Raw genomic sequence first — 144179 nt, 5'->3', positions numbered from 1 at the left:
GTATGCAAAAGCTGATACAGCAGGGTAAAAAAACCCCTTTTTTCCCCTTACAGTGAGATACATAGGTTTAATGGAGTAGAAGCTTTATGTTACTGCTTTCTAATTCCATTTGCTCACTAATTTGTATTTAATTTCCTAAAGGAAGCCTTACTTTCTTGCATTCAAGTGGTGTGGGATGGTGTAAATTTGCTGCAATAGCAGCTTCACAACTGTTTGCACCATACTTGCATGGTGACAGTGTGGTTCTACAAGTCTCTCCATTTTAAATATGAGGGTGTGGCAAGGAAAAGAAAGAAAAAAGCGACACTAAAGTGAATAAATGAACTTATGGTGAAAGCTTTCATTCTGTAATGCTCACTGTCAGCCACTGGACAAGACAACTGAAGGGGCACTTCTGTGCTGCATAGCAAAGCAACTTCATACCTGGGAATTCAAATTTAAGCCAAAAAGAGAGAAAAATCTTTTGAACTTAGGTTCTGAAATGGTAAATATTTTTATTGAGGCCTCTTTGAGGACTGGGAAATCATGCCAACTACTGAATCCAAGTCAATGTACTATTTTACTTCAGCCAGGCATAGTACTGTGACCAAAACCCAATCGCCTTATGGGCAGAATAGTGTGCAGAATATAAATGGAGAGAAAACACTTTACAGCCCAGCTTCAAGGATCTCAGCAGACAGATTTTAGGCCACAGGACATTTCCCAAAATGTGATTTCCTGAATAGGATCACTGTCATACACTGACTAGCTTCCTAAATTCATATTTTCCTTTTCAAAGCCAAATACCATAGGCATTAAATTTTTTGTGGCTTTTGGTTAAATCTAGTCCAGTATCTCTCATGATTAGTCTCTTGTACTGAGAAACCAAAAGCTGTGAGAAGAAAACTGACAGAAAAGACTTTATACTTGTTGGCAACAGTGCCAAGGGCATATGGCCAGTCAAGGAGAAAGGGAGAACAACTTAACTCTTACACAGCATTTTTACTCCAAAATATTGCTTTAAGCTTGCCCAGGCACCCAAATCAAGCAGGGTGAGGAGGTCAGTAACCAGATCAGGAATTATTGGATAATGGTTCTACAATTCACATTCTATCTATTTAACCTGTTGAAAGAATGGAATTGCCCGCGTATGTAACAAGTTGGGAATTTTTTTCTGTCTACACACTGGTTAGCTGCACAGAGCTCAGTGCAGATATACATTTTGCAACAGCAGGTGCTGTATGAGAGTGTCATCTGCAGTAACCATATTGCTTTGTGCATTCAGCAGATAAATCTGATTTGCTTCTAATCATTCACAGTGGGATATACCAATGATCGACTATTACTTTGTCAAAAAATTGCTATTATGGAGGTTTGGTTGTTTTTTTTTTTTTCAATTAATGTCACTTGTTAGTTTAAATCTTCAAGTAAATCTTACTCTTAAGGGCAGTTGCATAATGGAAAGATTCTGCATGTATTCTTCCACTGGAGCTTTATTCTAGCACTGAAAAATATAGTGACATTTTAATGACTCTGTAAGCAGAAACGTTTCTGTAAGCAGAAAGCCTATGCATACTGTTATCTCAGGTGATATTTCTGAGATAATACAATTCAAAAGCTCCACCAGGTGAAGGGAACAACAAAAGCAAAAGCTTTTCCTCATCATCTAAATTTAAGAATGAAATAACTTAATAGTACTTGATAATAAATGTAGAAGGAATTAATGGGCTAAGGCATGATTTCAAGGTTTTTAAATTTTATTTATATAATATGACATTTTTTGTGCTAGGAACCTGTTTGTAAGAAATAATACATGACAGCATTTTATAGTTCTTTGAGGTATTTACAGTTCATGGGCTCCTAATACAAAATTCAGGGCCTGTAGAAGTGGTTTCAATTTTGCCTGGAGACTTCAGCTACAATTTTATCCTTGTCTGGTTTAGGACCAGATCACCCACACATTTTTCTCTGTCTCTGTCCCCTCTGCAGCATAATCAAGCACATCCAAGGCACCATTGAGGTGTTCTTCACTCAGAGAGCATCACTCATCTGAGTCCTGAATTCCTTGAATTCCCTGAATTCCATCACTTCTACTCTCCAAATTTCCTTCATTTAGAAACAAAACATCATCACTTGAGGCTGTGTAAAGGGCTGCATAAACTGAAGGAATAAAATTCACAAAATCTTTCAGCATTCCCATGTGGGAAACGCTGAGATTGTGTCTTTGAGCTTTGCTCCCTTGATGAGTGAGAGGGGTGAGTGAAGGGTGCTCTTGTCAGTGGCTGGGAGCAAATCATACATGACCAATGTGAAGGCTTTGCCAGAGGACCTCACTTCTAAGACTCTTTTCTCGTGGCTGCCAGGATTTTTAATTGGTGACTTTTATTTGTGATATTAGGTAAATCATTATTCTCAGTGGGTCAGGACTCTGATGAACATAATAGCAGTTAAAAACACAAAGACATGTTTCAGCTGCAGAAGTAGTTTTTGTGCTACCCTCATGCTTCATTTCTTTGATTTATGATTTGTATAAAAGTATCAGATGCTAAGGCACCGATGATTAAAAATGCCTAAATTCCTAGTACTTTGTCAAGGACCAGTATGGGATGATATATCACATGGTTTTGCCAGCTATCCATGCTGTTATCGCTCTAATCAGTCAATTCTCTTGGAAATATATTCTTCTGAACTTGGACACATCCATAAGCATACCTCCAAAAAGCCATACCATGCAGAATTATTCTTATTACTTTTGTAATTTAGCTGGCCTCCCACAGTAGATAAAATGCTGGATTATCCCTCAAAAAGATGCACATTTTTATCTGGCCCTACAGTGGAGCAATATTTCTGTTTCTCAGTATTTCTACCTATGGCATCTAAATACTGGATTTATTGCCTTTCTAGCACAGCCTGAAATCTGAAGGCCTGTTTTGTAAGTATAAAGAGGAAATGTTTTGAAATTAAAAAAAAACAAATGCTCTGAAATTCCTTCTCAGTTTTTATACCAACTGATTCAGTTTTATCTAAACCCAAAGCTCAATGCTGGTGAGTTCCTCCATGAGCTCCCCACCCCAGCTCCTGGAAGGACCAAATTCATCCCTTTCTGTGATAAAATAGGCAAGAGAAATGTGCTGTGCTGGCCAGACACAGGCAGCACTGAAAGAGCTCCACAATCCACTCCTCAATCTGCAATATGTGGCAAAGCCACTGCATCTGGTGGACTGATCAGCGGCACCACAAACCAGAGTGAGGAATGCCAGAGCTTCACACATCCTCACTGGTGCTTCTTCCTGAGCTCCCTCCAGCTCTCCCAGGATTTTGGCAGCTGTCACTGCTGAATCTGAAAAGCAACTGTGGGATTACTGAGCAAGGAGGTGGAAATGGAGAGGTCTGCTGCTCTGACTGACACAGCTTTGCCTGGTTGCTCATTTTCAGTGCAGAATTGCTCTCTACAGTGTGATTTGAGGGATTTAGCAGCCCATAGACTTTTGAGTGTGAAGAGATCTCAGCTGGGGGCTCAAAATAACTGTTATTATCTTGGCCTTAATTTTAAAAATAATCTTTTATTTCATACTGTTTGTTTCATATTCATTTCTCCAAGACAATAATCAGACATGAAATATCTATCCTTCCCACAGCTTTTTTTTTTTTTTTTTAATAACTCATTCCTCAACAGCATTGTTGGCAAAGCCCTACCCTGCAGGGAATGAAATGACTCCCTGGTGAAATTTGAATGCCAGCACTGCCTCTGTCTTCATTTATCTTGAGTGTTTGGTGCTTGGCCCTTCCCAGCCCCTGTTTTGGGCTCTGGGCAGTGGAAGATGCTCAGCCCCTGAGCCATGGGGCATCTACTGCTCACAGGCTGCACCACTGGAAAAGTCAGGTTCCCTCCACACCCCGTGCTGTCAGGTTGCAGTTTACCAATAAACTGTGTAATTCTTCTAACTTGTGTTGAAGCTTTGCTGGCAGTTTAGGCCGAGCTTAGCAAACTACTGGACAGTCCAAAACCAGGAGGTTTTTTGTAAAAGATCCTGGAAACTTGGCATACCTCTGGTAGGTTTTTTAGTTTTGTCCTTTTCATCCTGGATTAAAAAATGCTCTTAATACCACCTGCCACCATTTTGAGGAGCATTAGGAGTTTTAAAAGCTTTTCTGAGGTGCCAATAGTAGGAACTCAGCACATTTCAAAAAATACCTGAGGGATGTAGCTGTCTACAAAACCATCTGAAGCAGGAGTGCATTTAGCCATTGGATCTTTCTGCAGTACCACTGAAACTGAATAGGAGATAGGGTTTGGAGAGTTGTGTGGACAGGTCCTTATTGATTTTAAAGTAATTACCTATGAAATATGATACTAGTTAAGTTCCCAGAATTTTAATGTAGTTTAACATTTCCAGTACTTTTGATGCTTTCAAATTTGGGTACAATGTACATCATAACATTAAAACAGCTCAATATCCTATTCCCCCTAGTTAGTTTCTTTTCTGTTATGTGTAAATAATGAGAAGAGATGCATTAACTACTATCTCATTGTAGACATCTCTAATGTGAATGTCTATGCCTGAACTGCCCCTCCTGGACTCTGTTTTATAGTCACTGGAGAGGAACAATGGGCAGGATTCATCTAATCAGTTAGAGATGTCTGCTTTAGGATGAGATGAATCCTGTCCAGAAAGGGCTTCTTCCTCCCCAATGACTATAAAGGGACCTGAGAGTGGCTCGCTCAGGTGCAGGCATGTGCATTTGGTTAGATGAATTCCACAGTCAGGCACTTGGAATGGAGAAAATAAGTTGGCTCAGTTTACATATTTAGCAACAAAAAAAGCTATGCAAGCTTACTCTAATGATGAGAGTTGCACACACTGGCATCATAGTGATGATGTGATGTTCTAGTTCAAAATTTTTATTGGAATGTAGGGTATTTTTATAAGGAAGTCTCTAAAAAGCATTTTTCTTTTTTTAAAAAATCAGATTTGGACACAAAGCCTGAAAGCCATAGGTAAAATTGCGTGGCAACAATTTTGAGAAAAACTCCAGGATCCTGGGAGCACCTTTGGAAAGCAGACAATTTCTTTGAGAAAAAGCAAACATAAGTAAGTTGTAAGCTCCTATTTGTTATGTGAGTCACCTGTGGCTACATATTTATTGAAAAAGAGACGTGTAGTCACGCAGAGATCACCCTTGATTAAATTCAGTTAAAAAATCTCTTGGCAATGCTTCCTCCAAGTGCATTCTTATTTCGAATCCTATCAAACCTAAAGTCTTAATGAGGTCATTTATTTTTCCTGCTCTGAGAAGAATATAGTGAGTGAAAGAGGGTGAGACATGAAAGCATTGCAAACTCTTTTTTCCTCTAGCAAAATAGACCCAGCTAAAGGAGATGAACATTTCTCTAGTGACAGTGTTCTTCAGAAGCTGTGCAGATACATCCAAGATGTTTATCCCTCTTTAAAGCAGGTTTTCTTTACGTTTGATGAGTTAGGAGCAATTATTTTTATGTGCCGCCTCTGTTAATTACTATTACAGCTAAGCATTTTTCTCCTATCTTCTTCAAAGTCATCTGGTGGTTGCCAGTGTTTGTTTCCTGTTAGAACAACACCCAGAGTCTGTTTTTCAAGTTTCTTTAATATAGATATGTGCAGCTGGGGACTAAACAATCTGTAACAACTTCCTTGATGACCAAAAATTTTTGACCTCCTACAATTTCACTTTAAGTCATGTTGGCCAGTAGTTTAATCCTCCCTGTGGCTGCCTTTGAACTCCTGCTAGTTTTACTGTACATTTCATGAAATGTTATGGCAGAAATGAGAGTTGGTGCTTTCACAGAAGTTACATTGGGATGAGAAAAATAAGTAATATAACTTCTCAGGTACTGCTATGTGTTCCTCTGTTTCTACAGCCAAGGACTGCCTGAGTCCCTTGTGCCTAGAATCATACTGGCAATTGATTTATGCTTTGATTATATGTTATGAACTGTAAATCTTGTAGTAAAGCTTGTAATCAAGCTTCCCTTTCTATTCTGGCCTATTTTCTCTGTTTCTCATTGCAGGACTTCATTAGAAACCTTGTTCCTTCCTTCTTCTTCCCACTCGTGCTGTGTTAGTGAAGTTTTCTTTTTATAATTTTGCCATTCCACTTATTTTTCAGTTATCTATGGTCACCCAGTCTTTCAAAGTTTTGGAGAGGGTATTTTTTTCAGATTATTTGTGGATATGTGTATGTATATATTTATATAGATATCCATGGAGAGGGACGTGTTTACTCAGTTTATAGACCCTCACACACAGAGAGACACATATACATGGATGTGTGTGCATAAAATGTATGGATAGAAAAGGGCTAAAAATCAGCCCCTGCAAAACCTCATTAGAAACAGACCTAGCTGAGAATGGGTTATTGTCCACAAATGTATTTGAAGGTTTCTCTTACCTGATTCTGTTACTCACCACACTTTGGTATCTGCCACTGCCAATAGAGGGATCCAGATGTGTAAATTTGCAGCGGTTGGCATCCCTTTGTTGAGTCCACCATTATTATCCATGTTGTACCATAAAGTGTGGTAGCTCCCAGAAAAGCTGACTCCCTTGTGGGTGAAAAGAAATGCAATACTGACTAGCTTTGGCATTTAATGGAGAAGGGGTGCTATGAAAAATATTCAGACACACATGATCAACACAAGAAAAGTCCTCTTGGACATCATATTTTCTGTTTTCACTAAGATCTGCACAGTAACATTTAACAAATACTGTTCTCTTGTTCAGCTGCTGTATTATTCTTAAAAATTTATTTTAATGTGAGTAGGTTTTCAGCTATTGTGAAAAACCCATATAAACCAAATAAAGTTATTTTTTCTGTCTTAGAGACAACAAAAGGAAGCTTCCTGCCTTTTTTTTTTTTTTTTTTTTTTTTTTCCAGGAGATAGAAGTAGATATGAACTTGAATGTCTTCTGCTCCAGGACTTACATCCATTCATGTTCTTATCTAAAAAAATTTAAAAGGCTCATGCAGCAAACTTCTAATTTTCCATCACATCACTGCCCAATTCACAGGTGATGGCCTGCTCCCTTTTCTTCCAGTTGATGCTCTTTCCAAAATGTTCTCAGTGTGTTGGAGTCTAAAATGCCACTGGTCCCTACCTTTTAAATCCATATCCTGAAAGCAAAACCCCAGCCTAGTACTGGGGCTTTCTAATGTGCAAGATAGAAATATAATATTCCCTCTAGCTGTACTACAAATTTGAATTTATAATGTTGAATGAGATTGATGTTTTATAAAAGGATGAGTGAAGCACCCTTTGATATTCTATTGTGAGTCTTCTAATATTTTGTGATTTACTTAAAATCTCAGATCCTAGAAAAAATTGTGAGGCAAGTATTTCAACACCAAAGAAATAGCAATAAACAACTTCTCTTGCCTCCTATAATCTTTTCAGAGGGTTTCTCATGTTTATGGAGACACAGAAACCAAAAGGTATGAAAATAATTGTAGTGGGGGGCAATATTTGATATAAATTAGTTGTGCTTTTTTAACTAAAAATATTCTTGCTCTATTATTTTTACACATTGCATTATATGAAATGAATGATTTTTTTAGCTCTTGTGTTGATAATATATGGTCACTCAGTCACCTAAAACATTGGTACTTGTGTCATTTGAAGATGAAGCATTATTTTTTAAATTACTTTGAGAGTCATATTGTTGCATCTCCTGAAAATTTGGAAATTTGGAACTGCAGTATCAAGTTATAACCTTTTACCTGCAGTATTATTCTTATTTTTTTTCTCCCAGTCTCTTCTAAGAGGAGATTGTTCATCTCAGGGCAAGGAATTCAGGTGGTATTGGAAAGTTTCCTTACTCTTGCTCTTATATGCATCAGAGAAACAAATCTGGTTTGTCTCCAGTTCTGAAACATGGCATGAGGTAAACTTCAGTGTTCAGAGAATTCTAAAAAGTTTCACAGAGCACAGTGGGTTTAATATTATCTCTTAGAACTACAGTGCATGAACACCTATTAAATGTCGCGTGCTGAAGGAGACCAACGGGTTGCGAGTGACATTTCAGTTAGGGGCAGGCATTAAAATGTGCAGGATAAAGCTGCACCTTGACCTGAGACAGAGCATTTTGGAGAAGCAAGGGAGGTGTCATGGTTGTGTACACCCAAATATGGCACTTAGGAATGGATGCACACCCCTTTGGTCCCTGAGCACAGGGGAAGAATCACAGACAGGCAAATCTCCTCATATGAAGAGATAAAATCAGCATGACAGACAAAGCTAATGAGCGTCAGAACCATGTAACAATTATTGTAAGATAATATTATGGAACACAAACAGAGTGCTCTCATGTTTGTGAAAGGTTTGTGTTTGCAGTTTCCCATCTATCAGCTGGACTGTAACACCATGTGTGACACTGGGAGCACTAAACCTGCTGTCCCACAGCTCCCTCCTTTTTCAGCAGGACCTTCATGTAGCATCTCCTAGAGTCTGGATTCCTTTGTGTGTTTGGTTTGGGAGATGAACTCTGATAAGAACTGCCTGTCTTTGCCAGTTCCTCAGCCCTCATGCTGCACAGAGCTGTGCTGGGCTGCCTTTCTGTCTGTCATGATGGAGTGCCATGATATGTGTCCCATACTGGCTTGGGTGATCATCCCTTTGGTGGACAAGCTGTATTTTTTCATTACTTTGATTTGCTACATATTGCACTCCTTAACTTGTAGGCTCTGTATTTCTAAATTGAGTGAGCAAATAATAGTCTGAAAAAATTAAAGCTCTCAGTCTGGTTGACACAAGCAAAGGAAGCACTGGGCATATCTTCAGAAGCACTCTTGGCATTTTTTATTAGATGGTTTTATATAGATGATAGATTACAATTCCTTTCTAATATAATTACATAAAAACTGTTCACTTTAGCTCTGCAGTATTTCATCCATATACATATACATGTGTGACCTCAGAGGGAAAGAATTCATTTAGCAATTTATAGGAAAAGAAAATCAGTTTCATACATTGCAGTAGATAATAATAATAATGCTTACAACATTCAGGCAATGATTCAGTAAAGCACTTTACTACTATGATTTTTATTCATTTACTGAACAGGAGCATTTCTGAATGCGGTTGTTAACAAAGGCAGAGGTATTGGAGATGGTGGAAAGACAGGCAGAAGAAAGAACTATTTAATCCCCAGCTTCTGGAGGCTCCCACCGTGAAAGAAAGACAAGTAAAATAGTTTATATTTATACATAACGTTATGATTATTTTGTTGGAATAGATCAGTACATCTATGTGCAGTCACATCACTGATGTTGGACTGACTTAGAAAATGATCTGGGCAACGGAATTAAATCCCTTTGACTAAATAAAGTTGAGTTTGCAAAGTGGCCAACTAAGAAAATGTTTAATGAATCCTGAAGTAGTATGTCTTAACATTCCCATATTAGGTAAGTTTTGAACAAAATGCAATTTCTTTTTATCATATTTCACTTTCATGGGTAAGATCTAGCCAGTCTGTACAATTGTTTCTTGTGAAGTACAAGCTGTCTTTGTGTCTTCAGTACCAGATTCCCCAAGTTATTTACTGGGGGAGGTAGGTGCATTATCAGGTTTTGCTTCCATATGATTTAGTGCAGTGACAAGAGTCTCTAAAGAAAATTCAAATACCCAATAGTAGTTTCACAAGACCATTATCTTTTGATTGCCAAACTTTAAAGTATTTCCCAGACCAACTGATGAAGTAAATAATTGCTCATCCTCTATATTATTACTGCCACCCTGGATCTCTGTGGAGGACTAAAGGGAAACAGAATTTTCTTAGGGTGAATTTTATGAACAGAAAGCTATTTGTCTAGTGCTTAGCCAAGAAAAGCGAATCACTGAAGGAACTATTTACTCCTAATTTTTTTGTTATTGTTCCAAATCCTTTGTTCATCTTTTTCTTCTTTCTGCCCGTTATGTCTCCTCAGGTTTCTTTAGAGAAAATAAAAAAACAATCTGAAAAAATATGCAGGCTACTGAAACATGTCCAACCTCTCAGTTATTGTAGGTCAGGATGATCTGGCAGTGTAGAGTGACATGCTGGAATCAGCACTGCTTTGGTAAGTGTTTATTCTTTTTTATGCTTGTGGGGGAAAGGCCACAAGAAGTTACCTTCATTAGCTTTTAGAGAACCTGGTATTTCAGATGAAAAATAGAGCCTTCCAGGAGTTAATTAATTGATCCAAAGCAGACTGGATAGCTTGGCTATCATAAATTTAAAGACATGTTTGAAGAAAAAGAACTGGTAGTAAGTGTTTCTTTTTAATTCTGTAATCATAGTCTCTTTTATAATGACTGTGGCAAAATGCTGGACTGTGGTTTTGTAAAATGTTATGCTCTGTGTACAGTTTTTAGCTAAGTTAGTAGGTTCACATTAATTCCAGCAATCAAAAATCCTAATCATCACTTCTAGACTCTGTTTCCAAAGCATCAGTTGCAAAGCAATCTCATGGCTGGTAGAAGTTTTTGAAAACCCCTGCATAATCTCTAGCTGACTCATGTGAATGAAGCAGAGGAACCATAGTAGTATTTCTTAGCTTTGTGTCAGATCTGTTTTTCTGATATTTTGCTACTTCTTATTATATCTATAATTCTTTATAATGTACATAGATTCAAATGGATCCAAGAGAACATCGTGGAGCTGGGTCAGGGGAGGGTCAGGGTGCATATCAGAAAAGGTTCTTCCCCCAGAGGGTGCTGGGGCACTGAACAGGCTCCCCAGGGATGGTCACAGCCCCAATACCTGCCAGAGCTCCAGGAGTATTTGGACAATGCTCTCAGGGATGCTCAGGGTGGGATTGTTGGGGTGCCTGGGCAGCACCAGGGGTTGATGGTCCTTGTGAGTCCCTTCCAGCTCAGGATATTCTGTGATTCCATGAAAATATATTCTGTGTACTACACAGACATTGCATATTTCCCTGGGCACAGCTTTGACACTTCTGAATTTGCAGCTGCTTTACAATGCTTTCCTTTGGAACCGTTCACCCAAGGTGCAAAGAGGTTATTTGCTGAAACCCACAGGCAACACTTAGCTGCTTTCCCTGACAGAAATAAATACTCTTTTGCTCACTGAATTATTCCAAGAAATAACCTAAGCTGCAGGTTGCAAATCTACTACCTAGTGTAATGAAGCTGTTCATAATTTTCCTTTTAGGTTTGCATTAGTGTGTGAACAGACTCCATATTTAGCTTTGTCTTAGGTACACTGGGGTGTTGTTGAGAAAAAGCAGTGTCAAGAGAGATAACAAAGACACCAAAGGACTACGCAGGTCTCAAGAGAGATACTAAATGCACAAAAAGAAGTTTCCATTGAACAGCCCTGAATGGTGTGCATTGCTTTGAAATATTTGTATATTAGGAGCTGTATCAGGCTAATTTTCTACTCTGGTGGCTCCAACAACAGCACCATTTGGTGCAGCTGCTCAAGTCCATTCCAGCTGTTTTTTGGTAGAACCAGAACCTGGAACCAATCTAGGTCCCCAGCCAGCTAAGACAACCCAAGGGGTTTCTTCACCTCCTTCAAGGTCACCTGAAATTTTGTGTAGTACAATGTTTGGTCAGATCTGCAGTTATGCTGAGACTTTTTTTTATCCAAACAGGATCCTGGCTTTGTTTCTTCTCAGAACCTTTATTTTTAACACACCTAATTTATGCATGAAAAACATTTTTAATCTAAGTGCTGTAGCTACAGACAGATTCTAAAGCTGCTTCAGTTGGCCAAATTTCATCATCATTTTCCTTTGATAAAAGCTATTGTCTTCAAATTATGCCCTGAGTGACCTGAGTGCCACTTGCAATGCACTCAGTCCTAGGGGGTTTTGTTTTACAGGACTGAGAGGAGGAGCAGGCAGCAAAAGCTCAGTGTCCTCAGCAGACACAGACCTGCTTCTTCAGTCACTTACAGAAGCAAATCTATGAAGGGAGAGGAGGGGATGATTTCCTGCAGCCTTCCCAGTCTGTTTTCAGAACAAGTGTTTTCATGGGTGAGTTCTGGGCCTGATGTTGCGCAATGCTTTGAAATTAGTAAGCTAACTTTTTTAGGGGGAATGTAATTTTGGTTTAGCTTGGATGGTTTGCAAATATCTTAATGGAACATATGAAATAAGAAACCTGCCTTTCTTGTTCCGGGTTGCAATACTGTAAGTGATAACCCAGGTAATTTTAAGTGTAAAATTTGTCAATTTAGTTCATTTTTCCATGTGGTAATGCTATCAAAACTACAGGAACACTTTTTTTCCTTACCAGCATTACAAATTCCTTCATCTTTTAGGTGGAGGAGATCCCTTCAGATAAATTTGTGGAAAACCAGAAAGATTTTCAGAAGGTTTTGCAGTCCTGTGATCCTGAGTGCACAGGCACAATGAATAGAAGTCCTACAGCTTCTACAGCTACAGCTGTCTTGTCCCTCTTTGCCAGATCAACAATTTGGGAGGCAAGTTGATGGTGTGTGAGTTGTAACAGGTTTAAGGTAAGTTCTTTTTTCACCGTAACTTACTTTCTGTCCTTTAAAATGGCAGCTATAGGTGGAGATTTTGAGTCTTTTGGTTTGCCTTAAGCATATCAGAAAGAGAAGATTGGTGAAAGAGATTCCCCATCCCTCATATGACAAGCTTGTAACTTATTTAGGCTCTGAATGTTGGAAACTCTTGTGAGTTTGACACGATTGTCAGCATTTCAGAGGTGAGACAAGCCTTTTCTCAACAAAGGAAACCCATGCTGCAGATCCATGACATTATCAAATATTATTTAGCATTAGCAAACATAAAGAAATTAAAATTAATGTCTTTCTTCAGTAGACTGTTGTTGTTAAGAACAAGAAATGGAAATTTAATATTCTCAACATAAAATGTAATTTTCATTCTAAACAGGTTCCCCAAAGGAGACCCTGAGGAGTCCAAACAGCTACAAGCATGAGTAGCATGGGGTCAAAATATCCATGCCCCAAAACCAGAAAACTATATTAAGCATTTTATTGCAATCACATTTCAGTTACATAATCAGGTCAGTTTATAATCAGGTCTAACCTGCACTCTCAGGAGATTGGGTTTTCACTGCTTACAGCCAGTGACTTTCAGAAGGATGTAGAACTCTCTCTTACCTTTGAAAACGTAATAGAAAAATCAAAGAAATCATTTCCAGTCTGACCCTCACAGTCTAGTGTCCTGCTGATCATTCTGAGTGAGGACCAAACACAACAACATCAATAGGAAATGATTTCTGGAAAACAATCTTTTATCCTGAAATATGAATGAGCCTAAGCGTGCTCAGTGCAACCAATTCTGCCACACACATTTTCCTTTCTATAAATATCTTAAGAGAAAACTTTGGGTGTAATGCACCAGGTTCATGGAAGTCATGTTCCCAGCACAGTGTGCAATAACTATGTGCTTTCACCATTTGTCAGTTTTATAGCTCTGTGTTGTGTAGTATATAATTACTCATTGATCATGAACAAGTAATTATCCTTTGAATTACCTGAGACTCGACAGTTATACAATTTTCTAAATAATGTTTCTACCATTATTTGTGTCAATGAGAGATCTGTACTGTAAGAAAAGTCAGGAATTGTAGCCACTTTGAATTGGAAAGCAGCCCTTCCTTGAAATTCGAAACATTACCTCTAAGAAAATAATATAGAGTAAGGTACTGCGAGGCAAACTGTTATGGCTTAATTCATTCATCACTGTGGTCAATGGCTGTTCTGCTTTTGTTTTAACAGGATGAACGAGAAGCCTTGTGAGATCAGTCTAGGAAAATGCTGGGCATGGAGACTGTGCTCCAGCAAAGTGCAGGGAGCTGTGGGAATGACACTTGCTGATTCTGTGGGGGTGAACATGGAGCACATTTGCATATTTGCATTATTAAGCTGTCACATTGCTGAAAAGTGCAGGTATTCTGCCCAGTGAGATGTGCAACGCCAGGGATGGGATGAGTTTGGAATCCTCCTCTGAACTGCACATCTGAAAGACAAGGCTTGTGCCCTGTTGCCAGGGGCATTCAGGGACATCCAGCCTTGCACTGGCCATGTTTAGAAAACAGGGTCTGCTTCACACCATATCATTAATTCTTCTACAGTAAACATCTCTTAAGGCACCCGTTCTTAGCAGTATTGTTCATCAGGGTCATGGTCTAGGCAGCTGATGACTGCTCTGGAGTAGAGATGTAGTTCTTAGAATAAGATGAAAAGAGAATTTACACTTAGCAAGATAAAAAAATACCTACTTGATTGGAGTAGTATTTGGTATAGCTAATTAGGTTGGAATGGCTCACCCATGGGTGAGGAGATATTTCATAAAATCCCCTTTGTTGTAATCTCCTTGTAGAGTTCTCACTCTGTATTTAGCCTGACCCCTTAAACATGCATTTTGCCTCATACCTTTTTATCAATCCATATTTCTTAGTTCCAAATGTGGCATTAATTTTTATGTTAAATCTTATTTAAGACATCCTAGGAAAATGTTGTGGATTATGTAGAGAAACAGTGGATGGCACTGTTCATTCGCTACTCTAATATGGTAAGAAATACCAGTTTTAAAAAGGCTGTATTTTAAAATAATGAGGAAAAAAAAAAAAGAAAAGTAATTGACTCCTCTAAATGCATACACACTGGCTTAAGACTATCACATCTGTGCTGGGAATGTTGTAACCAGATTGGGGATTTAGCACGGGTGCTTTAAGGGATGCAGGGGTTTTGAGCAAAAGGTGGTGAAGTGACTGAATTACATTCTGAATTCCAGTGGTTCAGCTACATCAGTCTTATTTATTTGAAATGATACTTCTGCTTTGGGGGGCTCCTGCTATAATTGGACTTTTGCATTGATGTGACTCATCCGGAGGCACTTGAGGACAATACTGCCATCGCTAAGCAGAATAACTGGCATGCTTGTCCCAGATGGCTTCCTGGGAGATGGCACTCAGACAGGGGAAAAGAGGGAACAATTTTTAAGGGCGTTTGGAAGCCTTTTATGGATTAGAGTCACAAAGCAGATGTTGCTGTGTAGTGTTCACAGCCATTTTCTGTGTGAAGGCTTCACTTGTTTTAGCTAAACAGAGCTTCACAACTGCTGGAAAATGGTGACTCTTTCCTCTCCTTGTCACCCCCCTGACACTTCCTCTCCTGCAGTATATATGGTGTGGATTAGATTTCTGAAGAGAAATGAAAGCTTTGATTTCTTTTCTTATTTTTCCCCTGAAGGAATGCATAGGAAGGAGGTACTTGATATGTTCAGTTCCAAGTGGGATTTTTTAGCACAGGTATTTTTTTTTAGTGTCTTCTAAGTAGAAATGGAGTAAGTGAAGTGTAGAGAATGCCATGTGTCCACAAGAGCCTTCTGCTTTCATCCAAGACTGCTCCAAAGCTTCATGAACATGAATGAAATCCTGGAAGGGGAAGCAGCTCAGGAAAGCAGTGACACAGTGATAACAAGGGCTCTGATCCTTGAGCACTGCTAATTTATACAGAAGTGATTTCAGAGGGTCACTTAACAGGGAATACCAGCTCCACCTCTCCATTGGAAGTTCCCTCAGAATAAGATGAGGGGCTGAGCAAACAGCGTGCCTGGTTAAACCCAGGAGCACTGACTTAGCCTGCCAGGGATTTCAGTTTGTATTCATACACCAGGCATTGAATGAAGGCAAAGGGCTTTCATTCATGATTTCCAACTGATTTATTTGTGCAGTGCCTGTGATCTTAGCTCCCTCTGCCACCAATGCAGCTGATTTGACAGGTCAGTGTCAGGTGAGCCGAGCTTCTTCCCAGTTTCCACCATACAATTTAAGCTTTAATTATGCAGGGTATTCACAAAGGTTTGTATCCTAAGGCTCCTTCTAGAGGTAATAAGGCTCTTCCAGGTAATGATACAGTGCTAAAATTAGGTTCCTGTTTTCTCTGTAGTTAACAGAAGGAGCCTGGAAAGGCAAGTTCCCAAGGATGGCTTTCTTAGTAATGCCCTTAGCTGTGTATTGAAAGGAAATTTACTGCCTTGATCATCTTTGCCTTAAGACATTTGTATTATATATTGTTCTCAACCTCCCCAGTTACTTTATCTTCTTATTTTTTCCAGGTTATACAATAAATAGAAGGATAACCTTCCGATAGAATCTTTTATAAGATGCTTTTGGATAACTTAAAAATTGCTGTTCTTCCTGGAGAATTTAAGTGGTTGCAGCTCACATATATCAAAAGAAATGCACCAAAGAGAAGAAAAAAGGCAAACAGAGCTTTCAAAAGTTACTGTTATTATAGACAATTTTCTGTTTAATATAAGGAAAAAATATGTGTAGAAATTAGACTTTCAGATAGACTGAGGATATATGTTGTTTTTCTAATGGTAAATACTGTCCTGGGCTGATCTCTCATTTCACAGAGATGTATTCAAAATTTTACAACTCTCAAAGCATTGCAACAGGAGAGCAAACACACATAGATCCTTCACCAAAGACTCAGGGATTCAGGTACAAATGTTGAGCTTTCTTTACAGGGCCCACAAGGATTATCTCCCAGTGCCTCACTCAAAAATTGGGGTTTTGCCAGTGATGACAGCTGAAGAGAAAGCTTGTGATCTTCAGCAGAATCAGCACAGCTCATGGCTCAGGACCTGGATTTGAATGTTCTCAGAGGATGGGGAGCTGTGACACATCTGATGGCTGTGGCTGCTGTCACACCCCCATGTGCACAGCCACCCTCCTGTGGCACCTGGGGCACCAATACTGTGCCCAGGCTACACACAGGTACCACCTATTGACCTGCCTCTCTTTTAATTTGAATATATGCAAATGCCTGCCTGATTATGGGGGAATGGGGAACAATGGGGACACAGCAGCCACCAACAAATTGTCCCTTGTTATGGGGTGAGCTTCTCCTAAAAGTATTTCTTTTGCAGTTGCATGCTAACCTCCATGTGTGGTAGAGCCAGGACAAAAGCATTCCTTTCCCTTGACCCAGATAATGCTTTACTCTGATATGTCCTTGGAGGAACACCCTATCTTCCCTTGGGTTTTGGCATTCCATAAGCAGAATTCCATAGAACAGAACCCTATGCAATGCTCACTTTTCTGTCAATAGATCTCAAGACAGGAGTATGCCCTGTCTTGACCCAGAAGACAGGGGGCAAGATTCAATTCTCCTCAGCCTTCCTCATTTTCTCCTAAATGATGTGACCTTTTTGTGTTTCTTAAGTCCCCCAGTTCCTCTCTTTAGTGAGAATTTGTGACCAGTAATGGAAATTAATATTACATGAAGTCTCTAGGAAAGCAAATCTGGCCTCTTCTACTACAGTGGTGATGTTGGACCAATGGTCTGTAATGGGTGGAATCTTGATATTTCCACAACTTTCCATCTGTAAGTTCTTTAACAGGGTGGAGTGGTTAAGGTGAAAGATCCTGTTCCACATGACCTTCATTATTCCTCAAAACTTCTAGCAGGCTGCTTCTGGCTCTGAAATTTCTAAATTTGTTTTTGCAAGACACTAGGATATATCTAAGACCTTATGGTTGGCTCCTTCTATGTAATATTTTTTGAGTACCGAGTGTTCCCACAGATGCCTTCCAAGATTGGCTCCAATGTGAGTTGTACATCAGTCAAGAAATCAAACCTGGTGTTTTTTTCTGCAAGCTGAGTTTGTCCTTCCTGTTCTTGAGGTCAAAAGAGCTTTCAGAAATTCCTCAAAGTTATTTTTACTGAGGTCCAACAGCATTCTCACTGAAGACTGTCAAAGCAGAGAGCTGGCAAGATACAAAAAATGCAGATGACTCACCAACATGGAATACAGCTCTGTCACTAGGACACAGTGCACTAAATTCAACATAAACCAGCGACCTCACTAATAAATATCTCCATCCCCATCTTCTGCTCAGCCACCATCTGGAGCTTTATCCACACCTTCAACAAGTTTCCTGGCACCCAGAACTGGTGTGTGAGAGCAGAGGGTTGGGCTGGGCTGGTTAGGCCTGAGACAAGAAGAAGAATGCTGTGAGCCAGCCCCAGTGAGATGGGAATGTGCAGGGAGTGAGTTTGGTGCCTCACACAGCTGGGAAATGAGCTTGTGGCTTATTCCTTCAAGGTGTAAAAACAACATTCCTCTCACTGCACACTTCAAGCATCTGGGCAAGACACAGTCCATGGCTAGCCCAGAGGAGCACATGCTGCTTGGCTAGATGCTAATGCATGGAAAAATTAATGGATCTGCCTTCCCAGCTAGGAGCGTGAAGAGTCTCTCTCCCTTTTGTGACTGTCAATTCCACAAGACTTGTAATAACTATGTCTGAAGGCCCCTAGCACTCTTCAGTTTGACTGAAATTGCTAAATGGACACCAAATTCAGGGGAAAGGCTGACAGATGTGGATGAAAAAGCTGATTGTGTTGTTCTTGTTTTCCTAGGAAAGCAGGGTGAAAGTGTTGCATGTTGGAGGGGAATATAATTTAAAATATAAGCTTGCCCGAACTCAGGATAGATCTCAAGGATCCCCAGTGACTCTTGTGTCTCTTAACAGGCTTTGAACTCTTTGTGACTTTGTAATTACTGCCTGAAAGCAGGAATAGATTTCTTAGAAATATGTCAATAAGTCTCCAGTTTTTCTTCTTCCCTTTTTTTAAAGCTAGGTAGTGTTTTTGCATTTCTGCATAGATTTAGGAGACAATTTTAGCTAGTTCTTTAAGAGCTAATATGAATACATAGCAATATTCTGTAATTTGTTCTTTCCCTATTTTTTATTGATATTCGTTGTTCAGGAAACCTGCTGATATTTGACTTTTATCAAAGTTGGATACAAAAGAGGCTTTAAGTGTTTCATACCCTTAATGCAATCTGTTGGTAGTGCTCTTTCTTTGTTGAATATAAAGCCAGATTTTTTCCTGATCCCTCTCATTCTACAAATGCTTTACTAATAAGAATTCTTATTATTCTTGATTTTTTTTTTTTAATACTGAATTTCACATTGTGTTCTGGACTTTCATATACTATATATACTGTGCCCTATATACTGTGCTGGTATGCTTCACTGCTGCACCTCCAGCTATCCTCAAGTTATTTTCCCTTTAGAATCATTTCCCATGAGACTACAGTTCCTCAAGAAGGTAGAAATCTACATTTTTTCCCCCTCTTCTCTTGCCTTCCTTTTGTAAATGTCATAACTTTTTCATTCCATCATCATTCCTGCCTAAGGTGTATTTCACCATTTCAAGTAGTTTCTCTGCATTTTTATCCTGCAGTTTTATCCTGCATAACCAGGATAAAATATAGAATGACTTTCCCTTCACTGGATTTTGTGGCATCAACAGGATGTCACTGCCACATTCCAATGATGTTTTGGACAACCCCTGTTCAGCTGTAATCCTTATTCAACCAATTAAAAACAGCTCTTTTACTCTTAGGGGATAAAAAAATCTCCAAATCTCCAAGAGCTTCAAATCTAAACACTATTGTCCATAAAGATTTCCAGGTCCTGCTCTTTATACCACATTTCAAATATTCATGTACTGACAACCAGCATGCTTGATCTGGTGATGTCTGGTTTTGTCTCCTATATGACCCAGTGATGCATAACCCAAGTCCAAGTAATTTTAGGTCCTCTGATGAGTGGCTGTGATTAATCCCTTCTTGTGAGCTTTTCTGGCAGCTCCTTTCTTCAGTCTGGTCTAAGGCTTGCCTCCTAGGTTAGAAAGCTGATGGACAAAGAGGGCTCCTCTGTGAACAAGATCCTGACAGGGAAAATGCATTTTAAATGACACCCTGCAAGGGTCACTCACTCACTTCCAGGACACAAGGCTCAGGTTTGAATTTCAGCAGGGAGAATGGGTATAAAGGAGATTTGAGTTTGTCATCATCACCTGTGCTTTAATTACCTATTCATTTTTCTCAGGGATGTCCATGGCTAGGCCCATGGTGACAGGCAGGAGCACCACAGAACAGCTGGTGATGTTTTGGCCATGTCTCCCATTCAGTCAGGGTAGCAGATATCTCAGAAGTCCAGGGGCCTCCAGCACATGAGTCCATCTGAGATCCTCATGAGGGAATCACCAGTCACTGTATTCTTTTGATCCCTGTTGTGGAGGCTTAGACTTAATCTGCTGTGTGCTGCTCAGATCAAAGCCAAATTCTTTTCATTAGCATATTTTTAGAATAAGTGTTAAAATGTTAAGATTATCTTCAAGTTTAGGGAATACTATAAAACACACTTAATAAATCTATAAAAGGAGACTGCTGAATATTTCTGCATTTTGCTTATATGGAAATACATGCTCTAAAATTTAAAAATAATTGTTCTAACTTTCCTTTTCATGGGTTATAGTAAATCCATAATGGATGTAAAATAGATACAAATGGGACACATTGCATACACTTTAATTTCATTTCATTCTGTCTTTAAAAATTATTCAATATTTAATTGTTATATATTTTAATGGCTCAGTGATGAAGCTTGTGGTATTTCAGCAAGAAGGGTATACAGTCCATATCTATGCACTTTCTTATAGAATCCAAGAAGGAAAAGTATTATGAACATTCCTCCAACAGGAAAAAGCATGGGAGTGATTTACTTGGGATCTTAAAGAACATAAAATGTCAAAAGATAATTTTTTCCTCTTAAATTCAATGGAATTAACTTCTTTCATGTTAGCTTAGTCATCTCATACTAACTGAGGAGGTATTAAGGGATCAAGGTGGCTCCTTAGCTGATGGAGAACTTGGGCTCATTAGAAACTAAGTCTGTGATATGGGGGTTGAACATCTCCATTAGCAAAAGAAGTCATACAGAACAGTATCAGTCTTTCTTTAATTTTTTTTTCTGTAAAGGAAAAGTTAGCACAACACAGGCCTAGGAATCAATTTGTTCTAATTTGATGAACCTATCATTTTGTTCCTTCCATGGCTCTGTCTTGTTTGTCAGTACAGAAGTTCCTGATCATTATTGCGGAATCAAATCTTTGAAACCACAAAATAAGTGACTTGTCTTCATGTATAATCTTTCAATTTTGTATTCAAACAGCTTGAAGACCAAACCAACAAATATGCCTAGAATACAAATGTTGATAAAGTAATTAAAAGGCTGAAGGACAGAGATATACAACAGGCAGCAACTCTTAAAGACAGAGCACCAGAAGCTACTGAACAGTATTTGTGATTTCATTGTTCTTTTATTACACTGGGGATGATGCATTTCTCAAGTTTTGGCAATGCACAAAGGATAAAACATCACCATGCACATGCAGTCAGGGATATGCATCACTATTTTGTGATGTTCTTGGCTTGTGCAAGCTCAACAGAGTCCAGTTCCATGGAAAACTCATAAGGTTTGGTAAGTGCTGTGTCAGGGCAGCCCCTGGGATCAATCCAGGCAGGGGATGAGCAGAGGGAGCAGCCCTGGCTGAAGGACCTGGGGCTGCTGTGGGTGAGAGCTGGCCCTGCCCCAACCCAGAGCCCCCCTGTGCTGGGCTGCACCCAGAGCCCCAGGGCAGCAGGGCAGGGGGGATTCTGCCCCTCTGCCCCTCTCTGCTGAGCCCCCTGCAGGGCTGCATCCAGCCCTGGGCCCAGCACAGCAAGGACAGGGAGCTGCTGGAGCCAGGCCAGAGCAGGGACACCAAGGGGATCAGAGGGATGGAGCAGCTCTGCTGGGAGGAAAGGCTGAGGGAATTGGGATTGTTCAGCCTGGAGAGGAGAAGGCTTTGGGGTGACCTCACTGTGGCCTTGCAGTGCCTGAAGGGATGGAGAGAAATCTACAAGGGCCTGGAGTGACAGGACAGGGGGCAATGGCTTCACACTGACAGAGAGCAGGTTTAGATTGGATATATGGAACAAATTTTTCCCTGTGAGGGTGCTGAGGTCCTGGCACAGGGCGGCCAGAGCAGCTGTGGCTGCCCCATTCCTGCAAGGGTTCCAGGCCATGTTGGATGGGTCTCTGAATACTGTGGTCTAGTGCAAGGTGTCCCTGCCTGCGCCAAATGGGTTGGAATGCACTGATCTTTAAAGCTCCTTCCAACCCAATTCATTCTATGATTCTAAGACTGCCCAGGAACTCTGTCTTCCTGCTGCTGTTTATGATCATTCAAATGGGAAATGCTTCCCTGCAATAGTTCTGTTCTGCCCTGCTTGTGCTGAGTGAAACAAGCTTGGAATGAATAGGGATGAGAGCTCTGTGTGAATAAACTGGTTAAATGGGTTTCATTGTCAGAACTGAAGTGGCAGACAACCTTATGTCTCTGGTAACTGCCTGGGCACATATGTGTTCAGGGAAATGCAGTCTGAAGCTGATTCTCCATCACTGTGGTCTTTAAGGATCTCTGCAACTTTTGTAAAAGAAGGGGGTTTTCCACTTCATAGTCTAGATAGTATTCCAGCTGGGAGTTTTCACACTCTTCCTGCTTTGATTTCCCTGACACTTCCAACAAGAGGTTCAGGAATCCCTGCCCAGGCAGCACAGCTGCTTCTCCTGCTGGCTCCATAGCTGAGCAGGTGAGCCCAGGCCATTGCCCACCTTGGTGGCACGTTTGCCACCGCTGCTCTCATCCACAGCTTTCTCTGGAGCAGCCAGGCAGCTGCTGCATGGCTGGGCAGGGCTGCTTTTCCTCAGAGGTGACACAGGTCACTCCAACAGGGATAGCCTGCTGTGATTGTGGTAAACACAAAACCATACCTGTTTTCTGATTTGTCATTCCAGACCAAGCCACAGAAGTGAGCAAAAGCTGTCCCCAGCATGGAACTGGGTAAGCTTTGTTTATCTGAATAACATTATGCTACAGTGGCATTGCAGGAGTGAGCAGAATGCACCCTCTGAGGGGTAATTATCTTGGTTTGCCTGAACAACCCAGAAATGCAGACATAACATTAGCAGTTATCCTTTGCAGGGTTATACTGTTGGTTCTTCCTGTTTTTTGTTTCTTTGTTTTTTAGGGAGGGTGTCCAAGAAGGGCCCAGGCTCTGCTCCATGGGGGTCCAGCAATGGCACAAGAGGACCAGACAGGAGATGATGCCCAGGAAGTTCCACCTGAACACGAGGAAGCAATTCTTTCCTGAGCACTGGAACAGACTGCCCTGAGAGGGCAGTCCTGCTGCCTGGAACAGACAGCCCCCTCCTGCTGGAACAAGAGGGCTGGAGCAGAGGAGGAACTGTGGTCCCTCCCAGCCTGAGCCATTCTGGGATTCTGTGTGAGGCTTGCTAGTGAAGGAAGATGCCAAACTCAGCTCCTTTTCCAAAGAGCACCTTAGTATCTCTGGCATGGCTGACATGGCTTTTCTAGGAGCTGGGCAAGCAGGTGCAGACCCTCCTTTGCACCCTTGGACTTGTCTAACATCTGATGTGGTTCAAAATCAGAAAGATGGTACCTGCAGCTGTGTTAAGGACCATTTCTATGTGTGACTTCACTCTGGTAAAGGTTTTTCAATACCTCCTCCCTGTAAGGTCATCATCAACCCCTTTCTTTTAAATAAGCAGACACTTTGCCTTTTGTGAGCACAGAACAATGACCTAGTCCCCCAATTTAATATGAATTAATCTTGCATGCAATTTCAGCAGAGTTTTATCAGTTTGGGTTTTTTTCTCCAGATGAAAGTGCTCATAGTTGAGACTGTCGTCACCAACATTAATGTTGTGGCTGATTCTCCCCAGCTTTGATTGGATTTGTGCAGCCAGATTTCTTTATCACTGCTATTAAGCATTTGATCTGATGGTAAATACTTGTTCAACTGAACATAAAATGTGCTTGCTTATCCAGAAGCTTTACATTCATAGAAAGGAATGATAATTTGCTAATTATTCTCAAATTTTTAGCACTCCTTATGCTGTTCAGTTATTTAATGATTTTTTTCTTTTAATCTGTATAATTAAGTAAAACATAATGGCAAGAATAATCACTGTAGGAACGCTTGGGAAGTTAGGACAGAGCTGTGCAGAATAGTTATAAAAAATACATCCAAATCAGGAGTTCCAAAGCAGCTGAAGAAAACATAAAAATTTGGAGAAAACCCTCAGCATCAGGAGGGGCTGAAACTACAGCTTTTCAGGGAAACAGGAGGTGGGAGAAGTGCAAGAAAAACAGGGATAGGTAACACTAAGAGGGGCACAATGGGAGACTGCTGCCACTCAAGACTGCTGCTCCTCTTAGTTGCAGAAACACAGAAAAAAGAAAGAGAAGGACACATGAGAGGAAGATGAGAAAGTTCCTTGCTAAAACAGATTACCTCAAATGGATCCCTAAATCTGCTTTGAAGGGGTCATGCTTCCCACCTCCCTGCAGATAGATCTGTGTGGTTCTGGGATCTGAATCCATTCAGCAGCATTTCTTGTCCAGGAGTTAATTATGGCTCATGAGGAACAGGGACAGCAGCAAATTCTATTAATGACACTTTTCCTCAAGTTTACTAAATGAATTATTGTGATTTCTTCTGGCACTTGCTGCTTTCCAGGTGAAGTTTTATCTTAGCTTGTTGCTCAGTGCTTTTGATGAATTACCAGTCTCAGAAATATAGTTAAATTTGCTCTCTGTTCCTGGACAGATTTGAAGTTGTACACAATAGTACTCTATTTAAATAGCTTACTGTCAATGCAAGGAAGAGACATCATTTTCAGTGTAATTTAAAACTGAGCCATAGAATAAAACACACAGATATTTATTACTCAAAACAGCATATTTGGAAGAAAAAAGAGTCATTATAGGAATTACTTTATTTCTCATCCAGCATGTGTTGGAAGATTATGGCATGCCAATGGATCACAGTCAATTTAATCTACTGTTAGTTAATTGAATTTAGGGTTACCAGATGGAAAGTTGAGTTATCTGGATCTTGTGGCAATACTGGAAGTTTAAAAAAAAAACTTAACAGTACTAAAGCATGAAACAAACCTTTCCTGAGAGATCTAGAAGCTTTGTATTTCAAGTGAAGGCTATTGGTGAAATTAGGGAGAGATCAGTTGTGTGATTTTTAGCACACTGCCTGTATTTTTGGCTCCTGATCCAGCTAAGCTGCTGATGAGGCCAAGAGGGAGGCTGAAACCTGTGGGATGTGAATGAAGATCCACAGGTAGTTGCTATGGAGTTATCACCACTAACAGATTGCAAAAAGTAAATGACTGATTGCTTTGTCTTGAGCAGATTCTTGTTCTCAGCATTTTGAAACTCTTACTCACAGTTGTGGAATGATATTATATCCTAAATTATAGTCGATGGTTTATGATAGTGTTGTTCAGAGGCTTTTTCTACTCTGTGTAAAAAGCCAGAGGACAGTAACCAGTCCTTTAAGGAAAGAAAGACATTTATGTCCAGTTCTATGGGCAGTACATACAGTGAGAAAACTGTGGTATGGCCTGGGTTTAATTTAAAATACTGCTTTTGGATTTTTAAGCTGTTAAGGAATGTTGCTACTAGAGAATGCTGAAATGCTGTTGCCTATAATGCAATTGATGGTTTTATTAGGGTATCAAGAATCCCAGTAAGAGGGCAAGGTTTGCTGTTGGTGTAGGTACAGATGTGTTGTCCACCCGTATAAGCAGGAGCTGGTCTTCACTGATTTACTGTTGCTAAAGAGTTAATAAGAGTGTATTCATAGTTTGGGAGCACATTTTTTAAAATCTCAGCCTCTTGCCTTACCCCATCAGTCATTTCACTGATTTCAAGGCACTGCAGTCAAGGGTTTTCATTTTCAGCCCTTAAAGACAAAGTTTATGCAGTGTGAGCCAATTGCTTGGGGTGGAAACCTCAGTGTAGACTAGAGCTAGTTAGTAATTATCCATTCATCATTTATTTTTAAATTTATGTTTCAGGTTTAAATTTGTGGGTGAAATTCTGATGCCACTGAAGACATTTTTGTCATTGGTTTCAAGGCCTGTTTTAGCTTCTGTATTGTGCTTCTGTAATTTTTTTCTCAGAGGCTGCATTTACTCTTTTCATGCTGTTACTACTATTTTCTGCTGTCATTATTTCTCTTTTAGGAGTAAGACAAGAGGAAGAGCTGACTTGTGGGTGGCTGACATAATATTCAGGTTTTTCCTCATTCAGGCCTGGAAGTTTAGAAGTTTGTGAATGTAGTTTGTGAATGCAGCCAGCTAATCAGGTATCCACCAAAATACGTGCACCTTTACATCCAGGAGCACAATAAAAGATTTTTGAAACAGGTTGACCTCAGGAAAAATGAGTGTGCCAGCTCTTTGATTTAAATCAAGGATCAACAGTGTTTTGTCTGTATTTAAAGCTTTTGCCAATTATGAGAATCACAGCTTTTCTTTCCATATGTTACTATATCACATAGTTGTAAAAGGAAGTGTGACCCACATTTAATATAAAGTGAGTCTCAGAAACCAGAAGGCAAAGGAAAAAACCCTCCTAACTTTTTTCTTTTTCTATGATTTGTGATTCACTGGAGTAGAGGGTGGTCTGTAGTTACAGAAAAAGAGACCTGATCTTCTTCTTATAATCTCTAGTAGGAAGATAACATAAGTGCAAATGTTCTTGACTGTATTTCAATAGAAACTCAAATTTAAAAAAAAAAAATATAAATAAAAAGAAAGGATAGTGCAAGTCTGTAGAGGAGAACAGGGTTTAAAGAGTAAAATTAGGAGAAGTTAAAATGATGCAGTGAAAACTATTTAGTGATTTTTTTTGAGCAGTTATACAGGCTCTGTAACTCTGTTATACAGGCCAGCGTATGGAAATATTTTAAAAATAAATGAAACATTCCTTTATGAAAGACCATTATCTTAGTGGTTTTTTATCACAATCAGGAGTAGGGTGTAGTGAAATGTCAGTATGTATATTTTTCATTGCAAGTTTTTCCCAGTTTAAAATCTGTCATGAATTTCTTCACTCCTCTTTGTGACTCATACATTGCAGAAAACTCCTAAAATGCTCAAGAGGTTACACAAGATGCTTTTTCTCTTTTTCCCCACAGAAGTGAGGCAAAACAGGCTCCTAGAATACCACTGCACAATGAGCAGAAGGGATCAGATCTCAGTCAGTCACCAAAATAGATTTTCTATGGCCAAAAAAGAACCTTAGTCCTTCAGGACTGGAAGTACATGAGTGCTCTGCTGGGAGTGGCTGTGGGATAACAAACCTGTGACAATGTTTCTGTGTCTGTTTGTGTGGGACTCATCCTTGCCAAAACATCAGGCAGAAGAGTTTCAGGGGTGATGCTCTGTAAAGCCAAGGGGTTCTGAGGGCAAATCCCCTGATACAGCTCACGTTGGTTCAGACTGCAGCAGGGCTTTCTTTGGTAGGGCTTTCTTCAGCTTGAGATTTCCTTCTTCATCATGTGCTGGGGAAATTACAGCACCCAAGGCCATTACAGCAAATTGGGTGGTCACCACTAATGCTGCAGGCAGCTGCTGGACTTTGTCAAGCTGTGCTGTATAGTATTGAGTTGTAGAATTTCTTGGTTTGTTTATGCTTTATTACTGTGCTATTTATCCTTAATATACTTTCAATATTTGCTTTGCTTCAATTTCATTCTTGCAGATGGGAGATTGAATGGGCTGGGAGCTACATTATGTAACAGCCCAAACCACAGAGCAAATGATGCTAAATATCACTGCATGACTGCTGAGGAATATTTCAATCACCTTAATGATATGCTGATGGATGTCTGTGGGGTAAATACATCGAGCTTTGGTTTGTTTTTGGCAGTGAAGCTGGTAGCTATTTTGATCCAAACATTTGTTTTAAAAGTTGGTTTGGAGGAGCTGTTGGGAAAGTGGCTCTAAAATTATGTTGGATTTCAAGGCTTCTGTGTTCTCAGAAACTTCCAGTTCTAATACATTTCACGTTCAAGGCAAAACCTTTTTTTATTACTAATTGTTTTCTCTGCAGTCTCTGCCAGGAAAATACATTCTGGGTTATTTTTTGCCATCCTTTTGTGAGCATAGCTATTAAGTATTCTGCAATTAGCAAAGAGTATCTCTGCACTACTCATTCATGGAACAGCCCATCTATTCATGAGAATGGTCCTTCAAGAAGGTGTTCTTAGTCCCCAAAGTTTGCAAGACGGTGATCTTAATCAAGAGTTGATTTTCCAGCTTTTTTACATTTGGTTATTATTTTCTGTAAGGCAAAGCTACAAATGCTTTGCATTCTTAAACTGCATTAAAATGCTTGCCTGTTATGAGTACAAGTTGAGAGCAAACCTGTGTTATTCATGTTTTAAAAATATGCAGTAGACCAGTTAAATATATTTAGTTTAATATATTTAGTTAAATATTCCTTGTTAGGACACCTATTCTGCCTTCTGTGAAGCAGACAGCGACGGTGACAGTATCAGCAAGTCCTGAACAGCTTTTGCTTGCCTTGAGGAATTCCTGTACCCACTGGGGTTGTTGGGAAGGAACCTGACCTCCACGTTACATCAGCAAGAATTCTGTTGACTGTTTCACACCCAAGCAGCTAAGGAAGTACTTCCTTGGCTCTTGCCATCTCACAAGCAAGCAAGAAAATGTTGCACAGCACCTACAGTAACCTGCTGTGTTTACAGAAATGAATATACAGCGTGAACACTCGTAGTGGGTATAAATGAAGATGTGGTATTAAAATACATCTTTATCAAGCTTAAATGGGGAGCTGTACCAAGTTCTCAGTGATTTATGGCTGCATTTGATTAGACATGGAGTCCTTTGAGACTGAATTGAAGTGCCAGAACTACCCGTGGTGGCTGTTTCAGTCTGTGAGGTCAAACACATAAACTGGTGCCCCAGCTGCAGCCTGAGCTGAGTGAGCCTCCAACCTGGACAACTTTGCTGCATCTTGGGGCTGGGAACATGGTTTGGGAATCAGCTGTGCTTTTGGAGGGAAGTGCAGGCAGGGTATTACCTGTCTGAGTCAGTGTCTGTGAGTTCTGGCACAAATATTGCTGCCAGAGTATTGCAGAACTGTGGAGCCTCATGCTACAGAGCTTTAAGCCAGCAGAGCACCAGCAGCAGACAAGATGAGGAGAGATGTGCAGAGGCCCCATGGAGTGGATGGAGGACGAAGAGTCACATCTTCCTTTCCTTTAAGCAATACTGCTTAAAATGTCTGGAATTTTAAAGTTTTAGCTTAAATTCAATGATAAACAAATTTTAAGCCATAAAAAAGTAATTCTAAAAGCTCAGTGTGAAAGTCTGTTTAGCTATGAAAAGAGAGAAAAATTCATAAAAATAATGACAAGATACAATAGGACTGGAAAAGCTCCTGATCAGCAACTCATCTCCACTGTGGCAGTGATGATGTGATATATACACATAGGCTTATTTCCCAGTTTTTATTTGTCTCTTACTGCTTTACTTTTGGCTCTAATGGTAGTAATATTTATCTGCTTGGTTTGTTTTTATTTTTTGCTGAATTGGACAACTGAGTGAATCAAGGACATCAGTCTAAAACAAGAAAGGAAACTGATATCCACAAAATCATTAAAGCTGCAAAAAACCTCCAAAATCAATGAACCCAACCTCTGACCCAACACCACCATGGCAGCTAAACCACATCACAGTGCTAATACATTTGCTCATTTTTTGAACATTTCAAGGGACAAAAATCCACCACTTCCCTGGGAAGCCTGTTCCAATGCTCAACCACCCTTTCAGTGAAGAAATTTTTCCTGTTATCCCACCTGAACCTCCCAAATTATAATTGAATCTTCCTATCAGTTGAAATCTGAGATTATTAATTACTGGTGTGCTCTCATTTCTGTTTCAGTTTATCCATAGCTAGAAATTGAAATATTTTGACTTTAGCTCCAGAACTTCCCCATTTCAAATATTCCTACTGATTCAGAATTTTAACAAAGAACACACACTTGCATTTTCACAGTTAAGTTTTCAGACTGTTTTATTGGTCAGTTGTTTATGTTTATGGACTCTTCTCTCAAGAAGTGCTTCTCAGGTGTGGCAGTCCTTGTACAGCACATGGATTTAGTCAGATTTCTGTGCAGTGCTGCAATCTGAGCCTCCTGTACTCCTCTGTGTGCTTGGATTCAATCAGAACCGCCAGCTCCCAAAATTTAGGCACTTGCAATGATGGCTGAATTTGCAAATGTTTTTTGTCTTACTCCCCATTTCTAGCCATGCCTTGGTGACTCACAGAGATAGTTTTGGTCTATGTAATTGATGTAAATCAAGGATAATCTTCCTGGAGTCACTTCAGGATATAATTGTTTCTGAGATAATTAACATTTCCTTCTATGTGTATAAATGATCCATGCTGGCTCTTGAGTTTGAGGGAGAATTGAACAGCATTGATTTGAAAATAAATAGGGAATTACAAAATTTAAAACATCTTTGCTAACCTGCAGCCAGGGAAATAAGGCAATATTTAAAGAATTAAGTTTACACAGATGTGAAGTAACAATCTTTAATGTGTATCTTAGAAATTAGAAAACAAAACTGCTACCAACATGAAGAACAACAAAAGGGAAGGAAACTTGTGGAGATTAAAGCTCCCACTAACATATAACATACTTAGTTGTTGGGGTTTTTTTCTTCTCTGTGAAAAAAACAGATGATAACGGATGCAGAGCTAGCTTGTGATCACGCTCATTACTATCTTGTTATCAAAGCAAGAACCAGATGGTATGACCTGGTAAGGGTAAGAAGAATGTTTTCTTTAAATAAATAAGCAGCACTAATAGATTTCAGAACATCATGCAATGTTGATCTTCAGATTCTATAAATATTCAAAGAGACCTGTGCAAAATAGCTCATTAATGATGAAAACTTACTCTGTAATTAAAAAGAACTCCACTGTCTGAATAATATGCAATTTTTTTAATGTTCATTACGTAGTAGGTGCTACTATGGTTATTTCTAAAACTTTCTTCATGTTCTACCGTTAATTTTATTTAATGTTTCCATTGTAAGAGGGTTAATGGGCTACACCTGAGGCCTGACCACTGAGGCTGTGCACAAACACAGCTTTCTCCTCTGCTGACACTCAGTGCTTCCCATCACAGTTTTCAGTCAAAGATGTCCCTTCTCATTGCAGGGGATTGGACCAGATTGCTTTTGAAGGTCCCTTCCAACCCAAAGTATTCTATTATTCTATTATTTTCTGTTTCTTTCTCAATTCCCATTATTTATTCATCTTGCAGAGAGATCAGACATTTTGTCAAACTTGTTGGTTCTTGTTAGTGATGATTTCTTTTGCATTCCAGAATTTTCAAGAGTTTGACAGTGAAGAAAATGGCATTATACAGCCAAGGGACTTGAAGAAGTTCTCATTCCCATTTGGCATTCCAATCACCCTGTAAGGATTGAAGCAGCTTTGGGCAAGGTATAACAACTCTAAATGATTAGGTCTTGCAATAATGCATCTTTTATAGGATTACAGAGCCTTTGGTAGTGCAGTGAATGACAATAGATTACTCTGCACAAGAAATCTTTTATTTTGTTATGATTGTGACCTCAGTACATGACACTCTGTTACAGGAGGCTATGTCTTATCATACTAAGTTCAGTTAGATCCATCAGTTTCCAATGAATTCAAAGATAGAACTTCCTCTTGGCTTCAGTATTTCTGCTCCCTTTAATTGAACATGAATTTTCTTTTCAGATGGCACTGCAGGTCACTGGTTAAATTAACTTCTTTTCCAGCACTTTTTCTTATGCACACAAATACCCAGCTCAGTGTGTGCTGGGTTAAAGTCAATGCCAGATATCTCAGGTCAGGTGGGAACTTCAAACACAGCTTCCATCCAGGAGTCTGTGGACAGTCCACATTGCACACCTGGATGAAGGCACAACCTCTTCAGAGCACTACATTTACTTGCAATATTTTCAACCTAAATAAAAGCAACACAGTCAAAAGAAAAATGCCACCTACCAAATACTTAGCAAAAGAAAGCAAGGCAGTTTCATGCTGTGTAAAGATTTCAAGAAATATCGTAAAATGTTTTTATAGGCAGGTAATTTGTTGTGAAGGGGGGGGGAGCTTGTCTGCCTTGAACAAAGAGGAGCTGTGCTATAAACTGTATTTGCAGTGGGATAGATGTCAGCTGTATGTGACATTATATAAAAAGCTACCTTCATTACAGGTCTATTTTGAAAAGTAATCACTCTAATATATAGAATCTCAGTGTATTGCGTTTTGGTTACAAACTGCATTAACTATATCGATTTTTCTTAGCATTGATTCATTTATGAACTATTTTCTACTCCATTAGATTTTACTTCCCATTCTTATTCCTTTCTCCTATGGCACGTTGAAGAGTGTCCTTTTCATGCAGTTATCTGCTGCATAACTTCACTCCCATCAGCCACTCCTTTTAGAGAATAGCAAAAATCTCTTACATGCCTGATATGTCTGCAACTTGAATAAAGGAACTAGAGTGAAGCTGGAGCTAAATTAGGCATTGCCATGCATCAGAGCACTGGCAGGGAGAGAAACTCCAAAGGAAACAGTCTATGGAAGGATTTATACCTAAGAAAATATGAGAAGTGTTTATGAAGCTAAACCTATGTTTCTGAAGGATTACAACTCTGAGCATCTTGTGTGACCACTTTGAGACACTTGAGAATGGATTTTTTGGAGATCTCCATCTCAAACCATACTGAAAGACTGCAGCACTTAGAGCTGGAGAATACTCCCAGCAATTTGCTCCTCAGGGTAGTATTTTTAGAAGAGACTCTGTGATTACAATGCATAAGCCCCATCTTTTGAGCCTCATGTAAAGTCACTCATTCATTTTCAGTGTGGTATGGCACCTCTGTAAGGAAGGGAAGTCAGTGAGAGCTAAGCTGTTAAGTCAGTTAAGGACATCTGTAATGCCTTTCTATGGGGAACACATGAATATTTAAAAAGAGCATTTCTTTTTCAAGGTATGATACAGATGAAAAGGGATAACTAACTCACCAAGAATTTTTAAGAAACTGGGGATAGAGTTTCCATCCACTGACACAGGCTCAGCCAACACATCACGGATGACAGCCATGCACATTTACAAGCATTAATTTTGCTTATTATTAGAATAATAAACAAAAGAAGCATTCAAAACTGAAAGAGCAGCAGGGAAGAGCAGAAAATAAAGCTCTGCATGTAAAAGAAATTACAAATCAGACCAAGTAACTTATTTATGAGCTTAGCATTTAACTCTCAGTGTTTGTGTTTAGTTTGTCAAGATGTCACTCTGAGCAATACAAACACAATGTTACTAAAATAAAAAGGCTCTGAAAAGCCTTTGGAAGATGCTGGACCAAGCTGATCCATAGTGCTGTTCCCTTGATTTGCTGGAGATGAGCCTAGCTAGTGTGCACTGTTCTTTCACAGATATTCTCCATGGGTTGTGTCCTTCACTACACAGACCTTGTGGCAGCATCTCTCCTGGCAAAGCACAAAGTCCAGAGACATTCCCAGACTGCTGCTGGACTGCCACACCTTTCACTTGTGACAGCTCATGTCCCCCAAGCACTGCTTGGGAGCAAGAATGCCCCAAGGACAGCTCCTCCTGGGCAGTTTGGAGGCAGCTCCTCCCTTTGGGGGGCTGAGAAGGTTCCCTGGCAGAGATGTGCCAGGCGTCCCCTGTGCCTGGGCCACTCTCTGGCCTCTTGATTGCTATCAGCTCGTGGTTCCAGCCCCAATGCTGCTATCAGCTCAGGCTGAAGGAGAAGAACAAGGGCAGGTCCTCCCCACCAGGTTGCTTTGGACAACCTTGGCTTGGACCTGGTTATGCTCACCAGGGGCTTTCCTTGCAGCTGGCCTGGCTGGGTGTGTAGGATACTGTGGTCCTGTCTCACTCCCTGTCCCTTAGATGAGGGATGGGTGACAATCACACTCAGCTTCACACACCTCTAGCAGCTCCTTAAACTGCTAGGATATGGCTCTGGAGTGCAGCAAAACCAGCCTTGACAAGGATGGACCCTGGTTCCATGTGGCAGAAACAAGCACCTCGTGTGCATGTCTCTGTCTGAAACAAAATCAACACTCACAGCTGAGAGGTCACTGCTCCTGAGAAGAGCATTTGACAGACAAATGACAAAATGATCTCCTGCTTGCAGTGGAGCCTAATGACCCCTGCCTGCCCCAGAGAGCCAGCAGTGATCAGCCTGCTGCTCCTGCTCCTCTAATCCCTCCACCTGCCAGCAGACTGAGGCAGCAGGAGAATCCCCTGCCCCACCATGGCGCTGTAAAAACTTCATATTTCTGTGGATAAACACTACCTGGATGCTTACTGTGTTTCTTGCTTGTGCTTTCACTCTTCTCCTGAAATGTATTATATTTTTTTATTTATTATTTAGGAGTATAGACCCTCAGGAACAAAACCCATGTAAAAATATATCCCCAGGAGCACAGATTTGCTTTCTTTTGTACTTGGAAAGGGTCTGGAAGTTCTAGAAACTAATAAATTATTGTTTATAAGAAAGATAATTCCCGATGACATTGTTGGCAAAGTTGATATACTCATAAACAGAGAAGAGCAGCCTTGTCTTGCACATAAAGAGGCAGCTTGGGAAATTAGCTCACAACTGCCCCACAAAGAGAGACAGAAGTCTGTAAGCTAAGGCTTTTGCCTTTCCCCCCTGCTTTTTAAAATTCTGTTTCTCAGTATCCCAAATAGCCTGAAAGAATAAGAGCAAAACTGCGCTTTTTTTTTTCAGCATCACGTCTCTCCCACCTGCATTGCAGCTCTCTGGCATAAACTGCACTTATGACACCCGCAGGTATCAACAAGAGTTCCACCTGTAAAGAATTGTATAATATAAAGCAGAGATGGTGAGGCAGCTGCTGAGTTGCAGGCATTGTTTATTATTGTATTTGATGTGAAACTGCCTCATGCTGGGCTTTTCCACTCCATTCTTTGTGCCAGCCCTTGTTATCAGTTATCTCTAGTCCGACTTGGATGAAGAGCTCTTCTGGTCAGGAACCTTCTATTTCTTTCTTGTTAGTGCAATGCCAAGTGCAAGGCAGCCCTGCCTCCAATGCTATAAATAAGAAGCAGCTCTGCAAGTCAGGAAGATGCTGTGTGCTGCAAGCAGAAATTATACAGTGTGGCTCAAAGATGCAAAATACTCCTGAAGCAGCTGGAGAGTAATTAAATCAATGGAGAAGACATGCCAGGTAAAAATGAAATGATGTGTGATGCATGCCAGGTAAAAATGAAATGATGTGTGATGCAGTCATGATGTGTGATGCTGGCAGGTTTGCATCCTTCAGAGTTATTTACTGTTGTGAACCTATTGTAACAACAACCATGGTCAGAACTGCAACCACACTCACAGACACACATTGCTTAACCTTTATTTGGAGAAACAAAAATTGGGGACTGGGGCACACAGACCTGGATGCACTTATGTGCTAGCAGCTGGAGCCAGATGCTCCTGGCTGAGGTAGAGCAGCATTCTAATAGATGGACGTGGAATATTCTGACCCCTGCACTGGGGGCTCCCTCATCCTGAGTGCTGACAGTTTGCAGAAGGGACTTTTATAAGCCTTTCCAAAATTGCCTTCTAATTATTTATTAGATTCTGCTTTTCTGCTTTTCTTGAACAGGACACCCAGTTCTGATTTTAATATTTTGAAATTTGTCATCTGCAGCTTTGTCTGGGAATGAGTTCACTGTTTAATCACTCAAGGTCTGCAAAAGTGAGTCTTGTTATTGATTATCACCACCTTTCATTTTTGCTGTATGTTCTCTTTTTGCCTCCCACTCTTCCTCACCCACCTCCTGTGTAGTGGCAGCTGTCCTGTGCCAGCAGTGCCTGTCTGGTTTTCTCTCTTGGATATCTGATGTGCAAGAGAAGTTGAATCCAGACCTCTGAACTTCTCAGATTTCATGTAAGGCCATGGAAAGCCATAAATTACTCTAGAGCTGGGGTCCCTGTGCAGTGGATGAAAACATCCATGTGTGTGGAGGCTGTGAAGGCAGGAGTCCAGCCCAGTGTCACTCAGAAAGCTGAGCTGAGAGAAGCAGAGGTGGGGACCCCCGCTCTGACTCTAAGGTGGGTGTGAGGAGATCGGCTCTCGGTCAGCAAGACTGAAGAAGGGGCTGCAAAACCAAGCCAGGGTGTTCCCATGGGCCTCAGCCCCCACTTCCTTCCCAGTGTTTGGGAAACTGATCCCTTTCACCTTCCCCATTCAGAGAGGGAGGAGATCTTTGCCTGCAGAGTGGATTTGCTGTTTAAGGACCCACTTCAGCAGCACTGGGACCAGCACCCGCTCCCCCTTCCGTGACCTTGCCCAAGCCCTGGCGTTTTCCCTGCCCAGTGCTGTCCCCAGCCTCTGTCCTTCTCCTGCCCTCCTGCAAGGGCTGTGATCCTCACCCCACAGCTTTGGAGCATTTCAGGGCCCTGTGATTGCACACTGTGAGGCAGACAAAAGCTCTGGGCATCTTACAATTCAAAACATACTGCCTTGCACTTTTCTTTTTTTTTTCCTTTTGCTTTTGGAACAAATTGCCCAAATTAGAAACAGACATTGAACAGTGTGCAGTGGCTCTGCAGATCTTCAAGAAAAAATACGAAACATTTGCAAGAAAATATTATATTTTGGCATTGCAGCTTGATCTATGGTTTTAATCCTCATTTTCCCCATGTAGATATTTATTGCTGCGAGTGGAATAATTACCACCTGGAAATCTTTTATTAGACCAAAAAATGTTGAATGCTTCAATTTTCCAAAAATATGAATCCCAAAATCTCAGCCTCTATTTTCATTGGGACTATTCTGTGAAGATTTAAGTGGAAGATGACAGCAGTGATGAAGAGTGGCACTGAAAGTAAATATAGTTGAAAAAGGGTTGCTGAATTTTCCTGCAATGAAGGCCCAAAGTAGACCATATCAACCCTTCAAAGCCCACCCCTGCGTGATGGAAGGGGCTGTGCTGAGCAGACTTTGTGGCTGGCAGAGATCAGTGTCTGGCTGAAATCACAAGTTGTCCTTAGGGTGGTCAGCTGGCTTTGGCTTTTAAGCTGCTGTCCTGCTTCCTTGGTGTGACTCTCCTGGCCTCTTGCTGGGCCTCAGTCCCCATCTTCCTCCACCACCACCCCATTGCTGCAAAGCTCTAAAAAAGCAAACCCTCCTCTGACAGGAGATCTTGGACTGTTTCTCTGCTGGAGAGTCTGCAGGCTACTGAACATAATAAAAGTTGAAATCTAGAGATGTAATTAGCAGATGTTGGCTCTCTAGGGTCGGGTATCTACGCGGAGGCTGAGTTGGGGCTGGTTAGTCAGTAATTGGAACATGGAGACTGGGGAGGGCAAAGCCAGCAGGAAGGCACTGCGAGTGCACCCTGACTGCTGGGCACCCTCTGCAGAGCTCCTCCACACTCCTCCCAACATGAGGCTTGCTGTGAGTGTAAGCCCAGTGCCACATGGCATCAGCAACAGGATGTGAAATAGAGGAAGGAATTAAGCAGAAAAAGAGAGATTTGAAAGTGAGAGAAAAAGTGATAGCTCTTCAGGGGCTTTTAGAGCCTCCAAATCACACAGGCATTATTGCAGTTTCCTTGGAAAGCCTCACATCATGCCTTGGAACTTATATCCAGTGCCCAGATTAATCATAAGGAAGCTCACAACTATTTTCTGGAATATTGCAGGAGTAGGAACTATCAAAGTTTTTAATGGCATGAAACCAAGCCAGGGTGAGAGGGCAATCCGTGCAGTTACAGAAAGTAAGTTGAAGGAATATTGCACTCACAAGGAAACTTGAACTTTTGAAAGACACAGGTTTCATATAAGAATGCAGAGGGAGGAATCCTTTGAAGAATTTTTGGCTGATCTTAAAATAACAGATCAGTCAAGTAGCTATGACATTTCAGAGATTCCATTTTAAAGGATCAAATCAAAGATCCAAAGATACAGAAAAGATCCCAGAAAAGTAGGATTAAAAAAAAAAAAAGTATGCTAGAAAAATCTGTTTAGTCCAACTAGGACAGTTGTAAGGGGGCAATATGGAAATACTAGAAGGGGAGAAGGACATGCTGTCTGTCAGAAAAGGAAACAAGACAATTTTAAAGATTCTTAGAGCTATCTGCAAATAGCCAAATTGATATATGTGAAAACTATAGATTCACATTATGTTCAGGAGTTTAGAAACTCTGCAGCAGCTATAGGAAATACAGTTATTTCGCAGGACCTTGCAACTGAAAAAGCAGAGGCAAAAGAGAATACCATCCATATCCCCAGATCTATGTGATGGTGCATAAGCATGCAATACAACAAAATATCACAAAGAAATGCTGTGCACAAGCTTCAAAAGTGGGCTGCAGACTAAAAATAAACAACCTTTAAATTAAAAAGTGCTGCTCAGTCACTGCTACCTCCAAACACACTGCAAAATATCTGGCCCAGGAATCTCTCCATGTAGGGGAAAGACTATTGAAACTGAGGGTGTCTAGTAAGAATCTGATTTGTATCAAAGAATTGAATGCTCTTAATTTGAAAAAGATAAACAGGGTAGTTTAAATTTATAGGCAGAAAGAGTTTGGTTTTTAAAATATGTCTATCCCTGGGCCTGGTTAAAGCATTGAGTTGAGAAGGATCCATAAACACAGGTGATAAGCTCTGAGAAATCCTTTGTGTCAGAGAAAAAGGAGACCCAGAAATCAGAGCTGTATCTTCAGAACAGTGTGTGCTGCTAGGAGCATCCCTCTGGTTGTGAGAGAGAAGCTCCTAAAGGAGCTGCATTCTTTGGCATTAATGGTGGGAAATTTGAAAATGAGCTAGTGAGCAACAGCAAGATGAAAAGAGAGGTGACTGAGATTGTTCTGGGGACCAAGTATCTGTTTCAGGGCAGCCACTGTCCTGTAAAGGATGTTTTCACAGGTAAAAGGGCTGCATACCTTTTTACAAATATATCAGTAAATTTTTTACAAAATTTTAAAATCCAGATTGTTCCGCTGGATCTAAGCAAACTTCCTTGTGTCTGCCAAGGTGTTTAACGCCTTGCAATTTTTGACCCCCGGACAGGAGGTTTTTCTTTCAAAGACTTCCTTGAGGCTTGAAGTTCATTCTTGAGTTTTCACAGGGAGAGCCAAGCACTTGAAAAAACTGTCCTGCTTAAACTGGAGATGTTGAGTAAAGAGAAAACCAGTCAGGAATCTGAAAAAACATCTGAGGGCCTGAGAAGGTGATTAGACGAAAATGCAACTGTAAGGGAGGAGAAATATCATAAAAGATGAACTGTCAACAATACAAGCCCAAGTCATTACAAAAATGCCACCCACAAGGATAACAAAGGTGCGCAGAGGCCACTTTGCACAGGAATGTTACATGAGAGTTCATTTCACACAGGAAATCTGTGCAAGTAGCTTTTGGTTTAGTACACAAAATGGACTTACTGAGCTGTAAATGTGGGAAACATGCTCAAATTAAAAGCATTAATAAATACAACCCCTGCCCTTACATATATTGGCACTAGAAGATATTTAAAGTCTTCAAAAGATGGCTTACAGGCAGTATTATTAAAAAAAAAAAAGGAAATGTGTGGCCTGTGTTTCCAGGACACCTGTCAAAACCAGGACTGGGGCACAGACTGAGAGAAAAGCTCTGGCTCTCTCTAATGTGGAATATTTCTCAAATCAGCAGAACTCTGGCTCTGCTCTCTGGTTGTAAGGGCTGTCACGTATTTGCTAGTCCACCTGTATGGTCAGAGCTGAGACAAACCACTCTGCAGGCAAAGGAAAGACCAGCTTCCAGAATGTGAAAATAGTGTGACTTTTAGTGGTTTGGGCTTTTTTTTTTAGGTAAAAGCATTCAGCCTTCTAATATAGTTAAGGTTGGAGAAAAACCCACTGATCGAAGATACTTTACAGAGCATTCAAGGAGTCTCCAGATATTTTGAATACAACACTGAGCTGAGCCAAAACTGTTAAAATACAGTTCAAGCAAGCTGTGAAGCTGAGAAATAATGTATACTTTTCAGCTGAACTTGAGAAAAATGTTGAAAAAACGTTTTCTTGCAAGTGAAACTTGGTTAAGGAGAGAGTTAGTCCACGTAACAGTGAAAGGTACAGTGGATCTGAAGCAAGTAATGAATAAAATGCTAACAACCCACCTAAGTCCTTTCATAATTCTGACTTTTTAAAGATGGGTGATTGCTTACACAATGGTGTTTCCTGGACCTTGAGGGCTATGGGGAAATTGCTTTTTGTTCCTGTGAAGCTAAAACTCCAAAAGTTTGGATTCTTAGGAGAAAAACTAGGCAAGGAAAATGCATTGTCCTTGTAAAGGCTAGACTGAACTTAGAAAACCAAGGATTCTGCAAAGCTGAGAGGAAAGCATCTGAGAACAAATTGCAGAGAGGCTTTTGATTGAGTCAAGATGCAGAGAATCACTTTGCTTGAGTTTCCAAATTTGATCCAAGTCCCTGATGTCAGTAAAATGTAAGTGACAAAATGAAGGGGGAGAAAATGTCAAGACTGAGGCTTGAATTCAATCATGTGCAAGAAGTGATATCTCAGAAAGGTTTGAAGGTCCTGATCTGAAGTGCAGCACATGGGCATGGATCAGGCCTTGTTCTGCTCCAGGTGTTGGTCAGGTCCAGCAGGTTTTGTTGAAGTTGTCTTGCTGTGTTAGAGTTTCAGCAGCCTCAAACGTTTTAGAGAGTTATGGCGCCAATTTTAATGGCTGTAGTAGTAATAAACATTTTGTAACTCTGATCAGGACAGGCTTTAAAAGAGAGAACTGTGTTTTGCATCTGCGGCTCTGAATGGAGAGAGGAAACAGTTCTTTTCACAAGTAATTTTTTTATAACAAAAGGCCTGAGCCATACAATTCCACGTACAAATTAAATGGAGGGGATCTTGGATTTAAAGTTTATTTCTGAACAATTTGGTAGTCTTTGAATAAATGATATGAACTTACCACACCTAGATAAAAAAGCTCAAAATCTTTCCCTGCTCCTCCACCCCTGTTCTGTGTATTTGTTTGTATCCTTTTAAGCCCATTTAACAAAGGAGCTAAAATGAACTTCTGCTGTCTTTCAGGGGTAAATTAAGGGATTACTTCCAAGATTTCAATAACGCCTTTCATAAAGGATAAAAATAGAGATGGCTATGTAAAAATGTGTGGTCTGCACAAGACATTACAAGAATTCAAGCCTTATCTTGATGATAATGATTTCAGCAGTTTTCTAAACAGGTTTGTATGATTATCTCCTTAGGACCTCTTTGTTCACACCCACCCAAGCCTATAAACTTCTACTGAGTGTTCAGTAAATGGAAAAACTCTGTTAAAGCTAACGGAGATACACACAGGTTTAAAACTGCAGATGTGTGAAAAATATTTTTGCATAATGAATTGATTTTGCAGGCAAAAAAAGTTAAATAGCCTCTTACCTTTTTTTAAGTATTATTTGAGTATGTGCATTTCTTTGCTAGACTGTTTCAATTATTTCATTTCAGTTTAACTGAGCAAGGGTGTGCAACATCTTGTTCAAAATGGAAGCACAATTAAATCAGGCTATAAGATAACATTAGCTTTCAAATGATCCAGTGCTGCTGCCATGACAAGCTATCCTTTTCATTCTCTGTATTAATATGAGAAAGAAGAAAAATCTCTATTGTAGAAGCTGAAGAACACAAAGGACCTGCTCCAGCATTGGGTACTGCAGTTCTCTGCACCAAGCCAGCCCCCAGGGGTCACATGCCTGGCAGCGCTGGGTTTTGTTCTCCAGTGCCTGCCACACCAGACTCATTTCTGAAATAAAATTAACAAAGTCTTTTCACAGTTCACCTTTAATTGGGTGATCAACTTTTTATGAATTGAAACCTTAATAGGAATCTGCTGCTTGTTTCTTTCTCAAAGACCTCTTGATGATAAACACCTCCATTCATTGTAATTTTGTGCAGATTATTCCTTTCTTGATCCAAAATAGTCTTTTCTAAATAATACGGAGTAGATTAGCATATGCATTTAGTTTTATTACTAAAATTTTAATGCCCACTTGGCAATTTATTTCTCCACTGAAATGGTGTTGATTATTTCCTTTTCCACACACTATCTCCAATATTGGAGCCAGCTTGACACGGGTAGTATGTGGGAGTGCTGTGCAGCTGCAAGATGCAAAATCAGGGCTCTTGAATGTTTTTTTTTCTTACTAACAGATATAGGGTCTATAGTTAATTTCTTTTCCAGCCTGTTTTACAAAGCTTCCTCTTTGTTTTACTGGCTCTCCCCATTAATTAGACATTCTTGTAACTGGATATTCTGGTGATTGGTAGCTGAGGCATTGGGCCCTGGTGATTTACTGTGGAAACAGATGATAAAAGTGTGTTACAGTAATTCATTTTTAAACCAGAAAATCGGGGTTGTGTGGTGGGGCCATCTCCTCCGTCAAACCTTGACTCTCTAGGACTTGCCATGGTCATAATTCTAACAAAAAAGCTGAGTGTAAGACTGAAAATAAAATGCAGGCTTTCCCCAGCAGCATAGGGGGAAAGCAGCATGTCTGCCTAACACATGTGTCTGAAGAACCCATAGTTCTGATGGTTTGCTATAAAATTATTAAAGTCTTTTATAAACCTCTCCAAAGATGGTAACTCTAACGTCAGTCTGGAATAGTTCCATGGCAGCCAGTGGACCTGTATCAAACATGCCTGATGTAAATTGTATTCTGGAGACTCTCTGGTGATCTTTTAAGAGCAGGAAATTCCACAGTTCTGCTTCTAAGAGCAGGAATTCCAGTTCTGGCTACACTGGCTTAATACAGGGAAAACAAGGGCAGAGAAAGTCCCTGCTCCTGTATCCGTTGTGGTGATGAGCTCTACAAGCTCACTGGGCTTGTTTGGAGTCCTTGTTTAAAGTATATCAGGTGCCTTCTCATTAAGAAACCACAAGTCACAGGACATTGAAAATAGCTTTTCATGTAGTGGTCAATGCTATTCATCTTGTCTTAATTTTTCATGCTAAATCACTTTTATAGTCACATATTTTATGTATAAGTGAAGCTTGCCTGAATTACAGTCCTTCTATAGTAAAATATGCAAATAAAACTTAATTTAGTTTGGTAACAAAGTCCTCTGCAAAAAAAAAAAAAATAAAAAAAAAAATTCCCAATCATATGCAAGATCTCATGATTCCCCTTGCTGATATCTGATGCAAAAATATATTCAGTGCTGTTACCTGGAGCTATCTGCAGTCAGCTCTGTGTCCCACTCCATTTCCAGTGTGACAGAACACAGAATTCTCCAGTGCCTCCGATCCAGCAGATGTTCCAGGTGACAGACAGAAATTTGAGAAGCTCTGAGTGCAGCCTGCTGAGCCCATGGGCAGGGGTCCAAGGTATGGGATGGGCTCCCAGGTATGGGATGGGTTCCCAGGTATGGGATGGGCTGCCATGTAGGGGATGGGCTCCCAGGTTTGGGATGGGTTCCCAGGTATGGGATGGGCTCCCATGTATGGGATGGGCTCCCAGGTATGGGATGGGCTCCCAGGTATGGGATGGGCTGCCATGTAGGGGATGGGCTCCCATGTATGGGATGGGTTCCCAAGTATGGGATGGGCTCCCAGGTATGGGATGGGCTGCCATGTATGGGATGGGCTCCCAGGTATGGGATGGGTTCCCAGGTATGGGATGGGTTCCCAAGTATGGGATGGGCTCCCATGTATGGGATGGGTTCCCAAGTATGGGATGGGCTCCCAGGTATGGGATGGGCTCCCAGGTATGGGATGGGCTCCCAGGTATGGGATGGGCTGCCATGTAGGGGATGGGCTCCCAGGTATGGGATGGGTTCCCAGGTATGGGATGGGTTCCCAGGTATGGGATGGGCTCCCATGTAGGGGATGGGGTCCCAGGTATGGGATGGGCTCCCATGGAAGGGATGGGCTCCCTCTCATAGAGGGGATGGGTTCCCAGGTATGGGATGGGCTCCCATATAGGAGGTGGGCTCCCAGGTATGGGATGGGTTCCCAGGTATGTGCTGGCCACAAGTGAAGTGGAAAGGTACCCTTGCTGGACACTTCCCACCACAAGCCACTGGCAGTGGGGCCAAATGCACCAGCCCTCTGTGCAGCTCACTGGGCACGCCAAAGAGGGCAGGGCCTGTGCCTGAGACAATGGGTCTAAGCCCTGCCAAGAAAGTGTTAAATAATTCTCTAGTGGCCTGCCAAGCCATGCCAAGTGAAATGCAGGGTGAGAAAGAAGTTAAGCCCTTTGCCATAACCATAGGCAGAAGCGCTGTATGGAATAAAGCTTGGTTACTTCCCATGTGGTGGAGAAATTGTGAGTATTTAATAATCTGTGTTGCTATGTCCACAACACCAACCACAGAAAGGTGCTGCATCTTGCAAGGCTGCCTGTGTTTCTGCTGCTTCCTCTCAGAATCATCCCAGCATTTAGGAGGGTCAAGCAACACTGGAGCATCTACAAGTCACAGGTGTTTGTGTAAAGCTGAAAGGCAAGGGCCAGTAGCAGCACTTGGCACCAAGAACATCCATTCCTCAACAGAGTCTGTTAGATTATGCTTGCACTGTGGTGTGAAGGAGAATTCTGCAGACAAAGCTGGGAAACTGCATGTCCTCCAGCCACATTGGGGATGGTGAGCCCATCAGTAAATGGGGATCCAAAGAGTGTGCTGTGTTTAAAAAGCAAGGAGTTATTGCTGATGGACAGGAAGGTCTTGCTCTTGGGCCCAGCTAAAGCAGGTCTCCTCCTGAGCCCCTGGAGATTGGCCTGGATCTGCATCTGAGACTGTGGGTGAATTTAAATGACAGGAGGGGTATCTTAGACTTGATAAAAAGCTTGGGCTGGAACTAACAAGATTTATACACGGACACCACAAGCATATTCTGAAGTGCTGCTGCAGTACAAATAATACATCAAAATAATTAATCAGTTCAGACAGCATGAGATAATGATTTAAAATCATTGATATCTCATTCTGTGTTTTTCCCTTAGCTTAGGAATCAGCATTCATGACAGCAAGCTCTCTTATTTTGATTTCCTGAGAGCAATTGAGGATGGCAGAGCATCTGAATACCAGCAGAAACAAAAGCAGGCTGCACCACCTGCAAGCTTTGCAGAGCTCAGCGTACAACAAACCCTAATAGAGGAAACAGTTACATCATCTTAGGATTTGTTGTATAAGGTAAGTTTCATCTTGCTTAATGTCTATTTTTTTCTGTCTGGCTGGGTACTACCACAAAGGCTTCAAAACTTTTCTGCTATTGAGTACTACCAACAACCTTGGCCTATGTAGAAATATCACCTTCTGACAACATCAGGATTCTTAATTTAATGTATTCTGATAATTCCACAAAGCAAACGTATCAAATCAAGCCTAGAGGTTTTGTGGCAGTAAGACTTGGAAAGGAAAAAGCAAAGAGCAAATTATCAGGGCCTTCCTCTCTCCCAAAAAACCCCCTAAACCCTTTCCTACTCCAGTTGTCTGTAAATTGTGTCCCAAGCCTGTAAATATTGCATCTCCTAAACAGCTCTGTTGATTTTTCTAAGCTGAGATTTGTTATAACTGAATATAATGTGCTACTGCAGGCAGGCATTATGGTTTTATCAGGCAAAAGAAGCATGTAGCAACTGAGGATAAAGACATCTGATCAGATGTGAGCACATTATAGTGGTTGCAGAAGTTATCACCTGTCACCTGGGGCTCTGCAAGTATCTGCATTTATGCTCTGGGCCACTTCTGATTCTGACACAGACAGATAAGAGGCATTAGCTGTCAAGCAGCATGTTCCCTGGTTTCTCCACCTGTAAAATGAGAACAATAAAAATAACCACTTCTCCCTAGAAATTGGAAAGCTCTGAATGAAAAAAAAAAAAAAAAAAAAAAAAAAAAAAAAAAAAAAAAAAAGCTGTATGTTAAGTGGGCTTAGACCATTGTGTTGCAGCCTACTGAAATGCAGCATCCTCTAGAGGAAATAGCTCTTCCTGCCACAGCAAGATTATTATCAAGCATGGAAAAGAATAATCAAAAAAACCTTGAAGAAAACCCTGCCATCACAAAGAACTCTAGAGCTGTGTCATCTGCTCCTGCAGTTTCAGGCCCAGTTTAAGCTCGTGCTTTTAGAGGCAGATCCTGTATCACCAGCAGTGTGGTCCTGCCTTCTGCCTTGGTCAAAACCAGCACTTTTCTTCTGGCCCTGGGACCTGAGGCAAGGAGCATCAATGTTGTAAAAGCTTGGCCAGCTGTGTGTGGCCACAGGGGACCTGCTGCCTGCACAGAGGAGGGAAAAGGAACAGTCCCTGGGAGGACAATGGAGATGGAATCTCCCTGTCAGCAACTGGTGGATTATCAATGGCTTTGTTTCTGAAACCCCATCTGTACAGTCAGGAATAACACAGCTTCCAGCAAACACACTGCTAGTGATGTCTCTGGAAGTAGAACCCAAAGAAGAGTTCCACAGAGGTGCTGCTGCTTTACAGAAATTTCTTTTCACACTATTCAGAGACTCCTGGAATGTTTATTCCAAGCTTATTGGGGTCACATTGCCACAACTTTGATCACAATAAACTGACCCACAGCTTTTCTAGACTGGTATTTCTGCCACTCTCTTGAACTGCTGTCTCCAAATTGCTGCTGCTGCAACTCTTCCCTCAACTGTTTCCCCTGGGAAACCTATGGAAAACTCCCACAAGGAATAGGCTGGGAATTTTGTGCAAGGGAGGATGAGAAGAAAGTAAGCCTTCAGGATGACCTGAAGTTAATGAGGATGAAAGGCTATTGAGTCCTTTATAGTGCAGAAAATGAACTTGCCTCACCAGCAGTCATGGTGGGAGTGACAAAAGGCAAATTGAATATACTCAGGTGAGTTTAATTAAAAAATGTTTTAATGCAAATTATTTAAGGAAGCCCTCTGATATTTTTGTTTGCTTCATCTTTTGTCTTAACCACTACCTTTTCTGGAATGTTTGGATATTTGCTATAATGCCTTTTAGCAGGTTGTTGTTTGTTTCGTACTTACATTTACACATCACAGAACCGCAAACTATTTTTGGCTCATTTCAACAATTGCAACTTATTTTTAAAATAAAAGCATGCTTCAAGTTAAATGTGGTTCTGAGAAACGTGATTTGTTTCTTCATGTAAAAACCACCTGCAATTAAAAGGCATATGGATCTCAGGTGTTTCCATGTGAACTGCTAAATGGCTACTAAAAAAGACTGCTCTTTTGGAATGTCTAGGTATGCTTAAATAATTTGAATTCTTGCTTCTCAGGCATTTTCTCTGTTGGAGAAAGATGACAGTGGAGTAAGTAAGCACTGAAATTTCAGCAAGTGCTTTGCCATTTCCCTTTTAAATGGTGAGATGAACAGTTCAGGCACTTTCTCAAGAACCTCAGCTTTTGTAGGTATTTCACAGCACACTGGGAAGTATTCTGGGAAGTATAAACTACCTCAGACATCAGAAGAGCCACCAAGCTATAATACATTTCTTTAAAAGATAGGATTGGATGTGTTAGCAATGACTGAGTAAGCATGTGATTCACATATTTTCAAAAAGTCACACATATTTCTGTTGGCTTCTATTTAACTCCACAAATTCCTTACCCTCTTTCAAACTGCTCTAATAAGTTAACTTGTACACTCACTTAGATTTTGGTTTGGACGTGTAGCAAGCTGGAAGCCTGAGATGGATGCAGCCCCATTGCTCCATGTGGGTGATGCAGGACATGGGCTATCCAAATATGCCAAATGATCCCTGATGGACTGGCAGGGGCATACAGAAAAATGAATGGAGTGGGAATCTCACCAGGTTCTTGGTGCCAAATTAGAATATCAGAGTAGGTGTAGGAGGAAGGTCAACTACAGAGATTAATCAACTACAGAGAAAATCTTGGCTGTAGTTATGGACAGGGTCTTTTGATGTGCTGAATATGAGAGTTGCAGCAACTCAGATTAAACGAGATTTGCTGTTTCTCTGTGCAGAGGTCAGTGCCAAGAGTGTCTCACTTGGTGCAGATTGCAGGAGCAGGTCACTCAGTTCATAATCATGTCCTGTCAGTGCAGCTATCCTTACCATGTTTGCAAATAGAAGGAACATTATTAAAAGTGTAAACCAAAGAAGTCTGTGTGCTGCTAATTTTCACAGTCCTTTCTTCTGTCTTCTCCCCTCTCTGTGGCAGCAGCTCTCTGGACACAGAGGGCAATGCACAACTTCCCCAGGCACTGTCCTGGAAAAGGCTGTGAGAAGATCAGAGAAAAGAATGACAAACAATTCTTATCTTCACTTCCTGCACCTGTTGTTGTGAACATGTGGAATGTGTTATGGAGATTTGCTCCTCCACAGGGTGGTTTCTGAATTGGCCAGTGGTGATGGTGTTTAGATTGATGGAACAATTGGGTCCACCTGTATTGTGGCTGTCTGTAAGGACAATGGGTTTCTTAATAAGTGTAGTCTAATAAAGTGATTGATCAGCCTTTGGAGAATCATGGAGTCAATGCTAATTATTACCCGGCTGGGGGCCTGCAGCAACACCTCTCAGTCTGCCTTTTCCAGCAGGAAACAGGTGTGAGTAGATCTGAGTGTTCAGGAGTGCAAATAATATTTCCTTACAGCTAATTTCTGAACCTGGCTAAGGATGTGAAAGTTGGTTACTAGAAAAGAGTATTAACTTGCAGCTTATGTCCTAAGAAAAGAACCATGTTTCATTTTTGAAAGTACGTGCTCAAAGCACAAGTAAAATGAAAAAAAAAAATTATCATCCAATGGCAAACTGTACATCTCTATTGCCATGGCAATACTGGAATGTTGGGCTAAACAGAGCTATACAGAGATAAAACCTTCTGTCATAAGGAAGAAGCTGGAAAACCAGTGAGACCTGCCTCAGCCTCTCCAAATCCTGAGTCAAAGTCCGTCAGGTATCAAAATTACAGGGCTTGAGTGATGCACAAGAGAAGGAAGAGGAAGGACCACAGGTTTCAAATAAAGGAAAATCAATAAACAGCTCCAAAAGTTTGCAGTGTGTTTCTAAACGTTTGTAATGTTTTACAGGCATTTGTAGCTGGTTAAAGACTTTGTGTGTCAGTTGGCAATAGGCAGTTTTACCAAACTGCTTATTCTAAGTGTAGCTTTATTAAAAATTTTATAAGGTTGCTTAAATGTATTTTATTCTCTGTAAATACAGCATTAATATTTATAGTAGTGCAACTGTTACCTTGTACATAATAATAGTTATTTTAAAAATAGCTGGTAGCTGGAGACTTAAAAATATTTATGCTTTCATCTTATTGAAATTAAAACGCAGTCTTAACAAATAGGTTCTCAGGTATGGAATAGTGGGATACTTTCTAAAGGTTTGCAAATGCCACATTTCCCCTTTCTTGCTTTTATGCTGGAATAAATTCAGTAGGTTTCAACTGAGTCATATCAATAGAAACACCACTGGTATAAACTGTAAGATGCCTGTATAATTATTGAAAGGATTTATTTTTGTGCTGTAATATTGACCCACCAGCAAGCTCTCGGGCTACCTTTAGAACAGGCATCTGCTTTTGTTAGGGCAGGGTTGGCTGTGATGTCTTCTCCTCCTCCAAGGAGGTGTTAAGCATCCTTAATAACTTGTCAGGCTGCACAATCCATGGGGTCAAACTCTACAGGGCTGTGTGTTTTTACATGAGGTCTCTTTTAACAGTCCCCCAATACTTTGCACCTCAACTAAGCAATAAAACAAAGTGCCTCCACATCTTTTTAGAGGTACTTGGTCCATGACAAGGCTGCAGCTTGAACTGCTTTTTAAAATACTGAGTGTTCACCTTGAACAGCTTGTTGGGATATGGTAGTAGCAGAACGGATAAATCCATCATTAAAATCCAAAATTAGTCCATAAGGGAGCACTTTTGAAAAGACAAAGCAAATACAAACCAGGTTTGCAGTGCTGGCTCAGCTTTCCAGGTGCTCTGAAATCTTTTGTTTTTATTTTGAGTTCAACATTTCCCACCCACACCTTTACAATTTCATCCCACCCTGGTTCACATGTATTCCTGAGCTCCTGTGCAGGTTGTGAGAAAAGGCTGCTTGTTAAATTATTCACTTCATCCAAACTCTCCAATTTTAGCCCGTAAAATATGTATGTAAATTAATGAGGTATGCAACTCATTCAGGCACATTAGGAAAACTGATCATTATGCTATACAATTTGATCACTGAAGTATATTAAAAAGTAACAAGTAAAGTATGCAGCTTGATCATTAAAGTATGGAAAATTTACTGAACTAGTAAAGTATGAGCCTGGGATGACTTTTGTCTCACACGGCACCTCATAAATAAAACTCATAACCACAAAGGAAAACATTCACAAACCCAAAAGCCATACAGGTTTAAGTTGTGAGGGTTTTTTTCCCTAGAAAACAGCTGAATAAGGAGAGACAAAAAAAATCTTATGGCAATTATTTCTAAATGTTTCATGCATCACGTGGATCTTCTGATGGCTTTGACATATGTTGATGAGCTTTACATTATGATTAACTCTCTAGGAGAGACATTACAGCATCTGTATACAAGCAGGTTGCCCACTGAAATACATCAGTGTAGAGTTGTAAGGCTGTGCTGCACAAAAATAGAATTAAAGAAATGTAAAACTTTTTAAGCAGTGTGATTGCAGCTCAGTATTCCAGCAGGAAAGAATCATGGTTAATGACATTTGGCTTGGATGTTGCCTGCAGAGGAGCTGAGGGAGGAGACAGACAGGCTTAGGTGAGATTCCATGAACCACAGGTGGATTCTCTAAGAATATTTGAAAGAACCCAGCCCCTGGAGCTATGAACACACATTTTTCTTGGCTGGTCTGCCAGTCTTGTGATTAGTAAGGCCTGAGTGGAGATCTTCTGGTTTGGCACAAGTGGCCAATGCTGTCAGAACTAGTGAAAGCTGCAGCCAGCACTCAGGCTTCCCCCAGAACAGAATGTCCTTCCCCAGTGTGAGCTGTTCCAGAGGTGGAAGCAGAAGAAATACAGTGTTAAAAGCACTAATTCAGGGCATGCTGGTCAGGCCTAGAATAGCAAGGTGTTCATCCAGGATCAGCACAGCTGCCTGGAGAGGGGAATGTATGGGGAAAGAATGGATTATAATCAAGGCCAGACAGTGTTTAACCTCCCTGGAACTGAGGCTGCTGAGTGATTTGCTGGAAGCAGAGCAAACCTTCCCCTCTCAAGTCCAGCAGTGAGGAGAGAGAGGGCAGGTCAGGTTGAGATGACAGGCAGAAGTGACAAATTACCACTCCTGCCTGCTCAAGGGCAGGAACTGAGCTAACCAGGGGTTTGTTGACACTTGTGTCTTTCAGCTGGCAAAGGGAATTACAGGAATGAATGGAAACAGACTAAGCAATGTCTTTGTTTTTTTAAAAAAGTATTTTCATATAAAATGATGACATTTGGAAATCAGATTGAATTCCAAGACTTTGCATAAAAATTTGCAGAATATTTCAATATCAAATCAGGCATTTGGCTTAGCTTCATCCTGAACTTCCTGTTTCCACATTAAATTCTCTATTTTTGCTCATGTTTAGCTTCCTGTTCTGAGCTTCTTTGCAGTCTGTCTCATGCTGCCAAGTGCCTTCTTCAGTGGCTGTGTGCCTTTTGTTTTCAGCCAGTGCCATCTAATCAACCTGCCTGCAAAACTGCAGGATTGTCTGTTCATCCATAGTGCTCTTCCTGCTTCTCCTTGGATGGGTACCCGTGAGAGGATTCCTCCTGCACAGTGAGTTTGCATCTCTTCTTGAAGTCTGGCACTGTGAGAACTGTACCTGCAGGCCCAAGGACTGAAGTTTCTGCCATTCCTAAATCAGCAGAGAGGACAGTGCTGGCACAGCATCTCCACAAATGGAGAGTGGCTGTGCTGTGCCTCCCCAGACACCCATTTGCCTGCGAGTGATGGAGTGCACAGAGTGCAACTCCACACTGAATCTGTGGAGCTCAAAACCCCCATGTAGCAGAGAAGTGACATCCTCAGTGATGCCTCAGGTTTTGGCTTTTATATTTTTCAGATTCTGTACTTCTTTAGTGTCTAGTTCTGAGCTTCATATTAGGGATAGTAAGCTCTCTTCACACAGTAGGTAGACAAAACAATTCCTTCTCTAGATGGGGACCAAGGAGAAATTTTCCAAATTTCAGGCCCAAGAGCATAAACAGTGGGCTGAAGAGAGAAAAACAAAGATGGGACTTCATAAGCAAAGGCTATAGTTGGACAATTAACTGCAATATGCAAATGGACCAGAACTTATAAAAGTGTGAGATCCCATGGCTGGTCATCCATTTTGTGACTATTTTGGGTTCATCTTGCGGCTTATGTCCACACATCTTGGGTGTGGCCCTGGCTGGGCTCTTATGCTGCCCAAGGTGTATCCATTGAAGCCTTTTAATAAATACCTACTTTGTTCTTTAGCTCTGTCTAGTCTCTGTTCTAGGTCAGCCTTCACAAGGTATCATCAGTCTTTCCACAACCTCCCTTCCTAAATTCAGGTTACTATTCCAGTCCTTCATTCAGATGTGGGGACCTGAATCTGATTTTGCTGATCTGTTCTACAGTGAAATTGCAACGGGAATATGTAAAGAGCCTCACTGTGGCTCCCATTTCTTTACCCCCTTCAATATGTAGTTAATATTTCATAGTTGTTTAATACAATAGTTATTTTAATTGCATTTAGAAGAATGTGGGGTTTTTTTCTCAGGCAAGACAAAGGCACGTGAGACACGTTTGACTCATTGCGTCAAATGATTTTGTCAAACCATTGTATATTTTGCATATTCCAAACACTCCCAAGAATATCTTATCCTGCAAGTGTGACCTCAAAACATGAATCTGTGTATTGCAAAAATTTGGTGAAAAGGAAAATGGTCCATTACAATATGATCCTCAATGGAGTTTTCATCTTTTGCTTGTAGCTGGATTTATCATTGCAAGCGCCTGTTGCACAGCAGCAATCAAATCCTCAACAGGTGTAAATCAGCACTCAGGTTAAGGAGCCAGCCTGATCATTGCCCGATGAGGGTACAGCTCCATGTGTAAACCAGGGATAAAGCACAAGCTTCTCTACAGTGCTGAGACTGAGAGCTGGGACAGGCTGGCTGGTGAATTACTGGTTATAGGAACATGAGAGGAAAATACATTTCCACCACAATCTGTGCTCAGGCACCTAAGCCTACTGCTTCCACACATCTTCAGGGAAGAGCATCTGTATAAAATAACTTGAAGATTTGTGCTGTGAGGCTAAAGGAGCACCCATGGGCTAAGCTCAGAAGCCTCTAAATCTGTGTAAGCTGTCAAAAGGGTGATTCCTTCTGGCCAAGGTCATTCTCATGTACAAGAGGAAAATGCATTTTATTTCGGGGCTGTTTCCCAAGGTCTTTGGTTTCTGAGCTTTTCCAGAAAGGGAAGGTCAGACTTGTGACAGAGCAATGCAATTCTGGAGAGGTCCAGAAAAAATCTAGTTTATCTTGATGTACTGATTTACTAACTAATTTAAGAATTGCTCTTAACAGAAAAATCTTCCAGAAGCAGGAAAGAGCTGCAGGAATGGAGCTTCACTGAGCAGGTGTGGGTGGTGGAACCTTCTTTTATTACTAATCAGCACAGTTATGCCATTTATAGAAAAGGACATGAGGCTGTGCAAGGAACTTTCTAAAGAAAAATACAGCCCTGCTTCGAACAGCAACTGAGCTACCTAGGGTGGCCCTTAAGGAAATCCATGGCCCTGGATTCTGAAGTGACACCCACACAGATCTTGCTGGGGTGAACTGGGCACGTGGCAGTGAATAGCCAAAAACCACTAGAACAGCAGAACAGAACAAAAGAACCCTTTTCTATCCTGTGGAAATTCCACTATATCTGTCCTGTAAGCACTGCTGGGGCAAACACTGCACAGCCCTGAAGTTCATTCCTGCTTCTCTCTTTCATCCATGAGCTGAGAGTCAGACAGAGGAACCCACACTGTGTCCAAGGCTTGCTTCAAATGCAAGAAATAACAAATTATCTGGTGCCCTGTCAAGAGTCTGAGATTTTCATCTCCAGCTCCGTTACTTCAGCTCCGTTACTTGTGATTATTTTAGTTCATGGATGATGGAGTCAGGGATATACTCTGAATATACAGGGTACAGGAATTTTCAATCCATGCTTTGCAAGAACAAGTGATTTATTTTTTTATTGGCTCTCCAACCATTTTAAGATCAAATTGCACTAGGTCTCCTGAAAATTTCTTGAGATTAAATAAATTAAGAAAGCTTGCACTTATAAAATATGGTTTGTTTAAAGATTACAGAAGCAACACTTTTCCCAAGACTTCATTAGAAGAATTAAAAGCAGCAGTACAGGGCTTTTTAGTTGCAGCAATGTCAGTCAGGCTGAAGGCACACTGCAATCTTCATTTCTATGGCACAGTCCCGTTTTGCATCTGCAGGCACAATTCCCCTTCTCCTCTTTCTTCTCTTCACAATCTAACAGTAATGCCTGTCCCATATGCATGTTTTCTCTAAAATAGTACTAAAATAGTGGGGTTTTTTTCAGTCATACTGAAAAGTGGTACTTGTATCTCAAGATAGAGGAGGTTTTTTCTGATTAGGAAGCAGGTTTCTTGCAGTAAGAAACATATTTTCTTTTCCATCCAGTTATAATGATCATGTGAGATGTGACAAGGAAACAGGAGCACAGGACCAAAAGCCATCTGTTTCTTTTTTGGTGTTTCATATTGCATGGAGCAAGAAGGTGGCAAAGATTCTATGCTTCAGCATGGGGGTATAAAATGCAATCGTAATATTTAACATGCTGTAAAGAAATAGCTTTGAACCAAAAAGACATTTTTTTTTCTTGTTGCTGTTTTTACCAGGACCTCTTACCACAGCTATAGTAAAACTGGCTGCTACTTGTGTTTGTGAAAACTTTGCTTTCAAGATATTTTACATATTTAGTTTAGACAGCACAGTGGGTGGAAAGTCAGCTTTCATTCCCAAAAATAAGCAGCTTCTTCTTCAAAATTCTGATAGTGTTTTTTAAAATTGTTATTATTCTTATTCTTCAATATTGTGCCATTCCTGAGACTTATTTTGTAAGTAAAACTTGGTTTAATTTTAAAAAACTGAAGTTGCTAATTCTGGAGGTTGAATGCAAATGTTGAACAGATTTCATTGATATTTAACTTTACAAAATGTAGCCTTTTGCGTGTAGTTAGATTTTTGGCTTTTTCAGGTGTGTCCAAATCACAGCCTAGCAGTGCCTTACTCTGCAGTTTGTTACAACCAACTGCCTTTTGTCTTTTTTTTTTTTGCCTGCCGTACGACCTTCTCCTGCATTTACCCAAAGTGTGCATTTCCACCCTGCAGAATGCACAATGGGAGTTTAGCCAGTAATAAGCCCCAGTGGCAGGTTTTAAAAGCCAAACACCAGTGTTAGATTGAAAAAACAGGGGATTGTGTGTATCCTGTGCCGGCATTAATACATTTTCCTCCACCCCTTCTCACACATTCTGCACCTTTACAGCCTTCAGCTGCATCGTATCACTGCACTAACGCTACTGTGGATGACCAGATGAAAAAGTACCGCCCTAAATATACCTGAACTTAGAAAGGAAAGGGACATAATTGCCCTCTCTTTCATCTCAGGACTGAAGTGCCTTTTCAATCAAAGAGGTTTCCACTACTTGCTAAAGACTATTCAGATGAGAAGAATACGTTTAGGATTTTTTGGGCTAGTTAGCACTCACTTCCCTTTTTTCTGCATTAACAGAATAACCCTCTTTGTAAGATCACCGAATGTTTTTGACCAATTTTTTTTAGTTTAGGTCAGTCTTGGAATCCTGTGCTTTTGTTGGCCTGTCACCAGACTTAAAGTCTATTTTTTCCCCCTTAACTACTTGCATAGCCCCTTTTCTCTTTTGTGGTGCGAGCCAGAATTCATGGAAGCAGGTTTTACTGCCTGCGGGATCTCAGAGGCCGCCTTCTCCATGGATGTTTCCCTCTTCAGCGGGCTAAATGCCACACCAACGATTTATAATTTATTCAGTGGATCCATTAGCGATTCTCTGTGTATGTTTCTTGTCTAGACTGAGGAAGGGCAAAAAGTCATTCAGCCTAAATCTGCTTGGGAGCTGTCAGGGAGAGCCATCCCCTCACAGATACCAGAAGTACTGACTGCTGGTTTTAACACAGTTGCACAAGAGTTTCAAGATATTTACTCTTCGAAAGATAATACAGTATCAAAAAGAGGAGCACATATGCATGTAACTGACATTTCCAGTGGCTGACTGAAGGACAAGTAAGAAAACTGTATTATTTTGTCTTGTTAAATTAAGTGTACAACTGCGTAAATTGGCTGTGGCTAGAGACATGTGTTTGCATACTCCTATGTGTAGGCAAGCAGTTTAAAAATTTGGATGAAATGAAAATGTTTTCAGACTATCATTCCATGAACATTTGTTGCTGCATTTGTGTGAGATTACTTTTTTCCTTATCTCTGAGTACGGTTATGAACTGTAATAATCACAGGGTTTCTGAAGCAAAGTCACGGAGATGCTATTGCTAATACTGAAGGTGTGAATTTAAAGCACAGTAGTTCTCTTTCTCTAGCTCTTTATCTGTGTATTTTCTATCTTAAAAGTTTCCTTTTCTCAATTTAAATTAATTCACTTCCAGTTGATGGAGAAAAAAAAAAGCCTGGGATAAAAAGTATTTCCATGGGAGCTAATGCAAATTCCTTTTTCCCAAAAGCTATTTTGTCCTGCCCTCCTTGGACAAAGAAAGGGGCGAGGATTTGACACTTCCTGGCCATCTCTCAGTTACTTTTCTCCTTAAAGATTCCACGAGATTAGCATTAATAGTTCACAGAACCCTAAAATTAGCATGAGTTGCTGAAGTCAGGGCAGCACAAACCATCTGATTAGCCCAGTGCTAATCTCAGGAGAACCTTGAGAGGCTAGTTTGTCCTAAGGGTCGTCTTCTCCTGAGCTTAAAATGAAAACAGATGTTTGTTTATCTTTGCCAATGTTGATTCAATGTGATTTTTTTCCTTCTCCCAAGACTAAGGTAAAGCAGAAGGAACGTTGACTGAAAGATTTCAGGTTTTATTTAAAATCACTCTCACCTTCCTGCCCATGAATGCATCATTGCCATTGGGAAGCAAACTGAAGGACAAGACACAGACCCTTCAGACTTGTCCATGACTACAAAACACTGCTCTGGTACTTTGATTATTGCAGACACCCCCTCTGAGCTCTTGTTCCAATGTTTTGGACTATAAATGGCAGGCAGTAGGGGGGCCTACTTTGTAATTACAGCAGTGCGGTTGCACAGTCTGCCATTTTATCAGGCACTCCTATGGAGGTGTAAAATTGCAGATGGAAGCACTGAAAACAAACTAAAAATATTTTCCTTTCCCCCTTGAAAATAGCATAAACCTCCCCTAAAACAGCCTGTGTGCTCTCATCCCAGTAGCCACACTTCTGGTGAGCTCCCAAGTGCAAGTGCTGAACAGAACCCGAAGCCTCGACATCAGGGGACCAAAGTGGCAGCGTGGTCCTGCTCTTTGCTCCTCCCTCTCAAACACCAGGCAGAAATGCCAGGGTGGGTTCAAGGTTGATACTGGCTGAGGCAGGAGAACAAACACCTTCCTGAGCTGTGGAAAACCTCTTTGTTTCATTCCCTTTTGGAAGAGTGAGGAAGCTGAAGAGTCCTCCAGGCTAGATCTTTCTACTTTACACACAAGAAGAAGCGAAAGGACACAGGAGCTATTTTATACTTAAAAGATCCTCAGACAAGTGAAGAAAAAAATCTTGATAGAAACTGTCATCCATAATAGTAACTAGAGGCAGGCCTGAGGAGCCTCATTTATGTAAGCACCAGCCTCTGTGAGAGTGAGATTCAAGCCCTGTATTTCCAGAGATATTTTGATTTTGACAGGCCCCTCAAAGATATGCCTACATAGATCTATATGAAGATGCCCCAGGAGAGCCTTCCAATCTGGGTAGAGGTTTTGCCACTGCTAATCCAAACCCCTGCCATTCTGCCTGTTGTCATTGCTCAGAGCTGTTACAGAAGCATTACTGACAGTCGTAGTCTGGGTAACTTCACAGAAAATGTCTTCTTTTATCCTTTCCTGGATGATGGCCACTTACTGTTTGCCATTAGCAAGGGTCAGCTGGAGTCTGTCTCAAGTAGTAGATGAAGAATTCCCTTCTGAAGTTTGGCTTCTTGGTCTTCTGAATTTGATCCTGTGACCTTTTTAATGAAAGGCTAACGATTGTAAACATGCTGCAAGTGAGGTGTTGATTAATATCTCGCCTTATGACATCCCCTTTTTACCACAGGCACTCTTCTTCTCTCTACTTGAACTCCCTTGACTTGCTTCTACTATCTGCAGTCCCTCAAACAGCTAGACTTCATTGAGTGTTGGAATAGTTTTCAACTGTAGCTAACCCAGTTCATTGGGGTATTGTTCTATTTAATTGAAGTTTGTAATACACTTTGAGATCCTCGTATGAAGTGTGAAGTGCAATGACAAGCACAAAATAGAATTGTTTATAATTCATAATGTGGCAGCAGCCAGGCCAACGGGGGAAAGTTGAAAAGAAATTCAAAATGTATCCTTTGTCCTTTGAAGTCTGACGGCAGCTTGGCACACGCATCAAAGAGGTGACGAGTTTCCTTCAGGGTTTAAGTCTCTGCCGAAAAAGATCAAATCAAAAGCAGTCTGAGGTTCCCAATTAGATCTATATTAAAAATCAATAATGAAGACCCTGAAAAGCAATACTGATAGCTCTCAAAACAGTCACGAACTGAGAGCAGCTCATTTAAGGGCAGGCTCTGATAATCTTTGCTTTGATTAGTAGCTTAAGTCATGAGTCCCACTTTACTCCGTACTTATGGAATAAAGCACTGCTCAGTGGGAAATCAGCTCAGCCTCAGCCTTACAATTCCATACACAGCTCAGAGGGTGCCAGGCCAGCAGGAGCAAGAGTCCCCAGCTCTTCTGTAGAGATAGTGTTGTTTGGCATACAATATACATGATCCTAAAGGCTGGGAAGATTTTCTATGTTCCTTTTTCCTTTTTCCTTTTTGTTTTATTTTGCCCTCGGGATGGAATAATTTGTTGGAGCGAAAACAGTAACTGAGGAACTTTAATGGCCCTCTGAGATGGTGGCATCACTCAGGTGCACCCCATAGCAGGAGAAATTCCCCTCAATGGTACTTAGCCAGGATGCAAGTGCAGCACATATTTGATTTACATCTGATGTTGAAGAGTTATTCTTCTATACTGCAGCTCAATCATTATGTCTAATCACGTGGTTTAGTAGTTTCAACAGCACACTAAGGGCCCAATTCAATTAAAAATGTCCTGGATCTTCCTTTTTTTCTTGTTCTCCCAGTTTTGTGCAAGCTTTGGCAAATAAACTGTATTTTTATTTTTTTAAAAAGATGGACCCTAGATTTTTTTCTATTCTAAAGCATCCTTTCCCTTTATTTTTGATATGGTTTTTCATATCCTTTGGACACAAATAAAATTTGTGCATTCAAGCATAATCAGGTTTCTGAGAACAAAAACCAACCCCAAATTAGAAAGACCTATTAGCTGCAAAAGCAGCATTTAAAAAAATGCAGTCAGCTTATGTGTGGTCATCTAAAAAAGCTAGGCAGAGCTTTCAGATGAGGTTTTCCAGTAGGTGTTTTTGGTGGCCAGTCCTAGAGCATTCTGCTGGATTTTCCCACTTTCTGGTGGATGCCAAATTACAGCTGTTAGTGCCTGAGAGTCTAAGGGACAGACTTGCCATGAAGACCAGTGATCTGAGAGAGGTAAGAGGATTAGGAATGTAATAGGTTCATTTCATTTTGGCATCAGTACTTATAGATCCTATCAAAAATGCACTTTGGTCCTCTCCACTGCCATACTGGCCTCAGCCTAGTGATAGGATTCACAGAAAAGCAGGAAAATCATTCCAGAAGAAAAATTAAACATCCCCCTTGTAGAGTTGGACCCATGTTCTTTAGCACAACCAAACCTGCAACAAAAAAAAAATTAAAATATTTAGAATTTTTCATTGCCTGGAACATGCTTGAGTTTTCTGACTACTTCTACATGGAAATGTTTAGCTACTGAAAAAAGAAATAACAGATTGAACAAATTAAAGATGCAAACAAATTGTCAGTGCTAGTAAATCTAAACATTGGCCCATTGTGAGCTCAATCACTGCATTAACTATAGGTTCTTTCTTAGAAAAGCCCAGACAATCAGCTGCATGTGTCCTTTGTGACTTGATCCAACTTTCAGAGAAAGCAACAGAAAACTCCTTGTTAATATTTGCAAATGCTATACGGGGCAGTGTGAGACAATAGGAAGAGAACTTAAGTGTCCCAAAACTTGGGGCTGTTGGAAAGATCCCAGCCAGCCTGAACGTTGATGGTGATGAATGCTCCTGCAGCATTCATTCCATGGAAACATTGCTGAGGCCTCAGCAAGCCTGCACCAGTGAAACCCTCCAGGCAGCACTGGGAAATCTCTAAAAAATGAGGTTATGTGCTGGATCTAGAAGCCAACATAGCACGTGTGCATGTATTGTAGCGTTCTGGGCTGTGGTTTTGCTCCCACCTCCCCCCGGTCCCGCTGAGGCAGCAATGGAAGACACAGAATATCAGGATCCTCCCAAGCCATTCCTTCTGTGGCTCTGCACAGGATCACTGCAGAGCCCCTGAGCCCTCCCAGTGACCAACCAGCCATCTCCTAACTCAGTGACTTTGCACTGGTTTGCATTTGGTCTGAGATGGCATTTCAGTGCTTTTTGTGAACACAGTATCTTAATAACAAAGAGCTTGGGGTAACTATGATGATTTACAGATTAAGCCAAAATGATAAAAAATGGTCATGGCCCATTAAACGAATACTGTAATTTTGAATACACTAAGAGTACAAAATACACTTTTTTTACCCAGAGTTTTCCAGACCAAATGCAAATCAGACTTAGAACTGACCCAAGTGGTAAGGTCCCAATCAACTTGCTCAAGAATTCTGAAAGGGCTTACAATGGCTCATGTACTCTGACTTGGACACACAGGAGAATAAATTTTTCCTGTACTAACAGGATATTTCTTGACCTGTTTCTATAGTCACTTTATGCAAGGACCTTCTTTTCTTTTTTAAAATCCCATTATACTAATGGCTTAGTATTTATTTGGTAAATCCTTCAAGTGGGGCATATAACTGCTTAGGATCATGCTCTATGAGCCAAAGTCAAAGTCATATGGTACATTTGCCATATTTCCTAAAATTTGGGAAAACACAAGGGCTAATGATTTAAGAGCTTTTCTTAAAATAAAAAGCAAGCTAAAAATAAAAAGAAATAGTATGGCCTCAACATCCAGCAAGTTTTGCCTCTGCTGCAGTGTAAGGAAGGCCCAGAGGAGGCTCTCATTGCACTGCCCGTGGTGGTCTCACAGTGTGACCTGGCCGGCAGCCAGGATGGGTCAGGTCACTGTGTGCCCTTGCAGCTCTCCCTGCCCCACATTTCTGCTCCCCAGGCTGTGATGCAGAGGCAGAGGAGCCCCAGCACCAGAGCCACACACAAGCTGTTCCCCTCTGCCCACAGTGCCGCCCCAGGGAGCAGGAGATCAGAAGAGACACAGAAATCTGGCTCTTGTGGCCCAGAAAGGAAGGCATCAGTAATAGCATCCCAGTCGAGTTCTGTAGTAGGAACAGTGCCAAATTCCAAATCTGCTCATTCAGCGAGCATGCTACATTTTTAGGCTGTTTCTGACTGTGCCTAATTAGTTTAGATACGGTTAGTAGCAGCATTTTATAGAGAAATTACATTACCAAACTGTTTTTAGATGTAGAATGAACATATTGCTACAAAGGTATGAAGAAAGCATCATTAGGAATTATCAAGTATTCACTACCAGTAGGAAGAGTAAGGTAAAGCCATTAAGTTTTGCCTCAAAGTACCTCATTATCTTACATAAGGTTTCCTTTATACACAAACTCTATACTGTGAAATTCCATCCCAATATTCCGGAGAGGATAAAGCAATAATATTTAAATCCGTATGCAGCGGTTTCAAATATTTATTTTTTAAAATTTATTCTATTCAGGAAAAAATAATGAAGATCTCAATCCACATCTGAGCACCTTTATATAAGGTAATATTCTGAGTTAAATTTCCTCATAGATTTCTCAGTCCTTTCCACCTAAGTGCGCAGACACACATCAAGAGGAATCATAAAAAGCCCAAATAAACCCCTCTTCTTTTGGTGGCAGGCACAATTCCTTCTCTTTCTCAAAAGCCTGAGAGAATAAACAGCCTAAGGCTTCATGGAAGCATCCAGACTCTGAGCAATGAAAATAACCCAAGTTGCAGTCACCATAAATTGCTTTCTCCCTCCATTCAGTCTGCAGGGGTACTCAGTACTCTGGGCTGGAAACTGCATTATTTGTGTACCTGCTCATTCCTTTGCCTGTGACAGCTCCACTGACATGTACAGCTGGCACCCAATTACAACAATAAATACCAGGAAAGTGGGAGAAGCGGAGATGGAGATGTATTTTTTGAAGAAACACGTGGTAGATTAGATCCAGAGCCTGCCAGAGGACTGGAGCTTGCTGCCTTTGGGAAAAGCCCCTTACTCATCACTCCAGTGTTAAGGTTATGTAATTAATTTTGCAGTTTAGGGTACAGCAATGTAACAAGTTGAGCCAGGTTAAAACAACAGGTCACAACATGTCCCAAGGGAAAATAACCCCATGGTCCAGCAGCAGAAACATAGAAAGGCTCAAAAACTGCTAACACAGGAAGGAGTGTAGGAAGGAAAGGGATTATTTTTTCTTAAATACCTTACCACTCCCACTGTTGGCTTGTACATTCAGTCACTTTTAAGCAAAACTTCACTCTGAAAAATGAACGCTGATGAGAATAAAAAATGACTGAAAAAAAAGAGTTGAAACAAGGCAAGCGTAACACATGTGAAAACACTGAGCAGAAGTAACACTGACTTCAGAATCAGTTTAAAATAATAAAAAGTTAGGGCTTTGACAGTGATTAAGTAAATATACCATCTGCACTTCCCAAGAATATCAAAATGTTATAGGTTAAAATAATCTTGTGTAAACAGAATCTTGCAATAATTTGTAAACAAGTATTCAGCAGCCAGTCACAGACTAAGGCATTCTTACAATCCAGCATCTTTTCATTCTGCATTACAGTTCTGCCCAGTTGTGTTTATGATGCTGTCAGTAAATGCCAGTCATTTTCATCCATCTTTGTTGGCCCACCAAGTCCTGGACCATGAGCCAATTCAGTCCCAAATGCTGCACTGCTGGACACCAATGAAGAAAACTTTTAAATTTTATGATTAAGTTGTATGAAATGTTAAATATTGCAGATTTCAGACAAGTCAGTTGCATTTATTAAATAATAGCCTAAAACTAATAGCTGTCTAATCTAAGCTTCCTGATGGAAAATTTTCATGATTTTCTACTAGGTAAGGGTTCTGTCTCCTCTGCAAGTATTCAGGCACCTTATATCTCCTCAAACAGCAAATACACCCTCACATGTTCTGAATATCAGTGATTCTTCATCTAGGTCCATGAGATATTTGAATTTTGCTTAACTTTACTAATTCCACAATTTTAATAAACTAATAATAATAATAATCACTACCTGTTTAGGAATAATTCTGAATATTTGCTATTCAATTGCAAGAAAAAGAAATAGAGCAGGGCTCTGAACCCATTTAATGCTGGACATGTTAGGACACCTCCAGGATGTGAGGATTACCTTTTGTAGTTAAAGCAATGGCAACAGCTTTCAAGACAAGCTCTCTAATGTGACATAATCTAGACCCAAAAAAACCCCAAAAAACCAACAACAACAACAACAACCAAAAAAAAAAAGGCGCCAAAAACCAGTCACAAAACCAACATTAAATCTTCATGGATCTAGATCAAGAAACACCCTCTGATTCCAAAATCCTACCGGACAGGTATGAACCTGCTGTTTGACAAGATATCAAGTGATTTGGGGCTATAGAGATCCCTTTATCTCCTAGGTAACTTAATTTACTGAAACAGAGAAATTAGCTTTGTACTAACTTCTTGTACTAACACTGCTATTTATGGCTGTTCTATCTGCAAGAGGTAATCAGTGATTTCTGATGCTGAGTTTGAAAAGGGAAAGGGTCAGACTAATCTGAATTTACCAGGAAACTAAATACAACCAGCATAATACATAAGGACGCATCAGGTCACTGGCCAGTTGCCTGGTTTAAATTCCTCTATAGTGGTGTTTAGTGTATCTAAACACAGAAGTAACCCTCAGAAATTAATGTAATTCTTTCCTGTGAGGGCACTGAGAATATTTAAAACTGCTGAAGTGCTGAAAGATGTACCAGGTGAAATACCTGAAAGATGTCAGGCACATGCACCTGTGTTTTAGCATCAGGTGAACCAGATGAACCCTGTTCCAGTGGGTTCTCACTTAGGAAGGCTGAGCATTTTTCCCATGGAAATTAAATGCTAAAATTAAAATTTAAATTGCGTCATGGACACTGTGATGTGTATCTGGGGCTTTGCACAGTTTGGGTGATTGGATTATCTTTTCTGTTCTCTGAATGCAGATCATCCAAGGAGGATAGAGAGGAAGATAGTTCACCTTTTCATCACCTCATCCAGACAATAATGAAAGCCTTCTAAACATTTCATTTGTGTAAATTAGCTTCTCTGCACAGGGGTGGTGCCCACTCCCAGTCAAAAGTGGACAAAACCCCTCCAAATCCTGGTGTTCTTATCTCCATTCAGGGAGACAGTATTAGCATGGCAAGAGTAAGAGACAATAAAGGAAGGCTTGATTTTCTAATAGTCCTGGAAAATTAGAGTGAACCTGGATCATCAAATTATTTTTTAAAGAAATTTTAGTGAAGTAAATTATTGGTTTGACTTCTTTCTCACTCAAAGCACTGGAATAAGTTTTTAAGTTGTCTCTGTGTTTTGTAGGTTCTTCATGAATAGAGCACTGATATAACAGAAGGGAAGTCACCCCCCAATATTTTAGAATACTATGACAGAACTTCAAAAATATCCTATAATTATTTTCTCTGGGCATTTGTACAGTAGGATTTGGCCAAATGCAGGAAACTCTAGATAAAGACAGAGACTGATTTATAATTTCAAACTAATAAATTAATTGAGTACAGGTTTTTTGTGTCTATTCATAAGAAAACTCAAAATAGTTTTGAATTCTGACAGTGGTCCTGTATTGTGGATTAAATCTACACAGTGAGGGAATTAATTTTGCATAATCCATTTATCAAAAAAGAAAAAGACAACAATTAACATTGTCAAAATAATGCTTCCTAAGACATTTCCAAAAGCAATTCATTTAAGGAAATTATTTTTAAACTTTATGGATTTTATTACTGGCACACTCTTAACTTCACTAAAAAGGTTTACAAGACATACTATTGAATTTTCTCATTTGCCATTTTCCAATTGTATTACTTCTAATACATTTGCCTTCATTGTTCAAAAAAAAAAAAGGGATCATATTTCTTAATGCATCTTTTTCTCCTGCTTGCAGTGCCATATGTGTACTCTTGAATACATGTTTATATGGACCAAGCACTGAAATCTGGGCTGGTGCCAGCTGTGTGTGGATACCACATCTTTCTCCTTGTTGCAAATGAGTGGTTTGGCTGCTTTAGGACATCATCAAAAGTATTGGGAAAAGCATATGAACAATATGAATTTGTCAAAATGTGACTTTACAAAACTTAGTGGCAAGGTCCACTCTATTACTTGCTGTACAGATTAAAACATCCACAGGAAGATCAAATTAGAAGCAATTTGGAATGAATTACAAGGAAGCTGGGAGTGCAAGAGAGTGTCAGGGTACAAAGGATCTGGATGCAAAGATAAGGGTACAAAAGGTTTAGCAGCATTTAATGACTTCAACATTTTCAAAGCAATTCAGTAGGATTCACAAGAATTATAACAGTGCTTTAGCTATGGATTTGAGGCAGAAACATTCATACCAGAATCAGTTCACACACATGCACACACAGAGGTAAAACCTGTGTGTGCAAAGGCACCTACCCAGAGTTCCCCTTGGGATCTGTGAAATACTCACATCAAATCCCCTGGAGCTTCCCAAGGGGAAGGGTTGCACCTAAAGGCTGTGGAGGTGTGGGCTGGGGGATGTTCTTGTTGTCAGTAACAATCCTTTGTGCACCACAAGCTTGAGGGTTTGGAGCCCCGCCAAGGGTCCCACTCAGAGGGAGTTGCTGGCACAGCCACTGCAATCCAGGAGAGCTCAGAGGGCCTCACTCAGGACTGAATGCTGTTTATAGGGTCTCCAGGTGATGATTTTGGTCACCCCTAAGTTTCCATCCTGGCAGTAACCCAAGCTGGTAACTACTGCCCTTCTGCCCAAAGTGCAGCATCAATTGCAACATTTCATTCAGGCTATAACTCCCAGTGGGGCTGTTTCACTCAGGACATGATTCAGGTAAAAAAAATAATAAATTGTTTATTCTTTGTTTCCCACTTTGACTGGACAGCTGACGGTCCAACCTCTGCCAGGCAGGAGCTCCTGGTACAATCAGTGAATGCCTCATGGCTCCATTGGTTTCCTCAAGGCATCATTCACCAGTTTGGTCAAGGCTTATCAGGATCTTCTGAGATCACAGAGCAGGCCCAAGGATGGGGAAGGGTGGGGAACAGATTAGGGATGTACCCACCACAGTCCATTGAATAAATAAATAAATAAATAAATACACATATGTATGTATTTACACAATAAACAGTCAATTGAATTACAGACAAAAAACTCTGGTTAGATTACCAGTACTAGAAAGAAATCCTCTTTGAATACCTTGTGAGGTATTTAGATCTTGGCAAGGGAAAGAAAAGATAATTGTTTGACCATTGAACTCTTGTGATAATTAAAGGCTAACATGATCATCAGAGCCTGCTTCCTGGGATTATATCAACAATTAAACACCCACTCTGAAGAACTGCTAGATAAATATTTTACTGTCTAGTTCCTAAATCAGTTTTCATCAGAACACCAAAGGGCCCTTGTCAGCTGTGCTGATTTAGTATCTTTATTTCTCCCAAGTAAAACACAAAGAGAAGTCAACAGATATTATGGGGAGAAAAAATGGAGCAAGTTGTAGGTGTCCAAATGCACATAAAAATATGTATTTATATCTCAAGGAAAGTCTTAGGAATGGGGAAGAGTAGAGGAATGTAATCTTGTTTTTCTTATTATTTCTAGTGAATGTATGAATCATTGCATGAATCTGAAAGATTCTCAGTGCAGAACATTTTAACAAATAGAGGTTTATTTTCTGGGAAAATGCTTGTTTGCATTTGGAATTTTTCAGGAAATACTGCAAAGGTTTTAGGTAAAAAAGCTTTGGGGATGCCTAAGGTTGGGTGCTTTATATTCTTCCTCTTTTAGCTTCTAAGATTTGTGTAATTAGTACTCTACTACAAAATAAATACATTTGGAATTGGATGAATTTGGAAAATAAGTATTCAAAAATGCTTGCTAGACTTTTTCCCCAAAATTGATGCCTATCTGTATGTCCCTGAAATTGCTGCTTAGATAGTTGATTACCAGAAAAAACTGAAACTGCTGTTATTTAGGGACGTTCTCCCACAATAGATCATTACAAAAAATTCCATTAGTTCCATTAGTAAAAAATGGTTTCTGTTATTACTCCATGCAGTTTATATTGTGAATTTATCATTCATATTAATTAAACAGTGAATTGCTACTTTGATATCAAAGATTAACACAAATACCGCACGAATTATTTTTACAATAGTGCTTCTAACCAAGGAGAAAAAATTAACTACTCAAGATTACTGGGTTTAATTGCTTGGGTGTGCCTTTTCTTTGTTTGCTTTTTGTTTTCCCCGAATCTCCTGTACTTCCTGTTTGATAACTGCTTTTAATTTTGTATCAAATACAGTAAGGTTTCTATCTCTGCGCTGGTTTCTGGCATGGAACGCAGCTGTTTGGAGGGATGCAGGGGTTTTGTCCCTTGCCCTGCAGTTTTCAAGCTTCCACCATCTTCAGGACAGGCAATGCAGCGAGGGGATGGATGGCTCTGAGCTTCCACACACTCTGCCAGAGGATTTTTCATTAGTTCGACTGGCAGGAGTATCAAATCCAACAACTCCAAAGGGATTAAAGAACAATCTTTTTGCTGTAAAAACAAATCAAATCACGCTGGGTTCTCTTACTGAGTTCTTAAAGGCAGGGATGTCACTTACCAACTGTTTATACAACCTCAAAGAAATAAACCCCAACAAAAACCCAACAAACTGAATTTCAATTGCCTGAATTTTGAGAAACCCAAGGTGATTTTTTATATTAAAATTGCAAACTGCTGGATGGATAAGCGCTGAAATAGAAGAGGAGTTGGGGATTTTTTTGGCAGCTGCTCCTGTTTTCCAAGGGTCAGCCATGCAGCCAGAAGGAGCTGGAGAGAATCCCTGTGCTTCCACCCTGAGATTCATGTGAGCCATCTTCTACATGGACAACTGGCATGGGCTCTGCAAGGCTAAAAACAGTGTGCTTCAGAAAAAAATATCAAACTTCCTCCAAATGCAGTCATTTGTTTGATTAAGACATTACTATGTGAAGTGCTTGTATCTTTGTGCAATTACTGTTTTTATCAGAATGATGTGCAGCAGGTCATGAGCAGTAAGGGATGCTCCAAACATGGGAAAATGAAAATCAGATTTAAAAAAAAGATCCATTTTCTAAAAAATAATTTCCTTCTGGTTTTGAGTTTTTCTAAGCTAAAGGCTGTCATGCAGTGGAAAGAGCATTATTATGCTGTGAAAAGAGTCATAAAGAGAATTTTGTATTATATCAATACTTAAAATATGCAAATATGATATCTTCACAACGCCCCAAAATTATGCTTGGCATGAATTCTTAGCAACAATACAAATATCATCATCTTCAAATAAGCAGGTATAACATGCTGCTCAAATAGCTGTAAAAACAACCTCATCACAGCTCTGGGAGCATCCAGATTTCATCTTTGATGTAGGTAGATTTTAAGTAGGAAAGGGAAGAAAGTTGTCTTAAGCATCAGGGTGTATTGGGATGAGCCTTAATGGGATGAGCAACTACATATTTAACATGGCAAGGAGACCTGCTGATGTGCATTTACAGAGCTGTTGTCAGTGTAAAAACAGAGTTTGAGTGCTGTGCAGGCAGAGCCATGGAGGCTGAGTTCTGTGGCACAGCCTCCTCCTTCCTTCCCAAATCCCCATTGAAACAAGGTGGCCTCCAGTGCCCCAGGTTAGCTGGAGTTTGTCTTGGTCACTACACCTAAATTGGTGATTTTAAATAAAAAAGGACAGGAGGAAAATAGTAAAACGAGTTCCTACACAGATGTTTGATTGTGGGGTAGATATCCTTTTTCACCTCCTTTCAGTGTAAGTAATTTCACAGGACTTGATCCTGACCTCTCTTAATTAACAACCACTCCTCTGGCTTTGGTAGATTTATGCCAGCATTTGAGATCAGGATCAGATCTCAGCATTCCATTTTCTTTTCTATTTTTTTTTTCCTTCAGGTTAGAAAAAAAAAAAAGCAGCTCTTTCTGCTCATTTCAGAGCAAGAGTGGCGGGAGGGTTTTGCCTAAGGAACAATGCATCTTTCTTGGTACACTGTACAGAATTCCCATCTTGTGCATTAGAATAGATGTTGAAACAATTCTAATTAACATTTTTAATTTGCATTTTAATTGCCTGCCGGGGTGTGAAGTGGCATGCCTAGGTAAAGGAGCATTTTCCTTAGTTGCAGGGGTGTGCACAGGCCCAGTGAGGCTGAAGCACCCTGGCCACTGGTCATTTTGCAGCCTCTCCCCCAGCTAAGGCAGGGCCTGATCCAAATCACAATCATTTGAGTTGAAAGGATTCACATGGATGTTTGTTTCCTTATTTATTGTTAATGAATGGGACTCCCATAATTATTTTCTGTCTGAAGATACACATGAAACCTTGATTTTAAAATCGCCAGTTGCAAAGATTCAGTGCAATCATTCAAAGGTTGTTTTGGTGGCTAATTACTCTCTTTGTAAAGAAAATACCATATCCATACATAGGAATACATACATTTTTAAGACAGTGTTCTGCTTCAGATATGAACTTGCCTCTGTGTGACTTCCAGCTGGTGTACCCTGCAGTTACATAAAGGTCACAGCAAAATCAACTTAAACGTCTTCTGGTTTCAGCAAGACAGAGTCAGCTTCCAAGATTTTCACCTCTTAGAACAAATTTTCTGGCCCTTTCCCCATTTCCACAGGCTTTCCTGGAGTCAATTACAGCTCCTCAAATTCATGCTGAAGTCAGGGATGTCTGAACTGGGCATTTTCAAATCTCAGCCATGAGGATGCCAAAACAGAGGACATGCAGCCTCCCTCTGCCAGCTTTGCCCAGTCAACTGCTGCATTTGCTCTTCTGGGCATACTTTATGCCAGCCAGACAAACATCCAAGGCCTCTTTTTTTAGAGCTCTTCTCCCCAAGGCAAGTTTCTCCATATCCTAGTGATGAGGGACTCAGGTTTATACATGTCCATGCTGAAATGTAGAACGGATTTGCTGTACCTCATTTTCTAAAACACTTTGGACCAAGTGTCTTCGTGAGACGTCCCATTCAGTATTTCCTGCAGTCCAACACTTGGTTCATTTGAAAGTTTCAGTGACACCTTTTAGGGTGGGGGAGGCAGGTTTCCTGATCAAGATGTAGCATGCAATTCATATCAGGGCAGGAACCAGTACCTGGATGACCCTGCCAAAAATATAGCCTCTTCAAGATGATTCCTTATTTAATTACATCCTTTGGTTGGTTTTAATTCATTTATTGTGTGCCATGTTGAAATTATATCATTCCTCTTTCTTCCTCAAAATACCAGACAGAGGTGCCAAGTCATGTGCTTTACAGAAGTCTATTACCAAGTCTATTACCTTAACATGAATTCATTTGTCATCCAAACTTGTAATCTCATAAAAAGATATCAAATTAGTTTGAGAAGATCCATCTACCTTAAACCCACCTTGATTAGCATTTAATTTTATTAGTCTCTTTTAATTCTTTATTGCTAAAGCCTTGCACAATCAATCCCATCACTGCTTTTTTTTCCCAGGGATCAAAGTCTGGGAAATGCTCTCTTGCTTCGGCCATTCTCTCACCCTTTTAAAAATATTGGCACAATTTCAGCCTTCTCTGGACTGCTGAAACTTCTCATGTCCTCATGTGTCTGAGCATTCATTCATTATTAGCAGCTTAAAAAACCTACCTTCTCAGATATAATTCTGAATCAAGAAATTTGGTAATTGCCATTTAACATGCTCTTTCAGGACTGCTAGGCTTAGAAGTAACTGTGTGCAATGTCTCACCAGCACCACGGGCATTTTGTCTGCAATAGCAAACATATGTTAAAATTCCACCCTTTAAAAAATACCTCCCGTTTCCATTTGCTTTTGTATTGTTATTATTACTGGTTTAAGCCATTGATAGCCTCTTCGTGTTTGTTTTACTTGTTCCTTTTTAACACGAATCCCTCCCTTCATATATCTTTTGTCTGAGTCTGCTTTTATTTACCCTCCCAACCAGGGTGAGATTTTTTTGAAACTCATCTGAATCTGTCTTTATTCTGGGACTGTTCTTTGGCAAACTTGATTAAAAAGTTTGCAAATACCATCTCTATTTTCCAGCTTAAATGTTCTTCCTCCTCACTGGTGTGTTAACATTTGCCTTTATGAAATTTCTCTTTTGAAAGACAAAGAGTTTATCTGACGTGGTTTATCTCCTTATTTTATGTTCACACAGTGGATGTAACCAAAGTTGTGCTGCTGATACCTCAAGCTGCTTCAGCACTCTCATTCTGTGAACGAGTTCTCCTTGTCCGCCAAGATGAGACATGATGTAGATGTCCCAGCTGGAAGTAGCCTTTCTGTCAGAAAATTGCCATCCGGGGACTTCAGAAATTCTGGTGGACTGAAATTTCCACTTTTTACCATTCAGAACAAGCCACCTCACAATGACAAGTGTGGGGTATGCTGCAAACAATATTGATATGAGATTGAGTAGTAGTCTTCCTCTATAGGGATAAAAGATCAATTTAATTTCCTTTTATGACAAGGTAACCCACCTGTTAATCGAGGGAAGCTGGTTAATATAACCTTTTTGGACCTCAGCAAAGCTTTCAGTACGGCCTCTCCCAGGATCCTTCTGGACAAACTTTCTGGCCCACAGCTGGATCAACACATCCTGTGATGGGTGAGCAACTGGCTCAGGGGTCAGGCACACAGGGTGACAGTGCCTGGGGTGACACCAGGCTGGCAGCGGTCACTGGTGGGGTTCCACAGGGTTCCATCCTCATTAAACTTCCCCATTAATGATTTGAAGGAATATTAAGTAATTTTGCCAATGACACCAAACTGGGAGGAGTTGTTGACTCCATCGCGGGTAGAGAAGCCCTGCAGAGAGCCCTGGACAAATGATGGGGCTGGGCAGTTCCCACTCTGTGAGGTTCCAAGGGGATTCTGCCCCTGGGATGGGGCACCCCTGGCTGTATGGACAGACTTCGAAGGGACCTGGGAGTTCCAGGTTGTGGCCAGCTGGACATGGGCCAGCAGTGGCCTGGTGCCAGGAGGGACAGCCCTGTCCTGGGGCACCAAGCCCAGCATGGCCAGCCAGGCCTGGGAGGGGATTGTCCCGTTCTGCTCTGGGCTGGGGCAGCCTCACCCCCAGTCCTGGGGGCAGTTTTGGTGCCACAGCATAAAAATCATAAAAAGCACATTAAGCTGTTGGAGAGCATCCAAAGGAGGCCACAAGGATAGGGAAGGATTTGGAGGGCAGTCTTCAGAGGAGTGGCTGAGGGCACTTGGTCTATTCAGCTGGAGAAGAGACTGAGGGAGACTCCTCGCAGTCTGCAGCTTCCTCACAACTGAGAAGCAGAGGATCAGGAGCTGATCTCTTCTCATTGGTGACAAGTGACAGAACCTGAGGGAATGACATGAGGCTGTGTCAGGGGAGGGTTAGACTGTATATTAGGAAAAGGTTCTTCCTCAGAGGATGGCTGGGCACTAGAACAGGCTCCCCAGGGCAGTGCTCACAAAACCAAATCTGCCAGAATTGAAGAAACATTTGAACAACACTCTCACACACATGGTGAGATTCTTGGGGTTGTCTTTGTCCTGTCAGGGCCAGGAGTTGGACTTTGATGATGCTTGCAAGTCCCTTCCAACCCAGGATATTCTATGATTCAATTGAATGTAATGTGTGAAATGTGTATCACCTGCAGGGACACCACAAGCTTTGTTTCATAGGTGTAGTGGATAATATTGAATAAATATTCCAGCTGACTAACTTCATAGTTGCCAGCATCAACATTTTATAGTGTGAGCCATTTTCATTTCCCTTTTGCCCAGTTGATCTTTTCTAAAGAGATTATAAACAACTTAATCAACATTCATGTCATGTGTCATCCTATTAGGTTTCATTAATATCAGCTAGTTCTAATGCATGGTTCTAAACAGGCAATTTCTATTCCTTGCATTTATTACCTGGGCTTTTAATCTTGATACATAATCAATTTAGGAATTTCTGCACAGCATAGTCTGTCTCTATTATGTGTTGCCAACACTGAGAGTTTGAACAGTCTTAGGGTTTGGTGGTCCCTTCTTTTCAGACATTTCTGTTATTTGAAACCTCCCCTTGCATCTCCAGACAGCCCTATCTTCTGCAGAAGTGGAGCTCTTCTGAGCCATGCAGTTTTTCTGTTGCCCTAAAAAGCAAAAATAATTTAATTTATACCTCCCAGTTAAGCAGCATTTTTACTGTCAGGTCCTTGCATCTTCTGATTTCCTTCATTTAGCAGACATCCCTCTCCCTCAGTCCCATTCTGAGTGTAAATTTTATATAGTTAGATCATGAATCAGTGCACCAATGTTTTCAGGAGGTATTGTCCTTTGTGCTGTGGTTCCACTGTCAGCTCATCATGTTGGTGCCAGCCTGTCCTCTGTAGGATATTTTCCCTCCTCTTCTCCAAGCAACAGGAGCTGATCTTCCCCCCTGGTTTTGTCTTTCCCTGCTTCTTCCAGGTGCCCAGTGAGGGGATGCTTTCTGCCTTCAACTGTCCCAGTGCACAAAATCCCTCAGACTTGGGGAAATAGTAAGAAGGCTCTATTTACTTATCAATCATCAATTGAACAACTTCTAAAGCAAAACCCTTCCCCAATGAATGGATATTTTCCAGTTCCTGCATTTGAAGTCTCATATCCCAGCCAAACCTTTCCCACGGAAAGGAGGCTGATGTCAAGCAGCCCAGGAAAGTGAAGGTCCAGCACAGGGGGTGTCACTCTTAGCTTCTTCAGCTCAGCCAGAAAAGAGCAGGGTGCAAAGATGAACAGGTTTCTCTTTAAAATGTCTTTAAAAGTTTCATAAACCTTAGGGTGGGGTGAAATAAAGATGCCTTTGACTCATTTAGAAGCTCATTTTGCTGAGCTCAGTGCTCATTCTTCTGCTGAATTGAGAGGGACCAAGACCATCACCTGCTTCTTCAGAGTAGGTTTTCTTTTTGCTCTCCAGAAACAACCAAAGCAAATCAAACTATTGCATTGAAGACATCAGGAAAGCAGAAAGAGAACTGGCAGAGCCCAGGGTTTTTTGCTGTTGCTCTCTGTGTACATTAAGATTTGAAGTGGCTGGGGCAGCCAGGTGGATGTGGTGGCTGCCTGGCATTGGCCACCCCTCTGGACATTACCTTGAAGGATGCCACTGTGTAGCCACATGGCTGGGGAGCAAGGCAGGTGGCTTCCCTTGGGGAGGGCAGGGCTTGAGCTTTCCATGCCACAGGCAGAGCATTTTACACCATGAGGGGGTTCAACACCAGCACAGATGCCCAGAGAGGTGATGAGCTCTGCACCTTTGCAGATCCTTAAAGCTCAGCTGGAGCAGCCCCGAGCAGCTGCCACTGCTTAAAGCAAGAGGTTAGGCTGGATACTTCCAGAGGTGCTCTCACCTGAGCAACTTGGAAAAAAGACTTGGATCATTTAGCTCTCCACAGCTGCTCTCTAGATTCAATGGACCTTGGGCTTCTGACAAGGCCACTCCCAATGGTATCAGCACTCTCATCTAGTGGGAACAGCTTTGCAGTTCTCTGAAGTCATGTACACAGGAAAGGAAAAGCCTCTGAAATCATGAAGGAGTCAGGAGAAGTAACTGCCTCTTACAACTACAAGGACCTTTTAAAGAATAAAAAGTCTTTATTTTGTCTTTATTAAAAAATTAAAAGAAAAAAAACCCACATACCACCTTCCTATTTCAACTCTACATGCGGGCTGTGAGTTCCTGATGATTTTTAGACCAACATCACAACTGCAGAACATAACCACTGTTAATAATGTCAAGCAGAGACTACTGAGACAAGGCTGTTCTTTAAAGTAGGCTCTCCTTTTTCACTCAGAGACAGAAACAAAGCCAATAGGGAGCACAAAACATCACCATCACTTCTGAGAGCCCCATTCAAGTAATTTGCTTTCATACATTTTGTTGCTTTCCATCTCCCAGCTTTGAGTTCCTTTTGTTGTTTCTAATAGATAACACCAGCTTCAAAGTTTGGAAGAGCTGTTCTTTTTCTGCCAGTGTTGTCCTTTTTCCTTTATTCCTTTAGCAAATATTGATTTTTTTTAATTTTTTTTTTTTTTTGCAAGTGAAAAGGGGCTGCTTTAACAAAGCACATCCAGGGTCCAGGAGAGACAGGTGTCTTGCACTGTGGCATCCTGAGTTCATGTAGAGATGGAAGGACCCTGGCCTGACCAGCAAATGCAGCTGCACCCTTTTCCCCTCCACCCACACAGCCTTGTGGATGGCAGAGAAAGTCCTACTATTCTGATTAAAATCTGTGCACTAAAAGAGCTTGCACCTTTATTTTGAGGGAAGGCATAAGCTTGGTAGCAGTTGGATTAAAAGCAGTTAAGAAATCCCCTACTTTTAATGCAGAAGAGGCCACAAAATTTTGGAGTTTGTTGCAGTGTTTGTGAGTGCCTGGTGGCTCCAGCTGCTGTGCAACCAGCTCAGTGTTGACTCCAGTGCAAACACACTGACGCAGAGCTGCAGGCAGCTGATGAAGTGTCCTCATCATAGTTTACTGAGTGCCTTGTCTATATTTTCGTGATTTATTACTTCCCTGACTTTCTTAGGTGTTAGAAAGAACAATGAATCAATCCTAGCGTTTTCAAAGTGGGGACTGCTAATTGCATGAGCTCTGTTTACCACTCAAGGGCTGCAGTTTTGACAAGTCTCTTGACCCCATGTTAATACACATGATTAATTATTGTTAAGGGTGTCTGCAGAAACGAACAGGATAGACGACTCTTCAGAGCTTTTCTTTCTTTCTGACAAGCAATACTCATAATTATGTTTACACTGCTGGAACAGGTGGGGAAAGAAGGTGCTTTTGAAGGCATGGGGGTAAACCATTGCTGCTCAGAGATGGGCGTCCAGAGAGCACAGGCTGAGGTGATGGGGAAGCAGGTTGGAAGCAGTTCCTTCCCATGACTCCTTGCTGCCTCCAGGGCAGCTTTCCCTTTTCTGTGTATGTCACTACAGGGGATCTATGTCACTGCAAGCAAGCGCAGAAGTGCTGCATCCCCTGGTGTGTGATGAGGGGTGGGAAGCACCACGGGCAGGCTACAAGGTTATTGGGGTGCCAGGGGTTTGCGTCATTTCACAACTGATGGAACAAGCTCTGATGCTGTGGACCCCACTGGGCCATTTTCTCTGGAGGCTTGCCCTGCCATGCCATGCTCTACCTTGCTGTCCTGCTCTGCCTTTGCTCTGTCTGGTATTTGTATTCATTCCCCCCAGGACAGGGCTCTTCCTTCCCAGTGGTGGGAACGTACCCTGTATGCAGCTACTGGCTCACCTGGAGAGGCTTGAGGTGATGGTGGGAGTTGTCTCCAGGTTCCTCCCAAGCAGAAGGACCTGTCTCCTTTTCCTACACCATTCCTGGCTTGTTGCAGGTCTTTGGAGCTAAAGCTGCTGGGGAAGGTGTTGAGTTTTATCTGTGGGCTCAAAAACAAGGCCAGGATGGGTTGACCCTCACCCTTGGGGAACCCCAAAGAGATATCCAGAGTGGGAGTGTCCATGGCAAGATGCTTCTCAGGGAGCCCCAGTGTGAGTGCTGTGAAATGTCAGGGACACCAGGAGTGACCATGGGAAGCACAGGAGCTGGTGACAAAGGCAACATGATCAGCAGCTGACACAGTGAAGCAGCATTTTAGAATACCACATAACAGACACAACCAGAATGGCTGTGCCATGCAACAACCTTAGAAAAGAGTAGAAAGAAACGGAAATACAGGTTTAATTGCCTGTATTAAACTGCTTTATCCTGCATAATTTTATTATTTCTAGAAAATTTGGCCCAGGTCATCATGGTGGGAGGTAAAGTTGCCAGGAGACCCTGAAATTTGCCACTGTGGGTTACTACAGGGCACAGAGGACGTATCTGTGTCTGCACAAAGGCCTCCTCTGCACGCCCGAGGTGCAGGGCTGTGCAGGACCTGACCTTGCTGCTTCCTGTCCCTTGTGTTTCAGCACAGCAGCAGCATCACCAGGCTGAGAGAGAAACCCTGCAGGGACAGGCCTCTCTCTGAAGTTCACACAACACGGTGGCCATCTGGCTCTGTGCCCTGCAGAGGTACAGGAGTCTCCCAGTGCCCTCCATCAGCTTCAGCCCCACACCTCCACAGGCAGTGTCCCCACCAGGACACATGCAGACATTCCCTTGTGGACAAGGGGGCACTCATTGAGAGAGGGCATCTCAGCACCCTTTGAGACCCCTTCTCACCCTTCCAGTGGCCTCTGTGGAGAGTTTTGTACCACCAATCTTGATATCTTTAGTATTCCAAATTTGCACTTGTCAGTGAGCTGGGTTAGCCTAGCCCCCCCCAGCCAGTCTCTAACTGCAGTGGGGAAGGGGCACGTGGAGCTTCACTGGTAGGAGGGTGCTTTAACATCACCTTTGATTCTCCCCAGCCTTTCCTGGGTGTTGGGCAGCTCATGTGGCTAAACAAAGCTTTTCCCTTACTCTGATGTTGAAGCTTCATTCTACCATAAGCCACTGCAACATGTTTATAGCAACCAGCATTTTCCCATCTGGCCCTGCTCAAGTTGCTCATCCCATTCAGAACACAGAGACGCTGACAGGATAAATGTAATGAGAGCTCTGGAAACAGCAACCTGTCTGCGTTGGTGTTTCCCCCTGTCCCCAAGGCCATGCAGAGGCAAGACCAGAGCTCTGAGGGAGAGAATGGGGTCTTCTCCCACAGCAGGGAGCATTTGTCCACTAACCAGGCCCACATGGCCCTGGGTGAGAGCAAAGAGCACAAGGGCATGGTGTGCACCCACCCACTGATGTGTGGTGAGGTTAAATTGCTCTGCTCAGTTTTAGTCCATGGTGCTCTGGAGAGGGAATACACTTCACTGGGCGGGGGGAAACAATGCTGACCAATTTGTGCAGAAAAGCCTGTTCCTTTAATCTATTTGAAAGCTTTTGTACATCAAAGTCCTGGCCAGAAGAGCTATTGCTGATGTAATTGGTGTAGACAATTGTGAAGGTTTTGATAAAGACTTTTGTGGAAGAGCTATTCATGGGGGGCATGGGAGGGTCATGGTTTAAGCAGCAGCTAAGAAACAAAAACCTCAAAAGCAGGATGAAGGCTACACAAATGTCACACAACCCAGCCAGGGATGATGAGGATTGCCAGGGACACCCCAAAGCCAGGGGAACAGGCCAGAGTTGGGGAAGAAGATCCCCACCACAGACACAGCCTGGGCAAGGCTCCCTGAGAGGAAGGAGTGACAGTTGTGCTAAGTCCAGATCAGTTCTCACCTGTTGAAGAGAAAACCGAGCTAGGGCCATGGGCAGCTCACCACAGTGGTCCATTGGGGGTTACAAATACATGCTATTATCCCAAAAACTCCTAGAAAAAAAAAAGAAGATATTGGATAAAACTCAGGAGAGAAAGTAGCAGAGAACTGTATCTAAACGGTCAGACAGGAAGGAAGACGAGGTCCTCTTCTGGCACTGCTGCGTCTCACCAACTCCCAAATGACACATCAAAAAGAGAGGAGGGGAGCATTTCCAAGATGGGAAAGTAAGGAAGTTAGGAATAGAGTCTAGCTAGAACTGAAATTATTTTAATTTCTAGAAGAAGTGAGTAAAAAGCAACATAATGGCCAATATACAAAATAACAAATGCACAAAAGAGGTGTGTATAAGTACTCCTATTTTCACTTTGCGCATAAAAAGAGAACAGAGGGACAGTCAATAAACCCAAGCAGCCGCACATGTACAAGGATTAGCGAAATACTGTTGTTCTAATGCTCTTCACATAACCATCCAGGGTGCTCCCTGTTCCAAAATATCACTAAAATTGCAGATGCAGAGAGACTTGCAAGAAAGGGACAAGAATATACCTGAAAGGAAAGACCATTTGCAGTTATGTTTGCTCTGTGTGAGTTACTTGAGCAGAAAGCAATAATATAGCTTTTAAGAGAGAAATTTTCACACAAACAGCAATAAATGGGATGGGGGCAAAAGTCCCTATGGGTAGATTATTCCAAAAATTGCCTTCTAAGGGATGTCTCATTCCTCCTTCCTCTGAAGTATTTGCATTGACTGTAGGCAGCAGTCAGTGACTGGAAAAGACAAACCACTTCTTATCTCCTCTGGATCCCTCCTGCAGCAAGAGCAGAGCACATTGCCACCTGCTGTGTCCCCAGCATGACCCCGAGACACGGTTTTTGATCCTTCCTGGAGCACCAAAAGCAGCTGCTTGGGTGGGTGCTGAGTTCCAGCCTGCTCCTTCCTTCTAGTCAAGGAACATTTCACATCCTCAGCCGTATGTGACTGAGAGAGGTAAAAATAATCTTGTCATCTTTTTTTTTTTTTTCATTGACGTGCAGTGATATCTCCCCTATTCATTGCTGAAATGAACCAGAATTAATCTCAGCCAACAATTCTGCCTGGTGATGGGAATGCACATATTAGTGATACACATCAGCACACCTTCTTTCAGGAGCACTGCTACCTGGATAAATATCAATGAAGGTCAGCAAAGGGGAGGTGGGGCAGGAAATTACTTGAGAGGTCATCCCAAATTTAAATAGAGCTGACAACAGCACAGCCAGATTTGTGGAAATCTTTCTTTTCATGGCCTCCCTTATCTGAGGTAGATCAGAAACTCAGGTCTTTCTGTGCCCACAAAATTAAAATAAAAATACTCAGCTGGCCTTAATCTCCCTCTCTGTGAAGATGTGTCCTGACACCCAACTCAGAGCAGGAACTTTCCTTCCCCCAACTGCTGCCCACTCCCAAAGGATGGCATCCCAGTTCCTGACCTCTCCAGAGCTCTGCTGCAGCACTCCCACGGTAGCTTTTCCCTGCCTCCCAGGCACATTCTCCCACCAAAATACATCCACTACAGGCGCAGGTTGCTGTTTTCCCCTCTCTGCAACCCAAACCTCGAGCTCATTACCCTCTGCAGGAGATGTGGTGGCTGGAAGATGGGGGAAAGAGCAGGGCACCCTCTGCTGACCCCCCTCCATAACAACTTTAATGTCCCACAGCCTGGCTCCTACCCCTGGAGAAGATGGCAGTCATTCCAACATGGAGCTGATCACATGAGCTGCACATTAAGAGACCTTATTTTTTGTTGTGTGTTGTTTTTTTTTAAGACTTTATTCATCTAACATGCTTGACCAAAAATTACAACACTCAAGTTATGTCAAAATGATTAAATAATCTTTAAGCTTTCATACCTCAAGTACTTTAAATGATATTTTGAAGTAACAGTTGCTTTCATATCCTTTCCACATAAAAATACACAGTATTTGGAAGATACCTTAGGAAAAATTATTTTTAAGAGAATATTTTATGGTTGACATAGAAATTTTGCTGAGGCTAATAAAAGGACCTCTTCCCTTCACTTTAACATTTAAGTGCCGTGAATGTAAACATTTCAGACTTTAACATACAGCCAATTTCCTGCCACATTTGTTGCAAACCACTTGAATTGTGACTAGATAAGTCACTTTTATTCTAACTACATGCTATTGTTCATCTTCCCAATGATGACAGGAGTTCATATTCAACTATGAATTTCAGTTCTTACCGATTTAGGAGCTGATCCTGAAATTTCTGCACAAGTAGCTCTGACAGAAGTGGCCCCATTTGACTTAATGGCAGACTGCTCATGCACTTGTGAATCACTCCCCCAAAAACCAGTTGCAGGTGTCACCTATTGTTTTGGGTTTCACTTTCAGGAAAAAAAAGCAGCACATTAGTTTAGACACATGGTCACCCAACAGATTACAAAAATGACAGACCTGTGGCTTATGTTTTTGAGGGGTCTAGTGGCTTCTTGTGGGTCCACAGCATGAGTCAGTTACCAGGCCTGAACGTCTCGGCTCCAGGCAGCACCTGGAAGAGCTGCTGCACATGGGAAGCCAGTGAAAAGCAGAGTTTGTGCCCACCTAGCTGAGAGTCGAGGCTCACATGGCCTGGTTTTGCAACACAGGTATTTTAAATTGTTTATTTGTATAATGTACATGCAGCTGTTACATAAAACACATTTACATCCAGGTAACACACACAATTCTCCAATGCACGTTTGCAGGTGTGGGCTATGCATAAATCTGCAATCAGCTCTAAGCTGGCAGTGCTGTGGTGTGCCCAATGTGTGTGAACAAGATTAATGCCTAGATGCTGTCAGCCCCAAATTCAGGATGCCCACATTCAGAATACAGCAGTTAAATTATCTCCATCAAGTCAAAAGGACGTATTTGTTAGTTCAAGACAGAAATCCATTTCTTGCAGGACATGTCTGAATCCCTGGGGTTTTTTTGGTAGCTTTCTAATCAATTCTTAAACTTCTGCCTAGGACAGGACTGAAATCCCAGCAGCTTCAATAACTCTGCTAGCCCTGCAGAAGAGCTGCACGGGCAGGAGCATGACTGTGGACCATCCCAACCAGCTCCTGCCACATTCCCTGCTTTGTCTGGTGCCAAAAGCAACACAACAGAGGGTTTCTACTGGGTTTGTGCTGAGCCTCTCTCAGCAGTGTCCACGAATGGGCGAACAGCAATACCAGGTCCCCTGAGGTGACCTCTGCTCTGCACACTTTGGTGTGTACCTGTCACTCACAGCCACCCAAAAGGGAGTGCTTGAACCACACCTTGGGTTGATACCTTCCCTTGACATCCATGTTTCCCAAGGACAAAATGATCACAATGACATTTAACCACTCCTGACCAGGGCCAAATTGAAACCAGTAATCTCATCATTGGCTGCATGTCCCATTAGCAGTTTGTAAACCAATGGTCCCAGTAGGTTTTATTTAAAATACCATTACTAATCATTGGGTGGGCTCTTTGCAGGTCCTTTCTCTTTCTTTTTTCCTTAAATACAATTACATATCTCTTTACCATATGAAAACACAGTTATATTTTTTTCTTTTTTTTTTAAGGGAAATGTCATCTTTTTTTTTCTTTTTAAACAGGCGAGGCCAGATTACAAATTCCTGAGTTTATACTGCACTTAACACAGTCTCCCTTCTTGAATGTTGAGCTGTTTACAGCATGCTGGCAATATGCACCATTTCCCTTGCCATCTGTAATGCCAGATGTAGTAAAACTTCATTTCAGTACAGTGAATTAGGGCCTGTATTGCATTGGTTTTGAATAGATGCAAAGACTTAGACCTGGAGGACTTGGAGAAATAGCTTTCCTCCTGTGACTGGTCATTTGTGCATCATCTTTAATATTTGCCAAGTTGATTAAGGGAAAACATCTTTACCATCATTTTTTTTTTTTTAACAAGAGCTCACTGAAAAACATCTGAAATGAGGAAATCCTAGTCTAAACACTTACGTTTAAACTGCAAATTTTCTTAAAGAAACACTCCTTTGAAAGACATCGTTCTTTTAATAAAGTCCAGTATACGGTATGTACAAAAGCTCCTACTAGAGATATATATATATAGATATATATATATATGTATATATATATATGTGGAATGCATTCACTTATCCGTGTTCACAAACATTTTAATGGTGAAATGTTAGTCTTTAATCTGGTTCTGGCACCAAAATGTCTTTATTCCTTGTCCACTTTTGTTACTCCAAATTTATCTGTGAAGAGCTAGCAGGGAAAAAAAGGATTTTGCTTTTTTGTTGAATGGTTCCCTATTGGGATTCTCAGCCAGCAATATAAAGTTGCTTATGTGTTGGGTACAACTTTAAATCCTCATTATAATCATGTGTTCCTTGGAGTAGGTAAGTCAATAACTATAGGTGGATTAAGTGGCTGGTAATTCACAGTGCACACAGATGCATTCACATAGGTGGTGGTTCCATCAGCCATGACACCATAACCTAAAAAGGAAGAAAAATTCTGGTTACTCTCATTATTCCGTATTATCTTCTTTCATTTTTAATTACCTTTATCACACAATGATAAGTGCCACATTTTTTTATTACTCAGAAGGAATTTAAAAATTATCTTTGTGCAAAACATAAATGTTCCCTGAATCAATACCATCTTTTTCCTACAGAATAACTTTTTAAATTGTGTAAGAAAAGCAAAATGGGCCTTCAGTAGCTGGTGGCTATTATCTCTGGCAGCCAGCACACTAGGCCTCCTTAGAATGACAGATACTTCTCTCTGCAGAGATTTTTCTCTTTAAACTGTTTTTGTTTTGGAAAGGATGCTTCTGATAGTTTAGGGTTGCAGTCATCAGTGCAGCAAACTTTGGGCAATTTTAATCTTCCCACCTTTTTTTCCTGCCCTGTGTTGAAGATCCTTTAAGCAACCAATGAAAAAAAAACATTGCTTGACTGAAGCAAGTACGTGTGCATGTGCATGAGGGCAGGATTTGCCTAGTAGGAACCTCTTCTTGCTATGTCTTTGAACTTGTTGACCAAACTTGATGGAAAGGCACTAAAATGCCTGCCCAGGCTGAGAAAAGATGGCTTTATTATTGAGTGCATTGTCTAACAGACAAGGTGAATTCACGCCCTAAAACACCAGAACATTTCCACAGGAGAACACACACATCTCTGTGTCTCACCAGTGGTGAAAAAGCTTCAGCTACATCTCATGTCTGGCTAGACACCCAAGGCAAACAATTCCAGAGTTAAATCTGCAGAAAAGCAAACTTTCAGCTCTAATTCCTGCAGAAGTACAGTGAAATGCTGTTTCAGAAAGTGAAGAAGAAGCCCTTTGACAACCTTGGTGTTATGAAAAAAGAAGACACTCTCCATTGTCAAAAATCTTTTAATGAATCTCTAAAAAAACCCATAAGGTTGATTATATGAAAGCTAAAGGCCTAATGTTGGAAACTTTCACTGAAATATTATGATCAATATGAAGAACTGCATTTGACATCAGAAATACGTGATTTTGGGGAAATCACCTGGTGGAAAGCATTTGCACTAAGATTCAATCTCACCTTTCATAAAGTTAATAGTGAAATGTATTCATTGCTATATACACACTAAGCTCTAGCTATTCAAACCCTAGGTACTGAGGACCCCATGTTTTCTCTGAATGCAATTTTGTGTCTTTCACAGCACTGAAAACTGCATAATTTGTAAACAAAGAAACAGTAGCCAAATTCCTTTCTTTTTGGTTCCTTGAAACACCCTGAATAATGCAAGGCCTCCTGCACCTTCCATGGAAAAACTACACTATAATTAGGACCTAGGGAGGGAAGAAAACTCTGTCAGGCTCCTGTCACAGGAATTTCTTTAAATCCCTTTCTGTTTGCCATGGACTGACTGTTCTGAGGAAAACACAAAATGCACAGAGGAGAGTCAGCACCGCGGCTGGGACTTTCTGTCTCCTTGGCTACATATTTGAAGAGACCAGACACTTTCTTTTGCTGGAAGATTCCTAATGCTGCAGCTTTCACTCCTGTCCCACTGCCAGCAGGGTTTCCTTGGTCATGACCTCAGTGGAGTACTGGCTATACTGGGAAAAGCAGAATTTTAGCCAGAGCCTCTGCCATGCTGCTTGTCCCTTCCATGGGTGCATCAGCAGCAAGCCCATGTGCAGAGATAGTTTTTGGCAGACATGGTAGTGCAGAGAGGGAACAGGGAAGAAACATCTCTTATAAGCACCTCTTCTCCCCAGATGTTCAGTAAATGACTGCTGCAGATGTAGCTATGCTCACTCCGAGAAAGAACTCATCTGTTGAAATCATGCATTCTCTCTACAAAGTGCAGCTTCGTTTGCACAGGCTGCCTGCAATGGGAATTCTCCTCTGCAGAGATTTAGCATCCCACTGACAAACAGGATCTGCACTTCCCCATTTGTTTTCTCTAAATTATGATAGTTAACAAGAAGAGTATCTTGTTTCTGTGTTTTGATACCTACTGTGCCAACTACATTAATTCACAGGATTTACTATTCTGTGGAGGTGCCATTCTCTTCCCTTGAGAGCCAAAGCTGGACTTGGTTATAGCAGATGTGATTTTGTTTACCTGCCTGAAGCTTCATGGCTTGTTGTTTGCTTATATCCCCTGCAACTCTCTTGGCTTATAATTTCTGAAATGACAATGAGTTTGAACTGTACTCACCAGCTCTCTTGGTTGGAATATCAAAGACTGCTCTAGCAGCATTATTTATTTACTCTGTGATTTAACAGCACTTTGGACATTAACCAGGCATTAATAGGTCACTGCAGATGAGACACAGGACCTAATCCTTGAGCTATAAAATAATGATCTGAACATCTTATCCATTAATTTTACATCACCAGCCATGTCACTTCTATGTGCTGTGGTGAAAGCCTCCAGCAGCAAGTCAGAGAGGGATATCTTAGGAAGGGTTCTTCACAAAACCAGAAGTATCTGTGTGCCAGTTCCTCCAGTTTTTCCATCTCTGCCCTGCTGAGACCCACAGAGATCTTACAGCAAAGGCTGGAGCAGTCCCAGAAGCAGAAAACTGGCAGCTGTGGAGTACCTTTTCCTGCCAGTAAGTTAACTCTGCCAAAGATGGAGCAGTTGATAATACACACGTACACGCCAATGGCTCACTCCTGCACAGCCCACTGCTTCTGCTTGGGGTGGCAGCACTGCTTGAAGCCTTCTGCCTTGCTCTGTGAACAGGACAGGCAGCATCTACCTTTCCTTTTGCCTGGAGATGAGCTCCTGCTATCACTGACTTCAGCAGAGCATATCTGTCACCATTTACTTGGCTTGTGCAAAGGGAACTCTTTTTTTTTTTTTTTTTTTCCTCCAGTAAAATATCAAATAGTCAATAGAACCACTTGTTTTGTCTGAGCACAAAATGTTTCCCCTGACAAAGCAACCAAATGCATCCATAAATATCTTGGAACTTCTACACCAGTCAGTGGTGATACCCCTCTTGATTTCAACTTCATATACACTCAGATGGAGAGAGACAAGTTACTGTAAAATCTTGAAGATCAAGCCTTAGAAGCAACACTCAAAATATTCCTACCCCTTTTACAAGCACAGAAGTTAACACACAGAGATCTTACATGAATTATTGTGAAGCACAGATTCTGCTAAGGAAAAAAAATCCCTCCATCCTAATATTTAGTCACTTTCTGTAACTACTGGACTTGTATTCTTATTTTAAAATTCACAGTACTCATCCCTGTGAAGGAAGCATCAACCTGTTTTGTAGATGTAGAAAATGAAAGATAAGCTCAAGTACAAGTATTGAAATGTAGATATCAGCCAATTTCACCTCTATATATACAGCTAAATATGTATCTGAATTCAAGTGCTTCAGTTCAGACATTCAAGTTTGAAAATGCTGGTTAAGACTTCTCTGTTTGCCATTTCTAAAAACATATACAAAAAGAAATGTGCTCTGACCTTCATGGATATGTCCAAAAACATGAAGCCTTGGCTGTATTCGTCTCTGGACTGTGTTCAGCAGCTCAACACATCCTACTCGTTGCATTTTCTTAGGAACCCAGTCTAGAAAACCTTTGGAAAAGGAAGAAAAGCTTTAAGAGAAGACAGGTAATCCACAAAGCTGTGCTGTTATACAGCATTTTTGAGATTTCATGTCTCATGGCTTTTTACAAACAGCCACAGGAGAATTGAAATGGCAAAAACTGTGTCTGTCTTGGTATGCAGAAGAGGAAGGAAAGAAAAATACTGGTGGAAAACCATAAAAGCTCATCTGGATAAAAAGGACTATGATAACTCTTTCCAGTTCTTTTTTTTTCAAAGAATAAATATAGTCACTGCAATCAAAGCATTTTTTGCACTGTTGTTAATGGGATAATTCAATGCTTTACCCCTTTTTCTTCCTGAAGAGAATGAGGTGTAAAGAGCAGTAAAACCAAAGGGAGCCTCTAAAGAATTTAAAAGAACATTTAACTATTTAAAACCAGTCCTGGGACCTACTTTTTTAGATTGAACACTTGAACCAATGTAATGGAATCTGGGCTGCCAATACTACAACTCTACTGTTATTACATTTAATCCTACAGCAGGGGAGCTCAGGTGAGGAGTCCACTACATGCCCAAAAGTGACATCCTTGAGTTAAACCACTTCATGGCACAGCAAGCCCCACTTCCCTAAACTGACGAATCTCAGATGGGAACAGAAACTCAGGCCTTTTGCAGAAGATGTATTTAAGTGCTGCATTTACTTGCACAAAAATTGCGTAAAAATGTATTTCTTATGAAAATAGACAGAAATGTTACATCAACTTGCCTCTTTGTCTAAAAATACTGCAGGGGGAAGTTTACTGCCAACTGAAGTCCATGTTTCTTTCCAAGTAGTAGTATAAGGAGGATGTTGTATTGCAGTGTTTGCAACAATCAATCTGTTTTCTCTCTATTGTTCAGTCATTTTCATCAGGCTCAGATTTGGAAACCTAGAAGATAAAATCTTCCTGGTTTTATTTTGTTGTTCTGACATTTTCCCTGTGTGCCTGTCACAGCTTTGCATCTCTTGGATTTTCTGCAGTAGTGTGAATATATTCTGCTTTTAGCCAGAGGTACAGAGCCTGGACCTGGTTTTCATACATTTACTTTTGATGTCCACTCAAGCATGGCTAAGCAGCCAACCAACTGGTTTAAAAGACCAAAAGTGTGGTATTCAAGCTCTTGGAAAAGCTCTCAGATTTGCTAGAGCTTCAGGGTAGGTTCACACATTGAGAAATACCTCTTTAGCTGCCAGTGCTTGAAAACTGGGCTCAGTAAACTGTGAGGTTTTACCAAAATGGCAAAAGTTTGCACTTGTTTCATAGCTACTCAGAGAGCTAAGTTCAATTTTCAGAAAAAAGAAAAACAAACCTGGGAGTGGGGCATCCTAAGTGCCAAAAAGAGGAAGTTCTCATCATGGTCAAAGACCTAAAGGTGCTGTTTGACACCTGTCAGGGAATGTAGAAAAAGAAAGCCCTGCTGAACTACAGCCAGGCTGAGCAATGCTCACTCCTCCTGAATTCCCATGTGCCATCGAAGGGAGGTCAAAATTCACCAGAGAAAACAGCACTTATGATGTCAAAGTGAGGCCAGCAATTCCTCTGGAATAAAGTAATGTTTGGGGTTTTTTTCAGAGTAAACATATTATAGCCATAGGTTTTATTACTCCAGTGATTTGAAACAGTTAATTGTCAAAATGTCTGCGGTGAACATAAAGCCGAAAGTATTTCCACTTCAAAAACTTCACAAACAAAAATCCATAAAATTAACTTCTCCATTAAATTAAGCATTATTTATGTTGAACATGTTTTTGTTTACATGCATTATCACCCTTCTGAAGCCTTCCCATATGTTTGCAGCTTATTATGTACACCTCACTACACAGACTAAGAATAATTGATTACACCTAGCTAACAATTAGAGTTCATCTTAGGGGTTTTTTAATGTTTGGTTACTTGAAACAGGTTTCTGCAGCTGTCAGGAAAGTATAAATCTTTGTCACAGACTATCAAGCAGACAGCTGCAAATGAAGACTTAAAGGTGAAATTAAATTAAAACCAAAGAAAATAAAGTGAACTTTTGGAAGAGAAATAAAAGAATCATAAATGGAGATCTTTAGGAAACAAAAATATGCAGATATGGAAATGAGCATTAATCTGATCCCATAATCAAAAATTCTATATTTCATAAGCTGTGAAATACATTGCATATCTTTGTTAATAATAATAAACAGGTTACTAATAAAATGGTCCAAAATAGCTGTTCTGACCTTTTTTCCTCATCCTCTGTGAACCTCCCATCTATTCTGCTTTAGAGTAGTGCTTTGGGATGAAGTAGTGTTTCATCCCAAAGCACTACTCTAAAACAGAAGAGAAAAATTACTTGGATTTTTGTTACATGGCTAAATGAAAATCAAAGTTCATTAACTCTTAATGGTTCTTCTGCATCTAAATCAGACCATTTCAAATCTATGTAATAATGTATTATTAATTAGTTCAGAAGGATGCACACTCTTGAAGTGAGGGAATCAGAGAGCAGCACAGAAAATGGATGGTGGGCAGAATTTAGGCAGCCATGCTGCAGAAAAAAGCCCAGAATTTGCAAGAGGACTGATTGCTATTTATGGTCATTAGGAACAACGCTAGTGAGGTTCTGAGTTCCAAGATGAGAATAAGAGGAATCAGCTTTCTGTTTAAAATAATTGGCTGGGGGGTTCAAGGGGGATCCTGTCTCCCAAAGGGTCTGTGGACAGAGCTGCACAATGAGGTGGGTCTGTAAGTTAAGCAGAGTGCTCAGTTCTTTGAAGTGTCATATATTTGTTGCCATGGGAGTCAGGGAGACCAACAGCTCCTGCCCTCAGGCAGAGGGTTCTGTGCTTGAGCCATCTATTAATGCATCAATACGAGAGAGACAAAGAAACAGGGACTTCTAAAAAATAAAGGAAATTCTAGGGGGATGATTGAAGATAAAGAATTGAAAGGGAAAAAACCCCATTTACTGAGCCATGGAGATGGGGGGAATTCACATTACTCCATTACAATCACTGGAGATGGGTGGCCTTTCCTCAGAATTACTGCAATTATTAATTACTTTTCAATTATTAAATTTACTATTAAATTTATTATTAAAGTCTGCCTGTTGAGTGCCAGCTCTGCAGTGCTCTTTAGGGGTCCTCCTCCCTCTCCTGATGCCTGAGGCTACTGGAGAGGCCTGGTGGCTAAAGCAGCAAGCTGGTTGAATCTCCAATTTCCAACATTAGATTTCAAGTGAATCTCCAGTCAGCTGAAGTTTGAATTGTTCTACAGCTGGCCAGCTGGCTTTAAAAGGGGTTTTCAAAGTGCTGAAAAAGCTTCTGAAAAAGTTTTAAATATGACTTATAAATAAAACTACATGAAAGGCACAGCATTGTGCCTTGGAACCTAGGAGGGATTACCCCCATACCAATGGCTTGGAGCTGATATCTCAGGGCTGAAACAATTTCTGACATCCACTTTTACAATACAGGCTCATATTAAAATCAGTCTGTGGCATGGCATGAGACTCCACTTAGGTGAAGAATCAAAACACACACCCCTAACTGTGAGAAACTGCTCACAAAGAGCTACTTTCCCCCAGGATTAGTGAGCAGTGGAATGCAAACATGTCTTTCTAAAGAAAACAAAACACAAACCCTTTAGATACTTTCTCCTCCAAGCTCTGAAAGAGAAGAAAGGGTGGAAGATGAGGGTTTTAGCTTCAGGAAATTGGGGAATCTAAAGGTTTAAAGAAACCAACTGCCTCCATTTCACGCAAAGCACAGTAAGGCTCAGCAGAACACTTGAGTACAAGCTTCTTGTTCATGTCTACTTATTAAATTAGTGAGAGTCAAACACACAGTCGCATTAAATATAGACTGCTGTATGTTAAATACATTGAAAAAAAGCTTAAAAGCCGTAAGCCTTTACTGAATCTGGACAAGTTTGTGTGATTGTATTTTTTCTGTAGCAAAGGTAATGTCCAAATTTTCTAGGAATACGAGAAATCTCTTATAGATAGAGAGCTTTTATATCACCTATATTAAAATAATTGGAAAATGTACATGCAAAACTATTTCTTTTTAAACTCTTCATGTTGCCAAATTGTATTACAGATAAGCAATTCAACCATCCTGTCCAAAGAACGGGCAAACAATGGGGAGCATCTGGGTTTGTAAGACAGAAGGTGCACCAACTCAGCATAATGAGGGAAAAAAGAGATTCTGGGTACTTGTTGGTGGGAGAATGCAGTAGCAAGTCAGGGAGAAAGTGATAAAAATTAAAATCCTAATCCTGCATTTCTCTTCAAACAGGCTCCATGCCTTCAATCTAGTAATTTCAACAGTGGCAGATTAGAAATGTGCATAGGAAAACTAGACCCTGCTTATTTGTAAAGCTCATTATGGCTTTATGTGTTAATATTTTATTTTTAAAGCCATTATTTAATTCCCTGCCATTGAGTAGAGGTATCATAGGTAATCATGAGCTGAAGTCCTGGTGCTGCTGAAATCAGTATGCATGTTGCTTTTGACTTTTGTAAGTGAGGATTGCACTCTTTTTCTAAGGAAAGCCATCAGTTACCATATAATCATCTGAAATACACAGCTAAGAGCACTATTATTTTCTTACCGAGAGGTGGTCCATGTGTTATAAGAATATCTATTCCATCTGGAATAAGGTTCCATTTCTCTAATAGTGCTTGGCCTCGTGGAAGATTAAAGCCCCAGCCATAAAACCAAGGTTGCCTGCCAAGAGAGGAGGAGAATATCTTCAGTGCTACTTCCATGTACTGGTTATCTAATTAAAATACTGAGATTGACTCTTTGCTACCATGGAATTTGAAGACACAAATAGCATTAATTTTCTTTGTGTGCACAGTAAGCCCCTCTTTCCATACTAGCAGTGTAGTTTAACTTGTATGGCAAATACGAGCAGTCCTCCCTGCTTTCAGTAGGCAGCACAGAGTAAAATATTCACAGTATTGCTCCAGCTACTTACAAGGCCTGGATACCAAGATCTCCATGTGTGGATTATCACGCTGACTCTCACAACATTTAGAAGAACAGCTGTCTCAGACACCTTCACGTGATTTATGTTTCACATTGGCTCCCAGCACGTTTGGCCCTTAGCCTATGACCAGCTGGGCAAGGACAGACCCTGGCACCATGACAGATCCTGCTCCGAACTCAGAGATATCATTTCTGCTGCTTTGTTTCCCTAATTGGATACATCCCACCAGAACAAGAATGCTGCTGCTTCTCTTACACACAAATTTCTTCTGTCCTCTGGTGTGTTGACTTGCTTTTAAGTAAGACTTTCCAAGACTTATCAGACAGGCATTTACATTTTTTAAAACATACTCATGGAGCAGCTCATCATGGAGCAGCAGGACTGTAACACTGCTAGTCAGAATATAATTTATCTGTATCTTGCTATCCCATTGATTAAAAAACTATATTTCACAGCAATTATACCACAGTGTTAAATTATGTCTTGCTGACTAGGCTCTAATTCTAGGTCATAAAATTGAGGGGTTAGTTTTAGGTTGGAAGTTTTAATAATTTCTTGACTGACGTCCTGTGGCCATACTCATATTTGAAGAGCAATGAACAAAAGGTTTTTCTTCCACAGACAAAAAGAGGCTCAACTGCTGATAACTGAAAGGCTTTCTTTCTCATCCCCTGCCTCTTCATCACATGCTCTGGATAACCAGGGTTTTGAGAAACAGGTGTCTCAGGGAAAAAAAAAAAGGTGAATCTTTGAACATCTGCTATTGGGACCAGAAATATATGTCCCAGCCTCCAGAAGCTGTGATGAGGGAGGTGAAGAAGGTGTGTGAAGGAGAAATGCCAACAGCACTAGCAGTGAAACACAAATCTTATTCTGAGTAACATTGCTCAGGCCAAGGCAGCTGGCTAAGGCACATCCCTGCATGAGGCCACAAACTCACACTTCTCTGGTTCCCTGTTCAGCATTCCAAGCAGCCTTTCCTCACCTTCCTGCTGCCAGGGTCCAGAGAGAGACTCAGGGGAGACCTTATCTCTCCAAAGTTACCTGAAAGGTGGGAGTTGGGTCTCTTCTCTCAGGTAACAATAAATAGGACAAGAGGAAATGGCGTTAAGTTGCACCAGGGGAGGTTTAGATTGAATATTGGGAAAAATTCTTCCCTGATAGGTCAAGTGGCTAAGTCACCATGCCTGGAAGCATTTAAAAGATGTGCAGATGTGGTACTTGGGGACATGGTTTAGTGGCATCAGGTTTACGGCTGGACTTGATCACCTCAGAGGTCTTTTCCTAAACAATTATGGGATTCTCCCAACTGGCTTATTGTGCAGCAAGGTACCAGCAATGTTACCACGTGACATTGCCACACAGCAACCACACAAGCTCTGTGGAGCTGGATCTGCCCCTCCTTACATTCAGCTCACCACTGAGATAAGGAAATTATGCTTACCACACAGGAATGCCTTGAAAATAAAAAACCTGAAGTTTGTGAGGTGCTTGGATATTACAGAAGTGGAAGGCTTTGTAAAAATATGCAGTGGTTGGCTTTTTCTAAACTCTTCATCCTTTCCTGCCTTGGGATTGCATTCCACACCTAACAGGCCAAGTATTTTTCTTCACCGAGAAGAAAATACTCAACTGTTGGGCAAATTGTAGGCCCAGGATAAGTTCTCTAGCAGCAAGATCTCACTGACAAAATATTTGCAAGGGCAAATACGTGGCAAAAGAAGTGTCAGCACAGTAAACCATGTATTTTAAGTCACTGACAGTTTCAATGGATATGCCAGGAGTGGGCAGAGACAGGAATGTCCCTGGGTCCCTGATGGGAAGCAAGGGGAGGCACTGTCCATAGGTATGCCAGACGGAGAAAGGAAACCAAGGGGAAAGACCAGTATTTGCCCAAGAAGCAAAGGTCAAAAACTCACAAAATAATTATTTTAAGACTACAATGAAGCATTTTTAAAGAGAAATATTCATGACTGCCACAGGTCTCACCAGAAGTCAGCTTAATTCTGCTGAAATCCAGACGACCACAAACCACATAGGCAGCTGTGAGAGCCTCTGCCTGCCTCTACCAGGGCTGGACTACACACGGCCACTTTCTAAAAAAGCCCATTTCCCCTTATGAATAGGCATGATCTGCTTATTAAGACAAGAAGCACTTTCCCCCGTCCCTCCCTCCTCCCTCCCTCGCTCCCTTTGTGGTGACTGCAGCGGGGCTGGTAAGTTATGCATGCTGGAGCTGTTCTTTTGTGAAGGGGAGATGTTACAACTTGTGTGATTTGCCATTATGCTGTCTTTTGTGACAATCCTGAGATGGAAGGAAATGTCTGGAATATTTCTGGCAAAAAAAAAGAAAAAAAAAAAACCCACCAGGTCCAAGAAAGTATTCAGTGGAGGATGTTGGCATGCTTTACATTGGAGAGAAGAAAGACAAGTCACACACTTCAGTGCCCCCACCCCCAAAGCAAATACCATCTTTATAAGCATATAGGGATTTTATAAATCCCCAAGCCCCTTCTTCTGCAAATTTATTACAAAACAGCTATAAAAGTTTCTGAGTAGGAAAAAAAGCCTTCTTCTCTAATACCCACTAATGAGCCCATGACCCGAATATCATGCAAAGACAACTTTGTCTAAAATTTGCATTTATGATAGAACCTGAAAACAAAGTTAAATTCTTTATGTAGAGTACATGGAATTTCTGTATTCCCAGTTAGAGGTTACTCAGGAAAAGTGTAATTATTTTTATAATGTATTTTTCAATAATCTTACATTTGACGAAGAAAACATTGCCAGGTATGTTCTACAAGAGAAAAATCCACTATTATCAGAAAAAAAGAAACCAACCCAAGAAAAATTTATTTGGCAATTAAAGACATACATCATTAATGTATTTCACCTTTGAAGTGAAGCACTCATCTGTAGAAATGTACTTTGATTTAGGTCTTACCTTTTTCAAGAGAACAGCTTGAGTGTTTCCAACACTCTACTGAAATTCAACCGGTTTGTTATTTTGATAAGAATAATGATTGTCTACATGTAAGATTCAAGGGGGAAAATATATCAGAGGTGAATTTGTTTACAGCACAATTAACCTTATGTTTAAAACATTTGATCAAGTTTTGCAGGCCAAATAATCTGCCACACAAAAAGGGCTGAATTATCAGAGTTTGTGCTAGAAATCGGATGTTGCTTTATGTACTGAATTTCTATCTTTCTGTTCTAAAGTAACCATTGGAATAATTTTCTTACAGAATGATAGTTGCTATGACAACCATAGCAAATTTTCCTTTTCTGAAACAGATGTCTCATTTAGTTGAAAATTAGAATGTGAAAAACCCATGGGAAAAATTAATTCAAACTTTAACAGAACACTGACTACAATGTAATCTCTTATAGGTTAACCCCTTAACATCTTTCTGCACTCCTATAGTAACCTTCTCATAAATTCTAATTAAACCAGTTTAACCTCCTAGGAATGACCTTCTTAGCTATCATTAGCACTTTAGTTGTCTTTGAAAGGATCATTTCTGTTATAATAGTAACAGAAAAAAGTCGTACTAAAAAAATAATGGTTAAACATATTACCACCCTAATTATTTATTAGGATTTTTTTTTCTTTTATTCAGCTACTATGGGAAAGAGCTAATATGTAGCCCAAGAACTCTTTTGTCATTTAAATGGGCTTTACTTAGCTTTACATGCGATCTACTGCAAAAGGTGGGGATACACCACACACATCTGACCTGCCCTTTATGAGAAAACTAAAGGTTTTTAATTTTCAAATCAGTGGTACCCACCTCAGTCTGACAGGCAGCCCTAAAAACAAGGGATACTTGACTGGGGAGAACTATCAATGCACATGGATTTTTCTATTACAAGCAATGAAAGACTGAAATTTGATTCTCCATTGCCTTGATTCAATTGAAACCTTTTAACTCAAAGAATGGCTTCCTTCCTTTCCAGCTCAAGGGGAAAGTACCTGGGCACCCCTGCAAACAAACAGGGCAGAAAACCAGTGACACTCCCAGAAACATCCCCCCTTTGCAGGGCTGGGGGTCAGCTAACACAAGAGCAGCAAGATTTACTGCAGCAGCTGCCTCTAGGCTGCCCAGCTGAGTAACACAAATCTTGCCACCAGCAGGCACCAATTACCCTCTTTGACTTCAAGGGAAAAGCCCAGGAGCCACAGGGAGCTCTGGGTGGTTTGACTGAACAGCAGCGGTGTTTCAATGGGATTGGTGGGCAGCATGCTGCAAGCACCCTGGTAGCAAAAAGTGCAGAACTGAAACACATTGTACCTCCTAATTTCTATTGCTTCCTATAAAAATCTTCTATTTTTCCACAGCTGGAAGGCACGTTCTCTCTCTAGAATTCCTTTGCTTACCAAATAAATTTCAAAGGTTCACAAACACATGCAACTTGCTTCAGTCTTTTCTCCACAACAGTTGTCATTTTTCTCCTACAGGAATATAAACAGATATTGGTTGGTGACTGTCAAGAAACTCAGTGGGAAAAGAATGGACCAAATCACCTTTCTCCATCCTGATCCTCTTCCTGAAAGAAGCAAATATTCCATATTTAGAAGACTGGACTACCCATGCTGAAAGCCATACTGGGAGGAGTGGCTGGTCAAAGGCCATGGAGCATGAAAAGCAGATTCCACAGTGGCAAACACAAGCAAAACTCCAACACACCCAGATTGCCAGCCCAAAAAACTCTCTGTTGGACATTTAAGTCTCATTTTTCCTGGTCTTGATATCATCTTACTATCACAACAAGCTACAGTCCTGTGAACATGGGTGTACAGTACTATACACACTGCATACCTTCCCTGGTGGGCAGGTTCTTCAGGTGTTCATATTTTTCCATTCCCCACCACTGCATCAGCTGAATTTAACCAATCACTGCATTTGCCTTTTTAGCCTTTCCTCATTAAAGGAAATTGAGGAATTAAAGGAATTAAGTAATTAACTATTTTACTGAGTATTTCTATTATTTTTAACTCTACTTTCTCACCAAGTAAGCATTCACAAAAGTTCATATTTTTGGGGTTTATTTTGTATCAGCCATTTCATCTAAAGTAGTTGTGAAATAACACAGAGCTTTTTATCTTTTCCTTCTTGCATGCAAAAGGGCCATCCAAAGCAGGAAGGAAAAGGACAAAAGCAGCTATCAGCCATTGGTGCTAAGACTGACTGGCAGGGCACTGTTTGTTTATAGGCTTTGAAATTTCTTTCAGTACCTGGGCATCTGAGCCAAACATAACTGAAATATAAGGAAAAACATGTTTCAGAAAACTTCAGGAGCATGAGAAGACTTATGAGTAACTTCCATGTAAGAGAGGAGAGGATGGTGAGATTTTTAGAGAATAGCAGTGGGCAAAAAGAATTAAACTGTGCAAAAAAGATTTTTTTTAATTCTTAATATTGGAGCCAGATCTTTTTAAATGAAAGTTAAGGCCTTGTACTAACTAATAAACGGAAATGATGCAACTCAAATCCTCTACTGGCCATGACACACAACTCTGCTTCCATGGGGAAGTTTGCCTTACCTGCTTTGCATCCAAGGTTGTCACTCTTGGAACTCTGAATCAAATTAAATTATTGTTTTCACAAAAGGAAAGAAGGATAAAAATCTGAGTATAGCCCTTTGTCAGTAATTATTTCTCTTGCAATTCGAGTTACACATGAAATCATTCATCTTTTGTTTAGTAAAGGATTTCATACAGCTCTGACTGCAAAGAAGAAAGAATGAGCTATGACTAATAGGAACTGATCATTTCTAAACATTAATCTGTTATAAAACAATGAAAAATAAAATGAAATCTACTTTATCTTCATAATAAGAAAAGAAGAAGGTAACAGGTAAGGAGGAAAATTAATGAAAGACTGAATTTAAAATATGCCAGTACCAAATGCAGATAGTTTATCTCATTCTTCTGGAAAGCAAATGATTATACCCCATCTGATATTTTTTAAAAATAATAAAGCAAACAAAGGTAGAAACTAATTTGGAATAATTAGTCAAAAGATTCAATGCTGAGGGTGCAGATGTAGAACTGTACAGACTTTCAGAACAGTCTTAGGGATTTAATGCAGAGATGAGGTCTTGAGTTCCTGATATCTCAGAGCCTGTTCCCCCAGTCTCTTGAGTTCTCAGGATGTAAAACTAGAGATACAGCCAGGTTATCCAGCCCATATTTGAGATACTGATAGCTGGCAGCCACAGAAAGAAGGGTTAGGAGAGGAATTAACTGCCCCTCTGTTTTCAGTCACCATCTCATTTTAAATGTAAAACCTACCAAGAAGGGGCCAATCCAGAACAAAAAAGAAATTTGATGCCCATCTATGCATGACATCTTTTCGTTCACTGTCAGATGCCCAGACAGCTGAAATAAAAAAAAATGTTCTTCCTCACTTTCAACTAGCTGGTGTTTTTTGTAGTCTGCTAAGACACTGCAGGTGTTGGCCTGAGGAGATGGAATACCCCTTTTAGGGGCTCTCTCAGATAAAACATGACTAAAATACGTAGGATATGTAATAAGTACCCTGAGAAACAACAAAAAAGGCTCTCACAGTAGCCACTGAGCTACTGAGCCCCCCAGTTACAGTCAGGCCCAAGAGTTACTCCTTCTAGTAAGTCACCAGGTTTACATTCTTGTCTCTAAATACCAGGAGTGATCAGGCCATATCGACTAACTGTCTGCCAGTTCTTTTCTGATTTTCCTCCCTTTTAATTTTTTTTACCTTCTTTTACTTAGAAAATTCAAGTCCATTTTGATTTAAACAAGCATGAAAACGCTTCCAAAACTAATAAATTATTGCAACATGTGTGCATATATGCATGAAGTGTATTATTAATAATGTTTCCAATCTAGCAACAGATGAACTTACTTCTTGTTTAAAAAAGCACATACTGATAGTTCATATGCCATGTGTCTACCCGAAGTGAACAAAATCCAAGCAATCCTAAATTCCATGTTTACGTTTTCCCACACTCCTAAATTCACTCCACAGTGCAGTGGTGGAAACAAACTGCTGCAATATAGCTTTCTATACCAAAAATGTACATGTTTAACAGCTATCCTTCAGCTATCTAGGAATCTGAGATACCTTAAAAATGTACTTATCTGATGTAGATTACACAATTAGAAATATTTGACACGCATAGGTGCAACCCCATGTTGTAATATCCGGAAAGCTTTGTCTGAAAAAGGGAAATTAGGACCTTCTGAAGAAGGACAAGAAACTCAAGAGGACTACAAGGATGTTGTTGGTTATGCAGGGAAAAAAGTAGAAGGATCAATTCCCAGATAAAGCCTAATCTGCCTACTGATGTAAAAAACAGTAAAAAAATAAGTACATCGGCAACAAAAGGATTGCCAAGGAGAATCTCCATATTTTATTGGTTACAGGGGGAAACATGGTGACAAGGACTGAGGAAAAGGCTGAGGTACTCAATGCTTTCTCTGCCTCACTCTTAAACAGTCAGACTGGTTGTACTCATTGTACAGAGCCCCTGAGCTGGAAGACAAGGACAGGGAGCAGAATGGAGCCCCATAATCCAGGGGGAAAGAGTCAGTGACTGCTACACCACTGACCCTGAGGCACACCCAAGTCTCTGGGGCTGGATGGGATCCACCCAAGAGCTGAGTGTCATCACATGCAGGACACCCAGGGAATCAGCTCCAGCCAAGGTGGGTTTGGGACAGACAGCTACTGCTTGACCCACCCAGCTCCTTCTGTGACAGGGTGAACCCCTCAGCAGATGAAAGAAAGGTGGTTGTGTTTCCCTGGACTTTAGAAAGCCTTTGACACTGTCTCCCACACATTCTCCTGGGGACACCGGCTGCTCACGGCCTGGGTGGGCCCTGCTTCACTGGGTATAAAACCAGGCTGGTGGGGAATGGAGCCACATCCAGGTGGGGCCAGCACCAGTGGGGTCCCCAGGGCTCAGCACTGGGGCCAGTCCTGTTTAATGTCTTCACTGATGATCTGGACAAGGGGATCAAGGGCACACCCAGTCAGTTCATGCACAGCACCCAGCTGGGTGGAGTGTGGATCTGCTGGAGGGCAGGAAGGCTCTGCAGAGGGATCTGGACAGGCTGGATCCATGGGCCCAGGCCAGTGCTCTGAGATTCCACAAGGCCAAGGGCCCAGCCCTGCCTTGGGTCACACCAACCCCTTGCAGCTCCAGGCTGGGGCAGAGGGGCTGGAAAGATGGGAAAGGCCCTGGGGGTGCTGGGGACAGCGGCTGGACAGGAGCCAGGCGTGCCCAGGGGGGCAGGAGGCCAATGGCACCTGGGCTGTGCCAGCCATGGTGTGGCAGCAGGGCCAGGACAGTGACTGTCCCCTGGGCTGGCACTGCTGGGGCCACACCTCAGATCCTGGGACACTTCTGGGAACCTCAGGACAAGACATGGACATGGAGGGGCTGGAGCGTGTCCAGAGAAGGGAACGGAGCTGGGGAAGGGGCTGGAGCACCAGGAGAGGCTGAGGGAGCTGGGGGGGCTCAGCCTGGAGAAAAGGAGGCTCAGGGGGGCCCTTCTGGCTCTGCACACCTCCCTGACAGGAGGGGACAGCTGGGGGGGATCAGGCTCTGCTCCCAAGGAACAAGGGACAGGATGAGAGGAAATTGTCTCAAGCTGTGCCAGGAGAGGTTCAGGTTGGACATCAGGAGGAATTTTGTCATGGAAAGGGTTCTCAAGCATTGGAAGGGGCTGCCCAGGGAGGTGGTTGAGTCACCAGCCCTGGAGATTCAGAAGATGTGTAGATCTTAGGGCCATGGTTTAGTGTTGGCCCTGGCAGTGCTTGTTTTATGCTTGGACCTGATCTTAGAGGCCTTTCCCAACCTAAACAATTCTATGATTGCTTCCAATTTTGTCTGCTTTCTTAGTGGTGAAGAAAAATCCTCATTTTAATTCATTTTAAACAATGCTAATTTATTAAATGAAATAATTTATGAACAGCAATTCCAAAGGAAGTGTTCTGTGTTAAAACAGTTTCACAAGTGGTAAATTACTTTTCCCCTTAAAATCCAGTCAGGGAGAAGAGAAAGAACTCAGACAGCTTTGTTACAATTAGTTCCTGTGCCAGTGGCTCTATTTACACTTCTTCATGTAGAGCCACCATTTCCTTCTTGATGTAGTAACACCTTTACTGTGTTAAAACCTGGGGAAAATGCACACATACAAGCTACCACGGAGTAGGGAAGCTGATTCTCACCAGGTGTAAATGGCTTGAAAGCTGGTGGAGCACTGCCAAGCTACTCCAGCTGAGAATCAGCTCCACACAGACCCACTCTGAACTAGTTGGCTATTTGTGTTTCTCTTGGAATATTGCCAAGGGGCTCATCACAGTGCCCAACTGTGTTTACATCTTTGAAACACCCTGAAATTGCTGCTGTCTGGGACTACAGCTCAGACTACAGATAGAGCTGGTAGTCTTTTTGTTCAAGAAGAAAAAAAATGGGGGGAAAAGCAGCAAAACAACAACAACAAAAAAAGCACTTTAAACTTTAAAATCAGCTCTGTCTCATAAAATTAAACTTTCAAGCAAATGTGAAAAATAAAGAGAAAACTGCTGTGGGGGATAGCAATTTCACTCTTGTGGTTTATGGACTGCAGGAAAGTGAAGCCAATTCCCCATAGTGAGATTACAGGTCTCCTCTTCTACAGGTCTTAAATTAAAAACCAGCTTAATCCAAAGTGAGCTAGTTTACTGGATCAGAAGATTCAATTATTTCTGCTAAGTAACTGAACGTGAACTACTTCCTTTTAATAATATACAACTAATAATTACTGCCCAAGAAAGGACTTTCCCTACCAAGCTAATTAAACTAAAGCAATATACTTTTCAACTGCTCTCAAATTTAACTAAAGGGAGGAACATTGAAAAGCAAGTAAATGCAAATCTCCACTCGCATGAAGATATCCAAAGCCACACAAAATGTTCAGACATTACAAGAAATAGGATTTGCCCAAAATTGTTATGTTGAAATCAACACAATTTCTGGTCTATATTCAGCATACATGCATGTGTGTGTCCTGCACACTTGTACAGACATGGTGGAAGAGCTCTACTGCAAAGTGAGCTCTTATTTTGGCTTCATTAACTGCTTACACTCCCCCTGCAAGAGGTCACAGTGAAATGTGTTAAGGAACTGGTCCATATCCCTAATACACAACAGGCAAGAGGTTTCTAAAGTACTGATTTTCCTCTGTTGTGATGCTCTGTTCCAGACTCCTCAGCCCCAGGCAATGCTGAGAAGAAATTTTATTTGAGAGAAAACATTTTCTGGAATGTTCATCAACAAGAAAAGAATAAAAAAAGTGATATTCTAAACTGCTGTGACTCAAGAATACCTAATAACTAGAACTTATTGGTTTGACTGTGAGGTATTTATGGACTACAATAGGTGTAGTTCAGTCCACATTTTCATTTGTTCACATACCTACTGCAAAGTTTATATAGTTAATAACAACTATACTCGTTCAACATAGAAAATTCACTTGGAATTAACAAATTTTTATTTTCTTCCATGCACTTTTTTCAGAAATGTTAACGATTCTTGCTAATTCATTTCAGTCACTTAATTAGTATAGAAGTATTCATTAAAAAGACCTCTCCTGAATTCAGTATGATTGCTCACACAAGCAGTAGCACCTGTATACTCAGAGCTTGCTGAATGACATTCACATCTCCTGTATTTTCAAGTCATGCAGAAAATGAAAGGCTTTCCAAGACAAATTTATCACATCAAATGCACCAATTTAAGCTATTTTTTGTTGTTGTTGTTAAACAAAAGAAAAAATAAGGAGAAAAATGATCCAGTGATCCATTCCTGATGCTAAAACGGCAGGATGTTAAATCTCACTTTCTGCCACTGGAAGACCTTTCACAGTCCAGAAGTTCAGTGTCGTTCAGTTCTCCACACCACTTTCCCTGAACAGCTGAGCTTAATAGATCAAAATAATTTTGCAGGAAAAACCATGCTTATGATCTTCCATATGCTGCAGACTAAACTACAAGTGCAGTGTGGTTTTAAGTAGTTTTAGAAGCACCACTTCCAAAATGGAAAATGGCTTCTTGTAAGTATGAAAGAGGAAAAAAAATATATCCCTCCAGCATTCTGTTAAAATACAATTAAACCTGTATCTGTGTGCCTCAGACTGATGATATATTTTAACAGGAGGACGAACTTTTCTCTTCTGAACATGTTGCTATTTCTTACACATCTGTCACGTTTTACCTACCTTATACTGAATGCCTGAAAGAAAATATCTTCAGCATTCTCACCACAGTAAAACAGCCACATCAGGTAGGCTTAGATGCCAAAATTCTCTCAAAAATTTCTGAAACCTGAGATGCCTCATTTCTAAATAGTGAGTAGAGTCTATTATTCCCGTTGACTACTTTCATTTTTTTCAAGAACCACATCAAGTCTTCCTAAATTACTCACTTCTATTGCCTGCCTCAAAGTCACTAATTAAAACAACTACAAATAGTTCCCAACTTTAACAATCAGGGAACATCTACCACTTTTAAAACATATTTCTGAGCAGCCAAATCCAGCAGTCTATAATTCATCCACATCCAGGATTTCTGCATCCATCCAAACAAAACTGTAGCACAGACATGGAAAACAAACCATCTACTCAGAAATCCACTTAATCTGAAGTTTGGAAGTGTTTTAGAGGGAATTTTCCTCAGGAAACAGTACAGAAGCAAGTGCACTTCAGTTATTTGTATTTTTATCTTCTGACCAAGTGAGAGTGCAGCACAAAAATAACATAAAAGGATCAGATATTTTACTAAGAAAAACATCTAGTATGGTTTTGTCCAGTAATAAAACATTTTTGTTATGTGGAAGATGCTAAATAAGTTTTTTTATTTGAAAGGGGACATGAGAACTAAGAATTGGAATGGTCACTTTGAGGCAGAAGTTTTTTCTGTGAATTCTGGGGAGTGAAACCCACAGTGTAACACCTTGAGCTGCTGCTGCTGCTGCTGCTGCTCTATATGGAAGCCACATTCCCAGCTTGGGAGGTTTATTATGTTAAATGAAGTCAATATATTATTTTAATACAGTTTCATTTTAATTGATGTTCACCTCAATGACTAAAAATTTGTACAAGGTCCCAGAAAGTAAACATTAGGTGATTCATCACTGGCAAAATGAAAGCGTGTCTCTCTCATGAAATGAATCTATAAATCTTTGCTGATGGCAACTGAGTTCAGTGAGGAATGAAAAGCTGTTCTTGAAAAGATGGAGGAGGAAGGCACTGAAATGGAGACTTAGGCCTGGAGTTTGTGTGGAACCAAAATAGGGCTGCCTCAGTTTGGCCCTTTGCATGCTCTTTGAAACTGTTTTGATTACACATGGAAGTTACCAGCCTTTCCATGCAAAGTGCATGTGCACATGTGCACACACACACAGAAAGAAAAAAGAGAACATTTGACAAGAAGTCAAATAACAAAGTCACCTACTCTGTGATAAAACATAAATCAGACAAGAAAATATCAACTGAGATGCACAACTTGAGTAAGACCCTTGGCTGGAATAGTCCAGACAACTGCAGAACACCAAGAAAGGGACAACAGGTTGGAACCAAATTCCAGCTCTCCAGCCAAAGGGGGATGATGATTTGGAGATTAAGGTCCCTGTCAAGGCTGCTTTGGGATGATACTAATGCAACCTACATGTTGATGTTCTTTAAACTGGAAGGAATTAATCCATCTTCTCTGATGAAGCCACAGCTCATGGGATGGGCCTCAGCCAGTTTGCTAAACTCAATAAAAACACGACTTGAACAGAAAGAAACTGCTTCCCACATACCTTAACTTTCTTCCCTCAGTTCCCAATTTTGGAAAAATAATGTGGCACCAGAGCTGTTGATCCATGTGTAAACATGCCAGGCCAAATCTAATCAACGCTCCATTGGAGGGAACCTACAAAACCCCAGGAGTCCAGCCCAGGCATCTGTCTCTGCAGGACAAATGGTCACAAATGCCTTTCCAGACTGACATTAATATTTGCTCTCACATCTTCCCTGACTGGGAAATTAAAAGTTACTGGAGTTCATAAGGCCTTTAACAAAAGAATGAAGGAGGAAATGAGAACACATAGACACTAGAAAAAAAAATTTACTTCTGCAAAAAGAAAAATGAGGTTCTGTTTCACAAGAATAGATCTCTACAGAAAATTGAAGCCAAGTAGAAATGCACTCTGGATAGAGTCTGGAGGCAATCTCATCCAAAAGGGCTTCTTTAAGTTATCCAGACCAATATGTCATTTAGAATAATGAAACCGTCCTATGTTTGCAAGAGAGTTGTGATTGTCCCTTCCTTTCCCACATGGTGGAAAATGGAAAAAAAAGTGCTGAAAGAGTTAACATGCTTTCCTGCCACCTTGCATGCCTGCTTGAAAGCAGGAGGACCAAAGTTTCTCCTGCAGCTGTATACACCTGCTTACAACTATTATGGAAAGCTAGAAGAAGATCTTCTCCTTTAAAAGAAATGCTACTTGCATTTCTTTTGCACCATCAAGTAAAATATGTACTCTTATCCTGTCACAAATGCACAATCATCCACTTCTTAACAGAAAGGCCACTCACCATTTTCCACTGGATCAGAACATACACACAGTCCTTTAGCAGATGCACATCTTTTCTACAAACCTCAGAGTCCTGTTCCCATGTCCATACAAAATTTCACATGCACCTTTATAGGCATTTGTTTTTTACAGGGCATTTCTGAATAAGAACTGTAAAAGGATTAATATACAGTGGACTTGTTCAGCAAGCACAGCAGATCTTGTGCACTGAATGCATCAGGTCTTTTCGAGCAAACACAGTGTGTAATTGTGCAATTAAAATCTTTGGCAGTTACAGAAACAAGAGTGGATGGTATAGTCTATCTTCAAGCTGTGGCTAATACCAAAACTCTTACCTGCAACATAGTACTGGGAGGGAGTGATGAACTACAATAGAAGGCTGAAAATCTGTAACTCAAATACTCACTATTAAATTATTAGTATTTTTCCATGAATGATGACGTCATAGAGCTAATACCCTATCTGATAACAAAGAAAGCTGTCTGGTGACAAAGACCTTCTGCTTCAAGGGACCATCTACTGCTTGTAGTGAGTGTGATAACAACAGCAAACTCCCTGTTGCAAGGCCTTTGTTGATACCTGCCCATTTCAGGTGTCTGCCTCACACACAGTTCTAGCTCCATAGTGGGATTGACAGAATCACAGAAAGATGGCTCAAAAAGGACTTCTGGAGATCTCCTGCCCAACCTACCACTCACTACCTCTCACCACCACTAGATCTGGTCAGCCATGACTGTCTAGCCAAGTCTTGGAAACACCTAAGGGTGTTTTCTCTGCCACTTCTCTGGTGTTCCTGCTGGCTGTATTTGTACTTCTATTATATGATTTTTTTTTTTTAATTTTTTTTTTTGTTACTGAAAAATAAATGAAAACCCTCTAGAAAATGGCTTCATCCTTGGAAATCTTAACAGTCCCAAGTACTAGAAGCTTTCCATTTTATAGTAAATGTTATTGAAAAACTAAAGTCTTCTCTTTTACATTCACAGCAACTACAGCTGGTGTGTGCATAAGATTGTTTCCAGGTCTGTGAATATGTTCTGGCTATGCCCTGGGTTTTGCTGGGATGAAACCAGAGTGCATTTTCCTATGACTTGCTTTTGCAGAAATAAATCAGGGTGTCCAGCCTTTATACTGAAGAAGAGCCAACAGCTCCCAGCATCTGAGCTGTACTGAAGGAAGTGCATTAAGAAGAGCAGCGCCAGCAGGTCAGGAGTTGTGGGATCTCAGCACTTCAAGATGTCCAGTCCTGGGCTCCTCAGCACAGCAGGGACAGGGAGCTACTGGACTGGGGCCAGTGGAGGCTGCAGAGATGATTCAGGGCCTGGAGCATCTGTGGCAGGGAAAGGCTGAGGGAGCTGGGGCTGTCCAGCCTGGAGAGGAGCCCCAGCTGAGAGGGGCCCTCAGCCCTGGGTGTCCCTGTGTGCAGGGAGGGCTCCGAGCAGGGCCCAGGCTCTGCTCCAGGGCCCAGCAATGGCACCAGAGGAACGGGCAGGGACTGAGGCCAGGAGGTTCCACCTGGGCAGGAGGCAGAACTTCTGTCCTGGGCAGTGATGGAGGGCTGAACAGATTGAACAGAGTGGGTGTGGAGTCTCCTCACTGGGGATATTCCAGACCCCTCTGGACACAATCCTGTGTCCTGTGCTGTGGGATGGCCCTGTTGGAGCAGGGAGGTGGGTCCAGCTGCCCCACTGTGGTCCCTTCCAGCCTGAGCCATCCTGGGATTCTTTGAAGCACATTGCATTCTTACTGGTGCCCTGCTCATCCATCCAGATCTGGCAGCTAGCCCCATAAGCACCGTGAGAAGCATCATGCCCCTAGGCCAAACAGCTACCCATTGCAGTCAGCATTGCTCTGGATGCATTTAAAGTCTTGGTATTACCGAGTTTCTCATGAAACTTCTAATGTTTTCACACTTCTCCTCCTTATCATCTATCCTGATAATCCACTGTCCAAGATATGGTTTTTGCAAGCGCTAATTCCTAAGTAGCTGCTTTTGTGCATTGCAAGTGGCATTTCAAAATGGCTGCTCCCTGCTCAATGATAATACTTGTGTAATTAACAATTAAGACAGTTAAATTTTTTTTAGTGAGTAGAGGCTCAATCTGGCACTTGAATTCTTGCCCTTGGAGCCCAGGAGAGTTAGAGCATTGGTTTCTGAGACAAAACACTGTCCCATTTCTTCAGTGCAATTAAAAATAACCACTTGGTTTTAGATAGAAGACAAATACCAAGTGCTATTAAAAATATTTAACCACACACAAGTGGTACATATTTAAAAGACCTTAGAGACTGGCGTGTTATACAAACCAATCAAGCTCTCGTGGTTTAATTTGCAACTAAAACATTTTAAATAGAAGTATAATCTAATGTGTACGGGTTATTTATACAAATGCAGATGGCTACAGGTAAATGACACTAAGTTAATGCTGCTTGGCTTTCATTCAGACCTTACTCCAGTGTTCTCAAAGTACTTTGCAACTATTGATCAACATGTTTTATGAATGAGGGAAATCTCTAGCTTCTAATTATTTCTACAAAAGGTGATGTAAAGACAGAAGGTCAGTGCTGCAACTAGAAATGTAAAGTTTAAGTGCATATTTTTAAAGCAGAAAAAGAAAATTATTTTAGGATATTAGACAAGCAACTGCATGAAATTTTACTTTCTTATGGAGTTCTGAGACCTTAAAAAACTTTAAATTGTGAGGTTTTGACTATGTTGATAAATATTTTCTAGTGGACAAGCTTTTTAATGCTAGCTCAAAAAAAAATATTCACTATGTAAAGTTCAGCAAATTTCTGTATCTTTTTAGAGATTACATTACTATGATGTAGAAAGAAACTGAGATTGATTTCCCAGAGAGGATATGACAAACCTTTCCTTTTAGGGCAAACAAAGTATAGCAACAGAAACACCAAAGAACAGTGGTGCTCACTAGGCACAGGAGTGTACCACAGCCTGGAATCCAGCAGCAGCTAGTCAAACCCCACACAAGAACTGTTTGCCTTCCCAGGCTTTCTGACTGGTGACCTGGCTGATGGGACTCTGCATCTGCTGCCTTGAAAGATTGATGAAGGGCTGTTATTACTGCTGTTGATGTTTCCACTGGACACGTCATCAATTGGTGTGGAAACTTCATTCTGCCTTGCTGAATAGCGAGCAAAAAAGCTCAGTGTAGCTGGAAGACTTTCATCAAGACTCTCTCCCAGACGGAGAATGCAAGTATCTTCAAGAGACCTCACAACACTCAACTTCCTGGACCATAAAGGGGTGGGGAGATGATTTAGCAGCATTGTAAACATGGAGTGTGGAAGTGTAGCCATGACCTGGAGTTGCAGAAGAGATGGAAAGCGTAGTTTTTATTTGAAGGATAGATCATGGCAGATAGCTCAGGCAACTTGTGCAGAGTGACAGGATTTGTCACAAAGGGAATGTGGTAGAGCTGATTTTACAGAAACATTATTTACGGGTTAGTGGGTGGACTAAAGGTTTTCTCAACAGGTTTTTGCAGATCTAATCACACACAGAAAGTTCAAGTGGTTCTCTTTAGCCTCTACATAGTGCTACTTTATAGACAGTATTTTGTTTTAATTTCATTTTTCTAGACTTCCATGCAACTTTTGCTACTTCACTCCCTAGAAAATTATTACTGACACTGGAAGTATGGTGCCTGATTACCAACATTGCAAGGAAGACATGAGGTGGCCAGACATATTGTAAACAGAGCGTAATTACAGTATTTACAGTTCAACATCAAAATGGGAAAAGATGCCAAGTGGCATTTCTCAGAAGTTAATATTGGGACTGATACCATCTAACATCTTCCCAAATAATTTGGAAAATTAAGTAAAATGCACACTGACTGCATACATTGTACACACAAGAGGAAGATGAACTATAAAAAAGCAGGTTGGTAGGTTTAAAAAAACCAGAAAGATCTGGAAGTCTGAAAGGGAGAAAGAGAAGGGTGCATTTAAGAGAGAAACTAATCTAGACAAATGTAGAATAATAAGCTCAGACAAAATTAACACCCATCTCAAGTAACCAAATGGGAAAAAGACAATTTTCACTAAAAAAGAAAAAAAATCCAAGAGATTTCACAGTTTATTCACACTGAAAATTCACATCAGGGTATATGCATCAGGTTTGACAACTTGTTTGCTACATTTCAGCCTGATGTGATGTTAAAAGGAAGAATAATATATTCCCTTAAAACCCTGCCTTTTAAAATACATTTTTACTTATTTTAAACATGTACCAAATGCTCACAAAAGATCCAATTTGATCGCCCATCAGCAGAAATAATAAACAGGAATGGGACATTAGTAAGTGACACAGAAGCAGCACATACAAGGAAGTCAGGAACCAAAGTCCATCTGCCTTCAATACTGTCAAGGGTTCTAAGTGATCACTATGCAGTAGAGCAAAATCCATGAAATATTAAGCTGCCACTGAGTTGTTGACTTTAGAAGCTCAGCTAGACCTTGAGGAAAGCTATTACTTTATAAAAGAAAGTAAGATTCTGAGGGATATGCAATAAAAGACCTTCAGAGTTGCTGAAATAAGCTTGCTGAATTAAGTGACTACTGTACACACTAATGAACCTCCAATACTTTCTGTAGGATAGAAATTGTCAAAAGAATGTACCCTTGCGATAATATTAACCTGTAATTAAATAAATTCACCAAGGATAGAAAACATATTTTATGACACAGAAGCCCCCTGCATGGACTTTAAACAACTGTTCCTGGCTGAGAGTTTGAAGAGCACACCATCTTTTTTCCCATCATTATTTGGTTAACCATACTCACAGTACAGTACATTATTTTGTCACAGAAATGATTCATTACAAGAAAATATAAAAACTTTATCAAAGTGAGTGTTACTTTTCTTCCTAACACAGCAATTCAAATACAGCTGATGCAGACAAAATGGCTGATGTGATAGCAATCAACAATATTTTTTTTATGTATGCTTAAAAACCTGCTTACCAAGGGGAGCCATATATTCTGAATCCCCTCACCGTCACTTCAGAGTCTTGAAGATAGATGCAGTTTGTTAGAAGAGACTGTACATTTTCATAGCTCTCTGGCTTCAGCTTAGAAACAGAGGGGAAATAGTAAAAGTCCTGCTTGATTAAGTCAGCCATGAATTCCTGGTCAAAGGTCAATTCATGATTTCCTGCTATCACAATCTTGTACTCATAGGGCAGGCTACCTAAAACAGTGAAAAACAAACAAATTACTTGTTTTATGAAAAATCTGATAAAAGCAAACAGATAGACAAAGTGTTATCGGTTCCTGAAATACGCTCACATATTTGAAACAATCAAGCCTACCCCTACTACATGTTATTGTAATTCCTGCTGATTTCAGGTAAATGACATTACTGTCTTTTTCATGGCACACTATGATTTAGCATGCTTAGCATTAATGTGTTGAAATTACTTTCAACTCATCAACCTTAAAAACCAGTCTGCAGACTTCTGCTCTACTATTTACTTCTAGTTAATTGCCATTTGTGCTGCAAGTATCATTTACTGTGACAGTGATGATAACTCTTTGACAGAAATTAGGGTTCAAAGAAGATCAGCCGTAATGCTTCATAAAATCATGTCAGCTCTCTTCTCCCAGAGCTGAGGTCTTTGTCAGCCTGTACTGACACTCAGAACTTGGGTCAGCCAGAGGGGTCTGTGCCCTGACATTAATATCAAGCCTTCAAGCAAGGCATGGACTCAGTTTGGCTGTCAAAAATCCACATCCCACAGTGAAATCTCACTCTTTGCCTCTATCCCATGGCTTTTTTCCTGCTCCATTTTCTCAGTGACTTCCTTAGCTCTGCAGACTATAATTTAAAGTGACTCATGTTCAAGAATATTTTACAACCCGTATTTAGTGAAAAACCTTAGAACAACCTCCTGATGAAGGCAAGAATATATATGCCCACACACGTGGGCTCTTCCTGAGAGCAGCACTGAAACAGAAACTTTTCACCTGACTCTGCATTTGGTTATTCACTGGATTCTGCCCCTGAGAGCTGGCATTGCCTGTCTCAAACAGCTCAGCACAAACCTCCTAAGCACATCTGGAAGAAACAAAGAGAGAAACTGTGCAAAGCTGCATTCATTAGCTTTGTTTCTGCACTGTTAATTTGCATCAGGATCAAGACGGTCAGAAGAGGAGATTGGGACCAGAAAGAAATATCTTACTGAAAATTAAACTCGCCTTGCGTAACAGCAATTTTTTGGGATTTTAATTTTAGAAATGCATTGCTGATAACATAAAAATCCTTAGTGATGGCCAAGCTTAACCTGGAGGCAGGCTATTTAGAGAACACAAAAAACCAGTTAATATGCAATGGCAAAAGTTGGCATGAGTAGGACTTCAGAATAAAATGCAACAGTGTGATTCAGAGCTATGGAAGCAGAAGACGCAACAGTGCTAGCCTAAGGGAGGTGACACAGGGCTGAACTTTGCCAGATGAAGACGTGGGTAATTCTGAAATACAAGTTTCAGACACTTGGAACACCTGTATTAGGAAAGCTGATGGTACAGGTTCCAGTCTTTCCTATGGACCAAATACATATATGTCTTTAGAATATTTACCAAAAACTCTTTTCAGATATTTATAATTACATGTTAAAGGTTCAAGATTCAATGATTTACCTGAAAGGCTTCTCTGTTTAGTTTCTGAAACACTTGGCATTTAGCAGATGTGTACTCCACCTGTACAAGCTTTCTAGGTGTGTACACACACACACAAGTTAAAAATGTTATTTACATGCTGCAACATGGGGCATCTTCAGGCCTTAAAGGAATAAAGAAATCCTGTATCCCACAATGTGGTTACCAGCTCCATTTCTGTTCTGTTCGGTAAATCTTTTCCAGCTCATCTGATCCATCCATCTAGCAGCCAAGAACCTGTATGAGCTGGTTATAGTTGTTGCTTCCACTAATGTATTTATGTCATGTTGCTGTCTGTGGTTGTTACTTAGGCAAATTAGCAAATTACTCTAAATGTACAGTTACATTTATTATAGTGGCGGCCAGAGGCACTGCTGTAGTTACAGGTCTGTCAGCTTTTCAATTAACAACTGTGTTTTTGATGAGTATGCATCTCAGTTGTTTGTTTTATTCTTTCATTCCACACCAGGCTTTGGTAAAATTATTTTCTTTTCTTTGTCTCCTTAACTACTTTTTACTTTTCAAATCTTAATTTTTTTACTAACAGGGTACTTTCTGCTGCTTATTCATAGATTTAGCAATGTTTTGTTCAAACTTTGCTCCTTGGAATACTTTAGAATGCGCTTTGCTTTATACTCCGAGGGCTCTTGAATTACAAAGTCAGACTTAGGTATAAATCTTTGAAATCTTGTTCCTGCCTAGGCACTGCTGCTGTGAAGTTATGTGTAAGGAACAGATTTCTGCACAACTTGTAGCCCTGGCTTCCTTGGCTAGGAGCAGGCCATCCCCAAGGGCACATAATCTTAGAGCTGTTGTATGGCTGTGTTCCTATGCACAGCCCTAGAACAAACACTTTCCATTTTTTATCCCAACAGCTCTTGATCGTAGATAATTGAAATGCTTCCATGTTCATCAGTTGTTCCCACAGCTGCACCCAGGATGGAGTAACTGCACTCAAAAAGACTCTGCAGGGAGTCTTTGTGGCCGTAACACCCTGGCTGTGTTAATTACCACGCTGAGTTTTCAGAAACCAGCTGAACAATGGAAGTGATCTTTCTCCACCATGTGGCACTTGTGAGACCTCCTTTGGAGTGTGGGGTCCTATCTGGGCTCTTCGGTGACACAAAAGTCCCTGAGAAACTGAGACAAGCCCATCAGAGAGCAGCTAAGGTGGTTGGGATGAGAGGAGAGACTGAGATCTGAGGCTGTTCAGACCCAGAGAAGGTGCAGGGTAGACCCTGCTGCTGGTCTGCAACCACCTGAGCCTGGGTAAACGCAAGAGCAAGTCCTTCTTAGAGATGCATGGCAAACAGCAACAGGCACAAGTGAGAACATGCTACAAGGAAAGAATTTTACCATGAGGATGGTAAAAAAGTGAAGTAGGTGCCCTGAGCAGCTGGGAAATCTCCTCCCTCAAAGGCACTCAGAGTTCACCAGGCCAAGGTTCTGATCTCTAACCATGCCTGCTTTGAGGAAAAGGTTAAACTCAATATCCTCCAAAGGTCCCTTCCCTTTTTCTAGACTCCTGTCAAGCCACACTGAAAAACAAACCAGAATTTTAAAGAACCTGCAATGCTAAAACAAATCCAAACCTAATTTTGTGTTTTGATTGTAATGGAACAAGTCTATGGCAGAGGGGCAATTTGACAAGACTAGAGAGTATGTTCCATTAACTCTGGTGTAAGTTTCTCATACTATCCATCTAGCAGACGAGTAGGACTAAATCCCCAACTGATAAGCAATTAACATTTGATTCTAGCATATGGCTTTGCTGGTGGGCAGGTAGCAAACTCAGTATTAATACAGAAGCTCTGTGTATACAATGATATTAAAGAAAAATTATGGCTGTCACAGGAATCCTGCCCACATATCCAGGACAAAATTAATTCCCCAGAAAAAAATAAGGCAGGAAGCATGTAAGAAACAGATCTGCCCTTCAGGAGTGCCAAGAAACACATGCAAGAACATATGCTATGGGAGTCAAAGATGTAATTTCAAACAAATTAAAAAAAGAAGAAAAGTTATGAATTTGGGGGAAGTTACATTTTTTGTCTGATCTCTTATCTTGACCAGCCAAAACAAGGCAAGTGTTTTTGTCCAAAGTCCAGGGATCCTTCTGTTCTTGGCACCTGAGAAGATTCTGCTAAAATATGCCTCTAATCTGGCCATAAACTGCAACTAGAATCGGTTGGAAAAATTTTACCTAAATATTTTTTCTGTATTAAAATGCCACTTGGATGGAATGGGTTATATTTGGAAATTCACACAGTCTTTCTGACATTACCAAGGAAAAAAAAAATTAAGCAAAATGTCCATTTAAAATATTTTGGGGTGAATAAAAATTTCATTTCTAGGCAAAATTTCTTTTATTTTTCCCTAAAATAAGTGTTGGGGTTTTTAACTCTCATAATGTTTAAGTTGCAAGAAACTAAAATTATTTTCCTCCATAATCAACCTATATCCACTTCATCCTATTTGGATTTGGAATGAAACATTTACAAATCAAAATCCTATCAGAAACACACTGGCTCAGATTCAGCCCTGGGCTTCGGAGCTTTCTCTTTCAGGCCACATTCAACTTTTGCCTTCTGCCAATTTGGAATGGGGCTCCAAGCCACCATCCACCTCTGTCAGCCTCTGTCTTAATGTGGGATAAGAGATTTCTCCCATCCTTTTCCTTCTTCTTGGCTACATGACCCTTTATCTCTCCTGTCTTATTTTCCCCTTTCCATTTTGTAATCTCCCCTTATATGCAATAAAATGCTGGAGACACATTATCTTGCCCTTAATTTAGCAGTATTAGAAAAAGATATCTTTTTTCTTAGGGAAAATATGGAACTTGCTGAAGGTACAATGCTTTAGACTTCTGCCTATCTGAAACTGCCCAGCAGATTGAAAAGCCATTTACTATATAAAGACCTCAAAGGTAATTATGTTCCCTTGAATTTCCTGAAAGTGTCTAAGATAAATAATTCCCAATCTGAAGGAGAGGTTTCAAAGGAATGAGGCAACTTGGAACCCACAGCAGATCTATAAGACAAGATCCAAGAAGTCAGGCAGCAGTGGCTCTGCTCCCAGAACAACTCCTTACACAAAAAAATCGGCCCTAAATTTCCTCCATCAATATAATTTCTTATAATTTGGGATTAGTTTACTGTCAACAAGCTCAGGTTATCATATTTAACTTATATATAGCCAGATGTGTTATCATCTTACAGACTTTTTCACTTCATCCATGGAGTTTTTGTCAGTTTACAGCAAAGCTTCCTCAGAAAGTTTCTTAGCCTTCATTTGTTCAGGATAAGAATATGACAGCAGTTCTGGTAATATAATATGTATAGGAACATATATATTTCTTCAGCTAGGAACATCTTTGTTTATTCCTTTCATTACTGCAGATTACTAATTAAGAAAATCAACCGAACATCTAATTTTTGCATGTTTATGCACCAATTACAGAATTATTGCAGCAATTTTTTACTTCCAAACTCCAGTAGGTTCTTTTTATGGTGAACATAATTTTTACAAAATAACTTGAAGTGCTGGGGAACCATTACTTGGACTACAGGCTGCATAATGCAGCCTGCTGAGCAACACTGCCTGTTTGCTATTTCTCTGCAGCTGAGTGTTCAAAGTGGAAGTCTGTTATTAAGGGTTCATCTTGTTCTATTATCAACCAAGTAAACCAGATCAACACTGCAAATAATCCAAGAGCAAACTCATGGTGTCCATAATCCAGGCTCCTCTTGTACCAAGTGGGGGATCTTGATCAACTTTGCACCTCCTCTGAAGCTCACAGTGGTTATCAGCTCCCAACTTTGCCGGGCTAAATGCAAACCTGGACAGGCAGATGTGTTTTGCTTCTTTCCCGGTATTTTGTACTGAGCAAAATTTTTAGTATTCATTAAAAGAAGTGACAATCATGTAAGTGCCCACTTAGTGCTTCTTCCCTCTCATTTCAACCTTTTAGAATACAGCAATGAGTGATACAGTGGAAAGACTGCATAACTGTCTCAGATTGCTTTTTAGCATCTTTTTGACAGTTCTGTGTTTAAACACTGGTGCTGATGTCTGGGAAATTCACATTAACATACTTTTTGTATGGTGTGTAATCTGGAATAATACTGTAAATGAACACTCCCTCTGAAGTCATCTGTAACCTTCCAGCTCTATCCATTCTAGCATTGAAAAAGCCAGTAATTATACCAAACACTAAAACAGCAAACACATAAAACACTGCTCACGTTGATAAAACAGGATTCCTTAAAAATAGATGAAGGCAAATCAAACTAAAAAAACACCTGATTATAATCCAACTTAGGCTCTTTGATATACTGTGCTTTATACCCACCCACACACATATAATTGGTCAAAATTACTTCTAAAGGAAAAGTGGCTTCCTTTTAGCCTGGTTTATTTAATTACCCTGCAATTATGCAGAACCAGCCCAATGCATAACTAGGCCATTAGAGTAGCTGCACTGAATCAAGACAAAAGGTTACATGGATCTGCACCTTCTGTTCACCTGTGGTCTGTAAGAGATGTCTAAAAAATTGCACAACTGCAATGTCTGCCTGGACTGAACCTTCCTTTGATGTGTCCCCTCAGCTTATGGCACTTGATGGCTTGAAAATCACTGACTATGTAAGTCACAGTCCATTTTCATAACTCTGTTTGGGGGATTTTTGCTTCCTGGGATAGTTATAATCTTAAATTTTTTCTGAGGAGATATAATTCCTACCACATCTTTTCTACCCCCTGAAATATTCTAGTTTTGGTTACAACTTTTATCTGGGGACCTTGAAAAGGAAGGAGCTGGGAAAACTGAGTTAAAAAGTAACAATTAAAAAACGTTTTACACTTCCTACATGGATCTCTGTGCACGCTGATACAGATTCCTATTCAGAACTTCAGATCCCACGGAGGTGCTTTCAGCATCTCCCACTTGTCACCTTCTGGAAGGGAAGACTACAAAGAGCCGTGTGTCATGTCAGCGTACGAGGTGCACAGCACTAATAACCATGTTTAATGTTTGTGTACAGTGCTGCACAATAGGTGTTCAAAGTGCTGTGCTGAGAATAATTAATCCTCCAACACATTCATGTAGTAGGTGGATCAAGCATCATTTTCACAATTTCGCAAGGGGGAAAAATAAAGAGGCTGTCAAATCTGAAGATGACTAACTAGAATTTGGTTGCCTGTCTTCCTCAGGCTCTTTCAAATCTCTCTGCCAGAGGCAATGACAGTTCACAGACTCACATCCCAGATCTTTCCAGTTCTGTGGTTGTTCACTTCTGGGCCACACTGCCTTCCTAAAGCTACCCTTGTCTGCTAGTCTGGGATAAGACTAGGTATTTTTATTCACTTGCTCATTTGAAGGGTCAGGGATCTCGGTGTTTATGAAACCTCAGACTCAGAATCCTGGAGTTTGGGTACTTTTCAATGCATGAGTGGAAGGAGGCAAGCTCAATATTAGTACAAAGTTCAAGACATCCCCCAGAAGCTCATGGGTTTGGAAGTTGGAAATGAAGGAACAATGCTTTAGCACCTATCACCTCTACAGCTTCTCAACACTGGCACAGGAAGTCTATGTGGAAAAAAGTTCCTTTGGATCATCTTCCCAATACAGGGATGCAACTTAAATATTCCTCACAGAAGCCAGTTTAATATTCTGAAGATCCTAGGACATCCTAACTCCCCAGAACTGGAGAAATACTGGGAGAGTGCACTGCAGTGCAATTTTCCGTGTCTGAGCCTTGGATGTATAAATGCATCCAGCCACCATACATTTAAGAACAGCAGTAAAAACCAACATTTGTTTTCAGTATGCCCAGTCTTTTAAAACTGACATCTGTTCTGAATCCCTGCACAGCTCAATGTTTTTCACTGCATTTCCAAAGCCATTATTTTGTAAATAGATAATTAATGCTTAAATACTTCTTTCAAGGGGTTTCTACATTAACATAAAAATAGTGCAATTATCGATGGTCAAAATGGCATGACTACAATATATAAATTCTAATTCCTTTTGCTGCTCTGAAGCTGATTTTTTCATCTTCAACATGGTTTTAATCTGGTTTAAATGTGAGTATTGCTGAACTTAAAAATATACCTGTTAAGAGAGGAAGAAAAATAATTACTATCATTTTGCAAAGCTGAGTAGTAAAGCAAAAGTAAAGCTAAGCCTAGTGACCACAAGTTTTTCTGAAGATCTTTTTTCAAAACCTTTAAAAAGTAGAGATGATATTTATTAACAAATCTCTGATTCTGTCTACAGAATCTAATACTACAAGTTTAGATCAAATACAATTTAATTCTAGAAACAGATAATGTTCTAGTAATGCTAATTATTACAATTGGTAGATATCTTCACTCTAAATTATTTTTTAATCTGAAAAAAAATGTTATCCTTTGTGCTGAGTTTTCCTAGGTCAACTTCTGAAATGCATGTCAAATAATGTAATCCTTTTTTTTTGTCTGTGTTTGTGTGTGTACAACATGTAATAATATTTTCAGGAAAATACTCTGAAGAGCTAATTATTGTTTTCCATTACAACTGTAAGTCACTTTCTCTTTTTTTATTTCCAATTTACCTTGAACTTGAATCTTAAATAGAAAGTCTGTCTTAGAAATTGGAAAATCTCAAGCAAACACACTGAAACAATATGTATTACACAATGTGTTAGTTTAAGTAATTTTCCCAATCCATGCACAGAAGATAATTCTCAGAGAAAAGATGGAAGTATGTGTTGCAGCTTATACCACAGATCAGCTATTTAGTTAAATTTCCAGGAAAGTAACCCACAAGCTCAAAGTGACAGCGGGTCCTGGAGCATACACAATTTGGAAATTATATTACAGGCTTGAGCAAAGGGAATTACATGAACAACTGACCCAAGCAGGCAATTTTCAGTGCCAACAATATAGGAGATAAAAAATAGAGATGGTTTTGGAGTCAGTATTTGATGAGTGTACTAAGGCAGGACATATGTCTTTGTATTTGTCCTACAACATGTTTGATTGACATGCAGGTAAGGAAGGGAATAAATAACAAAACCCAAAATAATGAAAAAGCTGCAGATTATTTTTGTCTGTTTGAAATGTTATCATTAAAATCTCCTGAACATGCTGGAAAATTAGCACACATTCAAAGTCATACCATGAATTCTTATAAATCATCAGAAAGTTTCCCTGGGTTCTTGGCCTCCTGTTCATTCCTACCATAAAACATACCTTGTACTTCATCTTATTCTGGTTCTCCAAAACTGAATTTTTAAAATTGGAAGAAAAATACAGTAAGAGAACAAACTAGATAAAAAAAGGAAAAAGTTGAAATATGGTAACAGGAGAAGGGTCTATTCAGAAAAAAGAGAAGGGAGGGCAATGAGCAGGTTGGCACTGTTTGTATGCTTTGTAAACTGACTATTCATTCCCTTAATTTCCTAAGTTACCCTGAAAAATGCCATCTCATTGTTCTGTTAAAAACAGAATAATCCACAAGACCAAAAAGGAAAAGAGAACTAGGAAATTTCATTGTGCAGGGAATAAATCTGTAGTGTTCTCAGAACATGTGCAGTTCTGGTCTCACTCTTTTTATAAGGATGTGGAACAAAGAGGTACAAAGAGTGACACAGATGATCAAAGGCATTTAAGGACTTCTGAACAATCTTCAGCCTGAAAAATATCTTAGGGGCAGATATGGAAAGAGCCTAAAAATTTTTAAGCAGAATAAAGAATGATGAATTTTTCACTTGCCTCTTCCAGTATTAGGAAATACCAAATGAAACTAGTAGGTGACAGGTTCAGAATAAGCACAGTTCATCTCAACATCCCTGTTATGACAGCACAGGGATGAACTGTGCTTATTCTGGAACTCTGCTGCAAAACTGTGTCTGTGCTCAAACTTTGCACAGACCCAAAATGCAATTAAAAAACTCAGAGAAGAACAATCTATATATTAAATTAAAAGTAAGGCTGGACTGCCTACCAGAGAAGGCTGGGAAAATAAGCCCAGACAGTGATCACCAACATTTTATCTCTTCCACAGAATTAGACACCAAGCCAGCCCTAGTGAAACCTCAACTCTCTCCCTGAGAAAGGGCTTAGAGAAAAACACACATGACAGAAAGCAATTAATCACCAGAAAGAACAAACTGAAATGAACTAGAGGGCTTTAGTGGTCAGAAGTATAAAACTTGGTGACTAAAGGGCTGCCAAAACAGTGCACCTGGGTACCAGCCCCAGGCAGGGACAATTCTGGGATCGTAAGCGCCGTTGCTGAGCTGGTAGCGGCCTTCCTGGGAACCAGGGACAGTCAGAAAAAGAGAACAGATTTTAGGGGATGACTCATCCAGCCAATGTGCCTCTATTAGCACAACACTTGAGCATGTGCTTGATAGAACCATAAGGCCCATGGAAGTTAATGATGGTAATGTAAAATAAATTTTCCATCAGACAGGCACAGGAGTTTTGTGTAAAGTGCAAAGATAAAATCTGAACTTGCAGAAGGGTGAGTTCATCTGGAAAGATGCAACAGAGAGATCAGAGCGGCACAGACCCAAGAGGGTATGGCAGAACTGAAAACTGAAAGGTGGGAATCAGTGATGCACATAGAGACTTGGAGCAAAAGCAGGAGGAGGGTTTTATCTCGTGCTTGAGGGGAAGCTGAGATCAAGGGAAGCTGTACCAAACCTGGTGTTTATTGCAAGGTAAAAACAAAGTTGTAATCTAAGGACAGCAGGAGACACAGATTAGACCAAGAAGTGGGAAAGCGAGCCCTGTACATGAAGGAATAAACAGGGAAATCTGGCAGCAGCAAAGAAGAATGTCACTGGAGGAAAAGTTGGTGCCAGAGTCTGTCAGTTACCTTCTCAAGAAATCAGTAAAATATTAAGGAAAAAGGAGAAGGTTGGATTAGCTGCAAAATTATGGAAGGTACTGGAAGCAGCCATCTAGAAAAATCAAAGCTGTTGGAGACTAACGCCTTCACAAAAAAATGGACAATCAGCAAAACCTTCTGAAATTCCTTCTCAATGGGGATGCTTTTAACCATTCTGCCATTTACTGCAGATTTTGTGAGCACTCAGTATATTCAAGAGTTGATAAACTGGTTGATAAACAACCAAACAAAAACTTTATTAAAAATTTAAGTTAAATCTTTATTTTAAATTGCCAAGAAACTGAACAAAAACCTTTTAACTTGCTAACTTCCTGTATCTCAAATCTTTTGCTCTTGCAAAAATATAACTCCAACCACCAAGACCACCTTTTCCCAAGCGCACGCTACCATGAAATTGGAAGCATGCCTGAAAAGTCAGAAAATTAAGCCCTTTTTTTTTGGAATAAAAATGATGAAGAGAACATCGCAGAAATGCCTTGGGAAATCTTCCTACCATTCTGAGAGGATTTCAGCTTACAGACATCTTCAGAACACCGTACAGCTGTGACCAGCAGGGAGGCAGATGGAGAACTGGAGACAAATCTCCAATTGCAGCAAGCAATGAGCACAGCCCCATCCTTGCTCACCAGCAATATCCCAAAGCACTTTTCTTCCCACACCGGCAGATAAATAAAATCAGGATTATTTAGCAGGGGTAACCATATGGTTTGAATAATTTGTAAATGCTATTTTCAGAACATTACTATAATACATGGTAAAGACCTACAAAATAGGGTCAAAACTTGCTGGTTTATAACCAACCTGTTCCATTTGGGTGCAGAGACAGAGTTGATGGCTCTATATCAATTATTCCACTTGCTGTTCCTACCTTCACAGAAAAAACCAATTGTTCCATGTGGGGCATATTATTGGGTTCCTGAGCTCAAATAAATATTTATCAGCCTTACTAATAATTATTTGCTAGTAAATATTTGTTTAAATTGTGAAGTCCTGACTTTCCTTTTTAAATTCCATGTCATCCTACATGCATCTGTCTGCTTTGTGCCTTCCTAGTGGATTGCTGCAATATGTAGCAAAAAAAAAAAAAAAAGGAAAAAAATGCAAAGATATCAACCATAAGAAAGAAAATCAACACAAAAACTTGAAATCTGGTACCCTTAAAGTGTCTACTTTCTCTCTCCAACTCCTTCATTCCCTCTCACCTTTTTTTAATTAATGAAGTCCTAAAATCCAGAAGCCACTTTTATTCTAAATTAAGGTATCTGCAATGCTGCAAGAACAGCACTGATGAGGGTTTTTGTCTGGATACAGTGCATGCTTTCCAATTTTAATTTTTTTTTTTTTTTAGCATATACAAAACATTGCAGAAGCACATGTAAATCATCACTCTCTTGCCCAGTGGAACAGAATTTCAGTTAGCAATGCCAAAAGTTGCCTACAGAAGGCATCTACATCTGGTCTGCTACATCCAAGGCAGCAACCACAGGCACGCAGGGTTTGCTTTGTTCAGAATTCATCTCTGTGGCGCAGCTGAGCCTCAGATATAAAAAAACCCTCAAACCTATGAGCCCTCTGGGGTTAAACAGAAAAATGTTTTCAGTCACAACAACTTTTTAGGGGAGGCAGCAAAGCTGTAACAATGTATGCAAGAGGTTTTATGCAAATCATTAAAGCCTCCTGACTTCAATTGTTGCTAACACCAAGAAGTTGCTTAATGTACACTTGAGAGTGTGAAGGCAGAACAGATGAATAGTCTCACAAATCCTATTTGCTCAGTTGGAAAAATGCAAAAATATTTGTTGAATCTAAGGAAAAAAAATCTGATTCTCGCTCACTGCCATTCAAATTTAAAAGTCAAAATAATATTCATGATTTCTGAGTGTGTGATGGTTTTTAACTGGGAGGCAGAAGGGGCAGATACAATCAGTAAACAAATTTACTGTCGAATCCACACAGAATTCAATACCTACCTAGCCACTCGTTGAATTTTTTTACTTCACTAGGAAGCCCCAGCTCAGTAAAATCACCAGCATGTATTAGCACATCTCCATATGGCATTTGGATGGGATCAGTTCTTGAGTGAGTATCAGAAATACAGACAAATCGTGTGTATCCTGGAGGCTTCGGAGCGTCATGGGGCACCGGATCAACCCTGCAGGAAATGCATCATAACAAGGTTATAAAGTATTTACCTACTCAGTGTCTGCTTTGCAATTCTGACACTACTTTTTTACCTTTACAAAAGAGTAAACAGATTTCTAAATCTGCCTGATGGAAGGATTTGTTAAAACAAACCTAACACTAATGGGAGGTGTAAAAATTCTTGATGTTCACATCACAACATTTGCAGTATTTGTTGGGTAGATAGATTAATTTAAAGAGATTAAGGAAAAGAGATTGGACTCTGGCAGTAACTCTGACACAAATATAAATAAATAAAAGGTATTGCCATTTTCAAAGGAAAAGTACTATCCCATTTCATTGTTTAAATATGATTACACTGTACACAGGAAAAAGATTTATTTTAGATACATAAATACATTTAGATGCTTTTTTTCCCCCTAATTATAACTTCTTTTCTGCAAGTTACTCAATTTGAGCAAATTTAATTAACACATTTTGGAGATATGTTTCAGTGTGCTAATGCAAAGCAACATTAAAACTCTCCTAACAGCTGTAAATGTATGTTAAAGACTGACTATTGTCAGGACAAAGTGACGACTTTCCGGGCTTAATTACACTAAATGAAATCAGATGCTGTGAGGGGTGAGGCAGCGTTGTTCAGAACACAATCTCTACATTCAAAACTGAAGAAATGAGAAGATCTGACCCAGTTTGATGAGACTCACTTATATTTTACAAGAGGAAATCAGAGAACACCCCTCTGCCATAGAAGGAATACTTGTTTCCAAATCAATCTTTTTAACCTCAATCCATATTTTGTTTCAATACATAGAAGCAAATCTATCTATATGCAGCTATACTGTATCTGCTACTCCAGTTAGGGAATTCTGGTGGAAAAAAATAAAAAAGCAAGAGATGCAAGAGTTATATTAATGTCACTAGAAAACAGAGAGATATACAGAAATGTTATGAACTATTTTACTTTTACAACATTTCTTTTGAAAGGGCAAATAAAATTAGTTTTGTTCCCTGTTGCAGTATACAGTACATATTTCTATCCCTTGCTGGTTGTGCTTTAATTCAGGAGCTTACTTTTACATAAACAAACTCAGGGGAAAAAATTACAGAGATATTTTCTTTTAATAATACTACTTCTGTTTACTAGGTAAATTTTCAAAAAGCATTTTAGAGCTTAAAAGGTGTAAGATAATAATCTTTAATCACTCAACCTTTTCTCTGTGTCAAAAAATCTATGAAATTCATAGGCAGATAAACTGAGGTGGTTTTGACAACTTCCCAGGATAAGTGATAGGGTGAGGAACAAATCTAAAACACTGAAACTTGTTAAATACAGAAAAAGTTCTTAGCATTTTCTACAATGTAACTAGAAAACCAGAGTATGAACCAATTATTTTGTTTCTTTGCCACATAGGAAGAAGAAATACTGGGGTTTTTATAGCAAAACTGGAGGAGCAGCCTTTTTGTACAAACACCTTAAGGCTGTCTTTCTGAAGTTCAGCTTTTAAGCAGAAAGTAGTTGAGTATGAGCTGAGGGGTAAACCCAGCTGTGATCAAATCCTACCTGATGAACTACATGCCAGGGGCATGTGTAAGTAGGGATGCAGTGGGAACTCCAAAATTTGGGTGGCAAAAAGTGCAGTGCTTGGACTCCAAGCAGCTGGAAACACCTTGTGTAGGGCATGTGGGGAAGGGCAGATGAATGAAAAGAGTTGAGATGTTAAAAATGCCTCTGTTTTGGAGGAGGAGAGAGCTGCACAGGGCAGGCTCCAGGGGAGGCAGCAGGAGTGCAGAGGAATGTGGGTGGTGAATGGTGGGGCTCCGACTGGGAGGTGAGGATTTGCCCTCAAGTGGGAGCTGGGTGAAGGATGGTGCAGTCAGTTCACAAAATGAACCAGGAAGGTTGGATAAAAATGATGAGGGGCTGACCTTGGCTATCACTGTAGCTGTTCAAGCTAAAAGGATTAAACACCAGCGCAGTAAACTGAATTACTGCTCTCCCTGCCCAACACTTCCCAAAGCGAGTTACAGATGGCATTACTGAGCCAGCTTTAAATCATGGATACTGCCTTGGCAAACAGAATGATATGGACTGGTCCAAAACACCACTCTTTGACTTTTCATGCTAGGGTAGCCTTTAAAGCAGGTACAGCTTCTCTTTCAGAATTCTTTTAAAGCTCAGCACAGCAGCGAGCCGGGTGCTAGGGAGCAGTGTATGTTTCACATAGGAGGCTGTGTGGAAAGAACAGCAGACTTACCATGGCAACCCCATGCAGCACATAATGCACATGCTTTGGATGGGGATGGGGAAGGTGTGGACAGCATTTTCCTGGTTGCTGAAGTATGTGTAACTTTTAAATTCTCTGCAATAGGCCAGAGAATTTTCGTGGGGAAAAGGCATCAATATATAAAAAGCCACCCAAATAAATGAGATGCAGATTTCTCATGTTGAAGTGATATGCATGCACTGAGACCATATATAGGTAAAAGCATATGTCAAGTTTCACAAACTCATCTAAGTTGTATTACTGGAAATAATTTCTGAAGGCTCAATCCCCATATCCTTGTGTAACGCATTCCCACAGCAGCTGTCACACCAACACCCAATGCACAGCTTGCAGCATGAGCAGAGGAATACAGATCTGCTGATTATTTTTGTGCAAATGCTTTTGTTTTTCTTTAGATCAGAAGGAAAACTTGCAGAGAAACAGAAAAGTGAAGTTGGAACATCTCAGAGCAAAAACACTTCTAGAGGTTAGTTTATACACTAGATTTCAGTACTTCAGGAAGGAGTGAGACAGGCACTTTCCAGAAATGACTGATGGACTTGAAAACACTGGCAGAATTTACCATCCTCCTTGTCAGAGGCAATCCAGTCATTTCACAAGCACAGGGATGCCAAACTACGACAGGTCTAGAAAGGGCTGTCAGCATGTTCTGGGAGCTAAAACATCAAATAAGAAATCCAAACCTGCACAGAGGACCAAGGAAGAGCAGAAGAAAAAGAGCATACAACCCTCTGCTCCCCCTCATCCATGGTTAAAGTAGTTTACTGAGAGTTCAGATGTTAACAGGTCTGTGTGAAATGTTGCTGATTGTCTGCAACATCACTAATGGAGGTATTTTGAACCATGCACAAAGCCTTCAACTCCCTGAAGTTAAGGACAAAACTTGCATGCACAGAAGCAGGGCTAGGATTTCACCCACAACAATCATGTGAATAAAAGGTGCTTTTGTCACCCTTTCTATGTCTACTTTTCCCTTCTTTGTTACTATTCTGTTCACTAGTAGGAAGAAAAAGCAATCCTGCTGGTATTCAGAAACATTATTTACTATTTATGTACAAAGAGAAAGCGTAGGTCAGATTGTGGTACCTGTTTCAATTGATTTGGCCTGTTTTTCTATTTGCACAAGCTTCTTCAATAGTATTAATCATTCATGAGAGATTGCTAAACTCTTCTGAGAAACTATTTTCTAAGGATATCTTATTTTCAACTCCTTGCTTGGGTGCTGGGTTTCGATCATGTAGTTGACTGTCTAAGCCTCCAGTACCATGATTTCTTACTGGTTAGAAGTTTAAGCAGCATATTGTTGAGAGATAAGTGAATACTAATAAATAACTTATTTTCAGTCCAGTGAAAAACATTTAGCTTTTAAGATCAGGAAATAGACTTCTGAGTGTCCAAGAGCTGTCTGAATATTCACAAAGAATAGCTAAGCCTCAACAAATCAGGCAACCTGCATTTGGCATTTTCATTTGTAAAAGTATTTCAGAACCCACATTTGTTTGTTTGTACTTTTTCTACCATTTGCCAGCTCTATAAACAAAAGATGTTTCCCAGTGCTAACACTCAACTCATTTTACTGTTTGCATTTCAGTAGGATCTAAAAAACCCCAACACAGACCATAATATACTGCCCCCAAAAACCAAGTGTTTGCTCACCATCTTGATATATATGTTAGTCATCAGATTTTTTTATATAATCTAATTTATGCCAAAAAAGCATTCACTAAATAGACACACAGCATTCTACCAGTCACAAGTGCTGAGTTTTTTAACTGCAGAAATCATGACCTACACTTTTAAGTTATCAAATCATATTAAATACGCAAAATGTAAATCAGGTGACTATTTGTTCAGTCTTCCTAAAAGAAAAGGAAGACTGAACAAACACTTTTTAAATTAAAAAATTAAAACCAGCCATCTGATCTAAAGATAAGGCTGCTTCTCTCTTTAATATACACAATAAAATGGTGCAGACATTTTCATTACCTATAAAAATATTTTACAGTAGAATTTTATACTTAATTTATTTGTAATAGCTTTACTGTTTTGCTCTTCCTTCTGGCTTTAAACTTTATGGCAGGTTTCATTTTGTAATTATAATTCTCCACTTTACGTTACAAGTAAATCATCTAGAGCAGTTAATTTTACTGATGTTGTCATTATATAAGAAGTCAGAAACAAACACATTATTTTAATTACTCTTTAAGCACTTGGCACTTTTGGAAAGTAAGTTTTCGGATGGGTGCCCACAGTATTTTATGTATTTATATCATTTTTCCCTTGTATGCAGCTGTAATATAACTAACCAAACAGAATGTGTGCTGTACAGATCCAGGCTTGGTATGTTCAGCAACCACGTACATCATTATGCAAGTGCACAAAGCAAACAAACATTAGTTATTAAGACTGCAGAAAGTATCATCCTTGTATCATCTCGTGTTTTATTGCCATCACTTGTTTTTTATTTCTCTTTTCAATACCTAAGTACTATGTATTACACTTACACCAGTGAGGGAATCTTTCTCCCATCTTTTAACAAAGTACTTTTCAAATGGCCTGATTTCTTGTCATTATAGTAAGTATTATTAGAAAGGCAGCAAAACAGCGTTCCTTGAATTCTTTGTGACTGGTCCATGGAATACCACATCGACAAGGCAATAACCATTCCAAAGGCTGTGCCGGAACAATAACAGCACTATAATACTTACATTTGCACATGCGGGGGCTGGAAGCGTCCCTGGTTAATGTTGTAGAACGTGAAAGCCTGTGTGGGGTTGGAGCTGTACTCATCCACCTCGATGATGAGCCGGCTGTGCTGGTGCCTCCTGGCCGCCATGATGTGGGACTGGGCGAAGGCCATGTCTGCGCGCGGGCCCGGCGCCCTCAGGCCGCCATCTCTGCTATCTGCCTGCTGCGGGGGCCAGCAGCATGGCAGCCCCCGGCCCGGCCAGCACGCTGCCCTCGCAAACACCTGCGGCACAGGGAGACACGCAGCGTCACTGTCGGCACTTCCTCTGCCACGAGGGCTCTGTGGAACGGGAGGGGAAGGCGAGGGACAGAGACAGACTGCTCAAAGTACACAAACTTCTCTAGTCAGCAACCTGGTGAACGTGCTTTACTAGGGGTGGGAAGCACGGAGTAAAAGTAAACTCGCTACGCTTAGAAATGTATAAAAACGACTTTGTGAGAGCTGTCTCTCCGTGATGCACAGAGGAGAGGAGCCATAGTAGCCCCCTGTAGCACCCAATGCTGTTAGCCTGGTTCAGCACCAATCTGATCTTTGCTTGAGGCCTTTTTACAATTGTATTTTAATTATGGAATAAATTCTCCTTGTTAATCAAATTGGCTCATTCATTTATAACAAGAACATAGCTCAAGTGTTTCAGACTTTCAATCCAAACCCAAAAGATAAGACCAAGTCACATCAAATCACAATATTTTTCCAATACAATTGTTCACATTCTTTTTTTTTTTCATAGAACTGATGAAGTTTTATTCCCCATCCTCCCTCAGAAAACCCCCACCAAACCTGAAATGGAATACATGACTATGCACAGCACTCAAATGCAAGTAAATTGAACAAGAACTAGTTTAACTAAATTTTCCCAAACTCTCTGACATTAGAGAGAAGCATTGCAAATGCCTGTTCTTTACATCAACAGAAGAGTGAATGGCTTTCTGTGCACTCGATCCTGGTTTTATAGCATCACTGAAGGAACTCCTTGAGGAGCACACAACTCCTTGAGTAAAGGACATATATAGGAAGGGCTCCCCTCTTCAAATAATTTCCAGTCAGTACTAGCCCAGCATTCTGAATTCACAGGAAAACAGAGTGATTCCAAGGGTAACACACAGTTAAAAGTTACTAAATATTAAAAAATGTAAAATCCCTGCAGGTTTTATGTTTGGGAATAATTTTTTCCCTGAAGGTTATGCAAGTCTAGAACAGCAGTACAAAAAATGGGTAGGGGAAGAACAATGTGAAACCAACTGGAATGCAAAGAGTATCCCCTAGAAACAGCAGAAAGTAATTTAAATGTGAATTTTACTCTTATTTCCCAGTTTTAATAAAAAATGGATTATAAGCTATAAAGGTGGGTATTTTTACAGTATAACTTTGCATCTTTTTTACAAGTTGTCTGACTTAAACATTGACTTTCATGCAAGCAGGGGCTATTTTCTTCTAGGGAATACAAGCAATCTGATTCAAAGACATATTTCATGAAAAGCCAGGCTAGAGTGCAACAATTCACTTAATATGCAGAGTTTTGGAGAGCAGGACTAGAAATATTTTCTGTGACCAAGCTGATGTGCCTTTCTGCCATTCTGAAGGGACCACTGCCGAGAGTGATGGATGAGGGAGGCCTTCACAGTCACTCAGATTTTTAAAGCTATTTACAAGTACTTAGGTCCAATTCAGTTTAGTGGCAGTAAAGCACTTAAGCATCTTTAAAAATCTGGGCTGCAGCCCTCTGCTTAACTACCGCAGATGTTAAGTGCTCCAAGAAGTGGCAGAGTATTTTTGTTTGGCAAAATCTTGTTCTCAGGAAGCCGAAATGAAAGATTCAGCTTGGTTTTTGTTATTGGCTGAATGGCTGTAAGATGATGACAACTTGCTGTCACTAACAAGCCACAGAGAAAACAGCCTCAGAATAAAGGAGCAGATTCCTACATGCCCTCCCCTAGAACGGCTTGGTAAGGAAATGCTAGAATAACAACAAAGAAAATTTGGGATTTCAAACACTCTCAGATGGTGAGTTTAGGCTGCAGAAGAAGCAGCAGCACAAAGGAATGTGCCAGAGCAGGGGGAGGGAAGGGAGGCACGATCCTTGTAAGAATAATCAAGTATAAATTGCTGCATTTAGGAAATAAGAAATTATGACAGCAGATGTGAAGAACCTTCCCTAAGGAGCTTCCTATATTAAATGATGCATTTGTAAAGAAGTTTGAATAGTCAAGGTCAGAGATTTTACAGGGGGCAAACTGTTCTAAGTGAACCTACTTCTGTTTGAAAGAAACTATTAGAACTGGTGACCTCTAGAAATATTCTCCAGTAAGAGAAATAATTTATGATTCCACACCTCCACATAAGGATTTCAAAGTACCTCAAAAACACAGCCTTTTTTTTACAATTTGGGGATTGTGCCCACTTTACACACAACTGAACTGGGGTTTCAAAAGGAGTTAAGGCACTGCCTTAGGGACGTAGAATCTCCCTTTAGCCTTGGGAAGCTCTCAGGAGTTCACAGCAGCTGAGGAAACAGCTTCTGTCAGTCTCCTCTTTGGCTTCTGTCCTTTACAGCTTGTCACAAGTTAGATGTCAAGTGTGCTGCAGAAACAGCAGATAAACCTGCATGTACCCCAATATCCACCCTTTGGCTCTCTTCCCCTTTCTGGGTTAGTGGAATGGCACATACCAACACAATTTAACTCAAAAGACAAATTTGTTTGGGAACAGAAATTTATCCAGTACACCACTCGACACACCTTTAGTGCTGAAGAGCTCTTTTAAGCAGGGAATCCACCCTAGCCCACGGAGAGTGAGTGAACCACACACCATTTGGCCAGCCTGAGAGAATGGCAGCAAACACCCAGCAAAAAGTTCTTCCTATGTACAGGTGAAAAATGGGAAAACAACCTGTTTCCTTTCATTAAAAAAAAAAAAAAAAAAAAAAAAAAAAAAAGGAAGGGGAAAAAATGCAATGGTATATTGAGTCGTCTGCTCAGTCACTCATAAAAACCATAAAACAAGATGAGATGAGATGAGATGAGATGAGATGAGATGAGATGAGATGAGAGGAGAGGAGAGGAGAGGAGAGGAGAGGAGAGGAGAGGAGAGGAGAGGAGAGGAGAGGAGAGGAGAGGAGAGGAGAGGAGAGGAGAGGAGAGGAGAGGAGAGGAGAGGAGAGGAGAGGAGAGGAGAGGAGAGGAGAGGAGAGGAGAGGAGAGGAGAGGAGAGGAGAGGAGAGGAGAGGAGAGGAGAGGAGAGGAGAGGAGAGGAGAGGAGAGGAGAGGGAAGAAAAGATCTTAAAAAAAAAAAAAAGAAAAAAAAAGAACAGCAGTCACTGTTTAGCCCTGTGCTAAACAGAAATCATCTATGTGACACACAGGATCAGTAAGCATAATTCAGTATCAAGCTGATAATTCAGTATCAAGCTGATTTCAAGCTCATTTCAGAAACATACACAGATGTCTTTGAACCTTACCTTTCAGTCTATGGTTTTCTTCCTGCATAAGTGATTGGCTGACTACTGACATTCTTGGTGTTCGACAGAACAAGCTGTCTCCTTCCAGCTTGACTGATAACCAGACTGACACCCATTACTCCCCTCTTTCTCTTTCCATTTCCAATAGTTCCCCAAATTGTAGCTTTTCCTTTCTTTTAATATTCTGAAATGTATTGCTTTCCCAAACCACAGTATAAAATGCAGCAGGGAAATAATTATCTGCTTCTGCAGCATGCAAGTTTTAAAATTATATGCCCAGCATTAACAACACAGAGAGTTAAGACTCAAATCCCCACAGCAACAACATGCTAACCATCCTCTTCCCCCAGACTTATGGAGCTGCGGGATGTCTGCCAGGGAAAAACAGAGAAATGTAAAAAGGACTGCAAGAACATGAATACTAAAATAAATATCACAAACCTGGCTGTTGGAATCACAGACTGAGAAAAAGCTATTAAATCAGCTAAGCCATCCTCTTACAGAAGGCAGGAATGTTCTCTGTACATTAATTTCCTGCTGTTTTCTCCAGCGTGTGTTCAAATGGGCCCCAAAGTCCACTGTGTGTAATGGACACCGCTCCAGCCTTCAGAAGGCTTCACATCAGGACATAAACTGTGAGCACTGAAACACCTCTCCTAAAGAATTACTGGACTAGGCAGCTAGGACTACCCAGCTATATTTAAGTACTTTATGAGGTCCTCAAACAAATCTTTGTATTAAGATTCTGTATTTTTTTTACTTCTTCAGCCTGAAATTTCTGGTGTTATATCTCACCAGCATAAATATTTCCCCATCTAGATGAACTTCCCAGCCTTTTTATACATCCTATTTATCTTTTTTTTTTCATTTCAAGCCAATGTTTTATTTTGATCTCACTTCTCCACTCACATATTTTGCTTTATTCTAGGTTCACTCTCATGACCACTGTCTCTTCCCAAATCTCACTCCACTGCCCCACTGTTCTCTCCATCATCCACCCTTTGTCTCAAGTCTAAAAACACCACCGACACTTCTTGAAAATAATTCCTGCAGCACACAATGTGAATCCAGAACTGAAGCTACATGGATCAAGCAGATGTCATTGAAATAATAATTAGAAACCAAGATAAAATATTGATTATGATAATTTTAATAATAATTTTTAAAAGTCAGTAATTGGGAGAAAACTATAAAGGTGTTCTCTGTTGAGGACTGAACTTTGCTAGGCTGCAAACATCTGAAGGTCAAGAAGCACAGTGTGACTGTAGCACATCACAGCAAGAAGCTGAACAGGGGCAGTTTCCAGATTTTCCACCACCAGTGAGACAAAGAGAGAAGAGAATGCTGGGACTCCAGGCAGTACCAAGGTCAGGGGCAAAGAGGCAGCTACAGAAAACATGTTAATTTTGCTCAGCCAGCCTCTCAAGCTGATGTTTGGGGAGGCAATGAAAGAATAAAATGTAGTAAAAAAAAAAAAAAAAGGCATTTCCATGCAGCTATGAAACATCAAAGCTGTATTTTTTTCAGGGAAAGCCAGTAAGACAAGAGCAGTAAAGCACCTTAAAGAGGAGCATTGAGAGTTTGTGATAGACTGCATGGTGACACACTTGCTTCTCATTCAAGTCTTGGACACTGCTAAGCAGAAACTCTTTCAAGAGCTTTTACAAGCACCCAAGTCTTCCCTATACTACAGTGGCCCTCATAAACTGTCAGATCACCCCTTACATGAGGAAGTAAACCCTTTATTTAAACCCCCAAAATCACAACTGTCACAGCAAAATTTTTGCAATAATCAGCTCCACCGTCACAAATTCCTGCTTTTGCTTTAACTCCTGAAAACGCTTGTTACAAACTGACCACCAGTAAGCGAACATACTGAGACTAGAAAAGCAACCACTTACTCTGAGGAATAGGCTGAAAATACTAAGGGTTTTTGCTAAAATACCCATTTCACACAGTTCAGATAGAGGCCAATCAATGGAATCAGTCTGCTATCTTCAGTTCTGCCACCGGAAAATGAATATTGAAATAATCCTAAAAAGGCATGTCTCTGCAGGAAAGGATGAGCCAGGGAAATAACACACTTTCCTCTTCCTCCTCTTCATCCTCTGAAACAGAATGCAGGTCCTGGGAAAGCAAAACCACTGAGCCTCCCCTTGGCAGTCTGGTGTGCTCACCTGACAAATGAGGACTTTAAAGGGATGGAAGCACAGTCAAATGTCATGGACACACTTGAGGATTTTAAGTTTGATCATGCACACTTCTACTGATAGAATCATTAGGCTTCCTAAATTAATAGGATTTGTCTGAGATAGGAACATTTCCCATTGCATTTAAAACAATAAACAAAACTAAATGCACTTCTAGGCCTTTTTAGAAAACATCTGAGGTGAAAACATTTCTGTGCCAGCAAATCTAAATTTGATATCAATCAAATAATACTCAGTTCTGTGACTCCATCTTTTCCCTGGAAGTCACGGCTATTTCCACCCATATAAGCAAAACAAGGGAATGTAATTCTGAATTACCTGTAAGCCTCAAAACCCTACTCTTTTTGTCCTCTTCTGTTTAGAATCTCATATTTCAGATATCAATGAATACTTTAGTGCCTCATCATGTATCTCACATATTTGTTAACTGCAGATCTGCAGGGCACTGAGCAATCTGGTTTCTAACATGGGAAAAGAAACAACCAGTGACTTAAATAGACCTCTTATTTCTCTATAATTCCAACCACCTTAACCTGCATTAGGAAAAAAAAAAAAAAACAGGCAACAAAATCCCCCAAGTTATCTCTCACCATTCTAAAACACACATCATTGCTCTCCTTTGCAGGTTATAATGACCTGTCACATACAGTATGAGAAAACTCTGGACTGAATTTTTTTTCTTCAAATTAGTTACTTCCTTTGCTCTCAAACATAAATACTGCAGATTTCTCTCATTATTTTCCTTATAAAGAACACAAAGATACTTGTGAGCTTTAACTGTAATAAAAAGATTATATGGACACAGCAGGTACAAAATGAGATGAGATAAATTATTTGGGTTTTGGGATTATGTGGTAACATCCACTTCTATGAAGTTTCATCCAAAAATATACTGTACCTACAGCACACCAAAGTTCTGACAAGGCATCCAGGAAAGGATACAGACACTGAGTTCAGAAAATACAAAAATGGCACATTTACCTAAGAAATCCAATTCTCTTTATTTAAAGCAGTTACCACTTAGAAACCTGCTTTGTCAGTCTTATTTTGAATGATCACTTGATTTTTAATTACTTTTTCTCATTTCCTTACTTAGTTCCCAAAACTATACAGTAAAGGAATATTCTATTTATGAAAATTTAGTTTTATTTTGGCTCATTAGCAGTATAATTTTCTGAATCAATTTCTCATCCGTACAAATAAACTGTTCATTTATTCAATTTGAAAAATCAACAAAACCTAATAATATTGCTTTGTTTCCACCTTAAAATTCTGCTTTATCATATATCCAATATATTTTAAATACTGGAGTGCTCTAAGATTTACAGATAGACTGTATATTTGTCAAGGCTAAACACATTATTGTAATCCTACATACGATAGCGCCTGAATGTATAAAAACATTGTAATATTTCAATGAAGTATTAAATGGATACTTTTTAAAATAAAACCAAATGTTTTTCCTGAAAAATATAATATTTTCACTCAATACTACCTTTAGTTATCTAAAAATACCTGCAGAGTGGATAATCTATGTAAGTAATTACCTCTAGGGAAGGAAATTTTAAATAAATATCTAAGAGCCACAAAAATAATTTCTCACTTTTGCCTTAATCTCTGGCAGTAATATATAATCTGCTATGTTACTGTAAACCATGTGTATATATTCATTCAGGAAAAATTAGAATTCCCCAAATGAGAATACTCATTCTAAAGGAAAATAGGTAAAAATACAAGTTATGTGGGAAATTACAAAAAAATGAACATTCCAACAGAAGTAAATTAGGGTTGTGGGGATTTGATTCTACATTTCAGTTTGTGATTTGGGCATGTCATCTACTCCTAAATCTTTCAAAATATTATTTACTGAGGAGAAGAAGACTAAGTACTGAAACATATTTAAGACACAGTTTGGTTTAATTTTAAATTGAAGAATGTTCTTATTCTTTACTCTTTTGTGACAACTGGCCACATCCTCACTTCCTAGCCTAGTACAAGTCCTGCTGGGTGAAAGCCACTTGCCTGCGACACTCACTTTATCCAAATTGCTTTCAGTGGAATTTGTGTGTAATAAATTGACAGGCTCTTCCCTTTTCGTGCAGCAGCCCTGCTTGGCTGTGGATTCATTTCTACTGCCAATATTCTCATCTGATTTCAGAGAGAAATCTGATGCTAACAACTCTTGAAAGGACAAGAGCACAAAAGAGAAGCGGCCTATCCATCCCTGCAGTTCAAGATGAATGAAATGCCAAAGTACCAGCACATATGTCAAAGGTGGGATGTAGAACACAGCTCACATGCAAATATATTTATAATGATACTACTTCTGGTATCAGTGTCTCTTTTTCTACTAAGATCTGGAGATAAATTATAAAATTAAACAAGCAAATCCTTCACAGCTACATTTTTTTGTCTTATACACAAAACTTTGAAAATTTACTATGCTGTCACATTATTTCTGCTGTTTCCACTTCTCCCTCATTTAGCTGCATCAATCCCACTGAAACCCTTCATGTCATCTGATTCATGTTCAGGGATGGAGTCACTGGGATTGTCATCTTTATTTTTCCCGGTACTGCCTCCAGGAATGTTGTAAGGAAAAAACAGTCAACAACCACTCCTACCCTGAAGTCATATCCACAAAGAGCCCCCCTACGTGGTCCATGTGAGATAAAGAAAGGCTGCCCCTGAACTGTGCTCTGCCCATCAGCTGATTCACTGGCTGCTTGAAACGCTCACTTGAAAAATTTTAGTTGCACTGGTGAAAAGATTTTCATGGGACACAAAAATAAAAAAGCTAAAATAAAACTACACAGTTTGGGGATGGAAAGTAAACGGAGATCAAAATGTAAAAATATCTGGGAGGAAAATAACCAAATTCTGAAACGAACTCATTGTACATTTCTTTTTCTTTTCCCTTCTGTTTTATTTGATCAACATGGTGAAATCTGAACATTTTTTTTGATGTTGACAAACCTGAAGTTTCCACTAATATGTGTTGAAATTGAAATTTATTGTCATTCTTGTTGAAGTTACAAGCCAGTTAATTTCTGTCAGTAGCTAAACTCTAATCTACCCCATCCTCACTACATTAGGCAAGGTGTCTTAAACTTTTACCAAAATCCCCTCATATCAGGGACACAGTGTTGAGGGACAAAACTCAGAACAGCGATACAGTATAGAAAACCTCCAAGCAGAAATGTTTTGCTTTTCTACCAAAGAACCAGAAGAAGGGCTGTCCCACCAAGCCAAAATAATCCTTTTACGAATACATTATGAGTGTCCACAGACCAGGTGAAATCCAGCAGCAAATGACGCTGGATACAGCCCTACAGTAAAACAGTCTCTGCCCCAGATTACAGCCTCCAGAAACTCAACAAAGGATATGGGAGGAAAACAATGTAGCACAGGAATTATCAGTGCAACGGCAGCACACGGTGTTCCTTCCATTTTCTTTTAGGAAAAAATAATGCAAGATTAGCATCACAAAAGACAGAAGTGGGAAGAAGATGGGATCTGATAAGAGTCGGTGAGAGGAGGGAAAAGGTGATAAGGAATCAAGTGGCATGCAGGGTGCTGGAGTTCCACAGCGCATCAAGCGCAGCGATGCGATTCCAAGAGCAGGCAAAAAAGGAGGCTTGTGCAAAACAGCCAATTAGGAAAACATGGAAAAAACAATCAAAAATATCAGTCACAATCTCCTCCTTCATAAGCCACTTGTGCAGCTGCTCTGCTGGCTTCAGTCTTTGGTTCAGTGACAAGACCCTAGATGCCGTAAGGGAAGCTGGGCTGACTGCATGACAGAGGAATTCAATTTAAAAGGTGAAGAGGACACACCATATAAAAAGTAAGCTTGCAAAGAAAAGTGATACACTCTTGGTTTTAGCAGAAATGTACAAATTAGATATATGTAACAAGTGATGGCTAATGCTTGCAGTTGAAATGTATTTCTGCATTGCACCTCTCAATCAGTAAAGATGAGCCCTTACTGCACTGATATTAGTCTGACACAGAATACAGCATATTTAAATGATATTATGAACTCAACCTCTACTCCCATAGTAAATCATAGCATTTTAAATTGTGACTGAATGGAAGATGCTGAGCATTTTGTGTTTAGGGTTAGTATAATGAATTCCAGATCAGTTACGACTGAAAGTTGCCTCATATATACCACGATGGCTAATTGTTGATCCTAATACAATTCCCACTGCCTTGTCAAAGCATGGCAAAACTGCCACACTTGTTGACAGTCTCAACAATGAGGTCAAGCAGTGAGCAGCGCTCAGGAATGAACTGCTTTGACTCCAGAGGTGGTTACTGCAGAAGCACGGAAACAGCCAGCACTGCAACAGCTCTACCACTTTTTGCAATGGATCTTATGAGGGGCTGTCACTCTGCAACCTTGCCTGAGCATCACATTCTCATGCTATTTTATTTGCAATTACATTGACTGAAAAGATGATTTTCTAATGGGAAGTTAAAGGATAACAATCCAGCGACCTTAAAGAACTGTCTTACATTAACCAACTTTGCTTATATTTTGAAACATAACCTAGAACAGCCAGGATTTAAAATGAAGGTTTTAAGTTAGAAATAATAATTAGAAACTTTCCTCTCAGACAGATGAAATTGACCTATGGAAAATGATGACAGAACCCAAACCGATGTATGATCCAGAACACCCAAATTAAAGTTTCCAGGGCTACACTGAGTCTTATTTTGAAAGCTCATACTGTATGTTGCAATATTCTAATATTCCTTCATGTAACCGAACATGTGAAAAGGCTTTTCCTTCAGCTTACCTTGCACATCCTGTATGAATTCTTCAAAACAAAATTCAGCAAGGATCAAATGGACTGCACTGAATTATTTGTATTATGTTTATAAACCAACTGAGATGAAAACTGTTCTCGTGGATGAAAAGCATTAAAATTCTCAATTATGAATGCACTTTCTAATTACTATTTGATATTGTTTCCATATGTCTGAAAAAAAGAAACTGACTGGGTAATTGACTAAGCAGCTACCTGGTTTCAGGGGATTTGAGTCTCCTTCCTCGTAATTCAGTGGCAGAACTCAAGCTGACTTAAAAACCAATGATCTCTTTATACACTTTTACTTGTTCTACTAAATAGAAAAGTCCACTTCAGTGTAACTCTTCAGGTCAAGAGGACTGCACCTGAGGCAGCAGATCTGAACATGTTTGGCTCCTAGCAGGACATTAATCTTGAGGTTTATAGTACATTCAATTAAATAAATATGACCAAAAACTACACTACATTCTATGAACTATTAAGTGAAGAAGCAGAAACATCAATGTCAGAGTCATCTGTGAATGTATGCCAGATCAGAACTCCAGTCTGCTTTACATTCCTGCTGACAGTTCCCATAATGAGCATGCAGCATTAAATAAAAACCATGACCTGTTTAAACAAAGATCAGAGCACCAGCTTTATCTTTGCATTCTCTAATGTTTGTTGTTTGGCATCACAAACTAACACCAAAGCAAGTCGCTTGTTAATAGCAGCCCAGAAGGTTTGCATACAGGGCATGAGGGGATGGCTCCTGTCCACCAAGAACATTTGTGTATCTTTAAAATGGGCATTTTACTTCACACAAACATATACAGGTATTCTCTGCAGTTACTCTGCTGTGAATTATACCACAGGAGACAGGAAGAGAAGAAAGGAGATAGAGGGGATAGTGTACAAGCAAGAAATTTTAAAGGTTTTTAAAGATGTCTCGGATAGATTGAGACAATGAAACAAACCCCAAGAGCCAAGCCAAAACTGTTTAAACACAGCATTGAAATTTTATGGGTAGTTACTAATATTAATCAGTTCACAGACATATGATACAAGGGAAAACTACTACATTTAATAATTTTAAAAAAATCTATATGCAAATAGAAATCAGTAACCCCCCTATTTTTGTAGTACACTACAAAATTTACAGTGTCTGGCATCACAAAACTGTTTATTCCAAATAGGTGCAACACAGATTGCCATTTTCCAATGACTCCATAACTGGTCTTCTCAAAAGATGCATGATTTTTGGTAGTCAGATTTCAAATATGCACTTTTAAAATGTAGCCTTGCATTTTAAATATTTACCTTATAAAACCTGAGAGTTCACTTCATCACAAGCTAATATTATGCAAAGTTTAATAATCATGCCTAGTTATCAATTTATCCAGAATATCCGGAGCTCCTTTACATTAGTCTAAATTAACCACAAAATTCATTAAACTGAAGTTGCAATGGCTATCAATACCATTACATTATCAGCAGATCTCTCAATGATAATATTGTTAAGGTACAGACTGGGCAAGCAGGAATCTTCAACTATTGATCTTCCACCAAAGAGAATGAAGCATTTAAAATCTGCCCAGTTCTTCACGTTTCCCATCTGTACCCTCAGTGTTACCCACGGACAAGCACACCCATTTATAAATGTACTCCACACTACCCATCTGAAAGCGTGAGATAGAAAACGCTAATCCTAAGAAAGCAATGAAAAGAACTGAAATCTCCATCTACATGTCCTCAACCTTTTTACCTTTTTTTTTCTTTTGGTCTGCTATACTGCTTTAAGCGTGCTGGATACCAAATAACAGCGCAATAAATCACATGCAAATCGGCATGAATCCTACCAAACTTATTCGAGCGGTTTCCTCCCGGAACAAAACTTTGGAGGTCACTCAATCCTCTCCTACGACAAAGGGAAGTTCTTCCTCTTCCATCACCCCTTCCCCCGGCTGTGCGAGGGACTATCGGGGAAGGCGCGCACGGCTTTTCCACGGGGGCTTCCTCGGCGCTGCTGCCCGGTGACGCTGAGCACGGCGCGGGGATGCGAGCGACAGCGCCCGGAGCGCCCGGGGCTCCCAGCCCGGCCTCCGCGGCAACTCTGCGAACAAAGTAACTTGGCGGCTGGGCGGCGGCGGGGCACGGCGGGGCACGGCCGCTCTGCCCTCGCCAGCGAGCGCTCGCACGGCCGGGAGAGCGGCCCGCAGGGTCCCCGGAGCGCGGTGCCAGCCCTTACCTTGCTCCGCAGGCGCTCCGCACGGCCGGCGGCAGCAGCGCCGCGGGGCCGGGGCACGGGATGCTGCGAGGCTCCCGGCGCCTCTCCCTCCGCCTCTCTCCCGATCCTCAGAAAAGCCCTTCCCCCCCTCGCTGCCCCCCCGCCTGCCTCACTCTCTCTGGCTTTGGGGCATAGATATTATGTGTATATATATGTGTGTGTGTGTATGTGTGTATATATATATATATTTTTTTTTTTTTTTTTTTTTAAGAAGCCAAGGGGAAGCTTGGTTGGGAGAAGCAAAACCCTGACGCGCTTGGGGGTGGGTAGGTGGGGGGTGCGGCTGGGGGGGCTTCAGACCCTCGCACGGCAACACAGGCGGACCCATCCCCCCCCGCGTCTCCTCGGTCCCCAGCCGGGGGAGGCGGTCGAAGCTCACCGCCTTCCACCGATCCCGCATCGGGAACGGGCCCTGCGCGCGATTCTCCCGCCCGGGGCGGCCGCCCGGACCCCAGCCCCGACCCCCATCCCTGCGGGGGCAGCGGGGCGGGGGGGCTGCCCAGATACGTACCCTGCCCGCCGGGGCCGGCTTGAGGACGCAGGATTTTGTGCGAGCGATCGTCTCCTTCTCCGGGAGCTCAGCCTCCCCTCCCCCCCGCCTCCCCTCCCCCGCCTCCCCCACCTCCTTTGGGGGGCCAGGAATCCCCCACTGCCGGCCCTGCCTCCTCCCCGCCCGGCCGGAGCGCTGCTGCGCCGGGCCCGCGGCGCGGCATGGCCCCGGAGCTCGGTGCCCGCGGCCGGGCTGCGCTGCGGTGAGCGCGGGCCGTCCCCTCCCGCCGCGGGCGCGGGTCAGCGGGGGCGGCGCGGGGCCGCCTCCGGCGTGAGGGGAGGCTGCGCGGCCCGGGGCACCGCGGCCTCGGGGAGCGGGTGCGTGCGGTCCGCAGGCGGGACGCTCCGCGCCGGCCTTTCGGGGGATGGGGTGCCGCTGGCCCCCCTCCTTCCCGCGGCGGTCAGGGGGAAGTTTGGCGCCGGGGCTGCGGGGGGACTCTCCGGGCAGCGCCCGCGGCCAAGAGAGCCGCTGCCCGTCCCTTCGGCAGCGCAGGTGCTGGGGGGGAGAAGGGCGCCGGGGCACTCCGGAGGTCCGGCCCTGGCGGGGTGCAGGGGGACACGGGGGTGACCGAGGGAAGGTCCCTTCCCTGACAGTGCCTGGTGTATTTCTCAGAGGCACCGAGCACGCACAGCTTCCCTCGGCTTCGAAATCAGGCCATCGTAGAATCATAAATATATAATATTGCACTCCTATGATATTATGAGTAGAGAGCAAGAGAGTTAAACGCATGCATTGAGGAGAGGCAAATTACATGTAAAGGGCTTTACTGCACAACTGCAGAGCGATTCTCAAATGAAAAAATTTCAAATCCTTACAAGAATAAATTTAATTCCTGCTCGTACGTTCCCGTATCGCCTGCTAGGCAAGCAAGCGTGCTGGATATCGAGCAACGATTAGTGGAGTTACATCTGGGTTGGGTACACATGGTGACTTACTGCTGATCAAACAGCAGTCTGAAAATCCCGATCTGGAAAATACCCATTCTGGACAGAATAATTGTACTTTCCACATCTCTTCCAGGTCAGGGTGGAACAGAGAGCCCTGGGAAGCGTTCTGGAGGAAAGGAAAGAAGCCATCGAGCCCCGCACACGGTCCTGTACTGCCGAGCAGAGCCAAACTCACACTCAGGCTCTGCCCGGGCCAGGGGGACCCCACGAGAAGTTGCCGTGCCCTGAGCAGAGGCTCAGAACTCCAAAACTGGACCTGAAAGCCTTCCCCCACAGCTTCCATTGCTGGCAAAACATACGTATTTATCTTGAAAGTTTGCTTCTTGACCTGTCAGCGCTTTTGCAACAATATAAATGTGCTTGGGAAATTTTTGATCGGCCTAATGGTTAGGTCCTATTAGAAGCTGCAGAACATATTCACAATCAATTCACTTATTCAGATGCATGAATGCAAGCTTAGAAAAGTAATTACAGGCACCTTTTTTTGGAAATCTTGAGGCTGTGTGGTTTCCCCACGGGAAATATGAGTAATAAATTCCTACTTAGAAAAAAAAAGTAAGAAAGAAGAAAATATGCTAAGCATTGTTCTTATTTATTTTTGTCTTTAATATTAAAAATTGTTGATTAAATGTTCCAGGTGAGGCAAGGGTGGCTGGATGCAAATCCTTAATTTTCACAGAAAAATGAAAATCCTCAATTTCAACTATTCCTTAAAAGAACAATAAGAAAGATTTGATACTGATAATTTAGATCTTCTTTTCACTTTTTAAATTTTAGTTGTCTTTTGTAAGAGAAATGGATTTTTCTTTTTTTGGTGAATGTGTAAACAGAAATCAGCTGGTCAGTATTAGCAGATCTGGCCATTTTTCTCTTTCTACTGAGAGTTAATGTATCTGTAGAGTTAACATCATATCTATACACATTAAATACATCTGGTTTAAGTTTAAAATATTTTATTAAAAAATAATTTATTATCCTCTATTGTTACAAAATGGTGAACAGTACTTGACATTTTTAGTTGTTTATGATTTGCATCAAGTTGTCTTTGTATAAAAACTGACATTCAACTAAAATTTATTTGAGGTCACTTAAAATTGTTCATTAAAACTATCTTAAAATGCTTGATGCATTTCAAAAGTATCTTTGCATTTTAAAATATTTTATGAAATAACTGAAATAATGGCCCCTAGAAGGGGAATTAAATTGGAGGCATCCGGTAGCCATGGCTTTGACAATCTTAGAGAAAGAAGATCTTATCCTCTCACACTTGGGTTTAGCTGTAGATTGACAGAGGAAAATAGGCAATCTTACTTTTTCCTCTCTAATGTTGGTTTTTCAGCTTTAATAGTCCTTAACTGAACTACTCAAATGGATTGAAACAAAGAAGATATTCACCCTGCCTGCAAAAGAAACTGCAGCTCTCAAAAATTGCTTTACTGCATCAGTTACATCCTGTTCCATCTGCTTAGCCTAGGCACTCAGTCAGGCTGGTGGTGTCACCCTCTGAAGCTCAGGAACAGCAAACATCTCTTTATGTCAATTGAAGAGACAATGTTACATGATTTTTTTGTGTTTTTAATAAAAAATTTTTGGGGAAGATACTGTGGAATTATGTTGTCCAGCAAAGACAATCCCTATTTGTAGGCCTTTTAATCAAATTCCGGATAATGAAGCAAGGGACCCCTAAATAGTTAGCTTTGGTTGTACAG

At 40.7% G+C, this 144179-nt stretch overlaps 1 protein-coding gene across 4 annotated transcripts; it reads right to left on the bottom strand.

The window, feature by feature from the left end:
* Positions 1–81419: 81419 nt before the first annotated feature.
* Positions 81420–141562, bottom strand: MPPED1 (metallophosphoesterase domain containing 1). Of its 4 annotated transcripts, none has more exons than XM_063154266.1 (7): positions 141485–141562; positions 128183–128445; positions 123015–123196; positions 110454–110679; positions 91470–91585; positions 86761–86874; positions 81420–83286 (listed from the first exon to the last, which is right to left on the bottom strand). In XM_063154266.1, the coding sequence occupies exons 2-7, from the start codon at positions 128332–128334 to the stop codon at positions 83168–83170; spliced, it is 909 nt and encodes a 302-aa protein (XP_063010336.1). In that variant the 5' UTR covers positions 128335–128445; positions 141485–141562; the 3' UTR covers positions 81420–83167. The 4 variants fall into 4 exon arrangements, with proteins under 4 accessions (XP_063010336.1, XP_063010335.1, XP_063010333.1 ...); XM_063154265.1 differs by lacking the exon at positions 141485–141562 and adding an exon at positions 140935–141029; XM_063154263.1 differs by lacking the exon at positions 141485–141562 and adding an exon at positions 140546–140673.
* Positions 141563–144179: the final 2617 nt, after the last annotated feature.

This window comes from Melospiza melodia, chromosome 4 (genome assembly GCF_035770615.1).
Source record: "Melospiza melodia melodia isolate bMelMel2 chromosome 4, bMelMel2.pri, whole genome shotgun sequence".
Taxonomy (NCBI): Eukaryota; Metazoa; Chordata; class Aves; order Passeriformes; family Passerellidae; genus Melospiza; species Melospiza melodia.
The sequence above is the reverse complement of the archived record's forward strand: the minus strand, read 5'-3'. Positions and strand labels throughout refer to the sequence as shown.

Excerpts from the sequence above, each read along its gene's own strand:
- MPPED1 (XM_063154266.1), bottom strand. The coding sequence starts at position 128,334 with ATGGCCTTCGCCCAGTCCCACATCATGGCGGCCAGGAGGCACCAGCAC. Across the intron at positions 86,875-91,469 it reads AACACATGGACCACCTCTCG|GTTTTCTAGACTGGGTTCCT; the intron begins GTAAGAAAATAA and ends CCTTTTCCAAAG. Across the intron at positions 83,287-86,760 it reads TTTTGGACATATCCATGAAG|GTTATGGTGTCATGGCTGAT; the intron begins GTCAGAGCACAT and ends CTTCCTTTTTAG.